The sequence below is a fragment of the Thermobia domestica genome, unplaced genomic scaffold (assembly GCF_964235325.1).
Source record: "Thermobia domestica unplaced genomic scaffold, izTheDome1.hap1.1 HAP1_SCAFFOLD_513, whole genome shotgun sequence".
Taxonomy (NCBI): Eukaryota; Metazoa; Arthropoda; class Insecta; order Zygentoma; family Lepismatidae; genus Thermobia; species Thermobia domestica.
In genome coordinates, this window is record NW_027656223.1 from 9,407 (window position 1) to 133,665 (window position 124,259).

A 124,259-nucleotide genomic window follows, 5' to 3' on the forward strand; every position below is an offset into this window, starting at 1 on the left:
TAATAATACTATACTACTGTTAACATACTACTAGACTAATAATATATCGTTAAATAATATATAAATAATAATAGAGAATAATATTTTTTTGGAATAATATCTGGTCAGAGTAAATTTTCCGCCTCCAAAATTTGTCGCCCAGGGCTTATGGCCCATGCGTAAATACGACAGCCATTTCACCAATGATTTTTTACTCATTTATTTACATTTATCCTCGTCTCTTTTAGCCTACATTCACCTTACATTTCATTTTATTTTAATTCCCATGGAAGTTTTATTGCAATTTAATTCAGAAGAAAATCGTATAAAATAACAGCAAATAAATTATACTTTCCTTTATATGTTATTGTCGTTATCATCATCTGCCAATTCTTCGAATCCATAGTCTCGCTCTTCACTTTCACTACCATCTTCCTCGTCCGTTGTTGAATCGCCGTCCGTTGTTATAACAAATTTTGCTTGTTCGTCACTGTCAAAAACACACTGCAGAGCACGATAGCTGTCCTCAATACCTTCTACATGCGTAATATAGTTTCTCCATTTTTCCGGCGTTATGTTCTGAACTGATTCCTTTATTATGTTTATGAGAGCACTGACGGAATGCCCTGTTAAGTTCCTGGCCGCCACTCGCCGTTTTAACTCTGACCACACTTGTTCGATGGGATTCAATACACAATGATAAGGTGGCAAACGTAGCACAACGTGTCCGTATGCAAGAGCAAGTTCATCAATCACGTACCTCTTCTCTTGAAAACCGACATGTTTGTTTACAATTTCTACGAGTACTGGTTTAATTGGAATGGGATTAGGTACAGGTATACAATGTTGATTCATATACCTGATAATGTCTTCCTTCCGCCAAGAAGAGTTTGGCTTCGGATTACTAACACGGGAATGCACTGACGCGTTATCACAAATAATCACTGATGGTTCTTCCAGTCGTTTTAACACGGAATTCTCAAACCATTCTTCAAAGATGGCTGCAGTCACTGTACCGTGGTAGTCCGCAGGAGCATTTTCCATCTTCTTGTGTGTTACGAAAAGTGCGTCCTCAACAAACCCATTACGGCCCCCACAATGAATTATTACTATTCGTTCTCCCTTTTTATCTGACACTGCTACCGAACAATTCTCCGAGTCGTCAGTCCAGTTCTTCATTTTACACGTATTGGTATCGAACCATGTTTCGTCTAAATAAACGTCTCGAAACCCTTCACTACGATACTTTTTTACTTCTTCAATATAACGATATCGCCAAGAAATAATTTCTGGTGATTCCATCCTGCGTGGTTTCCTGTCTGCTCTCCGATACCTAAATCCCATACTTTCTAACAATGTATATAATGTCCGAGCACAATAAGGAAATTCGTAATCGGTGTTGGCGGTTTTCCTGCGCATTGCTTCGCACAATGACTTTACTGACGGTGAAATCCCTTCCTTGTAAAATTCATAAACTGTCCTACGCAGCAAATCCCGGGAAAAGTCATCGATTTTAGAAAACGCAAATTTTGTCTTGTGAACTTTCTTTTTAGTTGGGGTACGGTACGTAGCAGCATCCAAACGTGCAATTTTCTTAATTGTCGAAACACTAACTCCTGTAGCTTGCGACGTTAGTTCATTAATATTCTTGCTCGGTATAGAACCCCCATCGTGCACGATACCGCTAAAAAATGTACGAACACTTTGAATAATTTTCACACTCTGTCTGCTTACTTTTGCTCCTTTCATGTTTATAACTTTAAAAGAATGCACACTCCAAAGTAGGGAAGGGAAAAATAAACACACATTAGATATAATTGAAAGACACTATTCGTAAATTTTTGATATCTTGTTGCCTTATCTATTATGTAAATGAGAAAGTTACTTCTTCATCATGCATTTCAGATATTATTATTCGACTAGAATTGAAGATACTTTTATATAGATTAAAATCTTCCTCGTGCTTTTTTTCAATAGATGCATGTTTATCTTTTAAAAAATGCCAAAATGTATTTCTTGCCTTCTTTGTTTATTTCATTCTTTCTATATAGAGAACAGGGAGATGAACTAACATTGACCAACTGACCTGCACATATGGGTCGCTCCTTCTTAACGGAAGAAGAAAGATATTCTGTTGAAGTGTCAAATAACAGAGCAACACGAAGGACTCGCAGCTTTCCAGGCTACTTTTTTCTTCGCCAAAACATTTAAAACATTCCATTCCCTACTCAAGTAACGGAGATCAGCTTTTACTCGCCCCCTCCTATTTTAGCTGAGAGCTGTCATGGAGTTCGAATTTGTTGGCAACATCGGATTTCAGAAAAAATATCGGTTTCACTACCATGTAATGGGCGGAGAAGGGTAATAGGTCAATTTTCTGGACCTCACCCTAAGGCCGTCATGAAATTTCCAATAGTATACATCTAAAGCCGTATGGACAGAAAAATAGGAACTTTCTATGCTAGAGTTATTATCCTTTGAAGCATGGGCCGTGATTGACCTGAGATACCTTACCTCTGTTATCTGGGGCCTCTGGTTCGATCCCAGCTGCCCCAGCAAGTTAACTTTGTGATGGACAAACACCATTGCATGGATTTTCTTGGGGTTCGGCCGTTTCCCCCACTTTCATAATTCCACCATTATCAGCTGTCTTATCATCGCCGTTATCCTTAGCCTCGGTGTATAATCGTGGGACGTTAAACTTTAAAAATAAACTAGAACACAAAATAATTTGGATATACAATATACTAAAAGAAACTGAACTATTCATTATACGTTACTCAAACTAATATATTTAGTAATATCTTGCCTGTCTCCTCCCAAACATTTTTAAGCTAACTTCTCTTTCACATCACTTTTCGCGTTTATATACACGAAACAAATGAGAAGTTACTGACAGTTGAATCAAGAAAGCTTCCAGATACTTAAGAGGATTATGGTTTTAATATCGCAGAATACTTCGGAACTATATCTATTGTTCCAAAGTTATCTCCATAAAGCATGCATAATGAAGTTATGGGCCTTAGGTGGCATTTATTCTTAGTGAATATTTTCCTTGAATTATTTTAAATAGTTCCAGCAGCACTATTTCTAACTTCTTCTTTTTAAAAAAAATAATTACAATTTAATCATGTTCTGCTTTATTCTTGTCTTAATGGAATGAGTAGAAGATAACTAATAACCTTGCTGAACTGCACGTCTTTAATGTTAATTTGAATTATTCGTAAGACAACATTCTGGGGGTGGGAACGATGACTCAGCGGCAGTACTTGATATTGTGCGAGCAATCCTCGGTTCGATTTCAGGCCCTGAGACTTCATAGTAGAGCTGTTCCGATAATCGAGTAATCGATAACAATTCGATAAAATTTCAAAATAGTTTCGTCGATAAAGAATTTTAATTTTATCGAACTTTCGAACACTCGAAATGTTTGAGTCTCTCGAAGTGTTCGAGCCACTCCAAGTGATCGAGACTCTCGAAATGTCCGAGACACTTGAAGTGTTCGAGACTCTCGAAATATTCGAGACACTTGAAGTGACCGAGACTCTCGAAATGTTCGAGACACTCGAAGTTTTCAAGGCACTCGAAGTATTCGAGACATTCGAAATGTTAAAAACATTCGACGAGTTTGAGACACTCGAACTGTTCGTCAGTCTCGAATTGTTTGAAAGCAGCAAATACTGAAAGATCTCAGTATGATTGCAATTTATGGAGTCGTTTGAATATTTTGAAAAGTTCAGTATTATTGAAGTTAGTAAGACTATTCATGGCTTTGGATTAATTGTTTTAACAAAAGAGACACTGACCAAAGCTTAAAACTTTATTTTAAATTATAATTTGTAACTGTTTCGGATATCTAGCATATCCTTCTTCAGACACGATCGAAATTAATGAAAATACAGACATATATATAAATGTTGTTATAACAGAGTTTAAATTCTTTAACCGTCATATATATAGTCATTGTTATAAAAAAAAATTAAATTCTTTTAACAGACATAATTTATATAGAGTCATTGTTGTACTTTTTTATTTTTATTTATTTATTTATTTTTCTTATTTACCGAGGCCTTCAGCCAATCCTATAAGTCTTCGTGTTCACTTTCCAATTAATCACTTCCTTCATTTTTGGTTCTTATAAGGACCTTTTATTTTTATTTATTTTATTTTATTTTATTTTTTTTCTCTATGTTATTCAAACTTCCTTGCCATGATTCATTAATTGGTAAGCCCCCTGTCCAGTTCATCAGTTTATCTCTTCCTACCTTCTTTATCCAATCCGCTTCTTTCCACTTCCTTATTATCATTCTTTTCTCCATCTCCAATACTTCCGTCTTATCCCAATTAATTGCGTGATTCGGGGCCGCGGTGGCTCAGTGGTAGAGCGTTCACCTCTGGTGCTTGGGGTCCCGGGTTCTATCCCAGCCCCCGCCAAGTGAACTTTGTGGTGGACAAACACCGTGTGCGTGGGTTTTCTCGGGGTTCTCCCGTTTCCTCCCACTTTCTTCATTCCACCCTTTCATTCATTACTCATCATCACCGTCTCCTTTAGCCTAACCGGCATAACCGTGGGACGTAAAACTCTGAGATTTCATTTCATTTTAATTGCGTGATTCGTCTCCTTAACATGTTTGTATATGGCATTGGTATCTTTTTTCTTCCTAACATCATCTTCATGTTGTTTTATCCTTTCTTTCATTCTCTTTCCTGTCTCTTCTATATACTATGACATATCGCAGTCCTCACACCATAACAGTTACAAATTATAATTTAAAATAAAGTAAAGTTTTAAGATTTGGTCAGTGTTTCTTTTGTTAAAATTATTGAAGTGTTTAGAAGAAACAATGCAAACGAGGTTATCATAGGTGTACATGTTCTATATGCAGGGTGTTCATTTTAAAACTTGCCTCTCTTAAGATGAAGTGAAAGAAAAGTTTCTTCTCACAAACTTCGATAATACTCGACACTTCGATAATACTCGAACCTTCGATAATACCCGAAACTTCAATAACACTCGAACTTTCGATAATATCCGAAACTTCAAGAATACTCGAACTTTCGATAATACCCGAAACTTCGATAATTTCAAATACTCGAACGCTTTCGAGTAACCAATGACAATTCGATAAATTTTCACTCCCGAAGTTCGATAGGTCCTCAGCCTTATCGAACATTCCTACTTCATGGTGGACATAATCGCGTCTATGAGTTTTCTCGGAACTCTCACGTTCTCTTCTACCTTCTCATTTCATTAATTCACCATTTCCTAACCATTTCCTGCATTCTCGTCCCACGTGGCTGGTCAGCTTTAAAGGGATGAATGAAAAATGAAATTGAGTTTCTGTTTGTTTCGGAATTTAATTCCTTTTTAGCATGAAGACTATATAAGCCTTTAAAACCGAACTACAATAGCTCCGATCGGGAATAAAACCCATACCTCCCGCACTACTATAGGATCGCTAATCATATAGTCGCGAGAGAACTTGCAAGAATTGGTAGATTCATTGTGAAGTGTGGAGAAACGGTAATACACCAGGAAACTTCATGGATACAATGTAATTAATCTGCTTATGGTTCTGGATTCGAACCAAGAACGCTTCTTACCAGATATGAGGGCCCTATTTCCGAGCTAATGATTATTCTTTCCTAAACCCTTCAAACCTGATTTTATTTTAATCGTTAAATAAAATATTTGTTTCAGCGAATCGAAGAGGAAATCGTGAAATGGCAAGTTGTCCTATGAATATCGCAGTCTAGTAACCAAGGTACCAAATGTTCTCAACTAACGTATTCCAATGTAAGAATAAGAAATGACACGACAAACTACAAGTCCATTGGATTGGACATTGAGGTGGAAAGAATTAACGCAGTAGTTAGTCAGGTCGTGAACACAGTGATTTGGATATTTTATTTGATTGATTAGCAAAAAAATAAATAAATAAATAAAAATAAAAATAAAATAAAAATAAAAATAAATAAAAATAAAAAAAATAAAAAAAATAGATAGCTGGAAATATCGAAAAAATCGTTCAGTTGATATAGGCTATATATAGTATCAAATACTATCGATTGTTATATTATTTTCATGGTTCAGTATGAAATGCAATTATTACATATTTTTCTATCATGACTATTCGATTGCTTATTTTAAGATTGTAGAAGTAGTTCGTAGAAACAGTGTCAAGTAACGAATCTTAGTCCTTTTGTCAATGATACTACGTAGTGGTGTTGCCCACGAGACGAGAATTAAAATTATCTCGTCTCAGTCTCGATTCCCGAAGAATTGTTTCATGTCTCCTCTGGATTCTCAGAAAGCTTTTCTCGTCTGGCTTTGTAAATTCATGTACAAAATGTATGCCCCGATTTTCTTATTCATTTCATCTAGATCTTAGAATGATTTTGCGTCACGAGAAGATCATTCAGGATGTGGTATAACGGTATCTAAACCATATATTGTATATTGTTGGGAGTTTATTGTGTAAATGCCTTGCGTATCGATTGATAATGCTCTTAATTGTTTGTACAATCACTGGTATCAATTTATATTTTTTTTATTATGAAAAGTCTGGTCTAGAATAGGGAAAGGTGGAAAGATGCGTCAAACCAATCGAGAGATAGCTGACCTGAGCTGATGATTGTGAATCATGCAACTACAGGCGCAAATCTATCTTCAACATTGGGGGGACAGATAAGATCGTTCCCATAATCTTTCTTTTCGTGTTTAAAATACTTATGAAGTTGCAAAACAATACTGTGGAGGATCAGGGGAGCAGAGTTGTCTTCAACATTCGGAGGCGGTCAGATTTGAGGCTTGTTTTGGATGGTTGGGGAAGGTGAGTCTCATATTGCAGTAGATGAATGCGATTTCTGAGTTGAACCTGTTGTATATTATACAGCAAGGTATATAAATTTCATCTCACTTTGCTTTTGGTAGTCGGGCAGAAATCGTCACATTTCTCTCCCAAAAAACAGATTTCAAATCAGATTATTAGGGAGGACAGTAGCCCTCAGTTCCAAGATTGGGGGACATGTCCCCTTATTCCCCCGCGAGATTTTCGCTAGTGTATACAACACCAAAACAATGTTTGAGCTTTAAGACTTCGCTGAAGTAACATAGTGTTGCCATGAGACTCGAAAAATTACTCACCTGCTTTCAAATTTGAAAATACACTTCTCGTCTGACGAGGTGAGACAAAAAATGTCTCGTTCTATGGACAACACTAATATAACTTGAATAAACCAACCAACAAACAAAAAACAGTGCTTCGTTCGTTATAACATTAAAATAACCATAAATAACGTTAATTACCATAAAGGGGAAAATAATTTGCAATTAGAAAGTTCAGGCTTGATGCTGCAAATTGATCTATTTTAGCCTTCTATTTAGGTCATAATAATCTGTTGCTACTTCATCCCCCTTCTTCCTACTAATTGGTCATAATTATATTACATGCTTTTTGTCTGACTCCTGCGATTTCAAATTCAGTATTCAATTATCTTAATAATTTGCTGTTTTTCAGTTGAGAAAAACCTTGCTCAACTGCTACCTGTTGAGCTACCTGTTTTGAAGGCTACCTGTTGCACACTGAAATAGCATTTTGTATTCATTTTTGATAATTTTGTAAAGAATTTTAATTTACATAATTATAACGTAGGAATCTTAAATAGAAATAGAGAAGACAAAATGTTAAGCATCTGCATGTAGCGACTATGAAGTTTGCTAATACTAAATTGGGAATGATCATTACAAGTGATGCCTTATTCATAACGTTTACAGTTTATTTCTGTCAGCAGCCTGCGCCTTCTTTGCTCGCTTTTCGCGCACCTTTCTCTCCGAGTTGAGAACCACTAATCTATAGTCTCAGATTCGATTTCACCATATATCACGGACCTCAAAGTAATCTGGTCTACTATTATAAACCCTTTGTATGGTATATCGATAGAGGTATAGTTAATTCCAAAACATGATTAATATACCAGTAGTAAATATTTCTAATTTGGTTTGAATTTCAGTGGCTATTTCTAAGTGTAGCTTAAGTGTCTATTGGTGGCCTCAATTTCGCTTCCATTGTTTCACTTGAAGTTTTGAAACACGTCTGTCTATGAGTGTCTGCTTCTTATAGATATATTTTGGTAGTCTGCCAACCGTCCGAAGCCACTAGTGACTGAGTGAAATGAACCTCAAACATGTCTGTAGCAAAAGAATGTTTGTGTGTGTGGTCTGGTCTGTCTGCCCAATTCTCACGCTGTATAATGCATTCGTTGTAATGTTCGGCTTACCAAACCAACGCTAGTCGCTTGCTTTTTACCTGGGCTGGAAGTCTCAGTCACTGAGTAACTGACTGATAGGTCTAATGTAGTCCCCACGGTTCTCCACATTCTCTGATTTCGGTCTATTAATGAGCACTCAGCATTTGGAGATTGGTTGGTGTTAGTGTCGGCTGGAGGACTGGGGAGTGATGAAAAGAAATGCCGTTTTATTTAAGAGAGAGAGAGAGAAAAGAGATGTCGGCAGTTGGTGTTTTGAGACGAAACTATGCTTGAGATATATAATCCTGTTTAACTATGAAACAGCAGGCCTTTTTCCTTTTTTAAAAAACTCCAATAAGAACCATTAACCAAAAAAATAATAAAATGTTGGAAAAACAGAGGCACTCATGCGAGACACGTTGTACTGAAGTTATGTTATGGATATTGGGAAGGGGCAGCAGTTGAGAGTTAAGCTCTTGTTTTTGTACCATTTTTCTCTGATGTGAACTGAATAGACGTCACTCAAAAAGCTGGATGCTTTTTCAGATCTTTTTTGTTTGTGTGTGTGTGACAAGACCTTTCGTTGGACGTCATCTAATAGAGAACAGGTTTTAATATGCTGCTCACAACAACGATCCCCAGTGCTTAATGAACGCAGCACATGGATTTCCTGTAAACTCAGAGCTTCTTTTAAATAAATTTTTGTTTCTGTTTGTCGACATTCCCCCACTCCTTCTTTTTATTATTATTATTAATGAAAGAAAATTTTGTTGTAAGACATGTTTTTTTTTCTTTTTTTAAAATTTACATCTTGAGACTGTCTACAGTTATGAATCTTGAAGAGCAACATCCTGTCATAATATCCTCGTAACATATTATTGTGCAGGATACTTAGTGCCCATGATATTCTTGAGACCTGTTCAGAATATTCGTAGGACATATTGCCTTGAATATGCTTGAGATACTCAGTTTTACATGTTCAGGAACGTCTTGAGATATCTGCTTAATTTTGTGTGAGTGAGATATGTAGGGAATAGTTATGCTGCATAACTAGATATTACTAACACAAATTATTTTTATTGTGTTCTTTTGAACTATGGATAACATGGAATTTTCTCTGATAAATCTGAGAAAAGTAGAAAGACATTTCTAGACTGACTATAGAATCCATGCTAACACTAAGTGCTAAAATGAAAATTTTCGGCAAGAAGCCCAGATTTTACTTGAGAACTGCTGGCACATAGGACCACGCTCGTTCTTCTGGCGATTATTTGAACTACTTCCACAGTGAACACTAGATATCCCGATTTTAACTAGGGATGGGCAAAACGGTTTTTATAAAAACCGAAAACCGATTTCTATAAAAACCGAAACCCGAAAAACCGACATTTCGGTTTTCTCCAAAACCGGTTCGGTTTTCTCCAAAACCGGTTCAGTTTTTCACCGAAACCGGTTTCGGTTTTCACCGAAACTGGTTTCGGTCAAAACGTTTCGAAAACACATAAAACTATTTCTGTGGAAATGGATTCGGTTTCCGGAGAACAACGAAACACCATTCTGGTCAGAAATAGAACAAATTTTGAAAAAAAACCGGAATCGGTTTTGAAGAAAACCGAAACCGGACCAGGTAAAAAACGAACCGGTTTTGGAGAAAACCGATAACCGGTTTCGGTGAAAAACCGAACCAGTTTCAGTGAAAACCGAACCGGTTTGGAAAAAACCGAAACCGGTTTCGGCGAAAACCCCAAACCGGTTTTTTGAAAATTTTCAAAAACCGGTTTCGGTTTTTCTAAAAACCAAAACCGAAAAACCGGTTTTTGTGCCCACCACTAATTTTAACTGAGCAGTGTAAGGAACTTAGCACGGATTTCATTTTCGGTCTACATTTGTCTGCATCAGGGACCGCGGTGGCTCAGTGGTAGAGCGTTCATCTCTGGTGCATGGGGTCCTTGGATGGATCCCAGATCGCACCAAGTGAGCTTTGTGGTGGATGAACACCGTATGCGTGAGTTGTCTCGTTTCCTCTCACTACCTTTATTCCACCATTTCATTCATTTCTCGTCATCACCGTCTCCTTTAGCCTAACCGACATAATGGAGGGACGTAAAACTTAAAGATTTCATTTCGTTTGCCTGCATCAGTTATTTCCAAGTGGCCAACTGATGACATAGGAATGAGGTTTAACAATCTAGAAAAACAGAGAGAAACTTCAATGAGGAAAGATGGGGAGGAGACGAGGAAGGGAATAAGATAAGCAAATGTTTGTAAGTGTATGTGCATAGTCGTACATCCACAAGCAGTATATCTCCAAAATCATAGACAATGGTATCGATGTATTAGTTTATATCACTTCGCTGCTCCTTTCCCTTTCCACGTGGTTTACTGAGACGTTACACAAAACATTTGTTGAAAATGATTGGTCTACATCAATGGTTTTCAGTGTGGGCGTTCGCGTTTCCAAATGGGGCGCTGCAACAGAAGAGCGATTGGGGGAAGATGTAATATTTAGTTGTTTGAGTCTTCATGACCTGTGTCGTACTTTTTCTTTTTTTGGACGATAGTCATTATGCGTTTTACAAATTATTAAAAGTTTATACTTTTTATTTTACAAATAATAATAATAGAAGATTGACTATAATACGGATTTAGATTCCTTGAAAAAAGTCAATAAAAGAAACGGTCATTGATTCCTTTCTTTTGGAAAGTGAGGAGGGCAAGTGCATGTTTTAAAAAAAATGAAGAACGAAAATGCATTTATCATGGAGAAAATAATAAGGAAAAAGATGCTTAATGTAAGACAAATTATACAAACAAAATTTCCTTCCATATATATATATATATATATATAAAATATTAGGGTGGTCCATAAATATCAATTTTCAGATCGGGCTGATCTCACCCCCTAAAATGGTTCCACATGGGACTAAATTAAGCCAGGAGAAAAATTAGTTTAATTGAATAATATTAAATGGTGCCCCAAGCGACCTAAAATTTTGAATCCGATTAAAGTACATAGTATATGGGAAAAATCTGTAATAAACTCATGTAATTATAAAACGGCTAAAGGTAATGCAAAGATACCCTGAATAATAGAAATAGACGAAGAAACATATCTAATTTTGTATAGTACTGCCATTGCGGCCATCTTGAAATCCGCCATCTTGGATTCAGGTCAAAATTTTTAAATAGAAAGAGGGTCATGTGACTAAAAGTAAAGACATGAGTTTGGCGTGAAAAGAACGAAAGGGATATGCACGGCTTCAAACGAAACAGGAACGCGAAAGAAAATACACTTCTGAAAATGATTTGTTTGAACTTTATACGCCAAAAGACATGGAGCAGTGCAAGTAATGAAGGGGAAAACCCAGTTGAGAATGTTAGAGAAAATGTAAATACGAATGCGTGTGTGCCCGGATCGTCCAAGAGATGTAGAAAGGGGAAAAAATAATTTTATTACTCAAAGACTGGTGTTGCTCTTAATCGATAAAAGCTCACTCATAGAGCAGCAATACATATTCTGACAGCGACGGCAGAGGCATTAGGCCATAATGTAGAGGAACTAGCAATAAATGGGTCTTCCATTCACCGATGCTGAGAGAAAACCTGTAGTGAAGTTGCACAGAACTACAAGAAACAATTTCAGACTGCATCAAGTGCGTTAGTTGTGCATTGGAACGGCAAACTACTGCTGAATTTGACTGGCAGAGAGACTGCCGGCAGGTTATCATCAATAATTATTACAGGAGATGATCATGAGAGGCTAATTGGTGTTCCCATTTTGTCGTCATCAAGAGAAGAACATATTGATTCTACTATAGTACATTCACTTGAAGAATGGAACTTGGTAAAGTTCGTGCAGGCAGTTTATTATGACACTACTCCTTGCAATATGGATCTTGTCAACGGTGCTTGCATTCTGCTAGAGCAGAAGCTCCAAAATAACCTTCTATACCTTCCTTGTAGACACCAGATTTATGAATTAGTTTTAAAATGTGTATTTGATAACTGTTGTGTTTCGTTTGCATCTGGACCGGACGTTCTCCTATTGAAGTGTTTTCAGAACGAGTGGTCTAGAATAGATTGCACTAACTTTATTCCAGGAATTGATGATGATGATGTAACAAACAATATTTCCGATGTAAGAAATGAAGTGTTGAATTTTGCTATCAAACTCGTAGAAGCAGGACACTGCAGAGAAGATTACAGAGAATTTTTAGAACTGACCATCATATTCTTGGGTGGCATACCTCCTTGAGGAGTTTTCTTTCGTTTGCCTGGAGCAATTCACCATGTAAGGTGGATGGGAAAAGCAAGCTACTATTTAAAATATTTCTCTTTCGCCAACAGTTTCGTTTAACGAAGTAAATAGAAACGGGTCTTCGGAGAGTATGCACTTTCTGATCCGACTATATGTTCACAGTTGGCTCTTAAATGTGATCAAACATCCCATTCACCATTACAAGATCTACAATTTTTGAAAGATTTGTACAGTTAAAGACAAATAGATGCTGAATTATCTGAAGTGGCTCTTTCTAAATTTTCACGCCGGCTCTGGTACTTGACGGAGGATCACGTAGCATTGGGATTTTTTGATGATGGAGTTACCATAATGGAAAAGCAAAAAATGGTTGAAAGAATTAAAACTATAAGGGGAAACCGTAAAGCAGCAAAGAGGCTTGACGCAAGAGATGATACCATAAAAATTCTTGTGAAAAGAGAAATCAGTGATTTTGTTACAACAAACAAATTTTCCTCGAGAGATTTAAAATACCCAAAGGGTTTCTTGAGTGTGATCCGACTTCATGGCCAAATAACAATAACTATCTTCAAGGAAAGACAATAGTTTAATTCATCCACGTAACAAACGGTGTGCAGAAAGGGGAGTGTAACTAATAGAAGATTACAACAACGTTCTTACGAGAAAAGAGGAGCACAAACAGTTTCTTTTGCAGATAATAAAGGCCTACAGACAATCTTTTCCTATATACGACAAAGTGAACTATGTAGCAAATAAGATTCATAACTTACCAAAAAGATACTACATAAATAAGGTGTATTTCAATTTCTTCCAAGTTATAATTTTTCTTTTTCCTCATAATGGTCTATGAATCATCTTGATGGAAGAAACTTATTTGTAGTTCAAAACGAAACAAGCAGTTTGTTTCAGTTTATGTAAGACTTCCAAAATTCTTACATATCTGTGTTCCATAACTGCAATAAAATAACATTACATGAAGCATTTTGTTTTTCATACGTAATAACTCTTACATTAATATACTTAACTTGAAAATAATACCAGATTTGTGCATCTGGTGAAATGCTACCTTAAAAAGATATGTCACATGACCCTCTTTCTATTTAAAAATTTTGACCTGAATTCAAGATGGCGGACTTCAAGACGGCCGCCATGATAACGTATACAAGATTAGGTTGGTCTCTTCCTCTAGTTTTATTATCCAAGACATCTTTTCATTCCCTTGAGCCGTTTCTAAATTACTAGAGTTTATTCCAGTTTTTTCCCATAACTATGTATTGTAAACGCATTCAAAATTTTAGGTCGTTTGGGGCACCATTTAAAATTATTCAATGGATCTAATTTTTCTCCTGGCTTAATTTGGTTCCTTATGGAACCATTTTAGGGGGTGAGTACAAAGAAATTCCTAAATTTATTTTTCCTCATATAAATTTGGACCACCCTAATATATACAGTATATATAATATTTCAAAGCTGTTTTCAATTATTGAAGTCTTTTCCTTGTTCTTAGAATGCTTCATCCAAGTCTTACGTTCATCTTTGGGCGTGAGTGGAGTGGATTAGGACGACTATGGGCGCTGAGGGCAGTTACATTCACCCAAGGGGGCACTAGGCTCGAAAAGGTTGAGAACCAGTGATTTGTTCCTATTATGAGTTTCTAAGCTAGCTAGCTTTCTTTCTTTCTTTTATAAAGAAACACTATGTCTCAAGTCATTCTAGTAACCATACGTATCTTTGATGCGTTAGATCTTGGGTTGGTTTTCAGGTAGTGGTACATTGAAATTTCTCGTCGTTTTCGTTTCTTAGTCTGTATAACACAGTCCGTAGCCTTTACTCCGTGCTTGAATTCCACTCATTTCATTCCTCATTAAAAAGGTTCCCAGATTTTCAGACTAAAAAATCTGGAATATCATACGACAATTTACAGTATAATCTTAGTTATGCACTGGCTTTTTGTTGAATAACTTACTAATGGGTCAACCCTCAACAAAACTCAGTGACACAGAGTAGATTGTTACTATTACAAGTAGTTGAGTATCGTTAACTAATAAAAGCGTTATGCATGAATGATTACTTACGTTTAGAAGATAAATTGGAACATGTGGAGTTTTGAACAATTCTGAACAATTTTGAGGACTGAGGAGCTATAAATGCTGAAGTCTTCCAAATGAAATGAAATGAAATGAAATCTTTTAGTTTAACATTCCACGATTATGCCCTTTAAACTAAAGGAGAAGGATGATGGAAGCGTTGGTGGAATGAGAATGTGGGAGGAAACGACTACTCCGTGAAATTCCACTTACATGATGTCCACCACAAACTTACTTAGCCGGGATCGAACCAGGGACCCCACACTTTAGAGATAAACGATCTACCTTTGAGCCCCCGTCAGGACGTCTTGAAGCCGTGCTCATTGATAGGATAATTGACAATTGTGATTATGTGAAAACCCGAGACAATCACGATCACTTTCTTATAGTAATTTAAAAATTATGAGTTGTGACAATTATGACCAAATTATTAATCATCTTATATGTTTGCATCAAAATTACGGTTAATATTTGATGTCGAAGCTAAATACTATCCGAAGAGTATTGAGTGAGAGAACTAATTACACAAAGCTACACACAAACTGGTATATAGCTAAGAAGATTTGTCAGCATAATATTTGTTATTTCTCTTGCTTACAAAACCGAATTACTGCATCTTGGAGAAGCCGTCAATCGGTGTGGCCAATTGGATTATCAAACGATTTGCAGCATGTTTAAGGGCTGAAGTAAGTAACTTACAGAAGTTTATACCATTCATGCTGTCTTCGAGAGCACAAGTGGCCCCGCTTGACGTGGTCGCTAACGCTCTCGCCTTTGGTGCGAACGGTTCCGGGTTCGATTCCCGGTGGGGGCACTCCGTCGAAAAAGTATAACAGGTTTTTCAGGCCAACCATTTTGAATGATGTTTTTCCTCGGTTTCCCCTCATTCACACTAGGCAAATGCCATGATGGTACCTAACGTAACTGTCCAACCCCGCTTCCTTCCTTCCCCAATCTTTTTTCCTTCCCTTTCCACGGATAGTGTGCTCGCTGAAGGACGTCATCCCTCGTATACGTGACGGGGTAAATGACTATAGATGTCGACAGCCCAGAAACCTAATTCGTAATTCTAATCCTTCGAGAACACCATGGATGAAACAAACTATTTTCCAAATTGAAGGCTGGTGAAGCTTCTGCTAATGAGAAATTAGAAGAGTTCTTGGATTATTTTTTTTACACAAGAATATGGAAAACTAGGATATTCCTGTGTGGATGTTTACTTGCTACCAGCGGAGGCACAGTTCTAACAATGCTGAAGAAGAATAAAATAATAAGATAAATACAAATAAGATAAATACATTGCTCAGTAGATCTCATCTGAAGATCCAAGAGTTGATTTCCTGTCTCAAGTTGGAAGCAGAAAGCACGAATGTGAATTTACGGGCACAGAACTTGACTTAAAAAGCATCAAAAGATAGAAACAACACATACAGATGATTGAGAGGATTAAGGGAATAATCCAGAAGTATGATATTACCGGAGATTTCAGAAAATGCCTCAGGACTTTATCCCATGTTCAGTATTTAATGCATATTTCCAGTGAAACTGCTGACCCACTATTATATATATATAGGGTGTTTCAAAACAACACCGACAACGTTTGGGAGGTGGTTCCTGACATCAATATAAAACGAAAAGTATAGACGAAACTGTTGCACAAACTGATCCGACTACGGTAGGCCCCATAGCTTTGGAGCTATAGACATTTCAAGTTCAGTTTTTCGTGTTTTCGGCAGCCTATAACTCTGAAAGGAAGCATGTGTGCAGCCAGGTTGATCTATACATTTCGTCTTATTTTAGTGTCAGGAATCACTTCCCAAACGTTGTCGGTGCTGTTTTGAAACATTCTCTCTCTCTCTCTCTCTCTCTCTCTCTCTCTCTCTCTCTCTCTATATATATATATATATATATATATATATATATATATATATATATATATATATATATATATATATATATATATATATAAGGAACACCTTATTCTTAGTATTCTGTATGTGATAATAGTACAAGATATCAAGTATTAAATACAAACAAAAGACAAAGTGCATATCAAAAACTCTGATTTTAAACACATCAAAATAGGGATTTCGATTACTTTTGCCAGTCTCAGGCTTGAAAACAATTGGATAAATCTGTATTTTATAATAAATTCTGCCGTTTCTAAATAATAATTTCAACCTAGAGAATCTCAGTAATATTTGACACTATAGCTTATCGCAATTGTGATATCATTAAGAGTCTTCAAATAGAGAAGCTACCACTTCTTTTTTAGTCGCAATTGTCGCGACACTCATTGATAACTGCTAATATAGATGGAATATTCCGACAACTCTTTGCATCCAAGGTTATACTCAGATCTGTTAAATGAAATGAAATCTTTAAGTTTTACGTCCCACGGTTTGGTGGTTAAGCTAAAGGAGACGGTGATGACGAGAAATGAATGAAATGGTGCAATGTAGAAAGTGGGGGGAAAACGGGAGAACTCCGAGAAAACCCATGTATACGGTGTTTGTCCTCCACAAAGCTTACTTGGCGGGAGCTGTGATCGAACCAAGGACCCCATGCACCAAAGGTGAACGCTTTACCACTGAGCCACTGCGGCCCCCAGATCTGTTGATATATATATATATATATATATATATATATATATATATATATATATATATATATATATATATATATATATATATATATATATATATATATATATATATATATACTTTTTTATTTTTAAATGGTAACTGATTGATAAATACAGTGCAGTTGTTTTGAATCACACTGTATTAGTTATCATGCATTTATGAAAATGCTTCCGTGTTAACTGGAAGTTTGTATGACATAAGTACAATGGAATTTTACGTCGTGTCAAAAACTACAATAAAACTTATTTTTGTGCAAAACACATTTCTGCTTTATTTTTAGTTCTTCATCCGTCCATCCATCGTGGAGTGGATGGCATTCCAGGTTCGTGTAGCATGCGGCCTGCATATGCTTTACAGAGATTTTCGCTCCGTGCTAAAAAGGGCAAGAAGTCTGGCTCTCACGTACTACTGACAGACAAGCATGAAAAGTGCATAAACAAAATGAGGCGTGACCTGCATTTAAGTGGTAAGATGCAGATGCAACTCCAAGCAAGATTCCATTAGTATTCTTACGGGCAACAATTAATTCCACACACACAGACACCCTCGAACATACACATACAATACAAGCGGAAAGGCTGTCGTACACACGTAGTAGAATTATTGTATGTCGGTGGTAGGTCTGAAGATCTGTCTTTACTTCAGCAGCCTTTCTACTGGTAATATTAAATTAGTGCCCTTTGCATTGTATTACTGTGGGCGAGGTAAAGACTATGACTTAAATGATAAGTATGCCTAAATATTTCTTTCAAAAAAATCTTCCCGCCTTTTTTGTTTCTTGTAAACTACTCAGGTGTGGTTAGAAAATAGTAGTTTCCTTTCGCTGACTTGGGCTTAACGTCCCTTTTCAGCATTGGCGATATATGAGACAGGATTTACTGTTTAAAGTACAATTGTGTCTGCGAAAAAAATCACCAGACGGAATCGAACTCGTGACATCGCATACAGATAATACGCGTATTACCCACTCAACCACATTAGCCCCAATACGTTATTAGAGGTATAGACGCAAATTACTGTTCAATATTGTATTGATTGCGTTTTTTTTTTTTAACCCTTTAGAGATGGGCGTGGCAACCGATCGTTCGGTTCAGGGCAGAGTGATATATAAGCACACCATCTGGAAGGAGAGGACAGGTGTTGTTTATGAGCCTCATTTGCATTTAATTTGTCAAATAAGTAATCCAATACCCAATCATAGACTTGGATGGCTTTTAAGATGTCCATTTTTTTTTTCGTTCTGGAAGAAAATATTTCATTAACCCCTTAGCAATGAGTCTGCCATTTGAAGATACATAACTAAATAGTTTACTTCAAAAACCTCTGATGTCCAAAGTTGTCAAAAACATTTTTTTTTTTTTTTTGAATTTTGTAGTTCCCCCTCTGTGATCTTTGAATGTGTTAACACTGTGGTTACTTTCCATATTCTCATATTGCTTTTGTGTAAATCAACATGAATATTTTTGGGGATATGTGTGTGGTGTATCAGTTTGTAAAATATTCTAGCGTAAAATAACTCCTTATGATGGTTTCATGATCATGACGTATGAATAACGTGATCAACACTTATCTTTTGATTTATAATAGCAATAAAAAATATATATTTGTTCTAATTAATAACAATTTTAAGGCGAAAGAAGGAATTATTTATCAGGGCAACTTTTCTGTTCATCGTTCTGTCAGTTGCAGCGTGAATTCTTGCTCACGAGTCGCCTAGTAAATGTTCGTGTTTGTGTGTGCAATATTCAAGCAATCATACTCTTTCGAAGTAGCTAATAACAAGTCTTCGTCCCCTGCAGCATGTTGTGACTCAGAAAGACAGAAAACATCTTGCATCTCATTAATTTATCGTGTAGAGAAGGAACTGCAAATGAGGCATTATTTTGGCGGGAAATTGGACACAGCAAAGCCTTGTTAAGAATAAATGACTGCAAAACAACAACGTCCAAGCCAATTTATTTGTCTTCACTTTTAGCTGAAGTTGTTAACTGGTTAGTTCCTGCAGCTTTTAGGGTCTCTGATAAACGACAAACGTTTTGAGAAGACTCATTTTCTTCCCAGATGTTCCAAATGTTTCTTCATGAGTATTTAACTAAACACTCTCAAGTTGTTGTCAATCTTTTAAGTTTTTTTTTTTTTTTTTTTTTTTTGTTAAACATATGTCCTTATTACTGTCAAAACAGAAAACTCTAGTGGTGATTACTTGAAGAATTACGACCCAAGGACTCATTCCTGCAAACTAAACGAGTGTGTGTTAACGTATGGATCCATTTAACCAAACTTTCATTTAAGAAAATACGAGTGTATAAATATTTTCAATTGTTAGGCATGGTTATAAAAATAGACGAATATTTTAGAAAAATCAACAAATGAACATTTTTATGACTGTCGAAAATTGAAAACACAGTTTGTTCTTATTTAACTAAAAGCAGAAATTGAGGGTTTCTCCATACAATTTATGTTTCGTGGTTGTTGCTAGATTTTGTTGTTCATAAAATATGTTTGTCTTCCTGCAATATCTCCACATGTTTTATATATTGTTTACGAATATAAAATTCTATTTGAAATACGTATACTACATGCCTCCATATACATGGGCACCGACTTGAAGAACATTTTGGGGGCCCAAACAAGAATAAATATATCATTATATTCAGCCGTTTTCTATCAACTGCTTGATGAAGACCCCTCCTCCCCTTCTTCAGATCTCGGTCCGTTGCATCCGCCCCGCTGGGAAATTCACGACCTAAGTCAAATTTGCCTAAAGGCATTAAAACAAATTCAAGTTCAAAATTTGGAAATTTCAATGCAAGTTTGCACACCACATTGATCTTTACTTGTCATATCAGTACTACCAGAGTGTTGGTTGAAGCTTCAATGCTCTATTAAACACAGTCTTGAAAATGGCATTTTCCATCGAATAAGAAGGCTGTTCCTAATATTGAATTAAAGGCAAGACAAAGTTTACGACAGAAATTCTTTCTCCTCGTTGTTAATTTTTCCTCGACTGGATTATATTGGGGGGACCCCATCCCACCTTTAAATATTGAGGGGGCCAAAAGTGTCCTGCCCCCAAAGTCGGGCCTATGTCCATATAAAATTCGAATCAAAATTTATGACATACAAAACCTAATTTATTTAATCCTTTGAGACATAGTGATTTCGCTGCTATAGGACTTACTAGAAAATTAAAATCACACATTCAGCATAATGACCTCCGAATGAAACAATCGTTCTTCTTGTAAGTAATGCGCTTTCCGTGTGTGTGTGTGTTTGTGTGTGTGTGTGTGTGCGTTTGTGTGTGTGTGTGTGTGTGTTTTGTAATATCCTCTTGAGATCCCTCTTGGATAAGCAGTTAGCGTACACGCCTTTGGCGTGGGAAACCGGGGTTCGATTCCCGACGGGAGTTAATGTGATTCAGATTCTACGTTAAGCAGTAGATCCACGTCTCATATAGCCTCGCTGCTGAAAGAGATACTAAGCTGAAAATCAAATCAAATGTAATATCCTCTTGTGTTGTTGTTCTAGATATGTGACATAAATATTTAATATTCGAATTTTGAAGGTTCTGCTCTTCCAAGAATTGAGATAAAATTTAAGTGATACTCCTCACTTCTGCTGTTGGTAGATACTTACATGTATACAGTGACGTAACTAGGTGGGGAACTGGGCTTGTGGCCCGGGCGCCGGATTGGGAGGGCGCAAAATTGGGCAAATATTTGAGGAAATTCTTTGGTTTGATTGCTCAGGGGCGTTAAGATGAGTTATTGCTCCGGACAACTAGACTAATTACTTCGCTACATGTTTATACGGTTTCAAATAGAAAGTATTTCTGAGAAATAGCTGGGTCATCAGTAGCTCGTAAACAATTGTTAATATGTAGCCTCAACATAATATACTGTATTTTGAACCTATATATTCTGACCCCTCCCACCAAGTGCCAACTATCTTTGTTATGAGGAGTAAATAAATGAAATGAAATTGGACTTAAAGGTGTCTAATACTTGCGAAATCTATATAACAAATAAATAACAAGAATTTTAGGAATGATCGAAAAAATGGATCAAAAGATTGCGATCTTGGCCAAGAATTTTAGGAATGATCAAAAAATGGATCAAAAGATTGCGATATTGGCCTATAATTAGTTTTTGGATCGGGGCCCCAAAATTTTTGAACGACCCCTAAATCGGGTTTTCGTATTTCGTACGGAATAAACACATCATATTGAGTTAACTGATAGTTTGTATTCGACTACACTCTACGTAGTTCTCCAGATATAAGGCCTATTCTGTTCAAGAAGATTTTTGATTGAAATATATTGGATCTTTTGATCCAAAAATAGAAATAGTTGCTATTTTTGACGCATTGTTTCTTGTCACCGTATCTCGTAATTTCATCGCTTATCATGACATAGGATAAAATTACAACAGAAGTAAAAAGATTAGACACTCACTGACACTTACCACTGGATATCTGAAAGCACTGAAACTAGGAATTCGATTAAGTACATATATTCTCCTTAAACCTTAGATTATCTATACAACGAGATTTTGTGAAATTCGACTCTTAAAGAAGAGAAATAGTGGTTAAAAGAAAGTATGTCTCTTCACCAGATGTCCGAAAGTTTGAGTTTAGAAATAAGATTAAAAAGAAAAAAAGAACGTTTGAGTCAACTCATTTTATAAGACTGGGTTTTGCGAATTTCGCTCCTTATGGAAACACAATATTTACCACTATTATTAATATTACGTGGTTTGTGTGTGCTCTTAGATTGGACCCAGGAAATTTAGTATATTGTGGACTTTGGCACACAAAATATGATTCTCTTTGACTTGCACAAATTTTGAAAATCCCACAATAAAGAAGAGAAAGGAGTAATTTTTTACAATACTATTATATATGTACTTTTTTGAAGTATTGATTCTAAAGTCATGAAATGGATATATAAGGGATTTTCTTCTTCTTCTTCTTCTGTTAATCTGTTATTTATTTGAACAAATCCACTAAGGGTGACGCTTCAGGAAAAGGAGGCAGGAATCACCAATATCATCTCTCTATAATTTATGTTTCCCGAGATATGGCTCCTCAAATATTTGGAAATCGGCAATTTTGGGTCAAAATCACGAGAACGGTGTCATAGAGAGATGTTATTGGTGTTAATCAATACCTAAGAGAATGTTAAACATTTTGGTACCGATATTAATTGCTCGAGACTGGCCAAATCAATGGCCAATTGGACAGTGACCACCGGTTACTATTTGGTACCAAAATATTTACCATCCTCTTAGGTACTGATCAACACCAATATGATTTCTCTGACTTACGGTTCCCGAGACATGGCTTCTTAAATCTCTGGAAATCGGCGATTTTTTGACCAATATCTCGGGAGGGGTACAGTGACACTTTCTCAGATAGCTTTTGATTCTCTATCGAATGCAGGGCTCAAAATTGAAAAAAAAATCGCAAATAACAGACAGACAGACACACAGACATAGAGAATTCAGTAACGAACTTTCTAAGTTCGTTGAAAATGATCGAATATGACTGATGTCACAGAGCGCTTCATTAATGGTACAAAGTGACTGACAAGGCGAGAGCGTTAGCGACTACACTACGCGGGGCCACAACAATAATAATAATAATAATAATAATTAATAATAATAATAATAATAATAATAATAATAATAATAATAATAATATGAAGTTATGCAATAATTTTTGTTGAAGAAACTGGTTTTGTTTAATATTTATTCTATATAGAAATTAGTCTTGCATAATCAGCAAATGGCTTTGAAGCTGTTGAAATTGTGTTTTTCCATTGGCCATTTATTTCTACTGTCTTCTGTCCATTGTTCTTGTTTTAATTTGTTTCCATTAACTCTTTCTTAAGATTTATGTCGTAATTGAAACAAATGGTGGAAGAGAAAAGAAAAGAATAATTGAGGTCGTAATAGTGTTTGTTTTGTTATGTCTGTGTGAATCGCAGTTAATACCATCTACAAGCAAAACATATATATATATATATATATATATATATATATATATATATATATATATATAATATATATCCATCCATCCATCTCCACCGGCATTTGGCGACGGTCGGTGCTGGCATGAAATATGCGAGTAGATGTCGGCGGTCATTTTCTCTCAAAGAGAACCAGAGCGCAAGAAATGAAGTAGAAAGTACTGTCAGATGTATGCTAGCAATGTGATTGTCTGTGTCTGGTCTTTTTTTTTTTTTTTTTCAAATTCCATATCAAAATGAGTTTAATGGTGAGTGTCGACTTAAAAACGTGTCTATGGTTTAGAATGCGAATGCCCTTTCACTCTTTCTATTAATACTGTGGTCACTGTGTTCTTGTTGCTTGTGAATTTAGAAGCTGACAGAAAAAACAAAAAACAATGCGATTAAAATGAAACCTCGTAGCTTCTTGAGAAATTCATTGGGAGGGAACTGAAAAGAGCATCACTTAGGAAAGAATGTGGAGATTTTTTTTTTTTTAAGAGGTAGAATAAGGTATTTAATCTAAGCAGATCCAGAACAATGTCGACCGACTGTGATATGTCAAGAAGGCCTTCAGGCAGACGTAGAATTCCTGTTGTATAATCTTTGGCATTATAACAAGTGGAGTAACGCCGTTATCTTAGCTTTCGATGCGAGCTTTGATTAGAAAAGAATAAAGAATGTGTTGCAACGATTGTCTTTCGGCGATCATATTTATTAATCGGTCTTCTAGATAAGCTTTCCTGGAATTCTAGGGTTTCTGTCAAAGGAAGATCGTCAATACATTTTCCCTCAATTAACACTCCATTCCCTGTTTTTTTTTAATTGGACTTAGTTATTATTATTAATTTTAATTTAACGATGATTTCTTGACAATACACTTGCCAGTGGTTCTTGGTAAACATAATTTTACTGAAAATTATTACTATTATTCGAATAGTAACGTTGATTGTACCTGTATCCAGAATCCTATTGTTTAAGATTTTAGGTATGCAGGCATAACCGTACAGAGCAAAAAATGAAAATGTTAAGATAACTCAAGTTTAGCATAGTACAATGGTTCCAACATTACTACAACTTTAGCGTGTTATTCTACATTAAGGGTCTTCACTATAGCGAAATTAAACTACCGCTAATTTTAGAGTTTCTTGTAATATCTTCAAAACAAATAAAAATATTCGAAAAGCGGATACGTAGTGAACTAGATAATATAATTTTGCATGTGCTACCGTTATCACAACTTATCTATCTGCTTTCGATTTGCAACTGTAGATAGATTTAGCATTTTTTGCGGATGCTGTAAATAGCGGCATACCGAAAGCAGGTGGGTGAATTGTGGTAAAGGTATTACATGCAAAATCGTATTGTCTAGTTCACTTCGTTTCAGCTTTTCGAATATTTTTATTTGTTTTGAAGATATTACAGAAGAACTCTAAAATTAGCGGTAGCTTAATTTCGCTCTAGTGAAGACACTTAAGGGTCCGATGTTGTGGTTAACACAAGCCGGGTACCGGGTTGACATAAATACTGTGTTGAGCGATGGGAAAATAACACCGGAGCTTATTACAGAAATAGGTGAATGAACAAGGGTACGTGGAAATATGAGCAGCGACAGGGTGATTTTTTTAAAATATATACTAACTTACATTAAAAATTTGTTTCAATTTTTTGTGTTTGCTATGAGCAAAGTTTTACGTGATATATTTGACGTATGTACCAAGTAATGAATAACGTATTACCACACAAACGGTTTTGTGAGCGTAATAATTTTCTTACAACATTTACATGAGTAAAAGTGTTGCCTTCTGTTGTTCTTATGTTCAGTCATCCCCGACTATGTTTTGTTCCTCATAATCACTTATAAATAGTTTATGCCAACGTTAGTATTCCTAATAAGAATCATGTCAATTTAATAAGAAATGACTTTTTGTAGAAGTAATTGTTTAGCAATTGAATATACACGTAAAACACTAATAGTGTGTTACTAAAATGACTCTTATCATGTCAGGTAGTACGTTTGACGACTGTCATTTTAACACTTTACTCCGAAGTGCGACGGAGTTGAAGTAGTAAAGATTAACACAACACGGTGACACAGAACCATTGTGTTAAAGTAACACAACCATTTTTTCTACACTTTGGTAGGCTTTACGTAGATTAGTGGTTTGTATAGTTGGGAATAGAGAATTGCAAAAATAAAGTTTAAAAATACGTTCGCCCACTGTATTTAAAGTGAATGTGGGCCAAGCAACAATCTGGTGTCATTTATCCAACAGTTTCGACCTCGCACTCACAGTCGTACGAGGAGGTATCGTAAAGTTTTAATTATTACCAGGAAGTTATTAAGATATGATGGTAAAATTTTATCAGTGTTATGCTTGTTTCTTATGCGCATGATGTTAAGGAAATTAGCTCCTAATGATTATTACTTGCTTTACAGGGTGTGCCTTAAATGACCGAAGTGCAAGATGGGTAAGATTGAGGCTCAGAGTATGATAAAGTTCTTGCATTTGAAAGGTAATAATTAGGGATGGCCAGAACCGGTTCCTGGCGGAACCGGTTTTCGGGTCTGAACGGATCCGGTTCTAGAAGATCCGGTTCAGGAATCGGTTTTTCGGATCTAGGTCTGGAACCGGTTCTTTGGATCCAGGTCTAGAACCGGTTCCGGAACGGGTTCTGAAAACCGGATCTCCAAGAACCGGTTCCTCGCGGAACTGGTTCCGCTGGGACCGAAACTTTGTGACCGTCCCTACGCTAAACCCGAGCTGCTGACAGGCTGTGAACAGTGTGCTAGATGAAATGGTGGAAGCGACAGGCAAGCGCCCAGGCGGCGGCCGCTTGTCTCATTTGGCTAAATAAACTGGGTTACTGGCAAACTCATTTGGCTAAACACCCACTGGTGGACCAAAATTATTTTGGGGGGCACAAGCGGGTCTGGGCGGGGAAGCCACAAGCGCATGGTCCTCATTGCATTTTTTTAAGGTGAACTTTGTGCCTCCTTATGGGTTTTGGGGGCTTTCGGATCCAGGTCTGGAACCGGTTTCTAAGATCCGGTTCTGGAAAAGGGTTTTCAGATCCAGATCTGAAACCGGTTCCTAAGATCCGGTTCTGGAACCGGGTTTTCGGATCCAGGTCTGGAACTGGATCTGAAAACCGGATCTCCGAGAACCGGTTTCGTCGGAACCGGAACTTTGTGGCCATCCCTAGTAATAATGTCAGAAAAATTAATGACGAGATGAAGGCTACGTATAGCGATGATTGTTCATCGTATGACATTATTATGAAGTGAAAAAGAAAATGTCAAATTGGTCATATGTCTCTCACAAACGACCCAAGATTTGGAAGACCAACTCTGACGGAGGATTCGGCCACTGAGACGAAAGTCGAGTGTTTAAATCCTGGAAGACAGACGTACAACCATCCAAACGCTTATGAATGACACTGATCTCAGTTATGGTAATGTGTGGAAAATTATCCATGACGAACTTCACATGTCTAAGGTATCTGCGCACTGGATTCCTCGTTTGCTATCATCTTTTCAGAAGCACCAGCTCATTCATCCCAAAGTTGCTGTAGATAAAACCAAGGTTGTGTGATTTCTAGGTATTGCATCATCCGCCTTATTCTCCCGACTTCGCATTCAGTGGCTTCTTCTTGTTTCCCTATATGAAGAATCCGTATCGTAATCGCCATTTTCACAAAACAGATGATGTCATTCATGGAATGGAAGGGTGGTTTCTTCAATCTTATCCATCTTGCACTTTGGTCACTTTTTGCACATTCTGTAAAAAAATAATAATAATAATAATAATAATAATAATCGTTAGGAGCTAATTTTCTTAACATCATGCACATAAGAACCAAATATAAGTGACAAAATTTCATCATCATATCTTAATAACTTCCTGGGGATAATTAAAAGTTTACAATACCCACTCGTACTTCGCAATATTACTCCCTCGTGGGGGTTATGTTAAGTATTGAGTTGGTGGACAAATGCTCGTCAAAGCACCCAATTACAAAGTAAGGTGAACGTTGACAGTTGACTGTTCTGCTGGTTTCCATTGTCGGGCCAAGAATTTGAGCTGATAAGAAACATGAAGTAATGGTATGAGATGAAAAATTTGGTAAATGGTTCTATCAGCCATTAAGAGGTAATTTACACAAGTAACTCAGCAGTGTTGAGTATTTCATCTAAAAGGAAGATTTTGCTCGATGAAAGGGTGTCTCTGTATTTCTACAAGCTGTCCCTAAGACTGACCGCATATTGACCAGAGGACAGGACAGCCGAGCCGAGGTAAAGTACTGTGAACAACGGGTAACAAAGCCTCGCACCGGATATTCAGTTGAATACCTGCTAGACGAAGGCCTCTCCAGCGTTATGATTGAAACACACGTCAGTGCACTCAGTTCTCTCTCTCTCTCTCTCTCTCTCTCTCTCTCTCCGCATTCTCTTCTGACTCCCTCTGCCCTCGGCTTGGCAATCATGCCTGTACTCAATATGCAACCACATTTAACTAGAGTATAATTTCAATATTATTAGAACTCCAGTCATCCGCATCGATGTAAAGAAATACAAACTTATTGAAATGCGAACTGTATGTACCTGTTCGTAAAAACGAAATTTCTTTGAAATTCATATTTAAACCAAAGTTAAAAATTATATTTGATTGGATTTTCTGTAGTACTTTGTATTTTAATTATTTGTAGTAAAAGTGGTCTTATTTCAATCATACATTAAGGCTCCCCTATTTATCAAAAAATAGCGATTTTAGAAATTTTTATTCCATAACATCACCTTTTATTCATGATTTCCCTAATTACCTAGATTTATGCATATCCGGACTACGTCCAGAGCTCATTAATTTGGATAGTCGTTTCACTGTGGTGTGTAGAACTAGAATTTTAGTGGTTATGCAACCCCACAGTACAACTACCTATTGCATGGTTGCATAGTAAGCGTGGTAATGCACGTATCAATGTTAAGCAAAAGGAAGAAACTTTGGGTTCGCTATTACTCAAGGTAATGATTAATAAAATATGTTCGTAAACTTATCAATATTTATGATTACTGTGAAAAACATAGTTTTTATAAGATTTCAGCTCACAAGTTATAATCAATGAGAGACACGCACATAATCAACACAAGAGGTTCGTTCGCTTCTCTCAGCTCAATAAAGCTATAGGAAAGTGGGTGATGGTAATCCGGATTTAATTGGTTAATCCAAACATCCCATTTTAAGAAAATTCTTTCTTTTTTTCGGAAAGTCGTATGGTGTCCCGAGAAAAATGTGAACGAAATTGAAAATGTCCCTTTAAAAAACAACGTTCCGTTTCTTTCCTTGTAGAATGATTTTTTAAAACGAATTCATACACCTCATATCTGAGTCTTCGTTTGGATGTTCCAATTAAACACTTATTTAATCTATAGTTTTGAACCCTCTATTATGATATTGCTTTTATGCCACTACAATTTATTAGTGGATCCAGCAGTTCGAAGGACCCACTTATTTTCCGGAATAAAAAATTATGGAAAAAGAGGTTCTACTCTACCCTCACTGAATATACGTTTAATACAATAAAATTAATGCTACTGTTACCTCATTTTGGCCTATATTAAGGCATATTGTAACGTCTTTCAAAGCAGCAGAAAATATAAAATACCAAATTTTGCAGCTTAATTTTTCTATAAAGTTTAAACGTAATGTTGTTTTAATGGACACTACGTCAGCAAAATACGTTACATCACAACTACTGACATTGATTAAGAATGAGAATCTTTTTGATAGTAAGTTACTTGTAATATTTGTGAGGTTGGTGTTATTCTAGCATTTAGGGTGTATGAGATAGGTCTATCCTATCCTACAGTAAGATTACCGAACGTCCTTGTTTCCAGGAAACAGCTCCGGATTTAATCTAGTTCTTCTAATAAAGGCCTATTAGTAATGTAAAGGAGAGAAAAAGTCTCCGCATTCATTAATAGAAAATCCGGTAACGTTATCATACAACAAAAGTGGAATCTTAGCTACAAGTACTCCCACTGGGATGAACCTAGGTTTTAAGCTACAAGGAATATTTAGAAAGTGTGGAGTATTTTTTAAAAAATTATATAATTTTGTGAATACGAAAATTTCCTCGCAAACTTTATTTTAAATATTTTTTCCTACTATTTTTGGTTGTTTTGGTTCATTGCGATATATGTCCCTTTTCAATACCGAGGTACAAAACTATTGATTAAAGTGGTGTGGGGGCTTTGTGGTAGTAGAGAACGCTCACCTCTGGTGCGACGGTTCGCTAGTGCAATTGTGTTTCCAAACCATGTGAGTTTGCTGTTACTTTTTAAGAGTTAAAGGAGATTTAGGCTAGTGTTAGTTAGCTTTCAATATTAAATTAAACTAATGTGTCACTCCTATGTATAACCAGACCTCTTTATTCTTCCTTTAAATCATACCTGTAATCTTAAATCTTTCGACAATATTCTCTTTTGCATCTTTCCCAATTCATATGCTTCTATCTTCAACCTAATCTTGAATTCAACTTGTTTATCTTAACGACGACTGTTATCACTTGACAACCAGAGACTAACGTTACGCTACACAGCATGTATATTCTACCATGACATTTCTTGCTAACATTTGTAATGGACAACATCGTGTATATGGGTTTTCTCTAGGTTCTCCCGTTTCGTCTCAATTCTCATTCCATCAGTTCCTTTCATAACACCTTCACTTTTATTATTCATACGTCTTAGGGTTGCCAACTGACCGGTATTTTACCGGCTGGACGGTATTTTTGTCAGGCTCAACTTTATATTTCAGTGTTTAAAATACAATTATTCTTCATCTGTTTTGAGGATTGAGCAGGTGCCGGTAATTTTATTTGGCAGAGTTGGCAACCTTAATTCGTATCCTTTCACCTACAAAGAATGACAGTGGGGCGTATTACTGAAATATTTCATTTTTTTTTTTTTTTACTTGTTAAAGTGGAATTCGAATCAGTACTGGAATTGTATCCGCACCAGTATCCTCATCTCAATTCCTCTTCCTCAATGGAATTGTATTCCACCTTGGAATCGAGCTTAATACTATATGAAATTGCAAACGCACGTTAGACACTTGGCCACTATTTTGAAAATAACGGTGTGGAATTCAACGAATAAATCTCATATTGACATAACCCCGTTTTGTACAACAAAATTCCATTCTAATGAATAGCATTTCTGTCTTTTAGCAGATATAAAGCTTACAACATTAAATACAGAGCAATCTCAACAATATGTACAGCATATAAAAATGTGTGTCGTGTCGTTCCGTCCCAAGTAGCGTTTCGTCCCAATCCCACCAAGTGCCGTATCGTTTCGTCCCAAGCAGCATTTCGTCCAGTAGTTACACTCACAAACACACAACTCACATTTATTAAGTTTACAGTGCGATAAGCTTCATTGTTGTCACCAACCTGAACTGTGTGCCCTCTTTTATTGTCATCTCTCTGACAGAGGTGGGCCTGCTGTATAAGCTTGGCACTCAACATATACGAAAGGGGTAATAAGTAACCCACGAATTTCATTGACCCGCGCGGTTAATGCATGGATTTAAAAAAAATCAAAAACTAAAAACACCCACGGAATTACCGCACTCGGGCTTAAAACTTAAGGCCTAGTCCCAAAAATGTAATTGCAGGGAGCGCTTTATTACTTACTAAATTATTTTCTTTACTATCAATAGCTTCGTCCAATATTTTCATATATCAGTCCTAACGGCTTTTCTTTCTTTTTAATCTATAAGGATTATGTAAGAAACACTTCTCAAAAAGCTCCTGATGTCTCCTGACTTTTCCAGTGGCTTAGTTGCCCTTACAATTCTGTCATCCATGGAAACATATTTGTGGATTTTCAAACCACTGGTCAACAAAGTAATGAAAAATTTAGTCAGTTTTTCGTGGTCTTATGTGATAATTTGTATATATAGTCATCCTTCCTCCATTTTTGCTGGCTTCAAAAAGGTAAGGCAGCACACATCCTGAGTTCTATACTTCCATTGGAGAACGCTCGTTAGTAAGTGTTCGAAGTGCCTAGTAGGCCTATCCGGTTGTGCTGTTACCTAGATTAAGTTTCAGAATTACCGGTTGATCGACGTGTGAGTCATCACCTGTGTTGGTTACTGGACGAAACTCTACTCATTGGTCTGTTCACTAATCAATAAACATAACGGTAGCTCGAGACGAACTGCCATGGATTTACGTTGGGACGAAATGCTACGGATTTTGTCTTCGGACGAAACGCTACTTGGACGAAATACTACGGAACCTAAAAAATGACCCCCCCCCACACACAGTGCATCAAATTGTATATCTAGACTGGTGCACAAGGGCGCCCATCAGGGGGGAAAGGTGGGGCGCTCGCCCCCTAGAGGAAATTGTACTTCAGAATATCGAAAATCCAATAGAATTTTTACATTAGTTACAGCAAAATTTGAAACTATTTTTGAAACGTCGCTTATACTTGCACCCCCCTGGAAACCACAACATGGGCGCCCTTGCTGGTGCACGAGTTTAAGGATGCATCAATCGTTGTATAAGTATTTCCCCTCCAACAACTTCTCAAATCTGGATCCAATAACAACACCGAAAAGGATGTTGGGAGAAGAGACTGGAAAATACAAGCGGAAGGGGCGGGATAGAAGAAGACTAGAGGACAAGTTTTTTTGTTTGTTATTTTGAAAAAAAAATCGAGATAAAACAGGAACATTCTTTCTTAGCATGACCGCCAAATTTAACCACAGGTGTCTCTTCAGATAACAACATAAGCTACAACAATGCTGGGGCAACAAACACAGTTTCTTTCTATTCCCCCTACCGTATTCGCTACTTTTGAGAATGCCATTACAACCCTCAAACCCTCAGGGAAGAGACAGAAGATAAAAAAGAGAAAAGAAAAATCACCTGAGTAGCTATGAAAAATAGAAGTATGAGACGTTAGTGCATTTGCCTATTTGTAGAACCAAGGAGGCAATATCGTAGGCAATTTTTTAATCAACAAATCACACCAGGAATGTCATCTTCAGATATTTTTAAAACTTTTTTTTTTTTGTTTAGCTGGAGGCCATTTTTCTTCATCTTTTAAAGTATAGATACTGTGGGAAAGTAGTTATGTATGATGAAGGAACTCCTTATGCCTAAAACATAATGACAACGGTTTATTTTCTTTTCATAGCCCATAGCATTGCTATATTTATAGTTGCGTGTTGAAGTATATATATATAGGATGAAGTTGTTAACTTCTTTTCGTTTTTGTTTAATTCCACAAAGGAAGGAAGGAAGAAAGAAAGAAAAAGAAAGAAAACGAGATAACCATTATAAGAACTGATTATATGGAACAGAAGTCAGAATATCGTGTTTAAATTACGGTAAAATAACAGGGTGCACTGGCATATTAAACCGACAAAGGATGCTCTTTCTTCTGTATATACATATATATAAAACGCTTCTAGATATTAATTCAGTTACATTATTTGTCAAAAACAACACTTCAGCGCGGTATGTCAACAACAACTTTTGAATTAGCGTGCGTAATTGTGAAAGAATAATAAGAAGTGAGCTTGACTCACCTATCCAAGTATTTAGGCCCACTGAAGTGTAAAAGGTTTATAATTCCATCACTAGACCTTTTACCAATTACTTCGAAATAAATTAATTCACTGACGTAAGAAACGCTATTCAGCGTACATTACCGAAAACGTGATCAAATTTGTAAATTTGTTCTGCAGTTATTGGTAAATGAAAACAACTAACGTTGAGCTAATAATTTTGCTTTCGATTGCACAATCACGTTAAAAAGAAAGGTTAAAAAGATGGCGTCAGCTTTCCGTACTAATGCATTCTTTTTAATAAGCTCCATTTAAAACTTCATGCTTTCCACCAATTTCGTAAATTATGATGGTAGTATTGAATATCAAATCATCTTCGTTACAGACAGAGCTTTTGGTGTGGATGGAGACGATATAATGAGGTGGGGAGGGGCGTATATTGTGAGATTTACTTGTGTAATGGTATATGCAGTACACCTGCCGATCGTACTAGCCCGAAACTCGCGTTAAAATCAAATTACAGTGAAACAGTGTCAAATACACTGACATAATATCGTTCTTAAATTATGATATAGAGTAACGGGGAAAACGATTAATATTACTACACGTACATAACATTGATAGCCAATTTATCATTTACTGTGGATCAGGACAAAATAAAAGCTATACTTGTGTGCCATTTGTATTTTATCCCCCTTTGAATCGACCACAAATGTGCTGATCGCTGAATGTGCGCAAATCATACTTTTCCTAAATATTTTTTCCATTCTTGTTTTATATGCCTAGACCAATTAGAGCCTGAGGCACTAACATTTCAATGTAACTATATGAAATCTTCATTTTTTAACAGCCCAGTATCAACGAAAACCCTTACAAAATGGATTTGGTAACCAAAAAGATAAAAGATAATATTTTCAATATTCGATTGTGTTATATTACGATGGCCAGCTTCATTCTTCTTGTTACATGGAGTTTTAAAATGTATATATATATTTTAAGACTTCCAAACTATGCTATGCGTAAATGTCGGAAGTCTTACATAACGTCTTTGTCTGTCCGCAGCGTACGTATGTCGACAGGTATAAGAGCAAAAACGGTAACTGATATCGAGATGTAGGCCAATTTTCAGTATTAAAGACGGTAATTGTTAAAGAGCTATAAATATTAAACTTCAATTGTACATATTCAATGTAGACTAATATAAGTTGTTGGTGAATTATTGACTTTTGCTTATGTTAAATGCCATATACCACCATATTTCAAATTCAAATTTAGCTACACTACAGTACTATATCTCCTAACGTAATACACCTGCTTCATATCACATTTACTTTTATTCTTATCCACCAACTACTACATTTATGTACACATAATATACCTATATATATATATATATATATATATATATATATATATATATATATATATATATATATATATATATATATATATATATATATCGGGTGTCAAAAAATTCCACCGACAAACTTTGGGAGGTAAATCCTCTCATATGAAGAAACAAAAAGTCTTAGTAAACATGAGTCCGGAAACGCGTTGTTTCGGAGATATAAGGCGCCGAAACCGTGGAAAATGAATCTTCAAATGCGTATATTTCAGAAACTATTCAACGTAGAGGGTGCGGTTTAAAAACTCACCAACGAAGTCATACCTGCTCTTGTTAAAAATGCATGTTTCATAATCTTGCAATGCCTGCGGAAGGGATTCCCCAAAGGAGCATAGGGATTCCCGGATAATCTGCCGAGTGAAGATGGCTCGAAAGGGGTATGAATGGACGACTTCCTCACCCGTTAACAGTACTTCCTGGTACCAAGACGATAACTCAAACGGATACAAAATAATGGACACTTGTATACCTGTTGTGTGTGGTTGCATAAGCGCCACATACGGATGATGCCCAATAATGAATTTCGGAATATGAAGTACTGTGAATATGCAGTCGAAGGTTCGTAGTGAGGCACGTGCGGTGTTGCTATAGCATAACACACGAAGCAGAGTGATTGAGAGCTGTTGAAACTAGATGCAAACCCGCTATCAAAATGTGCCTAAATTATCGTGGACAAATGTATGTTCAATATGCAGCATTGTGGAGTATAGTATTAACATATGTAAGAAGCAGCTGACAAATGACCTCCTGAGAATAGCGATAGTGTGATTCGCATATTAGTAGCATAGTTGGTGCCGTGCAATGCTGTAAAGCATAACCTCCAGTCACACAAATAAAATACACAAAGCACAAAGACAGAAGAAGACGAGTCAATGCAGGAAATGGTGTTTGTAATTCACTTGTACCTTACAACGTCACGAAATCTACTAAAAATGTGAACCATTTACTTCAATACACAAGAGATAGCGTCGAAGCACTTCGTCTCGCACACTAGGAAAAACGTCGTGGTTAACACGAATTCTTGCGGAAGCCTCGACAATGTGGCCCACAAAGTCCAATTCATTCTCCACTGGTGTCTGGTAGACCAACTCCTTCATGTGTCCCCATAGGTAAAAGTCTATAGGTGTCATATCCGGTGATCTAGGAGGCCATGCTACAGGACCAGCATGCCCGATTCATCGATTCCCAAACATATCAGAAAGTACATTTTGAACACGCCGCGGCCGATGGGGTGGACCTACGTCATGTTTGAACCACATTTGTCGCCGGACTGCAAGGGGGACATTTTGTAGCAGTTCCGGGAGTACCTCTGAAAGAAACACACTGTAAGTATGCATGTTCAGTCGTGGAGATAATACATAAGATCCTACTAAGACATTATTCACTATACCGGCCCACACATTAACTGTGAATCGTTCTTGATGACCTCGGCAAAACATTGCATGCGGATTGTTTGCTGCCCACATATACCTATTATGAGCATTGTAACATCCGTCACGAGTAAAACTACTCTCATCTGTGAACAAAACATGCCGCGCGAACTGCGGATTCTCCACACACTGCCGCAGGTACCATCGGGCAAATCGCACACGTGTGGGATATGGATAGAAATGTTCTTTATGTAGGACGTTCCACATTTGCTGGTACTGAAAATGCAACACATGTCCAACGGCCCGCGTGCTTTTTCAGGGATTTTGTTCAAATTGGTCCAACACATTCTCTTCGAATGCTGGTGTTCTCACTGTTCGTGGTCTTCCTGCATCAGGCCGGTGTATATGTAAGGAACCTGATTCTCGCAGCTGCCGATCAATTGACGTAAATGTAGTGTGATGGGGACACCGTCGTTCTGGAAAACGTTCTCTGTACAGTCTTTGTGCCTCCCTTGCATTTCCCAAAGCTGCACCATATGCCAGATGCATGTCACTTAATTCTGCCCAAGTAAACTCCATTTCCCACTACGGTGTTTCATAAAGCACAGACAGTAAGCACTGCACACAAGCACAGTCGCTTCCAGAATATACGCCAGTCTTCGATAGACTAGCTTCTTTAGGTGCTCGTCTGTCATATGGCTTAGAGTCGAATCCCACTAACAGCATGACTCTGTTAATCAATGTTTATTTTATCTCTTCTATCGTATTTTTGTTCCTATAAACAGTTTTGGACGTAAGAAAAACGCTATGTACTGTCATTTCAAGGACAATGTCTTTTTGTTGAATATTCTGGACTCAGTTAAAATTATCGTGTGAAACTGAAATACCTCTTACATGTTTTAATATTTAAAGAAGACCAGAAACCAATTTCCTTACACACAGTAAAATGATAATCAATGTTGTTTTTGTTTTTCAAGGTCGACAATACCCTCCAGAGTTCGACTGCGTGTGCATTTAAGTGCAGCCTAAATCTATTTACATTATGAGAGTTAATGACATCCAACGACTAAAGTTCAGACACAAACGCAGGCGATCTTGCGGCCAGAGCGTTTATAGAGGTACCATCTTGGCATTCGACTTGTGAAACTGAAGAAAGCCACTCAGAATGGTTGAACAAAGAGTGGCGAATCTAGGGTGGGGTCGGGGGGCCTTGGTCCCTAATTTTGCTGCGTTACTAGAAAATCACTAATGTCATAAATACCAAAACGCAGTCCAAATTACGTATTTTACATAGCAAAATACTGACACCCCCTCCCCCGCCAGTTTTTACTTTCAAGATCGGCTACTGAACACAATGATCGTACCCGATTCTCTCTACACTTAATCTACTGTGGTTGCTAAATTGGAATAGGCGTATAGATTTGAGGCTCCAGCAGTTGCAGTGTAAGCAAAAATAAACATGAGAAGAGTATGACGTTATGATTATTATTTTGTAATAACGTCCCCGCCTTATGGACCTAACAAAATGGACACGAAGACAATCTTGATGTAACTTTAAATGGAGCAATAAAGACAAGATATAAAATATGAAGGTGGTTTATTCCGATCATTGTTCTGTTTACATATTTTGGATTCCGTTAACACGAGCGGCTTGGGTACCCGAAGAGAAAACGAAACCGTAGCAGGACTTACGTTTAATTTAACGAGCTAAACCAATTCATTTAGATATCACATTCGCGCACTACAGTATCATTCAATTGTACGTTTATAACAATTGTTTATTGTTTGATTGTTTATTTGTTAAGATGTTCAACGTCCCTTTTCAGCAGCGGCGCTATATGGAGACGGGACCCAAAGTTTCAAATGCGATCCGATTCATCTCTTAGTTGTTGAGTCCAAAGCTTGGACTCTTAGTAGGAATTGACCCCGCGACACGGCGCGCCAACGTGCAACCTTGCTTTCTGTTGCTTTCTTGCTTATCCACGTAACGATGTAACAACTGAAATTAACAAGTACCATTGAAATCAGGTGGATGGTTGCAGACTTATTAAGATAATGCATATGATTTCAAATCACAAATCTCTTATACATTTAATCAGATCATTCATGTAATGTACTTAACATTGGGTCTCGTTCATTAGTGACATTCACTCAGTTCACTAGACATAACGATATTTGTAGCCATTGCTAAACATTACGCATATCTGGAAATGTGCTGACTGTATTCGCTATCGTGCTATTTGGGGGTTTCCTTTGCATTAAGTGTTTTCACAATTTCAAGCACTCTGCTTCGTGTTATGCTGTAGCAACACCGCACGTGCCTCACTACGAACCTTCGACTGCATATTCACAGTACTTCATATTCCGAAATTCATTATTGGGCATCATCCGTATGTGGCGGTTATGCAACCACACACAACAGGTATACAAGTGTCCATTATTTTGTATCCGTTTGAGTTATCGTCTTGGTACCAGGAAGTACTGTTAACGGGTGAGGAAGTCGTCCATTCATACCCCTTTCGAGCCATCTTCACTCGGCAGATTATCCGGGAATCCCTATGCTCCTTTGGGGAATCCCTTCCGCAGGCATTGCAAGATTATGAAACATGCATTTTTAACAAGAGCAGGTATGACTTCGTTGGTGAGTTTTTTAACCGCACCCTCTACGTTGAATAGTTTCTGAAATATACGCGTTTGAAGATTCATTTTCCACGGTTTCGGCGCCTTATATCTCCGAAACAACGCGTTTCCGGACACATGTTTACTAAGAGTTTTTGTTTCTTCGTATGAGAGGATTTACCTCCCAAAGTTTGTCGGTGGAATTTTTTGACACCCTGTATATATATTAAACATTATCCACAAGTACTATCCATATATTATGTATCTTGATTTTGTCGTATATTATTATAACTTATAGACGCTATATATCATCATATACTTACACCTTAACTTAGAATGGCTTAATAGTAGAGCGATCAGCTCTAGTACGAGTGTTTCCTTGGTCGATCCCAGGCAAAGTGAGTTTGTGGTGAACAAACCCCGTATGCCCATGAATTTTCTAGAGTTTTTTTCGTTTTCTTCGTATCATTCTTCCATATTATTTCATAATCATTCACTTTCATTAATAACCATCCCCTTTTAGCTTAAAGGGCATATTTATTAAACTTAAAAGCAGCAACTTTACTCCATTTCAAAACAAAACTTCTTACGCCGAACAACTTTCATTATGCATATGATTTTTTTTTAATTAAACATATTATTTCTTGACTTACGTCAACTACTACCACATAATGTCTACAATAATAGCTTCCGCTGAACAACCTTCATATCAGACACACTACGGTGTCATTACTCTAGTCAATAACTTCCATTGCTGTCTGTGTAATTCTACACAGCAAAAAATGGGATGTTCAAACAACAAAATGACTACCACTTTGGCGTGTTACTTGTGTGTCAATTCAACACCAAGCACATCGCCTTCAGAGCATATCAGAAACACCTTGTTACTGGCTGTGAGTATTTGCATTGTTTTTCATTGTTTGGTATGAGCAAAGCTTTGCGAAATATATTTCACTTTCGTGGCAAGTAACTAATAACAGTTTATGTTTTCTGTAATCGGTCACAATAATATTGTTGTAAACCTGTGAATCATCTTACAACAGTTACACAGACAACTGTGCTTCGGTCTATTTTCTTTATCTGTCATTCTTGTGTCTTAGCACTTATAAACAGAAGATGGCAGGACTGTTCCCTATGTACCTGTTGTCAGACGATTCACAAGTTTACAACAATATTATTGTAACAGATTACAGAAAACATAGTACATTATTCATTACTTGGCATAAGTGCCAAATATATTTCGCAAAACTTTGCTCATATTAAACGATAAATACCAATGCAAATTCTCTCAGGTAGTGACCAGTTATTTGTGATATGCTCGCAAGGCGATGTGCTTGGTGATGAATTAACACACAAGTAATACGCTAAAGTGGTAGTCATTTTGTGTTGTTTCAACACCTCATTTTTTACAGTGTATAATATACTTACATCAGCATTACAAATTCTACCACCCAGCTGTTATTAATCCCATCCCAATTTTTTTTAATATTGTTATTAAAATGTTGTACCAATCATAGAATACTAGTATATAGTATTTTCTTTGCATTGTCTAAGGATGGGGAAGAGGAATGGAGGAAATATTAGTGATCGGAAAAGGAACATGAGGAAGTGTTGGAAGAAATGATTGAGAAAAGAACATTGTTGGAAAACTAATTATCAAGAATAAGAAACAAATGTAGGTATTTGAGAAGAAATTAACTGAGAAAAATATATTGTAAGATAAGAAGAGAGAAAACTGGAATGATTACAAGGTTTTCTATTGATAAGTTAATTCTTACGTAAGTTAACTTAAGTTGTAGACGGAAAAAGGTTAATAATGAATAATATTACAAAGAAATTTCTTAATTTACTAGCTGAAACTGTCCATTATCAGACACAAATGAACGATGTCTTGATAGAAGTCAGCAAGGGGTATCATAAAGGGGGGAGGGGACTTTTTCGATAATTTTTTCAATACTTCACACCGTTGCAAGATTTGAGCCTACTTCTGGTTGGAGTTTCTATGATCAGTGTTCATAGATGATCAGTGATTCATGTATGATCAGTGCTGTCTTTCTTCTTTCACGCAGTATGTAATAAGCAAATACATTATACACACAATTAATTATAATGTCAATGAAATGTGGTGCTCATTGAGCAAAACACTCCAAACAATAAAGATTCATCTTAGACTGTAGAAATAGTAATCTTTCGTTTTTCATTATCATTTGGCCATGAAACAAACACCTGAGAGATATACTACTCCCGTATACAATTATGTGGTGTTGGAATGTATAACTGGTAGGGTATGATGCTTTAGATTTTAAAAATTTCAACATTTCCAGGGTACCTCTATAAAATGTAATAAAAAATAACGGCCATGTTTTTTTAATATTCAATTAGAACGGATAATCTACACAAAATTTGAAATCGACTAGTAAGAAAGACACGTTTCTAGCTCTTGTGGTTTTCGAGATCTCATTGTCGAAAGGATTCGAGACCAACATATAAACTTTTCTTTACCACAAACATATAAAACTAGCATTTTAATATATAGACTAGCTGAACCTGCGCTCTCTACACAGCGCATCATTCGCATATGAGCATGAATCTCCTTGCCATTCCTCACCTCATCTGTACATGTCCCTTTACAAAAGTTAAAGACATCGTGATAAAAATCGGCAAATCATACTATAAAGGGGATATTTTTTTCGATTATTTTTTTCAATATCTCGGACCGTTTGCAAGATTTGAGCCTACTTCCGGTTGAAGTTTCTAATTCGTGTATGATAAGTGTATTCTTTCTTCTTGCATGCAGTATGTAATAAGCAAATACATTACATATACAATTAATTATAATGCCAGTTATATATGGTGTTCATTGGGCAAAACACTCCAAAAATAAAGATTCATATTAGACTGGAGAAATGGTTATCCTTTTTCATTACTATTTCGCCATGAAACAAACGCCTGAGACATATACAACCCCAATATACAACTATGTGGTGTTGGAATGTGTACTAGGTAGGATATGATGCTTTTTTTTAATTTCAACACTTCCAGTATACCCGTAAAAATGTAATAAAGAAATAATGGCCATGTTTTTAAATATTCAATTAGAACTGGACAATCTACATGAAATTTGCAATCTATCAGTGAAAACGTCATCTTTCTAGAGCCTGTAGTTTCCGAGATCTCATTGTCGAAAAGATTGGCCACAAACATACAAACGTCCACAAACATATAGTCTAAAAGAACTCCAAAGATGGCAGCACGATTCATTTGCATTGATTTTGGAGAAGGCTTATTAAAATACAAAGGCTTTGAACAACATGTTTAAATCATTAACTTTATGAAAAAAGATCTATTTAAGTAACTTATTTAAAGTATACACACTTAAAATGTTTGTCTGTTAAACGTGAAATTACATATAACCGTAAATGAAGATTTGAAAGCCAAAGTTATAGGTTGGAGCTCAGGGGTTGCTAACACATAACCGATTTCTCCAACCCGACTGTACACATATTTTGGAACCTGATAATAACCTAACCTCTGAAATTCTTCCGGCAGATATCCAAGCGATCATCCATCGAAAGCGCTCAACAGCACCGGGCTTTGACTCTATCACGTATAAGCTCATCAAGGCGGCTCCCCAAGTATTTCTACAGATCCTAGCATCTATCTACACCTTCATATTACGAACCGGCTTCTACCCACCTGATCGGGAAGTCTTCTAGGTCCTTCTATTCATTAAGACCGACAAAACAGTTCATGGTGTTTCCTCATATAGACCTATCCAACTGACCTCTTGCCTTAGTATTTTTTAAAATCTTGTTACACGTCTCCATGCTCATCTCACAGATCGTAATCTCATTCCTAATCACCAAGCAGGCTTTCGCCCTGGCATTAGTCTGAATGACCAATTACTTCGCCTCAGTAACACCATCACCAATCATTATAATTCTTCTCACCCATCTTGTCTTCTACTGTTCGACTTAGAAAAAGCGTTTGATAGAGTATGGCATCAAGGGTTGCTTTATAAACTTCACAAATTTCACTTACCCACTAGTTATGTCCGCCTTATACATTCCTTCCTTACCAATAGACTCGCATACATCCTCATAAATTCTACCATATCTCACCCTATATTTCTACAAAATGGAGCACCTCAAGGCTCTGTTCTCTCTCCGTTACTATATATACTTTATGTAACCGATATGCCACCCCTACCGGCGAATATTCACTTATTTCAATATGCTGGCGATACCGCTTTTTTGGCTCTTGGAAAATCTACTCAACATATTAATCACACTCTACAACCAGCCATAGATGCTTTTATCAACTGGTGTGACATATGGAAGCTCTACGTCAATGCCTCGAAAACCCAAACCCTCATTATTCAAAAACGTCTCTCCAAAATCCGTCGAAATCCTAATCTGCTACGTCTTTCAGTTCAAGGCACTCCCCTATTGCCAACTTCCCACGTTAAATATCTCGGAGTGATCTTCGATAGTAAACTGACTTGGGAATCCCATTTGCAGAAGATCCAAACTCAAGCCACTAAACAGCTAGCATTACGGAAAAGCTTAGTAGATACCTCATGGGGCCTCCATACCCAAACTGTTCTTACAACATACAAATCGTTTCTCCGACCGGCGCTCACTCATGGCCATACTGCATAGATATCTGTCCCAGCACAACTGTATGAACGACTAGAAATCATTGAACGCCACTTTTCGACTAGCTTTTCGCATTCGCCTTCCGTCCCCTACAGCACTACTCTACGAGAGAATTACTTTTCCTACCATTCTTCAACATCTCGAACAAACACTCTGCAAGTACATAACCAAAGGCATTCAATCAGGTAATCCCCTAATTCTTGACGCTATCCATATAGACATCCTGCTAGACACACCTTCTCAATATCTTGATACCCCTCTTCAACATCTCACATTGTACTCCAACACCCTTGATGACAACAATCCTACTAAACCAGATTTTGCCATCTACCACCCTGACCATTTGTCACGGCACATTTACCCATCTTTGCACTAGTACTCATCATTGTGGTTCCAGAGGCTCATCTGTGCTCATCAGTTCTGAGTTGCCAGAGAGCAGAAGCTCACCCTACATTTGTCTATACTAACATCTTCCCTGTGTTTGTCTCGTCCAATTGCACTGCATTCATCTATCATCTCATTATCCCGTGAATGAACTCCTAGCTTCAATTTCTCGCTGCTTATAGATACCTAAATGATGCCCTCCATATTTGCATAGTACGGTATATGAAATGGATGTCCTGAATAAAGAAATAAAGAATACGAAAACCCAACTACATGAATAAATGCAAACCCCAAAATAAAATGAACTGGAAATAAAAATAAAATTTAAAGCACTTAGCCCTCACCTTTATCAACTATCCCCTTACTTTCCCTTCATGCCCTTCCCGAAGAAAGGGTGTACTCCTTGACCGTTTTAACCTTGCAAAAAAAAGTTTCTAACTCACTGAATCAAGAGACCTAACCTCTCTTGTGTGAGTTAATGTGCGAGCGAGGATCAAGTGTAGCAATACGCATTTGTGAGCAAAGCACACGTACTGCACTTAGAGGGTTGAGAAAGTTTTCACTTTCGGAGGGCAGCTTGGTTTTTGAACCTCATCTTATCATACTTTCTTTCATCTTTATCTTCATTTGGGCATCTGCCCTAGACCACGTGGTGGACTCAGGCAACACCAGTGGACAGATGAATCTTGGCAGACATTCGGGCTTACCATCTTTATCTCCTTCAATACCCAGCACTTCAGTAGCACAACCATCTACTCGCACTCGGCATTTTTCTTGGGGCCATGGACCGATCAGTGCATCTCGAGGTAGACACTCATAAAGAGATAGACACTTATCAATTGAATGACAAAATACAGGCGTATCTTCTGCAGTATCATCAAATCACACTCCTCTCTTCCATTTCATACTTACTGATTATGACACTAAGTATACAAACCCTAAAATGATATTTCCACAAATTGCTAAGTATGTTCCTCGTGTTAGAGACACCCTAGTTCAAATCGTTAAAACCAAAAATGGCTACAACTTAAAATCTAATGATCCAAATTTTGGTATCACAATCCGTAAGAAAGCTTCTTATGAAATTTTTGGTAAGAACGCTAAACTCACGAAACTCACGGACAAGCAACCGAAACAACAACCACCTCCTAGAAAACCGCTGTTTTTGTCGGTAGTCATCAGGGGTGTCTCTCTCGATCTAACTGACTCCGAAATTCAAGAGGAATTAGCACAAGAAGGAATTTCAGTGGATAAATGTATTCACATTTGCAATAATACTGGTCCTACGTATATGGTAAGAATTCTATTGCAGTGGCAAGATACTATCGACTATCTTCTTAGATTATTTGGAGAACCTATCTATAAGAAAATTCATCGCGTCGAACCATCTAAAACTCAGGGTCCGCTACCAATCCGTTGCAAAAAGTGTCAGTTATACAACAACCACACTACGGGCAATTGCCGTAATCAATCTAAATGTGGTTACTGCTCCAGCCTTCATTAAACCAAAACTTGTCCCAACTTAAATGAACCACCTAAATGCAATACATGTGGCAGTGGGCTTCACCCCACATATAGCTATCGGTGTAAGGCTAAGTCAGCACCTACGCCTGAGCATCCAGAACTTACTGTTCCATTGAAAACGGCAGACAAAACTACACCACCTACACAATCAGTATTACTCTCGCTCACAGTTGAAGATCTCATACATTATGTTAGTCTAGTGTTACAAAACATATTTCCGTTTCAGCGAGCTCATATTATACAATATATCATTTCTGCAGCCAAATCACTTTTTAACATTAATCTTCATGCCACTTATTCTAATAATTATGTTCAGTTTCATATTGGATCGCTGGAAACCACGGTTTAACACCATATACACCATTTTCTTCATAATGAGGATTAGTTTTCTATTTGTCAATATTCGATCCTTTACGCAACATAAACTATTACTTGAAACTCTGTTATTAGAGGAGCATATTAGTGCTTTTGCTCTAAACGAAACCGCCTTGAAACCGAACATGTGCGCTCGTATCCCTGGATATCAATTACAACGCTGCGACTTTCAAGATCAAGCTGCTCGTGCCCAAGTGGGAGTTGCAATCGGATATTTTCCAAAATATTCAGTTCGGACATATACTCCGCAAGCCTTAGGGCATCTCCCGGAATACCTGTTAGTCACTCTATACTTTCCATCGATCATAATCAATTTCAGTACGATATACATTCGATCACGTCAACCTATACCATTAGAACATTTTCGCTACATAGCCACTAACCATCGAAATATTCTTACCATGGCGGATATTAATATCCATAGTCGCAGTGATCGCGAAAAAACAGAGTCAGGAGTACACAACTAATAATCTTCAGCTTTATCTTCATGTTCTTCCTGCACACACCAAACCTATCAGCCAGACTACACCAGATGTTGTCATCCCCTCTATCAATCTTCTTACTCACTGTCAGTTTGCAGTTCTAGATTCCATTGGTAGTGATCACCATCCAGTTAATGTCAATAGACTGGATGGATAGTTGGACAGAAAAAAGAGGGAAAAAACCCACGCCCTATACTTACACCTCGTCGGGTTCCGAGGTATGATAAGGCGAACTGGGCTAATTTTCGGGAAGATCTGGAACATTCGCTTTCTAGTATCACGCCTCCAACTACTGAAACCGAACTTACTACCTGTCTTGCGGCTATTACTACGGCAATTCAAATCGGTGCCCATCAGAATATCCCGATGCAACAAGTGCATCCCCACAAACCGGCTTTACCACCGACATATCTTACGCTCATCCAGAAAACCCGACAGCATCTTCGAGAATATTATCGAACTGGGAATGATGCATGTCTTCATCAACATCGACAATGGCAAAGAGCTGTTCATAACTATCTTGTCGCTTATAAACGCCGTAATTGGATCAAGACCTGTAACACCTTATCCGAGGAAGCACACCCTTCTCGCTACTGGAAGCGATTTCATCAACTTACTGGCAAGACCACCACGATAATCTACCCGTTAGTTGCAGATGACATTCCTCTTTCTTCTGACGAAAAAAAAAGCCAACGCCTTTGCTACACAACTACAGACCGTTTTTACGCCAACAGCTGCCTCGAAATGCTCTGAACGGAAAGATCTGTCTTGTATTCCTGCTCTACAACCTTCCACAGAACATGTCATTGGCCCGGAACACTCATTCAGTGCACCTATTACTACCAACGAACTCCAATTGGCTCTAAAACAGAAAAGAAACACAACACCTGGGATTGACAACATCTCTTATAGACACATAAAAGAAGCACCATACTCATTTCTACTGATATTGACAACAATATATAATTTCATACTTCAAACTGGATTCTATCCTTCTGACTGGAAAGTCTCTAAAATTTGTATGTTTCCTAAACCGAATAAGTCTGCTCATTCTATTTGTTCTTACAGACCAATCCAACTCACATCAGTATTAAGCAAGATTCTGGAAAAAATCTCGACTGTCTATCTTGTCTGTTTCCTTCATAAGTTTCTTGAAACTACTATTCTACTGCCTATCCATCAAGCAGGTTTTCGGCCTCGATTCTCCATAAATGACCAGCTTCTTCGTCTCAGCACCATAATTACAAATCAGTTTAACAAAGGGTTTCCATCATGCCTCATTCTTATGGATTTGAAAAAGGCTTTCGATAAGGTATGGCACTATGGTCTTATTAAAAAATTACAATCATTCAAATTTCCCACATGCTATCTCAGGCTCATTTACTCGTTCATTACAAATCGCATTGCATATGTCACAGTTGGTAAAGCACTTTCCCGGCCAATATTTCCGCTTACTGGAGTTCCACAGGGGTCGGAACTAAGTCCATTATTGTATATTCTTTATGCTTCTGACATTTCATCAAGTACCACGTAATGTCTTTATTGTCCAATATGCAGACGACACAGCTTTTCTTGCACTTGGTAACACTATCCATCAAATCAGCGCTGTACTACAAGCAACTCTGGATAATTTCATCACTTGGTGCAAGAAATGGCATTTAACCATTAACAACGACAAAACGAAAGCACTGGTGTTCATACCACCTAATAGATGTTCCAGAGTCTACCGTAACCCGAAACTCTTACGAATAAATGTTGATGGATACCAAATACGCACTACCACCTCTGCTACGTACTTGGGCGTTGTTTTTTATTCCAAACTGACTTGGAGTGCACACCTGCAAAAACTCAAAACTAAGGCGACTATTCGTTTAAATCTCTTACGTCGTCTCACACGTGAGGCCTCCAACCCGATGTTCTACTCCATACTTACAAGATGTTTCTCCGTCCTATCCTCACCTTTGGACATACTGCCTTGTGCAATGCCTCTGCTTCCTTCTACGAAAAACTTTGTACATTGGAACGTCATGCTATTTGACTAGCCCACCGACTTAAACTTCCGTATCCTACATGGCTCACGTATGAATACATCAACTTTCCGAAGATCACAAAGCATATTGCTTAACTTCGTAATCGGTACATTACGTCTCGCATTGAAACGGGTCATGCACTTTTCTTGGATATTCTTCGAACTGATGCTCTCACTGATGCCGCATATCGTTACAAGCATACCCCTTTGAATATACTCATTTCCTTATATGTCCACCATGCAAACCTCACAGTAGCAGAACGCGACATCTATGCCATTTATATCATTCATGCTCATATTCCTCATGTTTTTCCATCTTAGCACACAACTAACAAGGGCTTCCCCTGTGATCATTAGTCCCGAGTCGCCCCGGGACAGAAGATTTAACGTACATCTGTCTGACTAACTTCTTTGTGTTTGTGATGTGATGGCACTTCATCTCATTTTACATCATCATTATCTTTTGTTTTTACTCACCGCCACAATTCTCACAGTTTTGGTCTTATCGCACATTTGCACTTACTTTTCAATTTATATTTCATTCTTCACACGACAAGTTATCATATAATACAGTATTTATCCTTTTCTTACTTTACATTTATAATTCACTTTATATTTATATTTCACTTTTCGCACCTCCATTGCACTGACTCTTCTTGTGTATCTTATAATAAAGATATGTTTAGTCAAAATAAAAAAAGGAAAATAAAATGATGATATAACTTCCTTTCTCAATTCATGACAATACCCAAACTTCCCTTAGCCCAACAAATTATTTCCAAATTATATTTTGTTTAGAAACGCATGCCAAAGAGAGGGCGTTACCCTCTGAGAGGCTGGAGAAGTAATAAATTTTCAGAAACACATCATCCATATAAGAAGCCATTTTTCTCTTCTCCTTTCAAAAAAAAAGAAAAAAAGAAAAGAAAAGAAAAAGAAAAAAGGAGCTTCAATCTATTGTAGCATTTTAATAAATAGATTGAAAGTGAAGTAACATAGTAACACATAATGTTTACGATATGATGTACTGTTAGAGCATAACATGAAAAGCTGAAAGACCAGGCCCGGTGGGATCGTGCTGCAATGCAACTTTCGTGGAAGCGAAATAGTGTGAAGAGAACGGTTTATACGGTGAGAGCTCATCACACATGGTCATATGCATGTTCTCCAACCTGCAGTAAATTGAAATCCCGGCCTTAATTCGAGGCCAACGTTAATAGCATGTCCTATCCGTCATAACCTCGGTGTTTGATAAGAATGCAAACCATGCAACTCCACTTAACTGAAAATACATATTTGAAGGAGAGAAAGAAATATTACTACAATTTTGTTTTAGTTTAATGTTCCATGATTATGCCATTAAGCTAAGGGGAATGGTGATGATGATAATAAACCACATGGTGTTTGTCCACCGCAAAATCCACTTGGAGGAGGTGAGAATTGAGCCAGGGACTCTATGCACCTGAGCTGAGGGCTCTATTACCGACTTATTACGGCCCAACTGTATCGCAATTAGACGTATACAGTATTTTAATAAATGAATATATATAGCCGTAACGTATATGCAGATAGCCGTAATTTAATTTTGCTCAACAAAAACAAACAACATAAAGCATTGGTAATTGCTGACATAAATAAGTACGTGTGTCAGTTCATATAAAAGAACCAGACGTGTAAGTCATACAAGAACAAAACCGTGTACGAAGATCCTGGCAAGAAAGATATGCCTGTTTCCCTAATGACTTTGTAAAGATATAGTTAGACTTCCTTTATTTTTTTGTTTCGTAGCTGAGATTGACAGCTTGTTTCTCTTCGTAATTACTGTAATCAAGAATAAATAATATATGTTTATGTCGATAAGCGTATTAAATTTAGATTGATTCCTTCCTGTGTGTGTTTTAATGTACGTACTTCCTAAAGCTTTTACGTTGCGTTGCTTCTAGGCAGTAATTAATCTTAATTTTATTATGTAAATACTGCGTGACATTGTTAAATCATATTGATGTAAAATAATTACATTCAGTCATAGAAAAAAAGTTGTCGTGAGTTTGGATTGATGTATAAATCTAATGTATTTTTCTTGCTGTTTTAAGTTGTACAGCTTTTTTCTAAATTCTAATGTTGTTAATTATATTCATTAGACTATTTATTTTCTACGTAGTATTTTAAATTTTATTCATTAGACCAGCGAAGGACAGACTTGTAAAGAACAGGCTTGAAGAAAATAGAAAAGAAATTATTCAGGCCAATATAATTTAATAAAAAAAAAGTGCATTTTACAAAATTCTTGTAATAGTAAGCCGTATTAATTATTAAAATTTTTCATTATCTGATTCTAACTGGGATGCGTTGCTTCTCAAAAGTAGAAGTTAAATGTTCATTTCAACTGTTAGTCTGTTTCGAAATAAACTTAATTTTTCTCCTCATTCGTCAGACTACGGATCATGTCGCAGGCCGTAGCTTTCTGAGGGCCGCATCTGGCCCGCTTGCCGTAGTTTGTCCATTACTGTATAAGACTCTGTATTTTCCTCTTCTCAATATCTATCGGATATAAAGAGAACAATAAAGCTATTAAATTCGAAGGTTTCAAGGTGTCTTGGTTGGTTGCTTGGATTGGAATTTAGCATTCCTTTCAACGCTGAAACTATATGAGACGTGGACTTGCAGAATCTGAACCAACTTAATGCGCTCAAAGTTTTTCAAAGCTCTCGTACGGGAATCGAACCCGGGTTTTTTCATTTTTTCTTGTATTTTTCAGTCTAGAAATGGTAATTTTTGAGTCGAAACTCACTTCGGCTCGCGAACTCGATCTCAATATATTTAATGGGTCTCGCTGTGCTCAATAGTGCCCGCCTCAATGCTTTTTATGGATCTCACTGTGCTTAATAATGCCCACGCTCTTTGTTTGTAATGGGTCTTGCGCTTAGTCTCGCTATGCCCAATAATGCCCACGCTCGTGGTTTTTAATGGGTCTTGCACTCACTAACCTCATTGGGGCTCACGCTCGCTATCCACTTATGGGATAGTGCTCACACGGGGTCGCTCTCTGTTATTGAACTTTACGCTGATTGTGCCCGAGAGCCAGGTTCACGAGTTTAAAAATACCAATTCTTTCATAATAACTTACTTTCATTAATCACCCGTCTCTTTAGTTTATTTTACAGAGTGTATCTGTGGGACGTTCAAGATTTCGATTACTTTGTTCCCACTATCTTTGAATTCTACCACAACAGTACAAACTATATGGACGTATGACATTTAATAATTTATAGGAGCCGGGGCCGCGGTGGCTTAGTGGTAGAGCGTTCACATCTGGTGCTTGGGGTCTCGGGTTCAAATCCTGCTTCCGCCAAGTGAACTTTCTGGTGGACAAACACCGTGCGCGTGAGTTTTCTCAGGGTTCTCCCGTTTTCTCCCACTTTCTTCATTTCACCATTCATTCATCTCTCATCATCACCGTCTCCTTTATCCTAACCGGCATAACCGTCGGACGTAAAACTCAAAAATTTCATTTCATTTCAATTTCTAGGAGCCGTTTCCAACTGGATACTCCGTTGCTGCTAGATTTTTCAGTAAATAACACAGAGGGAGCTAGGAGAAGACACGAAAGATAGCGTCTTTAGAAAAGTGGTTATACAAACAAGACGTTCTCGATGGTTTTAGTGACACACTGCCTGTAATTTCTTTTCTAATCATACACTGGCATCGCTTATTTCATTTCATTCCACCTACCTCTTTCCTTCTTTGCACATCTATTCTCTCTGTCCTAGCTCATCGTATAAAAGCCTGCTTCTACGTAATAATTGAACTTTTCACGAAGAAGAATTTCTTTCACTATTTATTTATTTATTTATTTATTTATTTATTTATTTATTTATTCACTCCGAAGACAGAAAACGTCATTGAAGGGGCGGGCTTCGTAATATCGAATCAAGACTAGTTGTAGAAAGCAAAGACGTGTCGTACGAATCATGCTGTGGTTTGAAAACATCACATAAAGAAAAAGAAATCAACCTAATATACATTTCCTTTTTTATATAGGTAGATATGGATGGATCTTTTATGTTGTTTTTTTTTTCCTTTCAAGAGACGACTGATAATGACTTGATAAAGATTCAATGTTTTTGGTTTTATGACTTAGCAGAAGACAAAGAAAATAGAGGGAAGGTTTTATTAGAATGGGGTAGTGAAAGAAGTGTTTTCCATTTTTAAGAAGGTAAAAGTTAAAAGCTCCGTTCATAAAATAAGTTTTTTTTCTTTTTAAGTAGTTCTAAGACGTTATTTATATAGATTCACGCTGTTTAAAAGCTTATTCTTAATGGTGTTGTGCACTTCCTCCATCTTTCTTTTATTCCATTGATTTATAAGGGGAACTACTTTTTGTTTTCTTTGAAATCAATCGTAATTTTAATGCTTTGATTTTATTGATTTCTTCTTCAAATCTATTTAAATATTCCTTGGTTTTTCAAAATGAGTTTGCATTATTTATAATTTTAATATTGCTGAAGTTAAATTTGATTATTAAATATAAAAATTGCATGCGTTATTATTTAGAACATCGATTATATTTTAATTATAATATGACACGTTGCCACATCAGTATGTTTCAAAACTGAGTATGATGTTCTTTTATCAAATTGAGAGAGAACAAATAAAAGCAGACAGAGTTTATACATAAAAAGCGTTGTCTTAATTTCCGTAATTATATATATATAAAAGGCCGGATTTAGGAGGGTGCACCCCCCCCTTCGTTGTAAATATACAGTATCTAAAATAAGAAGCTAGCAGTGACAATAGCAAACTTTTCCGAAACTTTCTGCCATCATTTTTCCGTTTGTGATTTAAAAGAAAGAGGAGTTTTACAAAAGCATTAGTCTAAGTCAATTTTCTGAAGGTTGAGGAAAAAGTATTCACCAAGCGAAGCAATATAATATTTGTCAAATAGGAAACAAAACAGAATCCAGGAAGAGAGAACAATTTTATCTGCATATCACTTACAAACCCACTTTAAATCCCCTCTCCCCCCCCGTCCGTTCTACACCTATATATCATATGTATTAGCGTTGTCAGGTGTAAAGAATATTGTTACATGCCACTTTGAAGAATTTCAATGAGACGTATTTATTTATTTATTTATTTATTTATTTATTTATTTGGTAGTTATGGTGCACCCGATGCGCGCCGACTACGTGGGTGCTTCGGAGCTCCCACACCCACACGAATAATCTTATGGGTGCGGAAGACCCACAAGATTTTTAATTTGATAGAAACAAAATAACATAAATATTTCTCATTAGCCATTATCAAAAAATAAACAATTAAAACATTGAGATGGAAGTTAAAATTTCTAACCTCTAAAACATAATTGTTTCAAATGTGTTTGTGCAAAACAACCAAACAACACACCCACTCCTTCCTTGTCTGTCTCTGGTCTACTCAATGGCAGGGGCGGATCCAGGACGGACGTCTGGGGGGGCGGTCGGCGGTAATACTGCTACTTTTAAGAGCTCCAAACTTGTTATGGATGGGTTTATTTATATATAAAATAAGAAAGTTTCCTCTTGTGTGGGGGGGCGATCGCCCCGATCGCCCCCCTCTGGATCCGCCCCTGCTCAATGGCTGCTCCAGAAGAAAAATGGAACTACAAGAATATGTATATTGTGAATAGAATCAACACAACCCTTCATGACAGTGTTCATAAAAGATTTTAACTAAAAGGAAATGCATTATAAAAAACGAGACTCCCCTGAAAATATATAACACGTCCCGCCATTGATATGCACCCACATAAATTTTGGAAAGTCGGCATCGTTGGTGCACCCCCTCAGAAAATCCTGGATCCGACCCGATATATATAATATACAGGGTGGTAGGTAACTCCACCGAAAAAATTTGGGAGGTGATTCCTTATATGAAATGAAAGAAAAAAGTTCTTCTAAACATAGGTCAAAAAACGTTTTCTTCCAGAGTTATACTAACAGCTGGCTCCCATCCTAATCTTTGCGATACGCTAATACTAATCCTAATTATAAATATCCACACTAATAAATGTCGCTACCTGCACTATGGAGTGTTAAACTTTGCAGACGATTTGCCAATTTAACTAATACTCTTTTTCGCACGGATATGCAAAATATTTGAAAGGAAAACAATTCTTGAAATACATAACGACGAGCAATGCGTTCGCCATTGCCCTATCGATTGTCGGGTCAGCTGACATGCCTGTTCTTTCACGTCTGTGAAGTTGTCCCGCCCACCTAACGAATTTTCCTTTTTTTATCTACGTCGTTAGTTTATCGTTAGTTAACGTTAGTTTTGCTAAAATTATCGTTACTTTTGCAAAAAAAAAAACGATTTTATTCGAGAAATAAATGGGCAGGCCAACTTCACGGTTCCCCGCCCACAAACGAATTTCAAAAGTTTTTCATATCACATCGTTAGTTTACGTTAGTTTTACTAAAATTATCGTTAGTTTCGCAAAAATAACGATTTTATTCAAGAAATAAAGTTTCCCGCCAACTGTGAATTAGCCCGCCCATATTGAATTCTCATAAAATTCCAACTCATATCGTTAGTTTACGTTAGTTTTGCTAAAACTATAGTTAGTTTCGCAAAAATAACGAATTTATTCAAGAAATAAAGTTTCCCGCCAACTGTGAATTAGCCCGCCCATATTGAATTCTCATAAAATTCCAAGTCATATCGTTAGTTTATCGTTAGTTTACGTTAGTTTTGCTAAAATTATCGTTAGTTTTGCAAAAATAACGATTTTATTCGAGAAATATATGGGCAGGCCAACTTCACGGTTCCCCGCCCACAAACGAATTTCAAAAGTTTTTTATATCACATCGTTAGTTTATCGTTAGTTTACGTTAGTTTTGCTAAAATTATCGTTAGTTTCGAAAAAATAAAATTTTTATTCAACAAATAAATGAGCAGGCCAACTTCACGGTTCCCCACCCACAAACGAATTTCAAAAGTTTTTCATATCACATCGTTAGTTTATCGTTAGTTTACGTTAGTTTTGCTAAAAGTATCGTTAGTTTCGCAAAAATAACGATTTTATTCAAGAAATAAAATTTCCCGCCAACTGTGAATTAGCCCGCCCATATTGAATTCTCATAAACTTGCAGCTCTTATAGTTAGTTTATCGTTAGTTTACGTTAGTTTTGCTAAAATTAACGTTTGTTTTGCAAAAATAACGATTTTATTCGAGAAATAAAAGTTCCCGCCAAATGTAAACACAATTACAAAGCAGGCATACGCCTATCATGTTCCCTCAGGTACATGAGAATGTGTCCAGTATGTGCTTTATATACTTCTTACGTATGCCTGTTATGTAAATGTGCTGTTAGGGTTTACATTTGGAAGTTTAAGGGAATTCAATATGGATTGGCTAATTCACAGTTGGCGGGAAACTTTATTTCTTCAATAAAATCATTATTTTTGCGAAACCAACGATAGTTTTAGCAAAACTAACGTAAACTACGATAAGCTAACGATATGGGTTGGAATTTTATGAGAATTCAATATGGGCGGGCTAATTCACAGTTGGCGGGAAACTTTATTTCTCGAATAAAATCGTTATTTTTTCGAAACTAACGATAGTTTTAGCAAAACTAACGTAAACTAACGATAAACTAACGATGTAGATAAAAGAAAATTCGTTAGGTGGGCGGGACAACTTCACAGACGTTGTTCTTTCCACGGGAAGAATGAGGTTAACGCAAAATAATGCAAATATCTGAACGTTATACAACCCGGTCGACAAGAAAATAGTCAGGTTGCCTATCTCACAGGCACTGCATAAGTTTTGATCCTTCTAAATGAAGTGGCGGATCTCAGCTAGAACCCAGACTATGATTGACATATCATGAGTTTTATAAACAAGATCTTAAACTATTGCCCAAACGAGCTCACCTGAAGTTGCATTCGAAAAAGGAAACGGCTTCCTACGCGATTAGATAAATCTATCTGTGTACACAATCTAGTGACTCTAGATTAACTCATTTCTGTGCGAAAATCTGGTGACAAACACACACACACACACACAGAGAGAGAGAGAGAGGGAGGAGGAACGTTATTTTATGTATTAGTAAGGATGAAATATTGCTTTTATGTTCCATACAAATTGAATAACAAGTTATTTTCAGTTCAAAATGGAGTATGTGAAAACCAAAGCTGTTGATGGTATTTTGTTATAGAATTGCAGCTTAAATGTAAAGTGTCAGAAAATGCGCACTCTTTTATATTTTAAAGTAGACAACAGTTTCAAGTGGAAACCTCTTTGGTGAATGATGCAATCACTGTCATTTTAGTAATTAGCAACTGCAAAATGATCAGTCTCACTCTGTTTCCTTTTGTTTGCATCTGAAGAAAGCTTCTTGGAGTCTTTTTACAGTTGTATATATCATATATACACACTACACATGCAGTACTGTTTACTTACTGTACTGTAGTAGACCTTCATTGATTCCTCGAAAGGAACATCATTTGTTTCGGAGCAATGCCCTGTTGGCCAATGTTTTGTTTCGGCTTTTCGAATGTCATCGTAGCATGTGCAGAGATTTTAAAAGTAACTTCATTTTACATAATACCGCATCAAGAATATCTATCTTTCGGGAAAGTTCCAAGAAAATATATAGACTAAATTAATAATATTTTTTTAATCTATATATTACTTTATCGCACGTGTCTTTTGGAGCGGGAGACCGGCTTCGATCCATGGCGGGAGCTCACGTGGTTCGGATCCCAGGTTAAACTGTAAGACTACGTTTCATATAGCTTCACTGCTGAAAGTAACCAAGTTGTATATTACTTTTGAATGATTGTGCTGAAAATTTGAGAGGTAGGATTGTGCAATATTTGCAATTTCATTTTTGTAAGCAATCTACCATGAAGGATGGGTTATTCCGTCAAATTTTAAAAGTTTTGATGTACTCAGCTTACCCCATCTTTTCCAGACTAACACAATGTATTAACCTATATCGTTTCCGTTCCTTCTTTTCTTTATTATTATTATTATTATTATTATTATTATTATTATTATTATTATTATTATTATTATTATTATTATTATTATCCATCATACAATCTATCACTATTCGAAAATACAATTTCTTAAATCTTATTTCAATCAGCAATAACCACTAACACAAAAAATAATAAAATATATTGGACTTTTCAGCTTCTCTTGGGTGGTATATACATAGTTTATATAGAAAAATATTTTTGGTGACCATTTCAGGAGGATAGTGTCTGGTGAAGTAAAGTGTTTAGTTGGCGATACTGTCACAAGTTATTAGTTTTATAATAAAATTGATTTGATAATAAATTTGATTAAAATTAATTTATATTATTAAACTTGTTACAAAGGTCAGTGAATGCAAACTCATTAAAAATAAATAAATAAAATTAAAATTAAATTGTGAAAGATAATACAACTTTATGTTGTCAGAATTAACCGTATCTCTTAAATCCCTACATTTACTTCCCATTAAAAGAAAAAAAAGTTCTATGTATACATTTAGAAATAGATTTAACAGTTAACTTTCCTTAATATTGCAGTTTATCTTATAAATGTTATCTTTATGTGTTTCTGATGAGAGTATATATATATATGTCTGTCAGTGATTAGATTAGATTAATAGTTCGGGCTGTAACTTTTTTTTTTAATGCGAATTTCCCCTTTAGGTCCAAATCCTTTTATCTCTACGAGAATAAATACCATTGCATGTGATTTGTTTTGAGCACAGAAGAGAAACAGAATGGTGATATACTGAATAAACGTAATTTTCAAGTTTAGTCTTGTTCGAGGATAGAATATACACAATTTATCATTTAATAGCTCATATTTAATTTTTCTTGGTTCAGTAATCATTATTATTATGTTCTACTGGCTAAAAAAAAAAAGAAAAATCTTTCTCGAGTTCCGAAATTTAACGTAGATCATTTTCATTTTCCTCAGGTTCATTAGAAATGTTGGATTGATAGGTTAACAAAGATCGAAGTTGAATGATTCATCAATTTAAGTTTTCATCAAAAACAAAAAAAGTACAAATGTACGAATGTCATGAAAACATATTGGACTTGCTAATAATTATATATATATATATATATATATATATATATATATATATATATATATATATATATATATATATATATATATATATATATATATATATATATATATATATATATATATAGAGAGAGAGAGAGAGAGAGAGAGAGAGAGAGAGAGTAAAACCCCAGAATATGAGACCCTAAAAGTTAGGACGCTATGTACAGATTAATTATAGCATAAACAAACACTGGTGTTACTTTAATATATTCTGTGGAATGTCTAATTTACGATACAAACTATTGAAATATATAAAAATATAACAATAAAAAATTATATTGAAAAATGTGACCAAAGTTGCTACACTGCCAGGGTACCTAATAAGAGACCCCGGCCTTTTGTGTACTTTTAAAAGTGTTCTTTTATTATTTCACGATTGAGCATTGTCTTTAAGCCAAATCCTGTGTTGGCACAAAAATATAAAACATTACACTTTCAATCTCTCACTTTCTTCAATTTTAGAAAATACGCACTGTAAACTCTTACACTTTTTGCAAACTGCAACGATTTTTAATCACTTCTTTTAAAGTTCAAATATGTACGAAATGGGAAGAAATGTGTCCAAAATGACAGTACAATGCTAACGAAATCATTGGCTCTATGTACAGGACTAAGTCTAAGAGACTACTTTGTGAATGTCGATACAAATGAGCTCCTAATACAAGCCTCAATATTACTATACGAGTCACATTATGAGACCGGTCTCATATACTGAACCCGTTAATGGTCTCATAATAAGACATTCGACCGATAAAAAAAAAATGACTAACGCCATCTCAAATATAAATGGAAGAAAATCAGTAACTCATTACTTTTTGCAATAGTCATATTCACTGGTATTAAAGAAAGTAAAGATAGAATGAATATCAATTTACCTTCTTCATTTTCAGCGCCTAATGTGTGCACATTAAGAAAACTTTATAGAGTTGGAATTTCTTCACATAACAAGCTCACGTGACTTCCGGTGCCGTACTGAGGTATTTCCTTTTGTTTTAGCTTGCTTCCATTATATCTCAGCTCTTGCTTCACAAGATAGGTAGGGGCCTCAATTTAGGTGTCTATCCTCATATTCCGTTGTATATATAAGCGGGAATAAAAAGTTCGCGGAATTTTGTTATAGCTCTTCATTACCACAATATAAGTATACTTTCAGAACATACTTTTTCTACTGCTCCTGCTATTGCTGGAAACACCAACAAAAGTCCTCTTTTGGTATCTTGTGAAGTTCAGCCGTTGCGTTAGTTTTGATCTGTTCTGCGGCGGCGAAACAGGTACCTTTGAGGCTCATTTTTAGCTTTGAGAGGAGTCAAACATCCAATAATGCTTAACTGTTTTTAAGGCTATCAAAGTCTCTGAAGCAGATTTCCCCAAATGTGCTCATGAACTTGATGTTTGTGCGTTGCTCGATCTCTGAAATTGCACCAACTTATCACCATACACTCCTCCGTTCAGCTACACTTTTCGTACACTGTCTATTATGACCTGTTCGCACTTGTCAAATTTATAATTAGGCTAAAGGAGATGATGATTAAAGCAAGTGAATAATGAGAAAGAATTGGTGGAGTGAGGAAGTGGGAGGAAACGGAAGTTATCCCGAGAAAACCCACGGACACATGTTGTCCACCAGAAATTTACTTGGCCGGGGGACTGAATCTAGAATCCCACGCATCAGATAAGCGCTTTACCACTGAGTCACCGAGCCCCCCCCCCTCTTAGCAATATTACTAGTTGAACCAAAATTAAAGTTCAAGAGTTAATCCTAATGCTAGGCTATATCCATTAACCATACAGTGTACTGTCATATTGCTATTGTCATAATGAAAAGCTCAATCAGAGTGTACCACAGAGTCTGTTCAATTTTAATCAAATGGCGCGGTTATCGTTCAACTTTAATTTTTAGCTTCACACACACACACACACACAAATCTTGATTTTCTCTAAAGGTATTATTATTATTAAGTTTTCTGCAGGTTCTGGGACTAATGAGGATTTTTTTTTCAAAATTTTAGATTTGGACCTGGAAATGTTTCTTCCACTTTTGTCGATCTTCAGCTTCCTCTTTTAACTCTCAATATTTTCTTTCATCTTTCAAATCATCGATCAGCTGTGTTGTTCTTCTTCCTATTCCTCGCTTCCCTTCCATCTTTCCTTCTATGGCAGTGTGAAGAAGACAATTTCTTCGCAAGATGTGTCCAATCCAATTGGCCTTTCTACGAAGGGTGGTGGCTAAAAGTGTCCTCTTCTCTCCTATCAGTTTTAAAACATCTTCGTTTGTTACTCTCTTTCTGTCCATTTTCCTCCAACATCACATTTCGAAGCTCTCTAAATATTTCTTCTCTAACTTCCGTAATGTCCAAGTCTTTGCGTAAGAATTTACACTGACTCATATAATTATGTTCAGCTGGAAATAAAAATCTGGACTATTATATACCTCATCTTTGAACATTTTTTTTCCAAAAAGTGTTGTATGTACACTATCTTTAGAAGTAAGTAAACAAAGTTGAATTCCGTTTTATTAAACGTAATAACTCATACCAATTATATCTAAATTAATGTTGTACTTAGAATTAGTATTTTACGTGAAGCTGTTAATTCAGTATCATATGATTGCTGTTTGAAATTCCGCCTGCACTTTTATATTTTTGCTATAGGACTACATAAAAAAAGGAACGATTTCTAAAGAATAACAGGAAGCCCATATTCACTTAAGGTCTTTTTCTTTTTTCCTAATAGTTTTTTTCTTTCTTTTTAAAAATTTATTTCAACTTTATTTATTTATGAACCATGGTTGAGGTTTGCTTAACAAGAGAGTAGGTGACGATTGTCAAATTTCTTTGTAATCAACGTTCAAAACCATGCTTGTCGCTGAAGAGCATTTTTTTTTATTATTTGTATTTCTTGCCTTTTTCCCCGTCCCTTCGTAGCCTGGAACCTTATTTCCTAACCTCTCCCTTTACTCTGTTCGTTTCCGTCCTTTTGTTTGTGTTTGTTTAATCTACACGACAAACTCCATTAGGGCGTCTGACAAAGATTCCACTCAAGCCAACCGACGGAGAGAGAGAGACCTCGACCACGAGAAACAACACCTCGAAGCATAAGCATAATAAGCTATGAAGAAGTCGTTTGAGATATCCCGGCGGCCCCCTCTCTACTGGCACCGAACCAAAAATCACACACCCGCTCTTCCGGTTGGATGATTGGACAACGATGCCTGCTTCATCAGCTACTGAACTGAGGAGGAAATTGCTGATTGACAGACGGACAGTGCGGCGGCTAGTCTCAGCGTCAGCAGCTTATAGTAGTAGTAGTAGTAGCAGCAGCAGTAGTAGTAGTTGTATATACTGACTGTTGGTAGTATTGTCAAACATTTTGCCGCTGCCTCGTTCTTGTTAAACAAATCTCTCGAGAACATGCAAATCATTATGTAACTCTTTTGTTAGGACGTTTGTAAATTGTGTTTACTTTGTAGCGGGTGTTACATATTAAGCAATTGACAAGATTCTTGTCGGAAGATTGCTCTCAGAGTTAGTACCAACTAAACAATAGAAAGGTTTTGTATTGTTTTGTTTGCTGTTAACTTTTTTTTAATGTAACATTTTATCTAACGAAGCGGACTTACAGCTTAACACGGAATCTGAACCACATGTATTCCTATTAAGGATAGAACCCGAACCTTCTACTGAAAGAGTAACGGGCACTCATTCATCACTTAGCCAGGAGTTGTTCGGTTACTAGTAGCCAGTAGTGAAAGTGGATTTGAAAAGGTAGAGGGACGCATGACGTCACGCTGTCCCTCTTGCCTATCTTTGCAAATTGTAATTTTTAGGAAATGGGGGACGTTGTAGATAAATTTTTATGGAAGTGAGGGTCGACATCCCACCGCATGCCCTCTCACTTTTACCCCTGCTAGTAGCGCCATTTCAGATTTTGTGAGGGAGAGTCAAGATTGTTTAATGATATTGGAGTTTTACGTTTTTTTATTAGTACATTAGTACAGTAATTCTCAACCTTTTTTGACTGATGACACACTACTGAACGCTTATGTCATCGTGGCACAGCTATTTGATTTTTTTAATTAGTGATAATATACATTATAATAGTGTAATATTATAAGTTTCTCAAAGTTGTAACTTTCTAAAGTAGTGATTCTTTATAGTACTCAACATTGTTACAACTCCTGGAGGTGTGGACTGGTATGCTCTCTTTTAAAATTGATTTTAATAAATGCTTCATGATTTTTAAATTCTAAAATTTCGCGACACATCATATCCCATTCCGCGACCAGTGTGTCGCAACTCCCGGTTGAAAATCACTGTATTAGTGTACAATTTATTAAAAAAGATGTGTTTCTTAATCTCAAATGGGAGAAACAATTGCCGCCCCTAGCCTCTCCAAATGACACCTCTGTCGGTTTACTTAAAACCTGGTTAGAGTGTAGTATAGCGTCCCTTTCAGCATTGAGGCTATTTGAGACGTGGACTTACATCTTACGTGGGATCTGAATCATATGAGCTTCCACCGGGAATTGAACCTGGGTCTCCCGCGCCAAAAGCGCGTACTCGAACCAAGTAGCCACGAGAAAGTTCTTTAAAGTAAAACGTTAAAATAGTGTGATAATTATTCTACAAGATGATAAACTTATGACACATGTTTTCCTGCAAGATTTTTAGAAATCTTTTGAATGAAATTTTATAGTAAGGTGATTAAATTTTAAAAATAAAACTGTACAGGACAAACTACGGGGAAGACAATTAAAAAATAGGTAGAAAGCTTCTTGAAATGTTCACATGGACGTGAAAGGATAAATTTAAATTGATGAAACAAAAACGCAATGATGAAGTGAAATGAAGGAAGAAACAATATTTTGAATATACTCGTAAATAAACAGAAGAAAAGAAACTTAGAAATAAAAATAAACAAGGAAAAGAAATAATAAACAGGGAAGAATGATAATAAACAAGAAGGAGGGAGATTAATAATAATAATAATAATAATAATAATAATAATAATAATAATAATAATAATAATAATAATTATTATTATTATTATATTATTATTATTATTATTATTATTATTATTATTATTATTATTATTATTATTATTATTATTATTATTTTGATAGTATTAAAGACGTTGATAGTATTGTTATTATTTTAAGTGAAGCAAATGTTATTATAAGTTATAATAGCATCTAGTAGAGCACCAAAATATTTAAAAATTTTCCGTTCACGGCAAATGACTTGCAATAAATATTCTACGAATAATAATAATAATAATAATAATAATAATAATAATAATAATAATAATAATAATAATATATTAGTCAGAACAAATTCTTTCAACAGATTGACATAATTATAAACATATACGTTAAATGACTTGCGATCTTTTTAATATTATTATTATCAGTAATTAAAATAGCTGCAAAAATCTCTCTTATCGTTTCCATTATCTTCGCGGCAAAGTGACTATTGACAATTGAGAGTAGGTGTGATATTTATCTCTATCTTTGTTATACCATTTATTTTTCCCATAAAAGCAACAGGCCCGCAACCAGCCACAGAGATTTGGGGCGTGTTGCCACGTTTGGCCTAATCCTCGTTTCGCCTAACCAATTATCTGACACTTTTATGACAGATAAATGATAAGGTTTGTGTCCGCCATTTTAGGCGAAAAAGGATCCTCGTTTGGCCTAATCCTCGTTACGCCTAAAATGGCGGACAATGAAAAAATCGTGGAAATTCAACTAGAGGGATATTATATAAGAGAAAATTCCCTAGTATATAAAGAATTAAGAAATTCAAAATATATAGATTAATATTATATTAACTATTTTCGAGGAGTTAGGATTACCAAAACTCCTTTATGTATTTACTAGGACCATGGATATATACGAATATATATGAGTAGGAAAATAGCAAAACCCGTTAAATTCAAATTTTATAATTTGTGACAAATCGAGAACAACTGTTTAAACACGTCATAATTGTAAAATAACATTAGAAACTAGAGAACATTAAAAAAATTAAGAACAATGTGAGTGTTGGTCTGTCGAAAGCTGTATAATCACACTAGTCTGTGAATTACGTTATTGAAGGAAATAGTTTGGATTAAACAGGTTTTGCGTATGTAAATGGACATAACAGCTTTTGTATCTGGACGAGCGGCTATTTTTGTTGAGGCTCAAGATACAAAGCCTATGAAAAAGAAAGGGAGTCAGAGTCAGAAATGAGTATTATGCCTACTAAAATATTGGGGGGTAGGGTGGAATTTATTATCAACTATACATTGCACAAGATTAGCACAAATGAATATGGATATATAAATGCTACATTAATTTTGTTCTAAATTGAAAACAATGGATCCAAATGTGCAAAAAATTGAATTATGTAACCTCCTCTCCATCATCATCTACTAAATGGAAATCCATATCGCCGTCGTCCTCTGGTGCATCACCATTTTCTCGATTTTCTATTCCTCAAAAACCTGTTTGCCAAACGTGAGCTTTAAGCTGCTTTCAATCGTCAAACCCTTTTTAACTACAAGCGGAGTTAATTATACCTATCTGTATACATTTCTAAACTGAATGGCTATATTTTGGAAGAGTTTGTAACCTTTTATGGATTGACACAGGGTGAATATTAATTTGCCAATTATCCCAATATATGAATTTGAAATATAGCAAAACAAAATGTGCAAATGTTGAGTTTGAACAAAACAGTGGCAGAAAGAGAATTAGAAATGGTAAATAAGTGGCAAAATTTTTTAACATGTTGTACCAGAAGCATTTTATAATATTTTGAATGATAATTGACACGAGACATTTTAAGAATGAGGTTCTGCTGAAGCTGAAGAGACCGTTTAGAGAAGAACCTAATCCAACAATGTTCTGTTCAAAGTAAAGAGTTACCCTGAAATACAAAACAAACGACTTTTAACCATAGATAGTCCACTCATCTTGTCTTTTTGGCTACATTTCGTTTCCAGTTTTTCATGTGTCTTGTATGTTTTCTAGACAATTTTGGTGTTGTCTGATAACAAAATTAAGATCATTGCTGCTTAGAGTATCGTTTTCTTTCGATTTTGCGTGCATTTGTCTAGTAATTATTAAAGAAAACCAAATAAGCACAGAAAAGTTTCACGAACAGTTAGGTTAAGACGTATAGTGTCTCCATTTTCAGTCCAGTGTGCGCGGTGGCTCAGTGGCAGAGCGTTCACCTCCGGTGCTTGGGGCCCCTGGTTCGATCCCAGCTTGCGCCATGTGGACTTTGTGGTGGACAAACACCATGACCGTGGGTTTTATTGGCGTTCTCCCGTTTTCTCCCACTTTCTTTATTTCATTTATTTCTCATCATCACCGTCTCCTTTAGCATAACTGGCATAACTGTGGGACGTAAAACTAAAGATTTCATTTTCTTTTTTTCAATTTTCAGTCCAAAAGTAAAAAAATAATGAAAGCACACACTTCAAATTCTGCCAAATAAAATTTCCAATGATTTACGAAGAGTTGCAATAAATATTCAGATTACTAAACTAATTCTATACACTACAAAACCACAAATTGTTTGAAATATGGAATTAACCGGGTTTGATTCTGCTTTTCTCATTAGGTTATTTGCAGGTTTGGGATTTAACAGTTTATGAAACTGAATATGGAAGAGTGATTTAACTGGTTTTGCATCTGTTGCCATGATGGATTTAACAAGTTTTGGTAATTGGCACATATTTCAATCTCAATTTTCAACTAGTTAAAATGGCTTTTTCTACTGAATACTATTTGGAAATAATAGCTTTCCAAGTAAGGTTTCCAGAGCAACCACTATCTCATTTTTTTTTTTTTTTTAAAAAGTGAATTTAACGGGTTTTGTCATTGGCCTACTCATATATCGTATACATATCGACACGTTCTCTAACGATCCAAACGATTTATGGTATGGATTCCAAATCTTAAGAATAGATTTCATCTCAGCTTGAGTCTTTTATTAAAGTAAGAACTAGTACAACTTTCGGTTTCAATATTGATTCCTAAATATTAAAAATCGTAAGAGATAATAAGAAATCGTTTTTATGAGAATTCAGCTTCCGATAAACAGGTTGCATGTCTCACATTATCACTCTATTACTGCCGTAAGTTATAAATATATTTCCGGTTTCAATATTGAATCTGCATAATTTGGAAATCTACAGTAATTTAACAATGTGAAAAGAAACTCACATGTAAGAGAACAAGGTATAAAAATGTTTTCATAACTTTGCTTACTGCACCGAACACCAGTAAACCTTAGCCAAGACGGGACACCCAACTGAATAAGGGGTTCATCCGGATAGTTAGTAGACAACGTTCGCTTCATCTTATGGACTTCAGAAGCCGATGACCCACGAGGTTACTACTTGTCATTATATGTCACTACGGTTAATGTTTTACACTGGCAACAGAATGCCGTGACTGGACCATAAAAACGAGTAGCATGGTGCGATGCAGGGTTGGCAAAAACAGTTAACAAAAAAAAAAAAATAAAATAAAATAAAATAAAAATAAACCCGTTTTTTGTTTAAACCCGTTATTTTTTGAGTTTAAACCAGGTCTTTTTTTTTTGTTTAAATTATTTGCTGTATGTATTTATATCACATATTGAGAGAAATAAGTTTGTTTCATCTTGGTGTTATTATACAACAACCGGGTTATGCTGGAAGCGGTCACATAAGCTTAAAGCGGAATCAAATCGCTTCTCGCCTTACATCCGAGAGAAACTGTCCTCCATTTGAACTCGAAACCGGGACTAATTGACCACAAATGCGATATGTCTGCCGACTCACTCACCCAGCAGGACAACCACCTTCGTAACAGATCCCGGTTGGCCACCATCTGTTTGGAGTAGCATTCAACTTCTTCCTGCTGAAACAACCACCGAGAAACCCGGATTTCAATCTCATTGTGCATCTCAGAGACTTATGCTATGGATATTCCCGGTAGTATATGAAACGAGTGGAAATTCAACTCAAAAGTTGTAATTTCAAAAGTAATAATAAGAAATGAAATATATTTTTCTTCTTTCTTTGTGAGTAACGCATTAAGATGTTTGAATTGTGGAATTATCCAAAGAGCAATTTGTCAGCGTAGCGATTTGTCACAAATCACTCATTGCGATCACAATTGTCCTTTGTTAAGTTATGAGCAAATTTAGGAATCTTTTGTCAGATCTAGCTCGAAATAGTTACAAATTTCATACGAATTTTAATTACAATAGAATCACAATCGGATCTCCTATAATGCATTAACAGTTTCAAAAAAGCGTTGAAACTGGAATGAAATCGTCTGAAAGCTCATCAAAACCTACAATAAAATAACTTTTACACCTACATAAGAAGAAACACACAAACTATATTTCCTTTAACGTACCGATTAGCAGTACCATTTGATAATATCAGATATTTGGAAACAAACTGCAAACTAAAAGTTACTTTTGAACAGCACTTACCTTTAAACAAAATTAATAACAGATGTAACTTTTTGTGTTTCTCTCATCTCAAATATAGTCACTATACACCCTGTGGGGGCATTAATATTCTCAAAATGGAACGGAAAAGTAACTGTACAATTGTCGAAACATTTTTTCCGAAAGCAAATAGTCCTATTACAAATTAGTTATGGGAAAACTAATTGTATTGCTCAGCTCTTCACATAGTAGGGAATATTTTTTTTTTCGAAAAATTTCCCTCCAGTTTTATCTCCAAGATTTTTTAATAGTCCACCATTTTAGGCAAAACGAGGATTAGGCCAAACGAGTATCCTTATTTCGCCTAAAATGGCGGACATAAAGCTTATCTTTTATCTGTCATAAAAGTGTCAGATAATTGGTTAGGCGAAACGAGGATTAGGCCAAACGATGCAAGATCGATTTGGGGGGCCATGGATATGTTAGGGGACCCAAGTCATTAAAATTCTCTTGGAGATATCTAAATTGTGTTTTTTGTGTTGAGGTCTGGAGGGGCCACGAAACACATGGTTCACATTTTTGAATTAGTCACTCATGCAAAAACAAAATGAAGTTTTCTCACGATACAACTAGTCTTTCGTATTCGTTTCATGAGAATTGTGAGAACGCAGCGACAATTACCTTAATTAAAACAAATATATTTTTCATTATCTGGATATAAACGGTTCTTTGTTTTAGCGGCAAAAGCACAGCAGTGGCGAAGAAGGGATATATAGTGTGTTTTCGTAAGCAGAAGTCAGTATGCTCTCTTTCTCTCTGTTTTCGCAATGTGGCCAGAAGCAATGGAATGATTATTTATTTTTATGTGACACAGATATTACCACAATCAGCAAGAACCACAAAGAACCACATTGAGTATACTGTGGCTGTGAATAGACTAATAATATGTACTAAACACCTGTATTTTGAAGATAAACAAACCAGTTTGAACTGGCTTAGCCTATATAGCATAACAGAAAGAAAGGGGAAAAGGCATTTGGGAAAGGTATTTGAGATGAAAACACGTTTGGAATCCTTTGCGGAGTAGAGTAGCGCTCTTTATGTGAGGAGTTTTTGTTCTGCAGTCACTTGACCATCGTAGGGCGGATCACCTAACAACACTGCATCGTAAATAGTTTGTTGTCCAGCCATATTATCTTTCGAAATTCCACCAGAGAACTCTAACGTGAAAAAGAAATAAGCGTAAACTTTCTCTGCGATTACTTACTTGTTTGTCGGCGCTGTACGTAACGATGGCTGGAATTTTCAGTGGACATGTTCGTAGAATGGATGTAGATGATAATTCAACAATATACTGTGTGTAAAATAGATTGTATATTCACTTTTCATGTTTTCTTCCAGTTGGGCAACTTTTCCGACTCTCCATTAGTGGATTTTAGTATTGTTAGGATCCTAAAAGGATCTTATTTGAACATTCGATACAATTTTGTCAGAGTTCTAAAAATCTTGCTTTTGAAATTACTTGAATTAAACGCACCTTTTAGTAAATGAATTGATGTACAATGGAAAAATTCCAAAACTTAAAAATGATCTACCAGTACCTATTTTCAGTCTAAACTAGGTTTTATTATGAAATTAGATTCTTTTCTTTTCTCGTTCAATAGTAGTACTGGACGAAGATAAAATATATATATATATATATAAAAAATGTATACACTAAACGTATTTATCACCACAATTCACAGTTAATTACACTTTCAAAGTTGTTTGGCTAATAAAGCGTGTGCCAGAGAAGTACAAAACAACTTTAGTACTGCTAGAAAATCTTTCAACAGCAGTACTGAGTGGAATTCTAAGAGTCCCATTATCTACTATGTAGTAAAGTTTTCTTTTTTAAAGGTTACATTGCTTTGGATTGATTATATCACATTTGAGGTGAGCTCAATGTATCTTTGTTAAAATGATAGTCCATCGTAGGGAATCGTATTTGTTTTCCGCTTGTTGGCCTCAGTTCAAAACATTCCCAGTGGAATTAACATACCAGTAACAATGCAAGCACCAGTGAATCCACACATTTTCCACGCAACGGAGACCGGCCGTTGGTATGGCTTGATAGTGGTCCCGTGTGCCAATTTAACGATAACTTCAAGTCCCGACTCCATCAATGTCTTGGATTTCGATCACAACCCCGTGAACTTCGAGCTTGATCATAGTCACCTATGTGTAGAATAATACCCGTAGTCACCTTGTAGGATTGGATCTCCCCAAACCTTGGACCCCAACAAAAAATTTGGGTGTGCGCCTGTGATGACATCCTACTATTTCCCATTACGTATATACAATAGCTAATGAACCATCCACATCTATCCCATGATAACATGGAATGATTTCGTTTCTATTCCTATCTCTTCTCCTTTGTCGGTTTAATGATTCCTATTGTTACTCCTTGTTTGTATGCAACCACATCTCAACTAATAAATTCCTGTGCTATGTTGCCTGCATTGTAGTTGTGACATTCAACCTCATTCGGCCTCATCTTAGAAAATGGCGGGGGACTCCCTTATGTCATTTCGGGAATTCTTTTCGCAATTTCCCGTCGTCCACATTTTCAACAATAATGGGTACTATCCGTACAGTTCTGATTTCCTCTAATTGGTGTTTGCCAAGGTCAATTAATTCCTACACTGAATATCTCTCCCGAGATTTTCGCACGTTACTCAAAGTTTGTGACCCAGATTGATTGGAGCTTCCTGGTTTATTTTGGTGTTAGGCATTATCTCCCACCATTTGTCTTCTATGAAGCAAGAATCAAGGGCGCTAAGAAAAAATTTGGAAAACGAAGATAGGTAGGAAAAATAGAGAGGAAAAGTAGGTAGAACAGAAAGGCAATAAGAAAATATTGAGAAAAGTAAGGGAGAGAAGAATAATGTACATAACAAAATGAAGAAAGAACTATTAGGACTCTGAGGATAAGTAAGTTTTGAATTCTTTTCCTTTATTAGATACAAGACTCAATGAAACAAAAAAAGGGGGAAAGGAAGAATATTGTAGTTAGTGGAGGATACTAAAGAAGATGCTTCTTATGTGAAGATGAAAAGATTAGGAGAGAACCATAAAGCATGAAAACTTTTTTTTTTAATTTGAGACCTAGTGGTCTGCCAGGGATCGCAAAGTACGTAAAAGATACAGTTCTGAGGAAGAAACAATTTTAAGTCTCACTCTAAACAAGTTTTATTACGCAACAGAACGAAAATCTTTTGTCATTGAGTTATAGTAGAAAATGAACGCTGACCACAATCACATCTCCCTTTCTCTCTCTCTCTCTCTCTCTCTCTCTCTCTCTCTCTCTGTAACGTAACTGCTTCTTTTTTCTTCTCTCAATTTCTCACGACAAGAAAGAAGTACTGGAAATTGTCTGGAGAAGGGTTCTTGATTTTTCTTTTTTATTTGGGTTTCTTTAAAAGCTTACTTTGGGAACCTGCCAACAGAACGGAAAATCTCATTTAACTAGCAAAAAAATTTCGAGCAATATTGTGTGTATGTACAGAAGAACTTCCATCATTCACCCACTTTTTTCTTTCTTTCTTTCTTTTCTTTTCTTTTTTTTCTTTTTTTGGTCTGAAGAAGAGAAGTGGGAGAAGAATTCTCAGGAGTCTGTCTGTGTCCACGGGGGTTCAAAGGTCAAAAAAGCAACCAGGCTTAACCTGTTGAACAAGCTAAGTTCAAATATATTCTGTGACTACTTAGTTATACGAGCATTTAATTAACAGTCACTATCAGAGGAACATTCTTCCTCTTTAGTCAGTTCCAACATTCCGCTCGTAGTGATATTTATTATAGTGTTCTTGTGAGCTTGTGATGTCCAGTCTCACAGACTGCCAGAACCGCTTATGCAGACCGACTACTCGTGTATTATGCCTGCAGAGCTATATTCGGCTGTAGTCCAGGATGCGTGTGAATCCTACCAACACCTTCATCTATTAACTTGTGAAATTAATCTGAATTTTTGGAAATGTTGACATGCGATTATCGTCTATTCCAAAGGACAGGTGTCGAAACTCGCGCTCATTCGGGCTCTCGGACTCAGTTGTCCTCGAGATCATTAAACGAGGACGAGTTCAAAATAGTGAATAAATAAAACATTAAAACTATCTAGTAATTTCTAAGTACTATTAAATAAACATGAAGAGATATTTTAATATTACTTTTGACTTCCGTAGTATTTTGAGAAATAGTAAGTAGCAGGGACGACAAGTGTAATGGAAAAGTACTTTCTTGAAAGTAAAATGTAGACATTTTGAGTGATAGGACACTTTTTTTTTTTTTTAAAGCAAATTTTGTTTTCGAAATGGTTATTTGGAAAATACTCTACGAGTCAATTTGACCTATTCGTTGCATGTTAGGATTAAAACTCAAGCAAAACGTATGGTTACTAACTTCGATTTTTTAAAAGAAAATATGTTTTTGTTATGAATACTTCTATTATCTAAAACACAATTAGTGAACAAACAAACAAACAAACAAACAAAAAAGTGGAATTTTGCTTTATTGAAAACTTTTAATATGATTTTAATCTATATGTTACGTGCATGTAGTCCAATCTTCTTTTCTTTCTTTCTTTTTTTCCGTGAGCAGTGACACCTGGAATCCGAGACGAGAAAGGCGGTGGTTATATGATCGGAATGCTTTTTAAAAGGTAAACGTTGGCACGCGAAAGGAAGAACCCGAAAGGACTTGACTAGATTTAGTATTGGTGAGGGCCACCCACCGAGACCTGCTCACGTGATTGACTCTGCTTATTGGGAGACGTCCTCTAAATTAAAGGGAACGTGTTTTTCATCATAAGATTAAAAAAAAAAAAATCAAGACAAACACACACCAAAATACTAGGAAACAAGCACACAAATACAGACTCATAATACTCCATTAACCGAAAAACCATTTAGCTGAAAGGAAATGATTAGTTGATCCTGTTTATCGTTTTGGAAATTATCCTCCTCTGCATTTGATTTCAGGGTTACAGGCTTTGTTTTTTTTTTTAATCTGAAGAAACTTACAAGATAATTAAGGGCAGAGTTCTAAGCGGCCGGAAGTTGTTTGCATTATCATTCTCTCCAATTAATTCCCCGCCCTATGACGCAAGAAATTAACGAAAGTTCAATAATATATGCATCTTCTTTTGTGTACAGTCGTCACCAAAGGAAAATAATATTTCTTCTTAAACATTATCTTTGAAATTATTGAATAAATATTAGTATAGTTATCGGCACGCTACATAGAATTAAGTTTGCTCTGCAACACCCGCTTACTTCGGCTAAATATCACTGCAAACAAATGACGTATTACATTTGACTTGACCGTGTGTCACCCTCATACAAGTCGTCATCTTGTCGCTAAAGCAAATCTGCAAACTTTCATTGCACTGTGGTCCTGTGGCTTTCATTGTACTGTGGCCGTAGAGCGCTTACCTCTGGTGCGTGGGGAACCTTGTTCAATCCCCAGCCAAGTAAGTTTGTGGTGGGTAACATCGTGCTCGCGAGTTTTCTCGGGGTACTCCCGTTTGTTCCCACTTTCTCATTCCATCAATTCTTCCATCATCATTCACTTGCTTTAATCATCATTGGGGCTCGGTGGCTCAGTGATACAGCGCTTACCTCTGGTGCATGGGGTCCTTAGTTCGATCCCAGCTCGCACCAAGTGAGCTTTGTGGTGGACAAACACCGTGAGCGTGGGTTTTCTCGGGCTTCTTCCGCTTCTTCATTCCACCATTTACTTTATTTCTCATCATCACTGTCTCCTTTAGTCTAGCCGGCATAATCAGGGATGTTAAACTCAAAGATTTCATTTCTTGTACTCTGGTCCAAAATCTACCGCTCAGCATCTACAGTATAACAACATCCGAATAATTGTAACTTCGGTGTCCCGTAGCATAGAACCCTCTAACAGTAAGATGAACAGAATTCCAACTATATATAAGACAGGTATATTTTCGAGGAAGAAATACAGAAGTTTTGGAGAGGTGCAACTGCAGTTACGATATACATGTAGTACCAAAATGTGAAAGGGTAGACACTTGATATTATTAAGGCAACGCAAATGTTCGGGAGATTCGAATCGCTTGAGACGATGTGTTTCAAATAGGACGTCGTCTAGGTCATTGCTTACTTATAACACATATAATCTGACATGATAATATGTGCTGATATTAAGTTATATATAATACATATTAATTTGTAAAACATACATTTGTTTGTACTTGAAAAAGAAATTTGTAAAAGCACATGAATAAATTCCATTTACTTTTAAACTAAACAGAAAAGTAACCTCCCCATTTATATCAATGAGCTGAAAACTAAAGATGACGTAGTACTGTGCATCAACACAATTAAGAGCCGTGCGTAGGTAATATTAAAAAAAAAAAAAAAAATGTTCAATGCTTTCGAAATATTGCTTGTCGATGTGGACTTAATATTCCAATCAATTATGACGTCATACTGCATTGTTTGTGATAAGCAATATCTTTTTATATTACCGACGGATTCAATAGATCCCATGTTTCGGGTATAAATGTAGGTTTATTTATTCAGTGAGTCATTGTGTAAGCGCTTGAACGACTGTTGATGAGTAATATCACAATTTTAGATTGTATAATCTTGACTAAAGGTTCTGAGCTAAACAATGTCCGGGAGATTTAGCACACTTTGTTTTAATGTATTATAACGGTATTAGTCGTAATAAAAAAAAATGGTTTTGTGGACACGATGGCTTAGTGATAGAGCGCTCATGTCTGGTGCGAGAATTCCCTGGTTCAATCCCATGCTAATGGAGTACATCATTATGTCCATGGGTTTTCTTACGGTTCTCCTGTTTCCTCTCACATTATTAACTTTTATCAGTATTGTCCACGAGACGGGAGAATTTTCGCCTCGAAAACGAGATGAGAAATATATATTCTAAATTCGAGACGAGACGAGACGAGAAATTTTTCGAATCTCGTGAGCAAACTAGTTCACTTCAATCTTAAATCTAAAACACTATTTTAGCGGTACATGATTCATAGTATAAAAACTAACTAACTAACTCTATGGCCTATGGAACCCGGAGGTTCAGTGCCGCGTTCACAAAAGCTCTCCACTGACTTCTATCCTTAGCTAATTGGATCCAGTTTCTACTTTGTATTCCTATCTCTGCGAGATCCATCTTAATATTATCCTCCCATCTGCGCCTAGGTCTTCCTAATGGTCGTTTTCCTATGGGTCTACCAGTCAAGACTTTGAAAGCGTTTCTACTTTCTTCCATTCTAGCTACATGACCTGCCCACCTAAGCCTCCTAGACTTGACGACCCTAACAATGTTGGGTAAACCGTATAAACTATGTAGTTCCTCGTTATAAAGCTTCCGCCATTCCCCATTCTCGTTCCTCTTGGGTCCGAATATTCTTCTCAGGATCCTGTTCTCAAATACTTTCAGTCTATGTTCTTCCCTCAGAGTAATCGACCATGTTTCGCAACCATACAGAACAACAGGCATGATTATCGTTTTATATATTTGAAGCTTCAAATTCCTCGACAGAATTCGCGACGACAAGAGATTTTGAACCGAATAGTAACACGAATTCCCTGCTTTTAGTCGACATTTAATTTCTTCGTGAATATGATTTTCGTCTGTTAATATTGATCCTAAATATTTGAAAGTATCCACTTTATCAAAAGTATTATTTAATATTTTAACGCCTCCACAATTTGCCGTATTACGGTCCCGACGCACTTCCATGTATTTAGTTTTCTCTGCATTTACTTCTAAACCCATGTCCCTGCAAGCGTTTAATAATATCTCTGCATTTATTTCTACTGTTCTTCTATCATCCCCTATTAAATTTACATCATAGTATAAAAACTATAAATTGATAAAGTGATTGTGGGAACCTAATGAAGAGCACTTATCAGCATTTAAATATACACAAGTCACACAATATACTCCGGTGGATCACTAGGTGTTCCAGGTGCTATGCTAAACGCTGCGTGAATAGTGTGGCGTTGCCAGATAGTGTCGAGTGTTTACTGATGCCAGATAATAAAGGAAGAAATAATGGAATTCTGCTTGGATACTTATTAGGAAAATTTATTTTCAACCCTTACCGCAATTCCGCTTCTCGAACTGCAACGCAATAATCCAGGAATCTTCTTATTGCGACAACTACAGTAAACGTATAAATTTGGCAACAACGCATTATGGCGTTCTGCGCAAGTTTCGTTTCAAAATCTATTTCCTTAAATGTAAATTAATATTTAAATAAAATATGACACATAACACGAGAAACGGTAAAACAATATATCTATTTCGTAATAAGATCGTTACTTTAAAATACTTTACACATACAAAAAAACATTTCGTAAAACTGAGCACCTTGTAGTAAGATTTTACAGCAAGTGCCATCTTGTGTGCTCATTGTAAAACGAATCAAATATTTTCTTTTATTTGTTACATTTTTAGATATCAGGAAACACAACCAAATGAATCAGTGTCTTGTGCTATAGCTGAAACATTGCTCTATCTTACAGTACAATATTTATAATATGTAACGTTTCATTGCGCAGTAAAGGCAATGCGGTGAAATGTGTATTGACTTCCGGGTGGTGATCCACCTTAAATGATGGAGGTCCATCTTTCGTGGACCTCTCGTAACGGAGAACTCTATTTACTTTTAGATGAAATTAAGAAAAAAAAATCAGAGCATAAATTTTGTACATAAATTTTAGAGATGCGCACGAGACGAGTCGAGACAGGATTTTCCTGACAAAATTCGAGTCGAGACACGGCTCTTCCAATAGAAAATATACATTTTTCGAGTCGAGACATCACTTTTACAGCACATTTTCGAGACGAGACAGCCACAAATCTTGTCTCGTGCGCATCCCTAATAAATTTACAGAACGAGACGTGACATACTCTTCGAGAATCGAGACAACACGAGAGTTTTACAAAAATTTTACGAGATAAGACGAGAAATTCTAATTTCGCGTCTCGTCTCATGCGCAGCACTAGTTTTTATCTGTCTCCTTTAACCTACATAACTGAAGGGTATAATCGAGGAACGTAAAGCTAGAAAGAAGTTGGTTTCAAAAATGCATCCAGTATAGTTGTCTTTGGCGTGGAAGAGCCGAGTTCGATTCCTGGCGAAAGCTCATGTGGTTCGGATTTCACGTTAATCAGTAGGTCTACGTCTTATATAGCCTCGCTGTTAAAAGGGACTAAACTCAAAATCAACTCAACATTCGATATAGTTAATTTAAACTATACTGTACTTTTACAAGATCTTTAAATTTAAAATTTAAATTTTATATCCTTTTTCGCATCGGCCCCATCAAATCCCAGTTACCAATACTCTGTCTCTGTTGTATGTACGTGTTTAAAGAATTTACGTGTTGACAATTTACCTATGTTGTCATCATTCCGCGCGCCTTAGTATATGAGGTAATTACTTTGAATATAAGTTTGTGTGCTCATCTTCCTTAAATATGCTTATATAAAGTTCTCAACTGATGATTTTAAAAAGAAAAAATCAGCCGTATTGTTTATTGACCTGTCTTCAGAGTGGAAAGCAAAGAATATTTTATAATAAAAAGAAAAGGAGGAGGGCGGGTGTAACAATTTTGCTTCATGTAGTTAATTTGTTACAATATCATGCCGCATGCTGACTACACAGCCGCTAAGCCTATCGCTGACAAATGTTCCCATAATAAGAGGACAGGCCAAGTGCACACGACCAGATAATATGAAAAGGAGTCGTAGATAAGGGGGAGGGGAAGACGAAAAGAAAGGGTCCTGAATAAAGTCTTTGGAGGAGTACGTTTTATTTCAAAACATGACCTCAGAGCCTTGAGACAATAATTCACACCCCTACCTAAGCTCTGTTGTCCACGTGGAACATGATCTACAATTACTAAAAAGCTAACGCTAATAAATTTTGTGCGACGGGAAAATCATATACCTGGGGTCTTTGCTGTTTGCTTCGGGGACGAGGGACTTCTCTTCCCTAAAGGGTGAAAGAAGAGATGATTACCTAATAATATTCGTTGTGTTTCACATTAAACTTTCCAAAAGGTGTGTGCCTTTAAGGAGTTGGCGCGCTTGCTCTTTAGAATGGGTCGATCTGAAAGCAAATAACATATAATCTCGTAGACAGATATTCATGCAACATGTAACTTAAAAGATATCGGAAATGTGTATGTGGATACGGGTGACCAAAACCAATGGTTCACACTTTAGCTGGCACTGAAATACAGGACTCGATACCAGCATAAAACTGCTTAAGGGATGCTCACGAAGACCATCACAAGGAAAGAACAATTGAAGGAACCTTCTCTGCAAACCCCGTAATTTTATTGTAAGCGAAGTTCTTCCGAAGAAGAATTCTTCTTCCTTAAGTTTTCTTTAGATAGGGTCTACATGGAATATAGGACCAAATGTTCATTTGTATGAGGTGAAAAGTATCTATCTGAAGCATACCAGATTCAGTTAATAGTTGGGGTCGTACTGTAAAGAAAGAAGAAATGAGATAACCAAATTTTTGTGGATTACATGCTTCATGTCCAATGAGGTTATCATTGTTATCTATTAGTATAATAACAAGTGAGTTTCAATTTATATTGACTACAGTAGACTTTCAAACTATGCGAATTAACAATACTGAACCGGAAGTAGTAGATATATAACTTCCGGTTGTAATAGAGAGACAAAGTTAGATATTGAGCTCTTTGTGGGACGCTGAATCTATACCAAAAACAGTATATCGCTCTCTCTTACAATCACTACTACTACTACTACTATTGTTGTTATTATTATTATTACGTATTCTGCCTTTTAGCAGTTTCTGAAACTAATATATATAAGAAATGTTTCCAGGCATATATAGGCCTGGAAATATTTCTTCTACGTTTGTCGATCTTCAGCTTCCTCTTTTAACTCCCAATATTATCTTCTATTCTTCAAATCATCGATCAGTTATGTTCTTCTTTCTACTCCTCGCTTTCCTTTCATCTTTCCTTCTATGGCAGTATGAAGAAGACGTTTCTTTGCAAGATGTATCCAATCCAATTGGGTTTCCTATAGAGGATGCTGGCCAAAAGCGTCCTTTTTTCTCCTATCCGTTTAAAACATCTTCGTTAGTTACTTTCTGTCCATTTTATCTTCTCCATCTTCCTCCAACACCACTTTTCGAAGCTCTCTAGATATTTCTCCAACTTCTGTAGTGTCCAAGTCTCTGAACCATGCAACCCAATACTCAATATATAGCACTTGATCAACTTCTTCCTTAGTCCAATATCAAGCCTTGATCTTTTCTTGTTAAATGGTTCGTTGGCTATGGCAGTTCTTCACCTGATCCCCTGGTGCACTAAGTGTATCTCGTCAAAATACTTCCCAAATAATTTAAATTATCGACCTCTTCAAGTTCTCTTTGCTCTACTCTGACCCGTAAGGACACGTTTCCGTATGATATATGATATTCTCATGACTAGAGACCGGATGTTTAGGCACTAAAAACCTGGAAAATAGGCAGGCAAATAGGCACTAAAAATTTAAAAAATAGGCAGTAAAATAGGCACTAAAATGTAACTCGAAATAATGAAGATAAATACTCAATATAATTAAAAAATAGATTCAAGTCATAGATAAAGTTCGAAGAATATAGAAAAACATACTTCTTTGTTAATATCTTCTTTTATTGTATACAGTATATAAAAACGAAGCTTGTTATGCATTCCATATATACTGAGAGAACCTGAAAGATGTCCACATACGTCAAGAGGTGATTCATGACATCAAAAGAAGACAAAAAGTCCTTTTGCATGTTGTCGAATTCCACGTCGTGTAGGAGTGACAAGGGAGCGAACTTGGAATCCAAAATCCAATCCTGACATTTGGAACGAGACATAAAAGTGTGCACATATTTCGGGCGGTGATTGGTGACATTCAAGAGGACATTTTGTTTCCTTTTCATGTAACGAATCACCTCTCGAAGTATGCGCACATCTTTCGGTTTCGTTCGAATTGTCAGGATTCGATTTTCGATTCCAAGTTGGCACTCTGTCACTCGTACACTGCACGGACTTAGATAAAATACACGAACACTTTTTGTGTTCTTTTGATATCACTAATCACTTCCCGAAGTATGAGCATATCTTTGAAGTTCACTCTGTATATATATTGCAACGTACCTCGTGCTTGTGTTTACAAACACCTAATATACACATATATGTGTGTATTATTTAAGTTATATAAATTACTTTTTTCCCAATGAAGGCTTAATTTGAAGAAAATGTATAGAATAGGCAACATTAGGCACTAAAGCAATTATTTAGGCAGTAAAGGTCGAAATAGGCAAAATAGGCAAAATAAAATTGGCTTAAATCGACACTATAACCCCCCACATATACTTTAAAACGATTTTTTGATCATATTTTTAATATTAAAGAATAGGCATTTTGCCTAACATCCGGTCTCTACTCATGACTTTCGATTTTTCGATGTTGATTTCCATTCCATATAGTTTTCCAGTATCAACTAGTTTCTCCATCACCTCCTTTAGTCCTCCTTCGGTTCTAGCTATAATAATTGTCCTATAATTACTACTATATAGGGACAATATTTAAACCGTAAGATGTCCTAGTTTTACAACTTCCATTTACAGTAGATATGAGCCAAAATGCAATATATGTTTTGGCATCCTGAATCCATATACAAAAAACAACACCTGCTACGTCCTATTACCGTTTTCACTCTATGGAATTCAATATTGAAACCGGAAGTGATAGTAGATTCTACCATTTCCGGTTACAATAGAGGAATATGGTGGGAGATGGAACTCGTCCAAGTAGAATTGAATCCATATTAATAACGGCATTCCTCCATATATTGTTTTTTTTTTTTTTCACCACTATAGCGAGGAGTGTTGAAACTGGTAGTCTGCAATTTCCAGCAGTTTCTCTTTGAATAGACCGAGATGAAACTTATTCTAAGACGCTGTAACCATTCCGAAAAGCCATTTTTCGCTATTCCTTACCATGTTTCTTGTATGGAGATAAATATTAAAAGTGGAAGTTGTAGTGAATTTGCTACAATTCCTGGATTCAATAGAGAAATTATCTTAGTTTAACGTCCCAGGCTAAGGGACGTCTGTCTGTTAGGCTAAGGGAGACGATGATTAAGGCAAGTAAATGATGATAGAAGAATTGGTGGAATGAGAATATGGGAGGAAATGGGAGTACCCGGGAAACCCATGAACACGATGGTGTCCACCACAAACTTACTTGGTCCCAGGGCCGTAACTTGTGGGGGAGGCAGGGGTAAACTGCCCCCCAGAGAAGCTCCCCGCCGTTCGACGGGCGCCCATTTTAAGACAAAATTTTCTTACTCTATATACGATACGAACATGAAATTATAAATGAAGCATCAAACAGGTTCACTATATTACATAAACAAAACAGCACACAAAAGGTAAATAAAACAAAAATGAGTTGAGTTGAGTTGATTTTGAGTTTAACGTCCCGTTCAGCAGCGAGGCTATATGAGACGTGGACCTACTGATTAACGTGGAATCCGAACCACATGAGCTCCCGCCGGGAAAAAAACAAAAATGAGTCGTGGGCCCATTTCAATAAAAAAAATGTCTACTATTAGGGGTCCTAGATATAATATTTACTCATATGGCTTTGAGATTTGTCAATATTGTGCCATTAATTAATTTGTCATGTATGGAACGGGCCTAGGGGCATAACTAATGGTCCCTCAGACCTTGCAAGCTCTGGGTGTCTCCATAAAGAGCAAGAGAAAGATGGAAAGAGGGAGCCCAAGAATTAGAAGAACAACTTTTTCTAGGGGGCCCAAATACGCGTATTAATTCTTGCTCCCTCAGAAAAATCTAAGTTACCGTGCTGCTTGGACCGGGATCGAAAACAGGGACCCCACGTCCCAGAGGTAAAGCGCTCTACCATTGAGCCACTATGATTCAATAGGGATATAATGGTTGACACAATTTATTCTTGGAACCCTGAATATTGATTAGAGAGAACCACATTTTTGTGATTAACGTTAAAACTGGAAATGATCGATCTTTATTACTTCTGGTGTTAACAGAGAGTTAATGGGAAGATGTGATCTATTCTTGGAACCCTGAATTGATTAATTTTTTTTTACCGATTTCACTCTGATATCTGTCGACAGACAGACAGACAGATGGACGGACAAAATTTCTTCTAGCATAAACATGTTGGACGGAAATGTTACTGCAAATTGGACAAAATCTCATAAATTTATGTTAACCAACACGTTTTGCTTTGGGTTTTGGTTCCACTTTTGTTTCGTCATAGCATTCTGTTTATAAGATATATTAACATAGGAAGCGTTCTGAGTATTAAGGTCCAAGTCAACAAAGACTTGTTTCCTGAAAGTACACTCTGAACGGTCAAAATGATCGTCCATTTAGTGTGAAAGTGTATTTTCAAAGGTCAAGACGCACGATTTCCACAAACTATACATATACGCACAAGAACTGATTACCACAAAGCAGCTTGTACTCGAAACACTTCGAATGTGATTCCAGAGCAGTCAGATTACACATAACTTTTGTTGAGCTCACCCCAGCTACACAGAACGCTTCATGTGTAATAAAATGGAACCAGGCCGGTAGCCAGCCCCAAAATGTAGGGGGTGGCGGTAGAAGTTAGGGACGCCCGATCCAACCATGTTATAGTTCATCACCATATTATAATTCATTCGCAAGCCTACCGTGAAAATTTTAGGGGGCCAGCAAAAATTTAGGGGGGCGGCCCCCTAGACCACCCGTGGATACGGGCCTGATTGGAACCAATTGTATTTCAACAGAGAATCAATCAAACCAGGATCTCTCGTACTAAATATTAGTATACTAAACGTTCGTTCAGGAAGCTCTCATAGAAGTATTAGTATTAGAAAGCGATGCTTTTCTAAGGGAAGAAAATATATACATAAGGAAAATGCTATGCGTTTTAATGGCCAGAATATGTATATGAAGGTGTCCCTCCCTGTTTTGAATAAAGAGAACTTTAACAGCAGCCATATTTTGTGTTTAACTAACCAATTAATGAATTAGTAGACAGAAGATAAGTTAATAACAGAAACGGAGATGCAATCGCAACATTAATCTGTCGGAATTTTAAAAGTGAAAATGCGGTAAAAAAATTTATGATTACAAAACTACTTTACGTTAAACACTTCTTTTTGTATGTTTTTAAAATAAAAAGTTACAAAATTTATGAACGTCCTACTTGTTACGTACACTTCGTCCATTGTTTATATATGTACATTCTAAACTCTTGTTGGAAGAAAGGGATATATATTTTACGCATTTTTCCCCAACGGTTACCTGGCGCTGCAACAAAAAACAGATAGCTTACCGCTAGTACACTATATAGGCCTCGATGACCGACCGCACACAGTAAAGTTGTCCCATAATTAACTTTGGACGACAAGGTAAAAAGATTTCTAGGTTCTTGTTACAATCTTTTAATTGATATTTATTGCATGGTATTTTTTGTGTTACGAAATCCCGTAAAGAGAAAGGTACAGAGAATGGGGAGTAGTTAATGTTAATTGTTGTTGGACTTCTTTCTAAAGATTTTATTTATTTATTCATTTTTTTTTTTATCTGCATGCATGCATTATAACATATTGAGAACATGGGTCCAAAGGCACTGGAGTAATTCTGTTCCTGATCGTCAATTGTGAATGACTTAAATAATAATAATTAAAAAAAAACTAACGAAATAATTCCGATTCACTTTATTAGCCTTTCAAACTATACCATTCATAATGATGGGAAGTATTAGAGAACGGCTCTGTCGACAGGTCTCAGATGACAAATAGTAAGAGATAAAGAGGAGCTGGTTTCTGGAATCGATTCAGTGTCCCAAGAATAAATTTAATCTCTTTCATTAATCCTTTACTGAAACTGAAGTGGTATAGTGTGTTCACTCAATAGGAGTGCAGTTCGGCAAATGTCTTTGAAGTTCCCATGCTGAATTTTACAGAAGTTTTCCTTCCTCAAGCCATCCCTCTTTTGACTGCATTTGCGGGGTTGCAAGACTCATAGTGTCTGCTCTTTCTATGACTAATATGAAACATTCCATTTTAAATGAATCTTGTAGCTATCTTTTAAAAAACCTTGCAGCCCGATCTTTCTATATGTTGTTTACATATTACAACTTCTTGAAAGCAAAAAAGGTATTTCCACCCATGCAGCACTGCACTCTAGTGGACAAATAGTGAACCTCTTCATTAAAAGCGTGTATTTTGGCGCACTTCCCCTCCTGTCCAAAATAATCCGTTGTTTCGGAAGCGGCAAAACTGGTTTTTCCTTTATGTCAGGGGGAGGGCGATAGCAGGTAGCAAGCAAGACAACCTAGAAAGTTGCACATGGTTCAACTCCTTGCAAAATGGAAAAAAAATTATGACCCTTTCAAGACTATGTTTACACGGAGAAATATGATAGGGTTTCAAGATTTTTTAAATGACAGCTACAAAATTCATATAGCGTAGCAACATGCCTTAAGAACAAGGAAGCTGGTATTGAGAACAGAGAATCGAGCACTAACTTAAAGGACAACATTTCGAACTGTGGCAACTGAGACTCCACGCTGAATTGACAAGCAATTGTAAATTGTTTGAAATGAGGCTTCTGGTTGGCCATTGAGTTATCAGGGGTGTTTTCCGCAAGATCCTCGAATGAAGACTTATCTATGGCACGAGCTTCCACTCATAGAAGGCGGCATTCTTTATATACGGAGTGCACTCCGGTTGAAGAAACGTACTATAGAAATTTACTACTACTTCCGTTTTCAATTTTGATTTCCAAACAGCAAAACGATTAGAGATAAGGAGAAATTGCTTTTTGACGTGGATTCAATGTCCTTAAGAATAGGTTCAATCTATTATTTTATTCCCTATTGCAACCGGAAGTAGTAGAAATCTACTACAACTCCAGGTTTCAATATTGATTCCCATAGAGAGAAAACTGTAATAGACCACAAACTTCAACGTTGCGGCGGATAACATTGTAGCCGTGGGTTTTCTCGGGATTTTCCCGTTTTTTCTCACATTCTCATTTCACCAATTTTTCATAATCATTCATTTTCATTAATTATCCATCTCCTTTCGCGTAAAGCATAATCATGTATCTGAAACTAAAAATTTAATTTCAAATCCGTTTACCCTTTTTTACGAAATTTAATTATTATTATTGTTATTTCTATATGATTTTGGACTTGACAAATTTAGTTGGCTAGTAGATTGAGAAAATTCAACTTTCTGTTAGATACGGTAAAATACGTGGAATAATTAGTATGCTATATGTTGGATATTTATATTTCATGCTAATCATTTACTTTGTTTTATCCGAATCGTGTTACTCACGCCTGTGATTGAATCCAGGACCACACGCCATGGGCGCCGATTCTGGAGGCCCTAGTGGGGCCAGGTATTTGCGAAGTTTGCTTGAGTCTCCTAGAATCTGGATATTTTTGCTTGGATATATAATAAGGAAACAGTCACAGTTGAACGGACCCCCAAAAGACGAAATCGACGCTGCTACTAAGCATCAGAAAGGACGCAGTTGCCACGAGATTGTATTTCATTCTTGAGGTTATGTTACCCAACAAGAAATCACGTGTACTAAGTTGTATAATATCAGACGTCTATTAACTAATCACACCTCCACTATATACAACATACTTAAAAGTTGAACCAACCTGGAAGATGCATTATTTACGTCTAAAAAATATTATTTAGATTATGGAACAATTTCTTAAGAAGTACTGTACTGTACTTGAAAATCGGTCAGTATTCCTTAACAGTTGTAGTTATCAGGGCCGGATTTCCCAATAGGCCCGGGCCTATGGGCGCAAGCTCCCAGGGGGCGCACGGCCGAGAGAAAAAATAAAAGTAACTAGAAATAAAAATAAACAGCCATAACTTAAGCTAATAAAGCATTCTGATTTTGAAGTTCATTGGAACAAATAATTGTTGGTAAAGTTCACCAATCTTTTGTTAATACATTAACCGTATTTTGTTAAGCCCAGAACCAAGTAAATTCCTCAAAAAACTTACAATCATAAAATTGCATCGTGGAGTGGCGTTTAAGCAATTAACATATAGGCCTGATATAATTTTTTAATAAAGGTTTTTTAGGAAAGTAACTTCAACCAGACTAGGGGGCGGAAAAAATTATTGGGCCTAGGGGCGCCAAAATGCTAAATCCGGCCCTGGCAGTTATAGATATGTACTGTAAAGAATTAATTCTCCTAGTCGGTACGAAACGGGAAGGCTATTAAAAATCTTAATAAAGATAACATGTGACCTAAAATCGAACTCCTAATCTTTCGGTTGACAAGATAAGGTCTTTACTACGCTGTCATCCCGCTCCTCTCTCTCTCTCTCTCTCTCTCTCTGTTTGCAAGAGTCTAATAATGTTTTAAAAATTGTATCTACAACATTGTTTTCTGGTAGAAGTGCATTCATAGAGTCTTGAATCTATATTACTTCCATATCAACTTTAACTGAAATTTGTCATAAGTTAAGTTAATATCATACTTTATCTTGTCTTCTTTGAGTATCCTATCTGAAGAGAACCATTTACATTACATACGTAACAACAAAGCAAGTAGAGGACTAGTAAAGTTGCCAGAAAACTAGAAATTAATACAGTAAAATTCCTTTTTTTACGTTCCGTGCCCTGTAGACTAAAGGAGACAATGATTAACGAAAATGAATGATCATGAAAGAACTGGTAGAATGAGGAAGTGGGAGGACTAGAAGACTTACGGGCACGATGTTGCCCATCACAAACTTGCTTCAGCGGGAATCGAACCACAGACGGAAAGGAGAAATCAAGAAGATAAGAGTGGTGGAGGAGACGAAGAATTGAAATTAGGTTTTCCATTATGCAGAAACTGAGTTGTAGGTTCATTATACAAACATTCAATTGCACACGTTAATTAATATTCTAGATTTCTTACAGTATCAGCAAGTCTTATCCTTCACAGATGTTATAGAATATTTAAATATTCATTTGAAAAAATGCAGTTTTTACTTTTTCTTAAACAATATTAATCGTATATGATCGATAAGAAATACTAACAATGGTTAACAAAGTATCATTTTCTGCTTCTTTTCCAATGCAACTAGGAGATGAACCTGATATCCTGTTAATCTTTTTGTCGTTTAGTGTCGTGTGGCTGCCAAGATGGTGCTGCAGACAATTCGTCACTTTTCCATTTCCTGTATGGCAGCAGATGCAACTTCATGTCTCATATAAACTTGTTAATGGATGTCAACAGAATAGAATAATTGGTTGAGGAAGGAGGAAGGAATCCTTTTGGCAGGTGCACGTTGCTCCCCTTTTTGGTCTTTCAATATAAAATTCCAAGTATAGAGTGTACAGAGATGTAAGGCAATGGCCGCATTGCTCTTACGCCCATTCTTGGATGTCTTGCTGGAAAGTTACAGCTATATTTGGAGACAAGACAGCTGTTGAATAATTCATAGAAACAGGGGTGGTTCTAACAAAGACCTTCCTTTTCTCTCCCTCTATTTTTTTCTTCTTTTGGTGCCCATCCTTCGAAAAGCTATCATGTGCAGTACCAATCCTTTATACAGGGACTAAATTTATGCAAACACTTCTGTGAACAACAACAACCACCTCAACAATTAGAGGCACGAGGCTCACGTACGGCCTTAAAACACAACGAAAATGGAGATGCAGTGATTGTTGAATAAAGTTTCAAGAAAAACAAGTGTTAGAATAATAACTGTAATTTTTGTTATTACGTACAATTATTAATAAATGAATTTTTTAAAAGGTATATTTATGATATTGGTTAACTACCAAATCCAGACAAGATTAATCTAGTGTACCATCTGACAAAGAAAAGCTAAAACAATCCCAATAAAGGTATAGGCGAACTTTGTTTCTCGTTTCTTAAACTAAATCATGCATCATGCCATTCTGTAGAGTTGTTATTGCAGTATTTATAAAATATGACCAAAAAGTTCTGAAGAATCATTACAACAAAGAAAAATCACAAAATCATCAACACCGCCTTCAAAATAAATTGTGTGTCTCCAAAATAAACTAAATATTCTGATATGTTGAATGTCACAAAAGTTAATCATCCTCCATGGTTCGTGATGCATCACCCTAAAAGTTTTCAACGAATTTAAAAAGTTCGTTATTGAATTCTCTATGTCTCTCTGTGTGTATCTGTTTATTATTTGCGAATTTTTCAATTTTGAACCCTCAATTCGATAAAAACATCAAAAACTATCGGAGAAAGTGATGGAACTTTTCGCCCTTCCCGAAATATTGGCCCAAAAAAAGTTCCGATTTCAGGAGATTTTAGGAACCACATCTCGGGAACCGTAAGCCAATAGAGAGAGATTTCATATTTTTTTTCCATTTAATTAATTGCCTATAATTTGTATTATAATTTTCTAATTATGTTCTTGCAGTTATTTATATTAATATAATTACCTATATTGTATTATCTATTGAATTTAATCAAATAATTTTTTATATACAATTTCATATAATTTTCGAAAAACATTAATTCTTTTAAAATTCGTTCTGGCAATGCTCTTCGAACGTTATCAACTGGTTTCTTCTGAAATGGTTCTGACCAATACTCCTCCGATACAAGCTTCATTAAAACGTGTTATGTTTCGTAAATTCTGCAACGTGCGTCATTAAATTTGGAGTGACGAAAAATGAATATTTGTATACCGGTAATTTATAAGTTTTGTTTAAAAATGTATAAATTATATATGAACAATGCAAAATACGTGTTGTTCTAGTCAAGGTCGTACACTAAGGAAGGGACGGTTAGTGGAGATTAGAATTACTAGACGCGTTTAAAAGGTATGCATTGTTTTCAGGCGCGACCAATGAATTTTTAATAAGAGCGGTCCAAAGTTTCAAGGGCTCCAATACTAATATTACGACACATTACGTCTAGATAACATTATTCTAAAGCGGTATAAATCCGCACCAGAAAAGACGATTAGTAATTATTAAGAATTATAATCTTAGGAAAAACGATAGAACTAGATTGTTTTTATAAGAAAAGGAAGAGTACAGATAAAATGTAAGATCAAATATTTAGGCTACGTCAGCCATATCTATATATATATAATAGAGAACGTACAAATCCTTTGTTAGCTCATCACGCTAATACGGCTGAACCAATTTCTTTCATTTTTGGGGGGTTATTAAGATTTGGACCCTAGATGGTTTTTATCATATCACTTTAATTTTCAATTACCAGTGTCTTGAGATAATTGACCATTCAAGTGTCCATAACGTAGAAATCCTTTGTTAGCTCATCATAGCTAAATCTAACCGTATTTATATGCAACCCACATGACCGTGTCACTCGGCGGGTTAACATAAATGACAGGCGATATAATGTTAACATTTACTGCAATCTTCTATGGTTTTTATCATATCACTTGAAAGCGAAAAAGTAAAAATTATCTAAGTAACAAAGTTTATTGCGTTCCGGGGTGACCCCAGCGAAGCGGGGTGAACGCTGCTAGTCTCTGATAAACATAGTTTTATCAAGAAAGTATACAAATGAATATCAAGCTATTGTTTTTTTTTGGGGGGGGGGGGAGATTCGGACCCGGTGAATCTCAGCGTGGGCGCGCCCCTGATTGTTTTAGTAAAAGATTGCCACTGGAATATAGAGGACTGGGGCATCATAATGCTAGGTTCATTAGTTCAGGAGTAGAACGCTCACTAATAGCGTTTAAAACTATTTTCTACGTCAGTCAACCAATACGTGCTTGGATTGGTAGTGGTGAAACAATTTTATGGCCACCACGATCGCCTGATTTAATATTTGTGTAGAGCTGCTTCAAAAAGTTCCCCTTCCTCTTCTTTTTGGGAATGTAGACGAAGTGATACTTCAGATATCAGAAGCTGTAGCTACCATTGATACTTAGAATATGAGAGGTTCGCTGTATCACAAGGCAAGCTGATATTGAATATTTAAAAATTAAAACATGAAGATGTGTTACATTCACCAATGGATTTCTACTTTTAAGTTAGTGTTTACTGTCTTGAAAACTAAACACTACTTTTGTGTAATTTTCACTCAAAGTTTCTGGCTTAACTTCCCCAACTTTCCCTCTCTTTCTTCTCAGAACTGTGAATTCGTGACGTGCATCGTGGACGTCCTTTAGGCATGTTTCTTTACAAATTGGCGAAAAGTGAAGGTCATAACTTTGTTTACAAACTTAATAATTGTAATAAAGGATGTTGTCATAATTAAGCATGAGTGTGCAAAGAAGTTCATTTTTCTGAAGTCCTTTGCGGCTCGCATGATGATAAGAGTACAAAAATTGATGTTGCTTAGTAATTTAACTTTTTTTTTGTCTTTCAACAATTTGACACGAAGATTTTTTTTTGTTTCTATCTAAGTAAACGGAAGTTGCTTTTAATATATGAGACATGCTCTTCTGGGCAGATAGAGTGGTCACGACCTTTGCATGTGGCCCGAAGAGAAGGTTATGCTTAGGACAAATTTATATTTCAGTGTTTTCAATAAATCTTCTCGTTATCTACAACTTACACATTATTTTAAAGTTGGATGAAGACAAGGAAAACTAATTAATCATGTTTTTAATTAAGCACCGACTAACAAGGCTGTCTTCCTCAGTAGTGAGTGTGGAATGGCATTTCAATTTTGTTCAAAAATTAGAAGTTGCTTCTTGTTTTTACATTGGAACAGAAGGTGATGAACATATTCTTAGGTTGACAATTAGAATGGGAAATCTGCACTAGTAATGTTGTATAGGTACTTTTACTTTTCATGATGATCAAATAAAAATTAAGAAATTCAAAATTTTGTTGTGGTCCTGAGTGGAATCCCGTAGTTCTTACCTTGCCGCGACGGCGCCACAAGTGGTAGCACGTACTCGCCATCTAATAGACTAACTTCTTGCGAAACAGCAGCAAGGTTGTTCAGAGTATGCTGTCGTTACTTTCGACTGGCAGAGAATGGAAGATTAATCAGATTTTGTAATTATTACCATTGTTACAATTTAATATCATAACATTTCGTATTCATAATTAAATACTGTAGCTATGTAAGTTGAAAGAAGAAGAAAGATTAACGTCAAATTAGTCTTAAATATAGTTCATTCAGAAGTTTCATACAGTATTGCCAATTTGGGGGAAAAGTCGCTAAATCTAGGGGATTCGCCTTCCAGCATAGCGACAAAAAATATTTTTTCTGATTAGCGACTTTTTTTTGGGTGATTTTGGAAAGACGATTTGGCGACTTACAAATCTAACGACTTTTGCGCTGCGAACAACTTGTCCTAAAATAAGTAGTGCGGTATTAACTCGAATCAGTTCAGATTATGTTTATTTTTCTTTTGCTTATTTGAATCAGTGCAGATGTTGAGGAGCTGGGAAACATTTATCTCTATATTCCCGCTTTGATTGCTGTTATCTCTTACCTTCTAACGGGAATGAACTCCAGCTTTTAATGTCCTTTAGTTTACAGAGCTTCCGTTTAGAGGCACAAATAATACATTACCGATAGCAAACAGATTATCTATAGAAGCGTGAGTAGACCTTTTAGACCAAGATTTTTTTCTAGACCTTTAATTTTGCTCGTTTTTCTAAATTCATTTTTGATTTTGTTGAAGCAAAATTGATCACAAAGTTAAAAATATATAAAAGTGAAATTATAGTTAGTTATATATGAGTCTTTGAGTCTTTCATATACGTTCTTGTAGCGTAGATAGTACTATGGCTTGAATTGATCACGTATCACACACACACACACACACACACACACATATATATATATATATATATATATATATATATATATATATATATATATATATATATATACATACGAAAGAGGCAAAATTCCACAAAAATTTTTTTTAGCGACTTTTCACCCAAAATTGGAGTCATTTCATTTCCATTTTAGCGACTTTTTGTAACAACTTGTTGGCAACACTGGTTTCATATATTTAAGCTAGAGTGCACATGAGTGCATATTTGAACTGCGGGCTTTGTACCTTTGCATTGGTTGAAGAACTGAATTCTTTCGAAAAGCGATAATTACTGGTGCGAACTGTTGAAGAGAGCGGTGACAGTACAAGTGCGAGCTTGAGGTTGGGCGCAGTCAAGTGTCAGGGTCACGTCTCTTTATATAAGTTATGTAATTTTAATATGAGTTGGGGACCGGACACCGGCCGTCAAGCGTCAGGGCTTCTCCCCGTTGTATATGTAAAAACTGATAAAAGCCGGGAATCGAATGCCCTAAGGTGCTAGGGGCTTGCATTTGAGAAGATTATAATACATGTGAAGAAATATTTCTCCACAGAAGGTGTTTACCCCATAAGAGCTTACTCTGTCAATTGTCTTTTAGCTGGATGATATAAAGCAGTCAGAATTCTTACCATCATTAGGTATTTCTGGTTTTAAAAACTATAAGTAATCTAATGAATTTCACACGATAATCACTAACTACAGTATAATGTATCCTATTTAATCGTCTTGCTAGTATTATAATGGAAATCTTAATTAACATCTGTGCACATCCGAGCATCAGTTTCATAGTTTTTTTATTTTCTCGAAAACTACTCATGAGGATTTACGCTCATCCGTGTCATTTTGTTCAGCTCGATGAGATTTATCAATCAGTATACGTCTATTATTTGGACAGTTTTTTTTAACCCTTTAAATGCTACTAATATTGTAGAATGTTTATTATGAAACTTCCGAGCAATAGTTGAAAACATCTAATCTATCTTATAAACTAATTGGGAAATGTGAAGTACACAAAGGGGGAAGTGCAATTATTGTATGGGGTATAACCAATGGCGTATTTACGATTTTGTTTCGGGGGGGGGGCTTTGCTAACTTTATTCCTAGAGATGTGAAAATTCTGCAAGATATTTCATTTACTTTAAAATGGAAAATAAAATTTCAGTGGGGGCTTAAGCCCGGAAACCCCCTTAAATACGCCACTGGGTATATCAAAGGTAGAGAGAGAGAGAAAGAGATTTATGTGACCGTATGGAATATAAAAACAAAGCACAACTATGATGTGAATTGTATTAGATTTCTTTCCGTGTTTTACAAGCACAGTTAGGTGTTGAGTTACAAAATAAACGGCAGAAGTGCTAAAAATTTTATATATATAATATATATATATATATATATATATATATATATATATATATATATATATATATATATATATATATATATATATATAAGGTATAAATCTTGTGTAGATGACAGCGTACGTTAAAATGATTTACTGGATGCTCTACACAGTAACAGGAACAGTCTGCTCATGTTATGTTCAATGCATTTTTTTACATTACTTTTATGATATATATTGAATCATATGTTTGTGCTGTGCATTGTAATTTCTATGCTACGATAAATGTACCCTTGTGAATCTATGATCAACATTAACATCTTCAATGCAAGAAAAGCGAGCAGATACGTGTGGTTGTGGTTTACTTTAAGTTGTAAATTCTTGTTTCATATAAGCTAGAAGTTGAAAAGAAACATTAAACTCTTAAGCAAGAAGTTACGCAAATCAGAAGTACAATACTTGAAAATTAAACAGGACAATACTACAAACTTACATGCATTTAATATTTATTTTTAAAACTTAAATCGGTATTAAATATTTTATGAATATTTTAATACTGTATTTGTTTATAATTTTTTGATTGGTTGAGTGAAACGTGACGTTCTATTTCAGTGCGAAGGCTACATGAGATGGGATGTACTGATTAAAGTTGGATTGAAACCATTACTCGGTTTGTATTCGAGCCAAATACACCCCAGAAATCGAAGCCGGATCACGCAATCAGTTTTAATGTTAATCACGAGATTAATTTCTCGTATCTGTATTAAAAAAAGAAATAAATATTAGCGTGTTATTTATCACAATATTTCTACATGATTATGAACATTTCAGAAACAGTAGATTACTAACTTAAAAAAAAAAAAAGAATGAAACACCCAACAATTTAAACTCTGCCTGTAGCAAATGAAGTAAATGAAGTTGGAAACTAAACAAGAAACCGTTCTTGACACGCAACCGCAATCATATAATACCGAAAAGCACCCGCATTAGAAAGAAATTTATATTCTGTAGGCAGGCTAACATTACTCCTTTCTCGGAAAGGCATTAGCAGAAAGTAGTCCCGTTCAAGAAGTAATTCGGAGCAGATTTTGCGGAAAACAGGTAAACCTAACAACTGTTCATTATTTCCTTTCTTCACATTTTAACGGAAGTGGTAAAAATATTTTTGGTATTAGGGAAGGATTGATACCACACACGTATATTCCAGTTGCACTCGTGAACATTATTAGTGCAGAAAAATTGTATCATGCTTTCTTAGGATGATTTCTGGAAAACGTTCGTCACTGTGGGAGGTACCATACTTGATTGTAACAGTCTTGAGGGCATATTTTCAATTCCAGATTGCTCTTATTCTTTTCCTTCATCGAGAACGAACTATAGTAAAATTATAACTAGCGCTGACAAATATGTTAAAATACCGTGGTTGTTACATTACATTACAACGTAATACGTAAACAAACAAACAAACAAACAAACAAACAAACACACACACACACACACACAGAGAGAGAGAGAGAATTGTTGATCAATATCTTTTATTTGGTAGATTGTAATTTAACAACAATAGACTATCATAGTTGAACATTTGCTAGGATTCGTTGTCCCATGCTTTTACTGAAGAACCATACAGGAGGGTTGGCAAGATGGCGTAGAATGTTCTACACAATGGAGCGTCATGCTCTTCAATTACTTCAATTTAATTTTTAACAACAATTTCAATTTTGGACATGATTTAGTGTATTACAATTTTTATAGTGTTTTAATATTTTTTTGTATGTTCTACGCTTCTGCCTTCCTTTTTAATTCACAAACTAGTGTGGAAACAGAACTATTTGAAACAGGCCAATTCGTCCATTTTGGAACGGGCCATCTTCTACAATTATAATAACAACAAAAAGATTTAAAACAATTCTAGTGAAGCAGTCAACTTGGCCTTAGTGCTGTGACTTTTAATTATAAAATCTCCCGCGAGGGAGATGAATAGAATAGAATAGAATAGAACCATACAGAGTATACATACAAATGGTTATTAAATTACTGTAATGGAAATATCTGTAGTTTCAACACGAAAGTTTTGTCAGGTGGTAACACCAAGAATCAAATGAATAATAGCAACAAAATTAGACGTCTGTGGTGGTCCATCCACCAGTTCGTAGTAGTGAAATAGTGAACATTCTTGAATTTTAGAACGCCAACACTCCTTAATTTTCAAATGCACCCTCTGGGAAAAATAGGAATTCAACACTGTAAGTCCTGTCTTGATTTCTTTAGAAATCACTATAGGTGTACGTATTTTAGTTTCCAAGTTCTTAAAATCAATGTAGTAAGTATTATTATTCATCTGTTTTGATACATCCTGGGCACTTTTCGGGAGTTTCAGCACTTTATCCGCCCTGTAACACGGTCCCTGCTTATAACATATTTTGTTAGCAGGGGCAGAGCCACGGGGCGTCCACCGAGTCCGGATCTTCCCCCCCGCCCCCCCAAAAAACTCTCTAACTCAACATGCATTTGGACACTTTCTCAATAAAGCTATACTGTACATGTTTAGTAGGGAAATGATTGATGTAGCATGAAAATTTGATCTTATACTTCATCTGTACTCTTTCTCTCATAAAAATCTAATTCTATCATTTTTTCCCTGAAAGTATAGGTGGAAGTATTTTATAATTACTTATCATCTTTTTGGATGCAGAATAATATTACATAGACGTAGTGGCTTGTAATATTGGACATAGAGTTGTGAAGGCCTGGAAAAAACCGGAATATTTTAAAAGTTTTTTTACGGTTTCTTTCCCGAGCTTGGAAAAAGCGGAAGTTTGGGAAAAATTGAAATTTTCAAGTATTTTATAACATTATGGATGCCTTTAAAATGATAACTAGGGTTAGGGAAAATTGAAATTTTCGAATAGACTATTTTATTAAAGGTATAGGCAGCCAAGAAAATTTCTCTCTTTTCACCCATCACTTTCGAACACCGATATGTTACCTACAACGTATCTGGAAGACCAAAAATAGTCCTCATCAGCATCGACGATCTTTTGCCAACGTCCTGGAAGGCCATGGATTCCATTGCGGTATAACTTGGTGGGCCGTGAAGCGAAGAAGGTATCAAGTGCATTTTGCACCTCTACTAGGGATTTGAACTGGCGTCCTCTAAGGTGATTTTCCAAAGAATCGAACAGGTGATAATCGGACGGTGCAATGTTCGGGGAGTACGGAGGATGCAATAGTGTTCCTCACCCAAGGCGTAGAATGGTATCCCAGATCATCCTAGCCACGTGGGGCTTAGCATTGTCCTGTAAAGGAGAACCCCTTCGCGATTCAGAAGTGCTGGCTCCAGAGCTTTGACTTTTTCTTGAACACGGTTCAACTGCTGACAATACACAGTTGCATTGATGCTCTGACCAGCTGGTAGCAGTTCCCGATGCACGATGCCGCAAGCAGTCTACCAAACACACAGGAGTACCTTCTTCTGGTGCAGTGCTGGTTTCAGCTGTTTTGGAACCGGTTTATGGGATAGTAACCAATGATGATGGCAACGTGGAGCTTCGTACAGGATCACATCACATGTTCTCATCACAAGTCAACACCATGTCCAGAAATGGCTCGTTCGTTAGACAAGACAGCAAAGAAACACATGTCTGCTCGTGTTGCCTTTTGGCCCGGAGTCAAATCATGTGGGATTCATCGACCCAACTTGTAGTGCTTCCCAAGTTGATGGAGGTGCTGCCGAATGGTTTCTCCACTCACACTGAATTGTATTCCTAGCTGCTCACATATCTGGCCACTGTTCGCCTCAGTTGCTAGCTGAAGATCTTCATTTTGTACATGTGTTGGTCTTCGAGTGTTTCATCATCGTCCTTAAACTTGTGAAACCACCGCTGTACTGTTCGCGTAGTCACGACACCCTCACCAAAGGCCTGGCATATCTTCCACCCCGCTACAGCGGCGTTTGACCCCAGTTTGAACTCGTACAACATCCACGCCTTTATGAAACTCTGTGGAGGTCCTATGTTCAATCTGTCCTTAAGCAAGTTTACGGTGTAACTGAACTAGAAAAACCAGGTAGTTTGTTGGATATACCCACACCAACAACCGACCTTCGCCTTATCTCCATTCGCATTGAACTTACTGTGTGAGGGTCAATTGAACACATACCCCCACAAAAAGCGACAGAACTTTCTTGGTTACCCTTATATATTATGCTTTAAAAATATTTTATATTTACTAGTTTACTTAAGATCACTGAGTACTTATTTCTCTTGTATTAGAATAGGGAAATGTTGTGGCAACAAATGTATGTGCACCACTCATCCAAATCCGTTAAACTTAGCATCGTCATAGAATGGAGTTATGGCTACAAAAGAAACTAAAACATAATTATAGTTGGATTAATTAATATAGACGCATTTAAATTATCGTAATCAATCTTATGAAGTTTTCGCTTGATGGCAGGGAAGTGTTAAGTAACAGGTCAGAAACATTTTAGTTAATACGTTAAAGTCAAATATATTTCATAGAGATATCTTCTTCGAGATGTGTAAAATTTCCGTAATTTTTAACCCATGAGAAAAAATCTTTTGTTCGGAAATACTGACAAAAACCGGAAAATTTAACTTAAAAACTATTTCTTCGCCTGATGCTAATCTTACTGTAACCTGCGTGCAGCATGTATACAATGTATTTTGCTAACAGGAAAAGTACTAAAAGCAAGTTTTAATTTTCCTTTTTTTTTCTTTTTTAGTTCTGGTAAAATTCCTCTTTCTTTTGAAATGTTCGAAAGATATACATAATTAGAGAGACGATCTTATTTTCACATACACACATACACCGCACAAGTGAGTAAATTTGAGAAGCGAGAAATATATTGAAAGGTTGAACATATGAAACTTCCGTTCGTTATTATTACAGACTTACAGAATACCTGTTCTTCGCACGGTAGAATATGTTTTACTTGGGACATAAGAGGCACCAAAAATGTCACCAATCAACTTAGAGGCACCAAAAACTATGGATTCGGCACTAATATAGGCCACTTTCGATCATTTTATATGTCTCCCTCAAGTTTCGGGGCTGAATTTGGATTCAAACGGCATCAGAAACGTCACTGTTTATCTCAGTAACTCCAAAAACTACGGATTCAAGATTCAACACTAATATCAACCAATTTTGAACATTTTCCCTCCACCGTCCTCCTTCCTTAAGTTGCGGGGCTGTAATTTTATTTAAACGACATTGGATGTGACACTGTTCATCTCAGCGATCCCGACAACAATACCGGTAATTTTCGATATATCTTCCCCCTCTCCTTGTCCCAAGTTGCACCTTCAAAGTGAAATGATAAAAACCATTCCAAGCCCGAACCTCATCTATGTTGAACATTTTATCGAGATCTGTCTGGTGGTTCAAGAGTTATTAAGTTATAAACATAGTCATTTTCATCTTTATATAAGATAATTTGTCGCATTAGAAAACAGGTATTTGTTTAGATACAAGATTTTGCACATAAATTTTATATAAAAATCTATATTAGAATATTAAATAATAGTATGTTTTAGTGCACAAGTGTTAGTGAAATTTACCTGCTGCTCTTTCTTTTAAGAAGTAATTTGGTTAAAATTAACAAACCCACCGGATCAAAGGGCATATTAAGAACTCAGTTTCATTCAAGAGCTCTATTTGTTGCAACAAAAAAGCTTCATGATGGTAGACTTGTATGTAACTGTAAAAGTTCTGTAATTAATGCACATTCACGAATAAACGATCAAAAAGCACATAGAATAAAGGAAATAAGTACATATATTAATTTTCAAGAATAATTGCAACAGTTTTATTTTCGAGTGCTTCTTTTTTTTAAAAAAAAAATATTCGCAATTTTGAAATTTCTCAACTTACATTTTTCACACGTTCGAAAAAAAAGTTCCATTACTAGTAAAATTAACCTATTACAAAGATTTTTGTTCTTATCCCAATTTTTCCAATTGTTCTGGAAAGAAACCTGGGAGAAAGAAACTTTTTTTTTTTAACTAACAGATTCAAAATTTCCGGAAATTTCACAAGACTAATTGGTTTCCAACAAAAATTTCCGGGTACGCGCCTGGTTGTCAGCTATTGTTAGGAGAGGCTTACGTACTGCACACAGGGTTGAATTCAGGGGGTAGCCCGGGGGAATGTCCCCCCCGAAGAAAATTCATTCCCCCCCCCGGAGAAACAAAAATTTCAGTCACAAAATGTAGAAATTACTTCACCCAATTATTTGATTTTCTTTCCGTGAATGTGCAGACGAAATCCGATCTCTCAATATACATATAAATGACGCAGACCCATTCAATATAAATATTAAAAATGTGACATCTAAGAAAGAATACCAAATAATCAATAAAACCTGTATTTGTTAACGCTATGACCGAGTTTGGCAGAACATGAAATTGTCAACTGTTGAAGAAAGGTTTGTATTTTAGTAGGTACTATACTTTCGCCCTATATTATATATTAGTCCCCAAAAGGAAAGGAAAGATAGGGAAGATCTTTCGATCATTCCATATGATCTCTGATGTCAGCAGACTTCAATTCTTGAAAATGTACAGTTCTTGCATTATTTGAAATAGAACACCTAAATCCTATTTCTCGCATCGGAAGTAACAGACGTAAATGTGATTTACGTTTGTTAAAGTAAACACACCTGTCTTTAATTAAAAATAAGTCAGTTAAAGGGTGAGATTCAGAGAGCGTTATTTAGAGGGATCAGGGAGGAACAGTTATCCCTCCTGGGTTAGCGATTTATATAGAATTTATCAATATGATAGTAGTATATAAGTGAAAGATTGCTATTGAAGGTGATGAAGATCCTGCTCAGTGCCGTGCTACGGGGGACGGGCAAGCGGGGCGAGGCCCCGGGCGCCGAAGTAAGGGGCACAAAATTCGGAAGGGAAAAAGAAAAGAAAAGAAGGAAAGAAAAACAGAGGAATGAAACACATGTGCACATATATAAAATGAAAGGAAAAAAGTAATGAAAAGTACTCAAAATCAAGGAAAAGCAGGGTTTACTTTTTAAAATTTTCTCACCTTTCGCGGCTGGTCTGTCGACTTCACTCATATATACGGGGTGCCGTCGTATACTCTCGCGCCAAGCGCTGATTTTCCACGACACGGCACTAATCCTACTGAAGATTTCGTAAACTAAACTATTGATGTGTATGCAGTGATGAAACCAAGGCTAATATGCTTGATTTAGAATCAGAAGTGTGAGAAAGAATGATAACTTTTTGTTAAGATATTCCTATGTATGTTTGTTTTAGGACAAAAAATATTTGAGTTAATTTAAATCTTTTTAGAAACTTCTACATTAGTAGCAAACAGTAACTACTGAATATAGGAAATAATAACAAAAATAGCTACTGTAAATAGCAGTTAAACTTTAGTGTAAAATATTTTTGTCAGTCTTTATTTAATGTTTTAGATAAACTTAACGATTGTTTTTTTAAATTATAATCTCGCATTGAATATTTATCAGCAATTAGTCTCAATATTAGGTAAGATGTGCATGTAAATGGAATTGTTAAATATGCTGCTTTCTTTCAAAAATACAGAAAAACAACTCTCCCCCCCGAGGAGTTGACATTCTCCCCCGGGTGAAAAGGTCTGAATTCAACACTGACTGCACATTGCTGGTCACTTGGTGAACAGCGTCTACCCCAAATTCTTAGCACTTTTTCTCTCTCTCTTTTCACTTTCCAAGTGTAGGATGTCCATCTATCGGGAAGAAAAGCGTGACTAACTTTGTGAGGGCTCTAACTGAAGATTTTCCGTAACGTAGTCGTTGTTGTAGCCGATAATAATTATCAGGGTTTTAAAAGGGGTTCTTTTCTTCACCCACCACCTGTAGAGGGAGATAAATACTTAGAAGGAGAATCATGGGGTGGTTAAAAGCAGTAAAACGAAAAGAAAAAAAGAGAACGAAAATGTTATGCAGAGAGGAGTTAGAAATTACATTTTGTTAAGAAAAGCGTATAGTAGCGGTGATGTATTTCAGGAATCTTTAGTAGTGGTTCCCTCATTTGATGGGTGTGTCCTGCCTTTTTGCGGCTTTACCTTATATTTATAGCTAGCCCTTACCTTTCTGGGAAGTTGTTGGAATGGCGTTAAGTGAGTTTCTTGTGATTTTGTCATGGTTAACTTTCTTCTTCTTCTTTGTTTCTTTAAGTTCGTGAATATGGTGTAAACTTTGAATGCTTAAATGGAAAACTGTCTGTCACGTTTCGTTTCTTAATTGTCATTTTCTATTTTTTTTCTTTCTTCTTCTTTCCACAGGTGTACCAAGTTGCCTATGTAATTGTGAAGTCAGCTATTTCACCGAGGCCTGGAAACTGGATCTTGGAACGCTCAGTAGATGGCATCACCTACAAGCCATGGCAATATTATGCTCTCAGTGATTCGGAGTGTGTCCAGCGCTATGGAATTGAAGCCAGACCGGGAAAGCCATCTTACCGCACGGACAATGAAGTGATTTGCACGTCTTTCTATTCGAAACTTAACCCCCTGGAGGGAGGAGAAGTAAGAATTTAGTTTTTATTTACATGATTACTTGTATATCTTTTTTTGGCTTTTGCCTGTGAAAAAGGAGAGATATTCAAGTTTTTCGCGAAAACTGTTATATAGAATATAAGATTCTAAATTAACATAGCATAGCGATCTTTTGTCACTGCTTAGAACAGTGGTTCTCAAACTTTCCGATAACGCGGATCCTCTGTTCATTCGGAAAGTGATCTGCGGACACCCTTGCAATGCTATCTAAAATTTCATATGGTATTAAAAATATACTAATTAGAATTATCACTGACAAGAAATAGATCAAGAAAAATAATGCAATAAGTAAATTATTCTAAAGATACGTGATTGTTTCCTAGTGAACGAAATTTCAATTGAAAATACAGTAACTTTCAACACTGAAAATCAGTTTAAAAAAATCCACTTGATAAACAATGTTTCCAAATGTAGGGGTCACTGATGTGAAGAATGAAATGCTTTGTTTTTTTCCATAATTGCATTGAAATCTAGAATAAGTTTTGTCACCATTAATCTTATGCCCGATTTCACATTAAAGCGATTTTGCTTTTAAGGTTTTAATACTGCAAAGAGCAGAAAAGATCTGCTCACGTAAGTAAGTCGTAGGGAAAGGCATCAAATGTTGCAATGCCTTTTTAGACAACTCTTCATACTCAGAGGGCAGAAATTTAGTAAGGTAGAAAAATATCTAAATTTACAAACGTCGGTATATTTTCTAATTGCTCTCTTTTTAGTAACTGAAAAAATATCTCTTGCATAACAGCTGTGAGTTCAATTTTATTACAAGACATTTCAATTTTTAAACGTCGCGGACCCCCTGGCTAGGTTCCGCTTATCCCACTTTAAGAACTACTGCCTTAGAACAATCTGCCAAAGAGAGTAAGTATGGAAATCAATTTACTCTGAACCATTTATATTTCCATATCTAGGTGTAACTAGTGGAGGCACTTCTCCTAGAATCTCGTTATCCTGAAATACTGTTGGAGCACAAGTAAGGTTCTTTCCATTCTCAGAAATAAGCCATTGCCCCTAACAAAATATTTTGGTTATGCCAATGATAGCAAAACTTGTCTTGTCCTTTTTGTTTACGGATTGTAGTGATTTTATTTTTTAATAAATTGTTACGCAAATTCACTTATATAGTTAATGAATTTCCACACAATACCTACAGAGACAATTTATTTGTCTGCAGATCACAGCATATCTTAAGGAACAGGAGCGTCATTTGGGAATGCAGAGAGTCAATTTCTCCACCTGAGTTTGATATACACAGATTGTAATCAATAGTATAATAAATGTCAACGAAAAATGTAAAACTCCCCCTACTTAGACAGTCTTGCCTCTCTTCCCAAGCATAACCTAATGAATGACTCTAATGTTAAGGGATTGAGTTAGACAGGGATACGCACAAGACAGAGAGGGTCATGACAAAAGATACGCTCTTGAAATTTTAGGGAGGGCAAAAATGAGGCATTTAAACCTGTTAAAATCTAAAATTGAATTAAAATTTGTAATAAAAAATTACAATGTAAAATTTATTTAGAAGTGCGTAATCTATATGCAAGAACAATACTTTCAATCTAGACTGTGCCATAAGGGGGGGATTTATTGGAAATCTAAACCATTCAGAAGGTTTGGAAAAAGTGGATACTGTTTTCGTGGGACATAGACTTTGGGAGCACAGGTACTCCTGAATCAGGCAGAGAATGGAGGGCATTAATTTGGACAAAATTGGTTAACTTCAAAACAAAATTTGGAGGTTTTTCGATATATTTTCGAAACATTGAAGATTGTAATACAGTGTAAACTCTGAATAACGGACACCTCTGAGACATAATTATTTATCCGTAAGTGAGAGATGACCGTTACAAAAAAAAAAAAAAAGTTACAAAAATTTAATTACTCACAGTTCATGTTGTAATTGTATGCACCATACAGTAACCACATTAGTTACAAATGTAGTCTAGTACCGAAATACTATACTCAATATTCAGACTATTGAGGAATGAGAAGGATTATTGAGGATCTGTCTTCGTAAAAGAATAAAAGTATCGCTGAAGAAGTGTTGCAGAACATATGCCTGTGATAATTTTCTTCTCAATTACATGTCATATAAAAGTCCCTTAATCCGCTTACTAACTGTATTAAAAGCAAAAATAATCTAATAAGAACATACCATGCCATGAACCGTAGCTTTACCACCCCTAGACAGGGTGGAAGAACTTTGCAAATAAATGCTAATTTGTCTAGAGAACATACATCATTATTATTAAATACTGAAAATGTAGCCAGAAGTAATCAATTATGACGGTTTATGAATTTCTTAGGGAGAACAGCCTGCAATATTTATCTGCCACATAATCCTTCGGACACGAGTTTCTCATCGAAATTTGTTTGTGGATATCTGTTGAAGGAATCAACTGGAGATTTATTTTTAAATTGCAGAAAATGAGCTTAGAATAGTTCTATTTGTTATGAAGTGGTTATTAAAATCTTTGGAGTAAAAAAAGACTGACCGTGTCCGTCCCTAAGAATGTCTGAAAGGAAGGGTTGTCTCTGATAATACGAAAGTGAGACATAATTCTTGCAATACTTCCACAACCCAAACAGCAGGCATGTCTATACCCTGTTATCGATCGTAAGTACAAGATCAAACTGGCCCAAGAGGTACACTGGGCCCAAGAGGTACGGCAAACTGACTATTTAACATGGAGGCCACCACTCCATCAGTATCTTCAGTCAGTTTTTAGTGACAATGACAGTGAGGACTCAAGAACGTCTGATACGTGAAATGTTAAACTACTGCATAAGTTCCAATTATAACCAGTTGGACAGCAGCAGCAACCCAAAACATTTGACAAGCAAAAGGGAAAGGTGCAGTGAACCACAGAACAACAACTCGGTAGTTTTAGATATTCCACACAGGTAAAAGAAGTCGAAGATCAGCCAAGGTTCAGCCGTCCCAGGGTAATAGATTCTGAGGTCATATGACAAGCCATTGAGGAAAGTTTATCCACCAACACACGACGACTGTCAAGTCAACTTGGCATGTCTCACTTCACTATAGGTTATCACCTTCACGTACTCTGGAATGTCCATCAGGAGTTGCAGAATTTTGCCACATGACGCCAGCTAAGGCCCAAAAGAGAGTAGATATGGTCCGATAACTGCTGCAAAATTCGCGTGATGTGCCTTTCCTGAAGTAGATTGTAACATGTGACAAAAAGGGATGTTTTTCCCGAAATCCGAATTTGCAAAAAACAGTTGTTGAGCAAGAGAACTGGTTATCAAACTAGACCGCTTCGAGCATAACGTCATGCTTCGTGTTTGATGAAACTACAAGAGGGTAAGTTCACTTCGAGGTATTTCCTAAGGAACGGTCGTACCATCAATGCCAACCTTTATTCCGAACAGTTGGAACGGACATATGCTGCACTACTCCAAAAATTATTCTTATTGATAAACGTGTTGCAACTGACATTGGGCTCGAAAAACACAACGAAAAATTCAAGAATGTGACGATATCGAATTGATGTCGCAACCGGTATATAGTCCTAATCTTACCCCTTCCGATTACTACCCATTTCGGTCCATCGCGCACTTCCTGAAATGATGCCTCGCATATCAGCAGGAGCTGGAAACCGAAGAGACTGAATTATTTGCTTCTAAGGACAAGACGTGGTATCAACCGTGGAGTCGAGGAACTGACAGAAAGATGGCTACAGACAGTTCAATACGAAGGGGTATACTTTGAATTTAATCTGCTTTCATTATACTGTAATAAATAAAAGTATGTTGTGCACCAGAATATCGTAAGATTTATGCCTTACCTTTGTTATAAAATGATAAGAGTGATGTTACTAGGTTCGATTCTCCGATAGTATCTCATTTGTGTTGTCTAACAAGATTTAAAAATATTTTTCTCTCGTAACTATTCTAGATATTTCAACGAAATTTGGCACACACTTTACGTATATTTCATAGTATTTTTCAAGGTAGATTATAGTCTAGAGGGTACCAAGTTAAAAGAAATTTTGGAAGGAAATTTTCCTATTTATATCAATTTTCCCTTTTATTTTGAAAAGAGTGACGTATGAACCATGATACTCAGATGAATAGTACTGAAGCAGCAGCTACTTTACTGCAAGTCAACATTTTCTTTTAAGAAATGCAACAGTCTACAAGGGGTTAAACGTGATTTTAGTAATTTTAAACATATTTGTTTTGTAAAATTTCTCGATAGAACTTTAAGAAGTGAAGTTAAATTTTTATTATGATTTACAATGGAAGTATTGAAATTCAAATTACAAATATTCTTGTTACATGTCTTGATGTTTAGTAACAAAATAATACTTTCCAACCAATTTACAATCTTATCTTGACAGCGGGCCTAACGATTTTCATGAAATACACGAAAGTGAAACTGCCGTTTTCAGATGCAAAACAACGGTTTAGCTAGTGATTAAAATTCGGGCAACTAGTGGCGGCCCTTGTGGGAAGCCACGTAGGTAAAAACTAAAATTTTATCACTTCAAACTAAACGAAGAAACCTTGTTTAATATAGGAAATCACATAGGTGAAAATTCAAACTTTTTAACTTCTCAAGCTTTATAACTTCAAACTAAGGGAGTCACTTAGGTAAAAATTCAAGCTTTATCACTTCAAACTAAGGGAAGAAACCTTATCTAATATAGGAAGTCACATGCATAAAAACTCACGTTTTATCACTTCAAACTAAGGAATGAAACCTTATCTAATATAGGAAGTCACATGGATAAAAATTCACGTTTTATCACTTCAAACTAAGGGAAGAAACCTTACCTAATATAGGAAGTCACATGGATAAAAACTCACGTTTTATCACTTCAAACTAAGGGAAGAAACCTTATCTAATATAGGAAGTCACATGGATAAAAATTCACGTTTTATCACTTCAAACTAAGGGAAGAAACCTTATCTAATATAGGAAGTCACATGGATAAAAACTCACGTTTTATCACTTCAAACTAAGGGAAGAAACCTTATCTAACATAGGAAGTCACATGGATAAAAACTCACGTTTTATCACTTCAAACTAAGGGAAGAAACCTTATCTAACATAGGAAGTCACATGGATAAAAATTCACGTTTTACCACTTCAAACTGAGGGAAGAAGCTATTTCTAATAGGCTTTCGGGAGTCACACAGGTAAAAGTTCACATTTTATCGCTTCTAAGTGAAGAAAACTTACCTAATATATATAAGAATGTATTCAAGATTAAGTATTTAGGTATTTTCCCCCTTAGTTTGAAAGGAAAAACTAATTTTAACCTACATGACTTTTCTCTCGAGTCGTAACTGAATTTAATTGAGGCTAGTAAAATGCATAATAAATAAACAATTAATCATGCTAATTTATTTTTTGATCATTAACTGAGTTTTAAGTGAAAACTTCAATTGCTGTTTTTTTAAAGAAGAAAAAAAATAAATCTTAGAACACTCTTCCTTTCAAAATGGCAGCTTCATCCTTTACTTTTCTCTTACCTGAATTTTATGTGTAAAATATTCATCCTAACTTGGCCCACACTGGTCTATACATCCTGTCTACGTATAGATATACAGTATAAAAACAAACAGTAATTGTTTTAAACTCGTTTTCAAAAATAAAATAAAAGAGAAAACGTGTGGACATTTTACACTTGCTAATTATTTAGACATGAATAGTTGTTTGTTGCTAATTTGAAATGCGACCCACAATTCTCGCGGACAGCTATTTCAAGTCAAATTTGGTTTACTTAATGAGGAAGGTATGTTAATGTTATGTGTGTAGTTGTGTATACATGCGTGGGAAGTAGACAAAATACTTTTTTTCTTGTTTTTTATCTTTAGTTGCTGAGAAGTTAATCAAACGGAATAATAATAAATGTTCGTGGTGTAGGCGTTGATTAATTGCTTGAGAAAATATAACCGTTTTCAATACATAGAGGCTGTATTACATAACTTTCTATGGGGTTTCGTTAAGAAAAGTTGTAAACTGGGTGAGTAAGAGAAGTATGTATCGTTAAGTTATTTCTCCAACATATTTTCGGTAAAATGAGGTAAACCAGTTTCATTCAGATGACTTATTTCTGATCTTAGATATTACAGTACTTATTATTAGAATCATGAAATGACTTCGGTTTGCAATGATCATTCATTAACTTCTCTTCCTTCTTTAGGGTGAAAAAAACTGTTTTTAAAAAAGTGCTTCCAGTGATCTGAATTTAGCCCATTTTAGTCACCATCTTGGATTAAAGTAAGATCGTTAACTACTTTGTACTAGTGTTCGTAGTTTTGCTTAAGAAAATTTCTCTCGTCTGACAAAATTTTCCTTTTTCTTATCGAATTTTCGTTAGTTCGTTGAGTATCCAATTCCTATCACAAAGATTATGTGATAACATTAATTTAGCTATATTAAAAGAAGTGTCAATCACATTTATTTTGTTCATTTGCTTTTCGCTTCTTTTTCTTTTTTTACTTTCTCCTTGGATTCGATTCCCGGGGACACTCGATCGAAAAATTGTAAAGAGCTTTTTCTGGCTAGCCACCCTGAATGAGGTTTTCCTGGGTTTTCCTCATTCACACCAGGCAAATGCCTGGATGGTACCTAACATATAGGTCCCAGGGCACTTCCTTCTTTCCCTTTCCTCGGATAGTGTGATCACCGAGAAACGTCATCCCTCATACGTGACGGGCTAACATGGCCATAGATACCAAAAGTCCGGAAATCTAATGCGAAATCGATATTCGATCGATTTTTAGTTTTTTCTTCACCTTTTTCTTAAAAAAAAAAAAAAAAATACACTCACCCAACAATAAGTGCAAACTATGCTACTATAAACAGACACAGGATGACAGGATTCTGTAGACACAGGATTCTGTAGAAGGATGACAACTAAATAGTGCCTTCTACAGAAACTAAGATAAATAAATTTTAAAAGGTAATTGTTTTTACACATTTAACTATATTTTTTCCTATTGGGAAAACTCTATCACTCATTTTACATATTAAGCAATGCAAGGTATCGTTGAAGGCAACGACAATTCTTCCGCAACATGAAATAGGCAGGGATGTAGCGATCTCCTTTTCTCTAGATTCCCGAAAATTAAATGATACGTAATTTCTTCCATGGTGGAGATTAAAAAAAAAAAAAAAAAAAAGTCTAACAACGTTGTAGATATCGGACAAGTTTTTGATTAGTGTGAACGTCTGAGAATTTTTGCTGGTAGAAAAGATAGCCACACTTGCAGACGAGTCAACACCTAGGTAGACATAATATGGAAGGATATTCACTAAGGCTACTGGGATGCCATTACAATACTAAGTTGAAATGCGTATATTACTTTTGTAATTTCAAACTTAGGGGTGTACATCATCTTGAAGGCCCATGATGGATCTTCCTAAAACTTTTCTGACGGTATGTGTACATGAAAACAATTGTAGTTTTAAACTTTCTCAATTGTTATTATCTTGATCCAACTTTTATATTAAAAGTAATGTCTTTATAAAAGTAATAAACTTTCCGTACAAATTTATGGTTGCAAACTGGCTTAAAAGTCACAATCAATGACACAGTTTGCATTTTTTTTCTCTCTTTGTGGGTACGCGTGGCAAACCAGAAACGTCTGTCTACCACCATTATCAGAAATATTCTGTCTTGAATGGCTGGCCATTTATCACAAAGGGTTTTTCCTAGTAAGATAGTGAAATCAGCCCTTGATCCAAATTGGGTCGCTATTGACCCAAAAGGTAATTTTGACCTCCTACCCCCCTTACCGAATTATCGTATCCCATACTGAAAATTGAATATATTTAAATTTTGGTGGGGGTGGTCGAAAAATTTTGAAAGTTTCACAGATTGTAGATACTATCTAGATGTAAATGTGCATTTTTTTTTCAAAACCATCGATGCGTATTTTATTTGTTTGCGTTGAAAATTTCAAAAAAAATGTTAAAAAGTTTTTTGGGGAGACATGTCGCTGATTTTTTGGTTAAAAAATTTGTTATGCCCTTAGGTATAACATATTTTTTTCGGGGCTTGAAAGTGATGGCGACATTTTCAAAAAGAAATAAAACTGAAAACAAACGTGTTTTTCTAAGTTTTTCCACCGTTCTAGGGCCCTCAAGGTAAGGGCTTTTCAAACAATCCTTTGCCAAAGTTCACAATTTCAATTTCTCTTGCGTCTCTTCCGCTTCTGTCGTTCTTCGGCTGCTTCGATTGTGTCCGTTTCGGAATAGAAACACCAAATATATCTCCGTAACAGTGCTTCCACTTCAACCGACTCTTACACAACGAAGTTACACACCTCGCGTCGGCTCCTCGTATCTTATCACTGCTCGCTTTACTGGCCGTACACAGTGGCGCTCTCTACCGGTAGCGCTCTCTACCGTGAGCTGTGTAAGTTTGTTGTTTGTGTAACTGTAACTGTGTAACTTGAACGTTTCTATGCCTTTTGACTCTAAGCTACATTATCCGTCTTGACGTAAGAATAACGAGTATTAATACATTCATCTCAGCACTAAATTCCACCAAAATGAACAATTTTCATCAAATTTAAATTTTTCATCAACAAGAAAAAAATTCATTATTACGTATTAGTATTTATAATATGTGGTCTGTTTTATTTATTTTATTTTTCAAGCAAGAATTATAAACTTTGGTAAAGAGTAAACGTCTGGCAAGATAGTCCCCCGACTTTAGAAAATTGAAACAATGACTAGGTCATTCGTTTGTACTACGTTTGTACCGTTTGTACCGAAAATATGTTCGTTTGTACCATTTTCCTTATAGGGTAACTTGAGGGGTCAACTAGTGGGGCTATTTTGGCGCCAAGATAGCTCCCCCGTATCACAGCACAAAATACACCATTCGAAAGCAAATCGTTTGTACCGTTTGTACCGAAAAGAGTTTTGTTTGTATCGTGATAGTTTTCGAGAAAGAGGGGATGACATTTGGGGGGCTATCTTATACGTAAGATAGACCCCGTAATGTGTACTTTTTCCATGCCCTTCAGTTTTACACCAACTGAAGAAATCAACTAGTTTATTTCTGTCACATTAGAGGCTCAAGAATCTCGCCACTTTCATAGACAAAAGCCGAAAGCAAGTAGGCTATTGTTGAATAAAACGGTATTTACTTACGGAAAAGGGCAGAAATAGATAAAACTTAATTGAATTGGTGAGTGGAAAAACACTACTAGTTCACAAAACGCATTTTGAGATATTTGAACAAAGAACTTTCGTTTATTAATGCCACAAATCTACAGTCGGCATTATAGCATTCTGCTATAACTTGCGAGGTCTTGCAAATTGTACTGCTCTTCATTACATCTTGTAGTTCTACATCTTTACTGTTATTTTTGCCTTTACCTCAAAATGGCTTATTTTGGACTCACACTCTTTTTCCACTCGCCAATTCAATTTTAACGTTGTCAGTCAGTCAGTCAGTCTTTTCTTTCTTTCTTTCTTTCTTTCTTTCTTTCTTTCTTTCTTTCTTTCTTTCTTTCTTTCTTTCTTTCTTTCTTTCTTTCTTTCTTTCTTTCTTTCTTTCTTGCTTGCTTTCTTGCTTTCTTTCTTGCTTTCTTGTTTTCTTTCTTTCTTTCTTGCTTTCTTTCTTTCTTTCTTGCTTTCTTTCTTTCTTGTTTTCTTGCTTTCTTTCTTTCTTTCTTTCTTTCTTTCTTTCTTTCTTTCTTTCTTTCTTTCTTTCTTTCTTTCTTTCTTTCTTTCTTTCTTGCTTTCTTGCTTTCTTTCTTGCTTTCTTGCTTTCTTTCTTTCTTTCTTTCTTTCTTTCTTTCTTTCTTGCTTGCTTGCTTGCTTTCTTGCTTTCTTTCTTTCTTGCTTGCTTTCTTGCTTTCTTTCTTTCTTGCTTGCTTTCTTGCTTTCTTTCTTGCTTTCTTGCTTGCTTGCTTGCTTGCTTATATGCACAACCAGAGTTCCTAATACACACAAATTCACATGAATAAATACATAATACTTATTAATGGGCATGGAAAAAGTACACATTATGGGGCATATCTTGCGTACAAGATAGTCCCCCAAAAAATGTGATCTCCTCTTTCTTGAAAACTATTAGGGTACAAACAAGACTTTTTTTTTCATACAAACGGTACAAATGATTTGCTTTCGAATAGTGTATTTTAATTTCTTGTGCTGTGATACGGGGGACTATCTTGGTGCCAAGATAGCCCCACGCCCCCAGTTGACCTCTCAAGTAACCCTATAAGGAAAATGGTACAAATGAAAATATTTTCGGTACATACGGTACAAAGGTAGTACAAACGAATGACTTAGTCATTGTTTCAATATTCTAAAGTCGGGAGGCTATCTTGCTAGACGTGAACTAAAGAGGATCTCACAAAACTAAAGGCTAATGGACTTTTCTTTTTTCTTTTTGTTGTAAAAGCTACATATCCTTTGACGATAGGCAACTGACAATGCTTTGCTGATGTACAGGTTGTATAGAAGCTAGGGGATATGAATTTTAAACTATATACTGTAGTACGTTGAAGTTACAGTTAAAATTAATTACTCATGAAGATGTTAGCAGACCATCGCTCTAGTTATCTATTGCGAAAAACAGAATTCAGAGATTCACTTTTGTGGACTGAAGAAGGTAGGAACGTACTAACATTACAGTCTTATACAAAGTAAATCTCATTTCGCGACCCTAATACATGTCCTACCTTCTTGAATGAAATGTTTGTGTAAATATGAAAAAAGAATCAAAATGTATTACGGCATATTATTGTATTGCGCTTGACAAGGGCGTCAATCCCACAGGGGACACCGGGATGTGTCCTCCCAATATTTATAAAACGGTTTTCGTCCCCTTTCCCTAATATTTCAAGTATCTTAGGTCAACTATGATCCACAAGAAGCTTAACCATGTATCAGTTTGCGACGTCCACAAAACAATGTTAGACAAAGTGGATATAAAAGAAAAAGAGTAGCACAAAAGTTTGGTTCCAATTGTGAAGAAAGGCGGTAAGTTTTTGGCCCTGTGAATATGGAGGAGAAGTAAGCTGTAACGTAACAAACTATTTTTGTTTAGATAGCAAGTTTTGTTTAGCTAAAAATAATTTGAATAATAATTTTCAACTAACTTTTTAACATACATTGTTGAGCCTGATTTATATTAATTGTAGGTTTGTAAGCCTGAAGCCTGATTTCAAGTCTATTAGTCTTGAATATTCACTTCACACCACCTTTTATCATTATTTTGTTTTTGACATGCACTTGGTAATGTTTAATTAAAATTGTATAAAACAGGGTTGAATTTTACTGTTTTAACTAAACAAACAAACTAAGTGTGTTTGTCTTTAGAATCACATTTTCAAAAAGAAAAAAGAAACTATCAAAGGTAAAAGTAAAACACACAAATAAGTTTTTGTTTTTTGAGTCAAAAATGCTTTAAAATGCTGTGTACGAAGACTATCTTTTTTATTTTCGAGGGGAGCACCCCTGGACCCCCGTTTTCTTGCGTGTATTCAATAGACCCCAGTCCCGCAGGTAGTCTGTCCCCGCAAAGTTTATGTGCTGCTAACGCCAATGGGATATGGTGTAAGAAAAAAGTTAAGCTCTATCTTCACAGCCTACGAAGAAATATGAATACCCAGATGGCTTTTTAATTAGGTTATGTATGATTAGTACATCCGTCCCTTCCACCGTTAATTCTGACTTCCTTGACTGAGTCCGCTATCGCATAATTCAAGTAGCTTTCTAATCCCCTCTCGATGCTCAGTAATAACCCCTCCTGAATTATGTTCCCTTCGGAAATTGAACTCTGGACCATGCACTCTAGTCATTGGGCTTTACTGGAGCACGAGGTGCGAAATCGTGGGTAGTTGGATGAATTATTTCACTAATAACTTACTGAGTATGTATGAATAGAGTAGCATTATTGTCCGAAGTTCAGGAATTGTGTACAGTAATTAATATGTTATAGACGGTCCAATAGACGAGTTTTATGGCACATACTGTGCCTATGAGAAGATTGGGGGGGGGGCATAATTTTTCGTTGAAAATGGTATAAACTTAAGAATGATAAATTTTTTGGGGGGAGGAGTGATATTTTTGCAGGGTTGCGCCCAACTCTGAGGGGAATGGGCTCCCTTGAGCGGGATTCGAACCTGCGTTAGATTCGTATTATGATCACTACGCTAATACCTTAACCCGCACGACCATGCTAACATACATATTATTATATCATTTATTCGTTTAACATTGGATCACTTTTAACCGTTATTTAAGACACTTTTAAAAGACATGTAATAATAATACGGCTTTAATTTTAATCTCTCATTTAATTTATTTCAGATCCACACTTCTCTGGTGAAAGGTCGACCAGGAGCGAATGACTCGAGCGAAGAACTCAGGGAGTTTACGCAAGCACGATATGTGAGGCTTCGATTGCAAAGGATTCGAACTTTAAATGCCGATTTAATGACTCAAACAGTTGACGAAACAGTCACGCGTCGTTACTTTTATTCGATTAAAGATATCTCCATTGGAGGACAGTGTGTGTGTCTGGGACACGCCAGCGATTGTCACACCGATGAAATAACAGGAGTAAGTATCTTATCTATATTGGAGAATACCTTAAATTCTTCTTCTTCTTCTTCTTCTTCTTCTTATTATTATTATTATTATTATTATTATTATTATTATTATTATTATTATTATTATTATTATTATTATTATTTAAACTATTGTTGTTATTAGTAGTAGTAGTGGTAGTACTAGTGATAGTAGTGGTGCTTTATTGATATATAAGCCCTCAGGATGCAAAAGTTTAAAGAGGAGGCATGAAAGAGCATGAAGGTTAGATATGTAGAAAATTGCTGTCTTAATTCAATTACCAATGCTTATTTCGATAGATGGCTCTTGCAAACAATTTTTATTAGGTCTACGCAAATATGTCATGTTAGTGAGTATGATTGTAGACTTTAATCTCGATTCATGTTTCGTGTTTCGATTAGGAATGGGCAAAGCCGGTTTTTATAAAAACAGGAAACCGGTTTCCAGAAAAACCGAAATTCGAAAAGCCGATATTAGTTTCTCACCGAAACTGTTTCAGTTTTTTTCCAAAACCGGTTCGGTTTTCACCGAAACTGGTTTCGGCGAAAACTTTTGGAAAACACACAAAACTATTTCTGTGGAAACGGAATCAGTTTCCGGGGAACAACGAAACACTATTCTGGTCAGAAATAGAACCAATTTTGAAAAAAAAAACTGGAACTGGTTTTGAAGAAAACCGAAACCGATTTCGGTGAAAAACTGAACCAGTTTTTTTAGAAAACCGAAAAACATGTTTTTGTGCCTACCACTGGTTTCGATAGAAGCTAAACTCGGCTAATGCTTACTATTACGAATGTTAGAGGCGCGTTCCATTGTGTCACAGTTGTTTTAGGATATTTAATTTATTTACAGGTAGTATGTTCCTTACTGTTAGAAGCACGTGTGTGTCACCGTTAGGAGGAGACAGAGAACAAGAAATACATTCTGCTACTTAGCATTGCATTTTGTACACAAACACTACTTATAAATAATTAAGTCCCAGTAAATTACAAACACAAATATTATTGATAACAAACGAAGTGCTTTGTAGCGTAATGAAAACGGAATTTTGTCGATTTTTTTCGAAAATTACGTATGGGAATTTATGCTTATCGATATCGTTGTGTTGAAGTGAATGCGGTCTATCGATATGTGTCACTTTTGGATATTATGCTCCCCGTTAAAAGTTAGTAATAATGTTAAAAAAAAAAAAAAAAAACAGCTATTCTAAGGTGAGCAATTATTGGTGGTTTGGTTGTATTCAGTTTTATCTTAAAAATTGTCCTTTATTGATTTTTATTTTCGAACGTGAGAAGAATGCACGATTATTGTTGAAAAAAAAAAAAGAGTTCAAAATTTCAAGCGATTTACACGTTTCATGTCGCTACATACCGAAAGAGTTACATTTTTGTTGTCTGTCAATTTTTTCGTCCTATTTTTGTAATGCACACTCGCACAGAGGCCATACCATTTAACGTATCAGGATCAAATTTCATACTGAAGTTTTTTTTTTTTTTTTTTTTAAATAAGATTCTCTATAGAGGGGCTTCAAATTTTCTTACTACTTTCAAAATAAGAACAGTTTACGCAAGGATGAACATTTAAAAGAAAAATGCGATTTTCTTAAAAACTGCTCTAAGGATTTTTTTTTCTAAATCAACATTTTATTAACAATTCTGTAATTCAATATAAATCATTTCTCTAAGAAAAATCTAAAAGGGTTAGTTTACTCTTGAGTGTGAATTCTTTATGGATGATTTTCTCAAAAAAAGCGCAAGCAACTTGATTAATGTTTTGTAAACAAATGTTCCATTAACAAACCTGAATATTAATATTGTGACAGTTATTTTTTTATTTAAAACATTATAATTACTATTGACTTTTTTTCCGGACGATTTTCTCAAAAGGACTAGGGATGCGCACGAGACAAGATTTGTAGCTGTCTCGTCTCAAAAATTGTGCTGTAAAAGTGATGTCTCGACTCGAAAAATGTATATTTTCTATTGGGAGAGCCGTGTCTCGACTCGAATTTTGCCAGGAAAATCTTGTCTCGACTTGTCTCGTGCGCATCCCTAAAAAAGACTCAGGAGATATTATTCATATAAACATTTTCATTAACAATTCTGCAATATGACATATATCATTTTACATGAAAAAAGAATCCAGAATGGGTGGTTTACTTCGGGGGTTAGATTTTTCGGACAATTTTCTGTTAAACTCTTCAGTTATTTTTTTTTTCATATTTTATAAATAAATAATCTTCCATCAACCCTACAGTATGGCATTGATAATTTCTCATTTAAAAAATTTCTCGTTTACACTCGTCCGAGTGTTCTTTCCAGACAATTTTCTCGAAACTCTCGAAACTTGTTCAAATTATTTTGTTCATATTTTATAAATATTTTTCTAATAACACTATAATATGGCATAAATAATTTCTCATCAGAAAATTCATAAGGGATGCTTTGCTCTTGGGGTGAATTTTCTTCCAATGAAGTTATGAGAAAACGTCTATTACAATTTTATTCATGTTTCGTAAGTAACTGCAGCATGACATGGTTCTGTTGGAGAAGTGAGAACGAGAAAATGTAGTGCGGTGGCCCGTTCATTTATTTGTGAAATTGACACCTCTACTGTTTTCTTCGTGAAACTTTTTAGTTCGATCTCCAGTTCCCAAAAAAATCATATTAAGATCAACTTGGAGGATCTAATGATTTTATGAAACGTGACATAACTTATTAAAAGGGAAGGAACAATGATCTTAAAATTTGATAATTTTTTCCTTCATATTTCCCATACCAAATTTTTGAATTTTCTATCTCCCAGATAATTGAACTCATAGAGGAAATGTATCATAATTAAGAATATACACATAATAATTTTATCGAAAACGTTAATTCTCTTACCAAAATTTTTATACTGTAGAAGCTCATTAGGGATCGTGAGGATAGTTCATTTAACTTATTAATAAAAAAAAGACTGTTAATGGTCCCGAAATAATATTCCTTGCTATATCTTGAACTGTAATTTAATTTATATGAATTTGTTCTTTGTAATTCTAATTTTTTTAGTAATTGAAAAGCAATAATATTTTGTATTGTTTCAGCACCAGACGTGTAGATGTCAGCACAATACATGTGGAGACAGTTGCGAACGCTGCTGCCCTCTGTTCAATCAGAAGCCGTGGCGCGCAGGAACGGCAACAGATGGCGCGCAATGCGAGGCCTGCCAATGTTTTGGACACGCGACTGAATGCCGCTACGACCCCGTAGTGGCGGTTCAGAGAACTAGCATCAACTTACAAGGAGAGTATGACGGTGGAGGAGTTTGTCTAAATTGCACGGTGAGGGTTATTCTTTCAAATTCCTATTGCAGTGGTTCCCTACCTGTATGTCATGACACATTGATGCGTTATAAATTCCCATAGAGTATGTTCCGAAGCTTTGGTTAGAATCTGAAAATCATGAGGCATTTAATAATTAGTTAAAAGCCATTTTGAGACAGACTAGGCCTATACCAGTCAACGCCTCCAGCGACACTAACAATTTCTATTACTACTACTGTATAAGAGTCACTACTTCGTAGAAACTCACAGTCTTGCATTGTTGTAATTTAGATTATTAATAATAAAGAATCAATAAGTGTCACGATGTCGTGGGTGTTCAATATAGTGTGTCGCCGCTGAAAAAGGGTTGGGAACCACTGTCTTATTGGATAGACATGAAATACACATGCTCTTCCCTTATTAATGAATGATTGGATAACTAGTATCATTATCAAAACAAACATGCCAACTGAAAATGGAATTGCATACAGGAGGTCATGTACTGTATCTGCAGTTAAAAATCATTTTTTAAGGAAATATACAACTAAACATGTTATTTCGTATCAGCTCATCTATATACTTTCCTTCTCTGAGTTCTGACTGAAGAAAAGTTCTAGCACATTTACCTAAGCCAATAGTGTCATTTCCCCCTAAGTTACAGCAGGGTACCAAAAATACAAATGGATAGATTTGTAGGATAGATTCAACTAATAATAAAAAGTTTCTATGGCAAATATTAACAGACTGAAAAAAGCATAAAATAATTTTAAAAACGCTATAGGAAGAAGGGGAATAATTGCGTCTTTGCATTCAATTTAGACATGTTTCTAATTTTTTGTACGAGCTCTCTTGGGGTACGAACATTTTTAGTAGTATTGCCATAAGGTTTTCTCTTCTCGTCTCTAAATCCCTGCGTAGGTCTCGTTTCGACTGTCGAAAAAGGTTATCCCGTCTCGTCACGAAATTTATCTCGTCTTTTTTTGTAAATTTATGAACAAAATTTATCCCTTGAATTTTCTCAACTTCATCTAATCAGATTTTTCCGTATTCCACGACAGATCCACGGAGGATATGATATAACAACATTTTAATCCATATTCGTTACCAGGGGCGGATCCAGGGGGGGCGGTCGGGGCAATTGCCCCTCCCCCAGAATAAGAAACTAGGAGTTTGGGACTCTTAAAAGTAGCTTTAAGTAGCAGTATTACAACCCATCGCCCCTGCCAGAAGTCCGTCCTGGATCCGCTCCTGTTTGCTACTAGAGTATATATTATTGTTTAATGAAACTTGCTTAGTGATGGCGATTAGACGTTAAAAGTGGGAGGATGGCAAGACATGATTTGAATATTTGTATATCAATGTTAGTTTTCCTCGTTGTTTCTAACACTTTGTTTGACGGAAGGTTATATACTAACAGGATACTATATTTTACAGGTAAAGTACTGTATATTATATTTCATATTTTAGTAAGTAAAGTGGCAAGAGCAACGCAAGTAGGTACTAGCCCTTGTACTCTTAAACAACGAAAGTGTAAGATGTTTAATTTTTGTTTGTTTGTTTGTTTGTTTGCTCATGAACATCTTAAAATTCTGTCTGGAAAAATGGGTGATCAGATTATTTAGTAACAAATTTGGGAAACAAATAAATAGAAAGGATAATAGAAGTTATATTGAAACTGGAGATTAATGAAGAACTTATATTTTTAATTCCACACATGCCAATAAATGTATGTTATTACTTTTAGAAAATGAAAGACAGTAAATACTACAAGCATATGCTACGTCATTTAAAGAAATACGCTATACAATATTAATTGCTTCGAATTGCAATTAAAACGCAATTCCTGCAGCTTTCTTAACTCCACGGAAAGACAGAACCAATACGTACTCAGGCAGTGGCAAATATTGTATGGCACCATTTTCTTCTATGAACCAGTAATACATATAAAAACTTTACATTTCCAAATGAAACTACCGGTATATATATATTAAGGGGTCCTTCAAAAATTCGGAGATAACTGTTCTCTCTTGCCTCCCCCCTCTTTAATCAACGCCTCTGGACCTGCATATATTTAAACATCGATAAATGCTCTTCATTCTGTTTGTACAGTCCGCAGCAAAAAACCTGCAACATGAGCATGTAAGTTTATTGCGAAACTATGCCTAACAGCACAGGGAATCAACATAATGTCTAAGTGGCTGGAATCACGCCAGGAGAAACTTCGGCGTCCTCCCCTGCACACGTATTTTGGAGCAAAAAACTTAATCGTTTCATAAAAAGACTTACATGCTCATTTGCAGTTTTTTTGCTGCGGCCTGTACAATCAATTTATCAATTACTGGTTTTATATTATGAATAATTTAACACTAAAACAGCGTTGGAGATCTAAGACTTGGGTGAATTAGTGTTGTCCATGAGACTCAAGAAATTTCTCATATCGTCTGGAATTTGAAAAATGCACTTTTCCTGATTCTCGTGTTGCTTTCGAGATGAAGCGAGAAATTTTCTCATCTCCTGGGCAACATTAATTTTTGGACATAAAGAATTTATTTGGACGTTTGCATCCAACTGTCGATATGTCCAGTTATCTTTTCAGACACACTATATTTCGTGTAAAAAGGAATACGTAAATAAAAACTTCAATATACTGTACATGTATATATAAAAAGTGTTCCATACTTAAATTCGTATTAATATTTGAAAGATGAAAAACTAATGGGGAAGAGGCGCCAAAATACTTATCTGGAAATATGAATACCATTGCTGTCTACAGACATTACACCCAAATGCGCTGGGACTCCTAATTTATCAGAACTCCATTAAACCAGAATCAGTACAGATTGACCGAAAATACTATGAAAACTAACTCCATTTACTGGTAATAAAATAGACCACTTAAAATAGCAGCTGGAATTGAACTTAAAATAAGGCTATAATATGGATTTAAAAAGCAGAATAAAAAGACATGAAGTTGAATATTATCTGTATATGGGACACGTAAAGCACTTACGTAATTACAGTTTTAGTAGTTGACATGCACAGGATAGCTACACTGTATTCATATGCTTTACTTGTAGTAATCCCAATGAGAAATACAACATAAAAACAAACTTAGAACAAATAAGGATTAACGCTACAGGTAACGTTTCATTATTTATTCACCGTTTGGAATGCAATCTTGGAATCACCAGGGAGTCCAAATTCGCTTTCCGGATAAGCAGGACCATAAGTGTAATCCTTCTAAATTTTGTAAAATAAGTCAGTGAAATAGTCTGAGATTTGTTTACAGACAACAATGCCCAATATCTTTGAATGGTACTTATAGTACCTAGTATTGTTGCAGTACTGTTCGTTAAATGCTAGGAAACAAAGAAACAAAATGTAACGTTGTTATTGTAAGCTCTCCAATTGTGAAAAATATAGTGTGATACACGTGAAATGTGGAATGTAGAATACTCTTTTTACTTATAACATATTTTACCTTACAGGCTCATACGACGGGAATCAATTGTGAGCGCTGTGAAGAAGGTTGGTTTCGACCTTCTGGAGTACGAAGGGATGACCCTAACCCTTGTCGCCCTTGCAACTGCCATCTAGAAGGTTCTACTGGGCGTTGTGTTCCGGATGATGAAGCAGGACTGGTGAGTACATCACAGAAAAAATACATAATTTTTATTGTCTCTAAATTAATAATATAAAATTTCGAATCATTTCATATGTTGGAGTAAGTCCAACGATGTATTCTTCGAAAATTTTGAACAAAATAACTATTCAAGAAACAGTATATCAAAATAAGGAATGATTTTTCGAAGAATAAATAATCGAATAAATAAATGTAATTGTTCCGATAGTTAAAGGGATAACTAACAAATGTTTGAATAATTAATATAATATTGAAAAATACTTGGGTTAATTCACTAAGTAACTGAATAAAATCAAATAACGAATAATTTCTTGAGTACTATTAATTTATATTATTATTATTATTATTGCTGGGACAAGGATTATTATTATTATTATTATTATTATTATTATTATTATTATTATTATTATTATTATTATTATTATTATTATTATTATTATTATTATTATTATTTCTATCGGCAGATCCTGGAACTAATGTTTTTTTTAACCGACTTTAAAAAAATATTATCAGTTTGACCTGTATATATGCATATATGTTTGCGATCATATTGAGAGCAATTGATCATATTTGGATGCACTTTTTACTGAAAGTTCTTACATATAAATTATTTGTAAAAAAATGGGTAATTAATTTACGTATTTGTTATAATTGTTTGAAAGATAGAAAGTGAGTTTGTTCCAATACTTAAATTCATAATATCCTGTACTTCATGCAGCTCCGTGCGTTTCTTGAGTATTTTGGGTTGCTTACCACGTAGGAACAAACATTCTTTTGGTTGGAATTGTCGTTTCGATCGAGATGCATACGAAAATAACCGACTTCAAAAATAGCTTTAATACAAACTATATATGCATATATATATATATACATTAGAAATGCAACCCTATCTAGTGAACCGTTGGAAATATCGATGGGTACAAGATTGTACTTTGAGAGAGCTTGATACGGAGTCAACCTGCGTAGACTAAGAATATGATTATCACTTCTTTACGTCCGATATAATCTACGCCAGTGATGGGCAAATAGCGGCCCGTTAGTATGTTCCATCCGTACTTATGCGCGGCCCGCAAATAATAATGAACAGTGAATAATATGTTTCGTCTTATTTTCAAATCAAGGCATAATAGAAAGTCTGTATAGCTGGCCAACATAATATACCAGAATCGAGACTTTATTTTTAACTGTGAAGATACAGTATTACCCCCAAAATCCTAACGCCCCAGAACTCGAATACGAATATCGATGGCCATATCTCAAAATTCGCTAAGGTTAGAGACATGAAATTTAATATTTAGAGTTTCTATTTCAAGTAATTAAAGACGTGTTAAAGCGTTTTTTTAATATTCCCACACAAGGAAAGAAAAAAAGATGTGAAGAAAACAAAAATCGGGGTTCCCAGACCAAATCGCTTAAGCTAGAAACTTGAAATTTGGACAGATCAAAGGATTTGTGATGGAAAGTCCCAGTAAGGAAGGAATTTTGGAAATTCATTGGGAAGGGAACAAGAAAAAAGGGGTGGCAATTATAATCTTAAAAGTCTATATCTCGGAATCTTTGAATGTTAGGGACATGAAATTTGGTACATGAACTTCTCATTTAAAATAATTAGATAAATCTTTCAGCTTTTTTTTTGTATACATATATTGACCTAGAATAAAAGAAATGGGTATGAAAAGGAAAAAGGGGTGGGAATTACAATTATTGTAGTAAGATGTCCATCTTTCGAAATCTCTTAAGGTTACAGATATTAAATTCAGTATTTGGACTTCTCGTTTAAAATAGTCAAACACATGTTTCACAATTTTTTTTTTATTTTTGTCCTAGAAAGGAAGAAAGAACGACGGGAAGAGAAAAGGATGGGGTTACAATTGAACGCCTATATTTCGAAATTCGTTAAGGTTAGAGGGATGATTAGAAGGGAAGAAAAAGGTGTGAGTCATGATTGTTATAATAAGATAGCCATATCTCGAAATTTCTTAAAATTGGAGATGTCTTAGGAATATGAGAAGTACGAGGCCGTAGGCCGAACAAATGCGGTGTCTGGGAACGAAGTCCCAGCTAGCCGAAGGCTTGAATACAGGGTGACCCAAAAGTAGGTATACAGTACCGTACTGATCAGCTCATTGTATTTTATATAATTTCTTATTGTTATCCATGAGGTAGACTTGGGTGTTCTTAATGTGTTTTTACTTACATTTTAAGCTCGAAAGAGTCAAAGTAAACAAACCCATAAACTAGAATGTTATACTTGGTCAATACAGGGATGTATTCCTACTTTCGGGCCACCCTATATATATAAGAAATTCAGAACGACTGACTAATTAACGTGCAAACCAAACCGATTAAGTTAGAAACTTTAAATGTTGACAGTACAAAGGATTTATGACGTAAGGCACCCTATGAAAGGATTTCTGGAAATTTGACGGGGAAAGTTTAGAAATGGGGTGTTTTTTCTTCCCTTCTAGGGGGAACATCAGAAAATGCCGAAACACATGACATTATTTGAAATGGGAAGATCATATACCAAATTTTATGTTTCTACCCATCCGAGACTTAGAGATACAGACATCATCATCTTTATATTAAGAAGAGCTCCTGAGTGATGGAGAGTGATGGCAGAATGATCAACGCCGAGGTCAAAGCGCTTAAGCTAAAAATTTGAAATTTTGACAGTGCATAGGATTTGTGATTTAAGGAAGGATTTTCGAAACTTCAACGGGGGAGGTGGGAATAAAGGTGGCAATTATTATTGTAACATTTCCGTTCTCCGAAACTGACGGGTATAGGCATGAAAATTGGTATATGAACTTTCCATTTAAAATAATAAGACACAGTTTACCGTTTTTTGATATTTCCCTAGACGAGAAGAAAAAAGAGGCGAGGAGAAAAAGAATAGTGTTACAATTTTTATAACAAAATGATCATATCTTGAAATCTCTTAAGATTAGAGACATGAAATTTGGTATTTACACTTTTAATTTAAAATATCCAAAGATGTGTCTTAGCATCTTTTTATGTTCCCCTTAGAAGGGAAGAAAAGGGTGAGGGGTTACATTTGCTATAGTAAGATGATCATATCTCCAAATCTCTTAAGATCAGAAATATGTTAAGGATATGAAAGTTGGAATATAAACTCCTTATTCAAAATTCGGGGATCTGCTCCCCTGAGCTTGCCGAACGCTAGTCATTAGATGTTGAGAGGTGAAAAATAGAAATTGCCGCCCTTCTCTCTCTAAAAGCGGAATTTCCGAAAACGCTGTAGTTGAGTTTCTGGAAACTATTCACTGAGAAAAAATATCGTATGTGGGTACGTAAAAACGTATCTTACTTTGTAAATTCTGTAGTTTTTGGACATAACGCATAGAAAACGTACAATTGAAAACGCATGTTTTAAAATACTTTCCGTATAAGTGTTACACCTATACGTATTTTCCGTATGAAACAATGTTTTTTCTATAGGCGGTCAAGATCTCACGTACAAATGGGCGTATATAACATATAGCTAACAAATATAACATTCTTATATATATACGGAAAATTTTAGATGTCATACACCCTGCAACGGCATGATGCAACACTTAAGGGCAGTGCCTATGTAGCATATGGATAACGTATGCTCCGTACTGATTTCTGTAGTAAGCAAGATTATTCCGTATATTTGTTCAATATTCCGCTGTCGGGATAACGGATTTTTCTCAGTGTGTGGT

The 124,259-nt window shown here is 35.9% G+C and overlaps 2 protein-coding genes across 2 annotated transcripts; one reads left to right on the plus strand and one right to left on the minus strand.

Annotated features, from left to right (window-relative positions):
* Nucleotides 1–336: 336 nt before the first annotated feature.
* LOC145676995 (uncharacterized) lies at nucleotides 337–1,728 on the minus strand. The gene has a single exon (XM_081747713.1). The coding sequence runs from the start codon at nucleotides 1,726–1,728 to the stop codon at nucleotides 337–339; it is 1,392 nt and encodes a 463-aa protein (XP_081603839.1).
* A 42,461-nt stretch (nucleotides 1,729–44,189) lies between these two features.
* Nucleotides 44,190–120,547, plus strand: LOC145676994 (laminin subunit alpha-1-like; the record flags this gene model as incomplete). Its single annotated transcript, XM_081747711.1, has 5 exons — nucleotides 44,190–44,540; nucleotides 100,753–100,995; nucleotides 113,342–113,593; nucleotides 116,688–116,924; nucleotides 120,395–120,547. Coding segments are annotated over exons 1-5 (1,236 nt in total), but the record flags the coding sequence as incomplete, so codon positions are not given.
* Nucleotides 120,548–124,259: the final 3,712 nt, after the last annotated feature.

Coding starts and splice junctions, on each gene's coding strand:
- LOC145676995 (XM_081747713.1), bottom strand. CDS start 1,728: ATGAAAGGAGCAAAAGTAAGCAGACAGAGTGTGAAAATTATTCAAAGT.